Consider the following 141953-nt stretch of genomic DNA (forward strand, 5'->3'; position numbering starts at 1 on the left):
TCTATGCTGGGAGAAACATCATGAGTGAAATAAGCCATTAGCACCAGAAATGGGGAAATACTTTTTGTGGAACAAAACTTCTAAATATTTAGCTTTGATACACACAGATGGTTTTCAGAGGTTTAATCAATAAACAGAGAGGGACTTCAAAGGGTTTAATTTAGCAGTAATCCAATAAATGGGAAAAAATGCTGAAAATGTCCCTTTAATGCACAGTGCTGCCGCGGTCTGGCGGCTGTAAACACTTTCTCTGAGTCTCTGACGCCACATTTGTTGATGCATCATCCATGTGTGTTGTGAAATCAAGCTACACAATGAAATGCTGATGATTTTAACTGGAATGTATGAATGATGAAATTTCTGACGCCTGGGTGGGTTTTAAATCCCGAGGAGGTCACGGTATCTGACATATGAATCAGCATCTGAGGGGAGGGAGATTTCAGTCTGACCCGGCAGCTTTCATGAACAGTTTGTCCTGGATTTAACGTCAGAACTTTGTCATCTGCGTAAAACATCACTCATTTCACAGTCTTCTCATTAAAACCTTGTATAGATTTTTCCTGCTTGGTGAAATTACAATTAACTCTTTTAAAACCTACCATTGTGCAAGTCCAATAGGACATATTCTTACATTTTTATATGCTATAGTGTAATTTTTGGAGTATTTTCATTTGTTTTACATCAAAATAACCCTTACACCTCAGGCTTTAATAACATGTATTGACTTATTTCTTAACTATGACAATACATTTCTTAAAAGTGCAATAAACCTTAAAAAAATGAATATTGTTTTTTTTAAAAATATATACTTCAAAATACAGAAGCTGCAGAGCTATATCTGTCAAATTTGTAAATGTAAAAAAGTTGCACAATATCCTTTGGAACCACAAGAAATTTATTTGGAGTCTGTCCAGAACTAGCTTTTTGAGATATCATCAATTTTTATAACTTGTAAAAAAAAAACTGAAAATAAATAACACTGCACAATTTGAATGAGACGACATTAATAAAAGCATTCATTCACACGTTAGCTGTTTAAAAAGCAACAAATTGTAAATAAATGGTAAGCTAGCAATTCATTCGACCAAAAATATTTTTTTTCCCTGTATGTTAAGTCATCTAAAAATATTGTTATTTAACAGATAGTATGTGATTTGGAAGAAAAATTGTGCATTAATGACTGAAAAATGGTGAACAGTTTTTTGGACTGTTATTTTAAAGGTTTTCCGTGTTTTGTCAAAATACAGAATTAAATCACTCACTCAAAAAAATATTAATTTACATGCTGGACATGAAAAATCTATATTTTTACAAATAGTCATTAATTCTTTTATAATGTGTGACAGTAAAATTACAGATTTACCGTATTTTAATCAGCTAAACTTCCTATTGTTTTACAAATATTTTCCTTTTTTTTTCAGTTTTTAACATTACAGTATTCCATCTTTTTTAAAGCTTCTTTTTGATGTTTTTTTTGGCATCCTTTCCATTGGGTGTATTGATTTTTTATAACAGTGTAGACACAAAATGCAAGGACATAAAACTGATATCAACCAAAGAGTTATTCACAATAATATCAGCATCTGTGTTTAAATATAAAACAGCATCATACAAAGTTAGTAGCATAACCATGACAACAGCAGATAGAATTTTTCAATCAGTAATTCATCATTACTTGTAAATAAATCAAAGAGCAAGTTAAGCCCGAAAAACCTCCATTACGTATTAGTGTGACCAACATGTTGACGGAAACAGCCCAAATAAGACATCAGCAGTTAGTAAGAGTGACACGAGCAACATGACAGTAAAAGTAACGTCTCACACTGTGGATCCTCCTGTTCCTAATCAGCAGACTGCAACTGCTGCCGACCCGCCCGTGAAACTCTGCTGTGATTAATACCGAGTTATTCAGAGTCCCAGCATCCCACAGATCACCGACAAGAGCAGAAAGTATTCAGAAGAGTCCAAACAAGCAGGAACAGAGAGAGAATTTACAGAGATGCCAGCTACAACATGAATCAAAGCAGAACAGCTTGATTTTCTGCCTTATTCGTCTGCGTGAAGGCAAAAGCAGCTTCATATCGAGCTCAGTAATTGAATCGATTGCAAATATTTCATCATTGAGGAAGTGAGTAAAGTTAGGTTAAAAATATAGATTTTAGTTTCAGATTCAGATTCAGAAAACTTTATTTGTCCCCAGGGGAGCAATTAAAAAGGCATTTAGAGCAGACGGTGCGACAATGATGTAAGAAATAGAGATAAATATATACACAAATCTAGAGCAAGTAATGTCAGAACAAAATAAAAAGAAAGAAAAAAGACCAAAAAAACACAATTTAGTAACATACCAGTGCAAATATGTTTGTAAAGCTTACAAAATTGTATAACCTTAAAATGCTTCTTTTTCTGAGTCATATTTGCCACAAATGAAACCTTGGAAAAACTTGGAATATTTCTGTCTCTGTTATTCATGAGTAATAGCTCTTACATTTCTTTCTTTAATAATCTACTGATTGTTTAGTGTAGAAAATGTCAGAGAATAACAGGAAAGGGCCCATTATTAGTCTGTTATTCTGTTTTATGTGTGACAAGCTGCCCAAAACGCCAAACTGTAGATTTTACTATCAGGAAAAGACTGCACGAACTACCAAATATTCACATTTGAGACGCTGGTGGAAGAGAATTTTGGATTTTAACTGACTTAAGCAATTAATCAGTTCTCAAATCTGTCACCAGCTGTTACAGATAAACAAAAAACTTTAGAATAGGTGAGTAAATGCACTGTGATGCGAGTTTATGATGTGATTTTGTTTTACCGGCATATTTCAAATGTCTTGTCTTGGGCCATAATGCACATAATGATCGACAATCTGACAGTTTTTGCTTCAGGATTTAAAAAAAAAAAATCCTCTAACGATGATCAACCACGAGTCGGGTGTTTCTGTTAATTCTATGACAGCTACTGAAAAAAACGGAACCAGGGTCTTCTGCTTTTGTGTTCAAGCGAGATAGATAATATCCTTCACTGTCACTCTTGGTGCAGATGTTCTCAGCGTTAGATAAGAAAAGTCAAAGTCACTCTTGTGGACGGTGTTTTCATCGCTGTTCAACCTCTGTTTCTGCAGAACTGATTTCACAATTCAGAGAAGCCATCGTCCAGTCATCGCTGGGCAGCAGAGCTCAGCGGTTAATAAAGGTTCACTCTGGGGACGGAGGGTGTGGTGGGCAGATGAATGGGTCAGCTCTAATGTTTTTGAGCTTCAATTTCCAGATGTTTTGCTTTTTTTGGGTTCGGCAGCCGTCGAAATATCACACACGAGAAACCCCTTCGGAAAATGTCTTGCGTTCTGCCGAATCATGTTTTCATCCTGAAAGTCCAAAACTAGAGTTAAAAGAAGATGACTTTGCGGTCGCAGCGGACTAGAAATGACTAGCAGAAAGTCACACATCAACAAACGTGTTCACAGGCACACCACAGATAAGAAGTCATGCAACACATTCTTGTCTTTCCTGCCTGTTTTCTCACTGCCGATTGCATTTGTTTCCATTTGCCTACAGAAACCCTGTGAAGCTCAGCAGCAACTGCAGGACTAATAAAATATACCCTTAAAGTCCCATGTAAAGCATCTTTAACTCGTCCTGTGAGGTTGCCAGGGCTAGATTAAGACTGTCAAAGCGGCATGTTGGATGACATACTGTGACAAACAGAAAAAGTCAAATCAGTTCTTCTGAAACTAAATCGAGCTCTGCTAACTTTAACACCCGGCCGAACGTACCAGGAACTGCAGAGATGCTGTTCAGATTAAGTTTCCGTGTGAGAGATCAGCCTTTTCTTTTCTCCAGCTGCCATGTGATCAACGTTCAACGCCACATGTGAGAACAGATAGCGTGGTGCCGCCTTCGTGAAAGCAGATCAAAGTGACAGACAACAAACTTCAGAGCGTCAAATAAAAGAATCTGACTCTTGTAGTCTTGCGAAAAATGGTGTTTGGTGACATTTATGATGTCAAAGAAACACTATGTTGCTATGTTTCTGCTGCGGAAAGCCACTAAAAGTCTATTAAGGGTGATTAAAAACATTAAAGAAAGGAAAGACACGCACAGACAAGCGAATGAACTAAAAGCTTCTTTTCTCTGCCTGGTGACCTCTGACCTTTCAAATGGCCGCCTCACCTCCCGGCACATGCAAACAGACACAATAAGCAGGAAACACCGAGCAGCTTTTCTCACATCCACACACACCAATGATATTCTTGGTATCAGGAGGTGTGGGGGGGGGGGGGGGGGGGAAATTTACAACCAGAAATTGCTGCAAACAAGGGGAGCTGCTGATCACAGTGATGGATGAGGGAGGTGATTTGTGGGGTGTTTACAGCATAAATCCTCTCTTCAGGTGTTTTTTTTTTAAACCATGGGAGAAAGTTTTAGGGTCACGCAGCGGTTAAATCAGAATATTGAACCTAGCAAGTGCAGCTACAGCTAGGCGAGAAAAACAAGACGTTTGAGGACCTCCTGTGCGAAAGAAGAACTGCTCGGTAAATCATTCATTGTGCTCACACTCCGTCCCTATCTGGTGGCTGCAGGTGGAGGCCAGCTGATGAGATTCGACCGGCCACGCCCGAGGAAGAAGGAGGGAGGTGTTGGGGTTGCTACACGCAGTTGAAACCGAGGAAAAAGGGACTGAAATCAGATTGTCTAGCTGGAGGGAAAAGAATGGAGAGAGCTTATAAAGAAAGAGAAGGGGAGGGGGCGTTGAGCTGTGGTTACAGCTCTAGAGCCAAAGGAACCTGTGAGGGGATGAGATAGCATGATGTGGTTTTCATTGAGATGCCACAGCAGCGAGGAGGTGGAGAGGTGAACGCTCGAGACTGAGTGCCGGGACTAAACAAGGACATGAACCAGGGAAAGTCAGTTGAGCCACAGTAGGTTATAATGGCATGAATCCACTGCAAGTAGAAAAGTGTGTTTAAGGCTGTAGCTAAAGCAAAGTTTGCAACTAAATCTCACTTATCTTTCTGCTTTGATGAAGGCACCTGAAATGGACCTGAAATGACACTTTGAAGCTTTAACCCTCGTGTTGTCCTGCAGGTCAAAATTGGCCCGGTTTAAAGTTTGAAAATGTGAAATAAAAGCAAAAGCAAATTTCACTGGATTTTGGTTGATTTTTTTGTGAATGTTATTAAAAAATATATTAGAGGTTTTACTGATATATATGTAATCACTTTAGATATTTTTAGGATTTTTTTTGGAGATTTGTATTAATTTTTTGAAAATATTTACAAGAAAATTTTCACCAAATTTAGGGGATTTTTTTACAATAATTTTTTTAGGAAAATTTTGAAGCAATTATTGGAATTTTCTTCCTGAAGGTTTTGCAAATTTTCAGAAATTTGGGGAATTTTTTTGCTGAATTTTTGGATTTTTTTCAGACAAGGAAACAATGTTTTTTTGACGGAGGGAGGGTTAAGGCTGTAGCTAAAGCAAAGTTTGCAACTCAGTCTCACTTATCTTTCTGCTTTGGTGAAGGCAGTTCACTTTTGTGGACCTGAAATGACACTTTGAGTCTTTAAACTGGTGTAGAAATATCAGCAAAAGTCCAAAAACTAGCATTTGGAAGTCTAACTTTCTGCTGCAGCCGTTTTCTTTTAGTAGGATTGCAGAATGAATAAAGCTGAGGAAAGAAGTTAAATGACAAAATATGTTTCACATGTAGGTAAACTAAATAATTAAGCTGGAAAAATTGAAAAGCTGCTCAAAATTAAATTGCAGCAAAACTCATTCATAAATAATCAAATGGTTTTAGCACATCTAGCTTAAATCAGTGGCATTAATAGTACTTGTTAGCCTGATTCAGTTGCATGTTACCAGTTAAAATAATTCAGTTAAACTGGTCTCTTTTCTCGTGCACATTTAGTAAACTCAACTTTCTGTGGTTGTGTTTTGCAAAAAGAGTGTACTAGTATAAGTTCCCTCTAAGTCTTAAGCAAAAAAAAAGGTGTAATAAAGTGGAATTGAGATATGTAAAAACATAATCTGCTTTAGTTTCGCCTGTCAACAGCCTCTACTGAGACTAAAAGAGACGCCTAACTGCTGAATTTATGAGAAATTAAATGCACAAAAGCTAGATATTTAACTAATTCACTGACCTCTTGTACTATTTGTCACTTCTAGCTACAAAAGCTGCTCTTTAACCATAGTTTGGCTTTTAACTGAGATGCAAAGAACAAAAATCAAGTCAACAAGCTGCTCTGCACCTCTTTGTAAAGATTCACACACATGTGGTGTGAAAGCAGCAGCGTCGGGTTTATTTAAAACTATGAGGAGTCCCCCACAGTCTCTCTGTCCACGCAGGGGCCAAAAGGGCTTCAAGGGTTCATCTTGAGAAAATAACATCATGGCTCACCTGCAGCAGGGCCTTTATTTAACCTTTGATGAGGTACAAAGCTGCTGCTGCTGCTGCTGTGAAAAGCAGTGCAGAGAGAAAAGCAAACCCTCCTCCCTCTTGTCTCTCTTCTGGCTGTGATCACTGCAAACGGGCTTCTATTTTCAATCACATACTTGCTGTAAAGTGTAAAAAGAACGAGAATCAAGGCCTGTGAGGGAAGAGGGTGAGGAGGAGGGGGGAGAGAGGAGGCTGTGGCAGCACTGATAGCGTCTCCTCCGTCTCCTCTGCGTTTGGTTTCCTGTTCTGAGTCAGTGTGTAAAACCCGAGTTTCAATGTTGTCACATCGGCTGTCCGTCTGTCTCTCTTTGTGCAGGTTTTTCAGAATCATCAGAGGGCTGAAGTTCGCGCAGGGTCTGGTGGTAATAAAGTCAATAAAAGTGTTTATTTTACATGTGTGATTGAGTTTCTGTCATGAGGTGTGATTAGGGAACCATGAAAGAGGCATACAATGGTGTAAAAAGTCTGCATGTTTTAAATAAACTTGAACATTTTTGTGTGCTTGGGTGTGAACTCTTGCGTTTCTTTCATTTTGCTCGGTGTTGCAGAGGGAGGAGAGGTGTGCATTTGCTCTTAAAAATTCACTTGTTAACTAATTTTATGGAGTTTTTTGGATTTCACCCTTTTGAAGAAGTGAATCATTTCAAAATCTTGATTTCTATGGCAGTAAATGATGGGAGTCATGATGCAAATCACAGACTTGCAAAATGACCTTAAATAATATAAGTGGGTCATTAAATTTGACAAATCTGGTGTAACTCGGAGAACACAAGCTGAAAGGCAAGATGATTTATTTTCTGCACAATGCAAATGAAGGACGACTTTGGCCCCAGTGGATTTTTTTCGTTTTTTTTTTTTATTTTATCAAAGCATGAATCAGTGTTTTTGCCTGACTGTCATTGGCTGACTGACGTGAAAATTAATTTGTGAGGGAGGAGAAGAAAGAAAGTGCGACAGTGTGAGGAGCTGAGGGTTTCTCGCTGCAGCTTCTGGACGCAGATCAGGAGACCGTGTGAGCTCAGAGTGGATACAGAGCAGAGCCGGTGCTGTGTGAGTACAGGAACATGTGTCTCGACTATCTTTGCTTGCAGGTCTCCTAACTTGCTGCAGCTGCATCAAACAAACTCAGTTCCCACATCGCACCAAAATCGATACCGCTTTGCTTTTTGTCTGACCTTGAGCCCAAATCGTGGCAATGATTTGCATTCTGAAGCTGACAGATTTCTGCTGCAAACTCGTTCCACCAGTGTGATTTAATGTTTCCAGCTGATCTTAAATGCGCCTTTTTCCTTTATTTGCGTTTTTGCAATTTAGCGGACAGCCTAATTGGGTCTGTGTATTGGGCCGGGAGGGGGTTTTAATGATGTAAAACAATAAGGCTGAAGCAGTGTAACTGTAAAGGGATACTTGGGCTCCCCACCAGCAGGCTGTTGTGCATAGCGGCCGTGCGCGTCTTATTAACAGGATCATTTTACCAGCAGTCAAACAAGCAGGTCATTATCCATCACAGGCTGCTCTGCCCGCACAAACACACGTTTTATGTCTCATTATATCCCAACAATAGATTTAACTTTTAGAATAAAGCTAGTTCTCTCATAAATTTAAGGATTTGAGCTGACAATAAGCGAAACATCAATTTAAAGATGCTTTGCGCAGAAATCCAATCTCAGTTTTATTTATTTTTTTAGTTTCTTGTGGTATTTGACAGCATTTCTAAGTTTGGTCATCACCTGGAAATAAAAATATACTAGTAAAGCTTGGTAACACAGCAAAAAAACAAAAACAAATCTCAGAAGTCATTTTTGAGATTGCTTCCTTGAAAAATACTCAATCATATAATAAACGAAACACCAGTGAACAAATATGACGCTCCTTAACTTGCCATTAATTTGGATCATAAATCCAACTGTACACTCCAGAACATACACACAAACTTCCTCCTACGTGATTGAGATCGTTTCCAGTCGCTACACCGACATACAATATCTCCTCGTCAATCTCATTTCTACCGAGACCCTTGGAGGAAGGGGACACGGTGGTCCAGCTTTTGGCCACCTGCCCGGCGACACCTGGTAAACGATACGGCCTCTCAGCGCATGCGTAATAGCCTGCCAAAAATCCCAACGCCGTCTCGTCTGACAACCAATAGTGTTCCAATCTGTCCAGAGATAAAGTCAAAGCGGCGTGGAGAGCGGAGAAGTGGAGGATTTCAGATGTGAGGAGCTCTGAGCGGCGGACAGCTAAACAACATGCCGAGGTCCTTCCTGGTGAAGAGTAAACGGGCCCACAGCTACCACCAGCCCCGCTACCTGGACGATGACTACAGCAGGCTGGACACTATCCTGGCCCACGTGTGCGCAGGTGGGTTCGATTGTGCGTAATTAAGCACGAAAATGGAGCGAGTCGTCTCAATGGAACTGGTTATAATGAAGTTACAAATCCGCAACTTGTTGCGCACTCAGTCTGAATAAGTCCGTTTCCTGAGCATTTTTTTTTCTCCCCCTCTGCTGTCAACAGAAAATAAATCTCAAGGGGAGTTCGAGTCCAACTTAGAGCCGCAGGAAGACGTGAGCTCCGGCGCTGACAGGCTGTCCCCCGGGTCCAGGCTGCGGTCTCCGGGGTCTCTGTCCTCCAGCTCCCCGCTGAGCTGCGGAGGCAGCGTGTGTGACCGATCCTCCGACTGTGATTTCTGGCGTCCCCCGTCTCCCTCCTCCTCACCAGGTCTGCTCCGAAATGTTCCCATCCAGACATAAGTTCAGCCATTATTTCAACAGTGAAAGTGACGATTAGGCCAGTTTTTAAAAGCTGTCAAATTAATGGTATTCGTTTACTTTAAAAGACGTTAGTGGTACACGAATAAATACTTTATATTTAGTCCTTTTTTGCATTTTTTTAATAAAGACTTAATAATTGATTAAATGATGCGGATCCTTGTTTGGTTTATTTTGTAATTTCACTATTACGCACGTTATGTCACTTCTATAGAGGTTTGACGCAATATCCGAATGATCCAACTTTAAGACAGACTTATAACTGCAGCTTTCACTCTTCAGTTGGCACATCCACTCAAACGTAATCCAAATTAATTTCCAGATTCAGAGAAATGCTCCACTCCAGCAGCGGAGGACGGCCCGTTCAACATCCCGCTTTTTCCTTACTCCTGGTCAACATACTCCGGCTCCGAGCTGAGGCATCTGGTTCAGGGGCCTTATCACCACCACCTGCAGGGCCACAGAGAGTCTCCCTCTCCCGTCAGCATCTACGGGGCGGAGGACGGAGGCACCGAGCCGCTTTACGCACAGCGGGGCCTCGGGCCCGGCTGCTACCAGGATTACTCTTCAACGGGCCACCAGATCTGCAGGATGCGGGACGGAGACGGGCTGTATCTGGATGTAAAGCAGCAGCCCCGCGGTGCAGAAATCAAATCTGAAAATGATTTCATCCGCTCCAACCTCGAGTCAAGTGGATCATATAAGTGCATAAAATGTTGCAAGGTACGTGAGCTTGGAGAGATATTACTAATGATCTTATTGCTATTTTTTTATTTTTAATTTTCTGTCAACATTTTAATTATTATATTCACGCACCCAAGTTCAAATTTAAATGCCATTTTAAAAATGTTTACTGAAAACGACATTTGTGTAAATTCCTTTTCTTGACTGTGAGCTTGATTTGGAAGTAACAGAGTCATCCATGCGCTTTTCTAAAGGTGTTCTCCACACCTCATGGGCTGGAGGTTCATGTGCGGCGATCACACAGCGGGACGCGGCCGTTTGAGTGTGGGATCTGCGGGAAAACCTTCGGACACGCAGTGAGCTTGGACCAGCACAGAGCGGTGCACTCGCAGGTACAGGCCTCAAAATGGAAACAAACGCAGATGTGCCGGTTTGAGCCACATTACTGCACACAGTTAAATATTTCTCATCATAAACCGGTCTGCGTTTTAGGCTTTTCTGCTGCTGAATCGAATATTTTGAGGCCTTCCACACCGACTCTGTGCATATATTTTTCTAGGAGAGAAGCTTCAGCTGTAAAATCTGTGGCAAAAGCTTCAAGCGCTCCTCTACGCTCTCCACGCACCTGCTCATCCACTCGGACACGCGGCCTTATCCGTGCCAGTACTGCGGGAAGAGATTCCACCAGAAGTCAGACATGAAGAAACACACTTTCATCCACACAGGTGAGACGCTGTTCTTAAACTAAAAAGCCAAAAAACAACGACTGAATTTAACTGGAAAGCACTCTGGTCACATTTGAGTGTTGTGAAGTGCTCTACAAATAAAATCTGATTGACTGGTTAACTTACGTTTTACGCGTCGCTGTGCGTAAAAGTGACCTGACGTTTTTTCCCAAATGCGTGGTTTTATTCCTGCTGCAGGTGAGAAGCCGCACAAATGCCAGGTGTGCGGGAAGGCCTTCAGTCAGAGCTCCAACCTCATCACGCACAGCAGGAAACACACGGGCTTCAAACCTTTCGGCTGTGACCTCTGCGGGAAAGGCTTCCAGAGGAAAGTGGACCTGAGGAGACACAAGGAGACGCAGCACGGACTGAAATAAGCACTGGAAAGCTTTGACACAAAATCTTGCACTTTGAATGTACTCTGGCTGTGCAAATGTTAAAGTTTGTTCTATTATTTTCCAACTGTCGAACTATTCAGTCTGAGATATCCTGGTTGTTTATTTATCAACTGTGTTTTTACGCATTATTATTACTATTATTATAATTATTATGGAAAAGCTAAATCATTAATTTCCAAAGCTGAATCTTTGAATCAGCTTTTTCAGGTTTAGTCACTTTGTTATGGATTAAACATTAACTTAAGGACCCAAGTTGTCAGTTTGTCTTTCTGCGTTTATCTTCTTGCTAAATTGTAATTAGACAAAGTTTTCACCCACGAAACCGCATTTTAAAAGCGGACACATTTGTTCAATCATCCTCCGCTCCGGTCCACTGATTTGGCTGAACGTTGTGAAAAACGAGAAGCTGTGTTAAGCCATGCAGACCATCAATCACGTCCCTAATCTGCATGACAGCTCCAACTTATATCACCGATGTTAAATAGGGGAGAAAAAAAAAAAACGTTTCGTTGCGTGCGCCACCTGGTCAAAACCAAATATTTTCAGACGGACGCATTGCTCACATACCCATATAACAAATGACATTATGGTGCCATAAACCCGCATGTGAAGGAAGTCTGAGCAGAGCAGCAGCTTTTATGGCAGCAGCGTGTCCACATGGCGTTTTCTCTGGGAAAAGCTGGGTGTGATTTATTTGGCCCTGCAAAAGGTTAAACAGCCACAACTCTAAAACTTCAAGGATCTGATTTGCACGCATCTCACCACAGATTGTGTACATAATGCTGATCTCCACTCCCACATCCTCCACCAACATGTTATATCTGAAATCTTTGTCAAGCAAAAACCACACATACTGTTTTTATTCCAACCCAGTTTATTTGTGGAAACCAAACACTGGACACATCTGTCTCAGGTCAATGTTTTGGGGGTTTAAACAGCTGGACTAAGTTCAGGACGTCCTGCTCTTGCAGACCGAGCTCCTCCATCAGCGTGTTCAAATACTCCACTGAGGCCGACCTCTTTAAGGCTTCTCGCACCGCCGGAGACACTTCTGACAACCTGAAATACAAAAATACACAAACAAATCAAGCACAAATCCAGCACATTTATTCATTTCTGACACGTGGTTACATCTTCAGGACGACACAGAATGAAAAGACTGTCCTAAAACTAAAAGGTCACATCCTCAACAGCAAAATTAGTCCAGGGTTAGTGAAGAACGTGAGTAATTTATCTGAGCAACACACAGATTAAGCGTCTGTCCGTGAACTCCATTTGAAGGGGTTCAAATGTTTACTCAGCAAAGATAAGTCCTGTTTTGTGACACAAAAACCTCTGCTTACTGCCGACACGAGGACAACTACATGAGCTGAAGTTTGTGATTTGTGAAATAATCTCATAGAACGAAAGAAATCTGGTTCGTGGTATCTGGAAATGTAGAACATGTCTAAACCTTACACTGAAAAAGTGTCAAACCATGATGATAAAAGTCTGTAAACTCTAAAAGTTTGATGCAGTTTATATAACACTGAACATCAATGAGGAGAAAAGGGTGTTTTAGATTTTTCACTCCTGACAAAATAAATTTCCCGACTCCTGCATGGTTTTAATGGAAAAATGCCTTAATATGTACAACAATACTGTTATTTTTGCATTTAATTCTTGAAAAGAATACAGTTTTTCCCAGATAAATGCACATATTGTTGTGCTGATAATGGAAATATGCTGCAATATTTGTAACAAGTAACATGGCAATTTCTGCATTTATTACATGTTACAAAAAAAAAAAAAAAAGCTTGTTACCGGTCAAATTGATGTAATTCTGTGTCAATAACAGACATGTGCTTTAATATTTTTTGACAGCTTTAACCGGAATGTTTGCTAAAAACACATATTTAATGCTAAAAACACTAAATGTTGTGCTGATAATGGATAAAATATTGTGATAATATCGTATTTTCATGTAAGTTTTCAAACTTTTAAAGGTTAGTACAGTAAATTATGAAATGAAGTATATTTTTAACCCTAAAATCAACAATCAGTACATTTCTTTACTGTAAATGTAGAAAATGTTTTACGGTAACATTCTGGCAACCACAGCTGCTGGAACTGCACCATAAAAACTTTTTTTTTTTTACCATGTATGGAAAAACCTGACACTGAGATGTGAGAAATTACAAGCTATACACACGTGGACAAAATTGTTGGTACCCCTCAGTTAAAGAAGGAAAAACCCACAATTCTCACTGAAATCACTTGAAACTCACAAAAGTAACAAGAAATAAAAATTTATTGAAAATTAAATAATCAAAATCAGCCATCACTTTTGAATTGTTGATTAACATAATTATTTAAAAAAACAAACTAATGAAATAGGGCTGGACAAAAATGATGGTACCCATAACTTAATATTTTGTTGCACAACCTTTTGAGGCAATCACTGCAATTAAACGATTTCTGTATTTGTCAATGAGCGTTCTGCAGCTGTCAACAGGTATTTTGGCCCACTCCTCATGAGCAAACAGCTCCAGTTGTTGTCTCAGGTTTGATGGGTGTCTTCTCCAAATGGCATGTTTCAGCTCCTTCCACATATGTTCAATGGGATTCAGATCTGGGCTCATAGAAGGCCACTTTAGAATAGTCCAACGCTTTTCTCTCAGCCATTCTTGGGTGTTTTTGGCTGTGTGTTTTGGATCGTTGTCCTGTTGGAAGACCCATGACCTGCGACTGAGACCAAGCTTTCTGACACTAGGCAGCACATTTCTCTCCAGAATGCTTTGATAGTCTTCAGATTTCATCGTACCTTGCACACTTTCAAGACACCCTGTGCCAGATGCAGCAAAGCAGCCCCAAAACATTACTGAGCCTCCTCCATGTTTCACCGTAGGGACAGTGTTCTTTTCTTCGTATGCTTGGTTTTTGAGTCTATGAACATAGAGCTGATGTGCCTTACCAAAAAGCTCCAGTTTGGTCTCATCTGTCCAAAGGACATTCTCCCAGAAGCTTTGTGGCTTGTCAACATGCATTTTTGCAAATTCCAGTCTGGCTTTTTTATGAGTTTTTTTCAGCAGTGGTGTCCTCCTTGGTCGTCTCCCATGAAGTCCACTTTGGCTCAAACAACGACGAATGGTGCGATCTGACACTGATGTACCTTGGCCTTGGAGTTCACCTTTAATTTCTTTGGAGGTTGCTCTGGGCTCTTTGGATACAATTCCAACGATCCGTCTCTTCAATTTGTCATCAATTTTCCTCTTGCGGCCACGTCCAGGGAGGTTGGCTACTGTCCCGTGGGTCTTGAACTTCTGAATAATATGAGCCACTGTTGTCACAGGAACTTCAAGCTGTTTAGAGATGGTCTTATAGCCTTTACCTTTAAGATGTTTGTCTATAATTTTTTTTCGGATGTCCTGGGACAATTCTCTCCTTCGCTTTCTGTTGTCCATGTTCAGTGTGGTACACACCTTTTCACCAAACAGCAGGGTGACTACTTGTCTCCCTTTAAATAGGCAGACTGACTGATTATGAGTTTGGAAACACCTGTGATGTCAATTAAATGACACACCTGAGTTAATCATGTCACTCTGGTCAAATAGTTTTCAATCTTTTATAGAGGTACCATCATTTTTGTCCAGGCCTATTTCATTAGTTTGTTTTTTTAAATAATTATGTTAATCAACAATTCAAAAGTGATGGCTGTTTTTGAATATTTAATTTTCAATAAATTTTTATTTATTGTTACTTTTGTGAGTTTCAAGTGATTTCAGTGAGAATTGTGGGTTTTTCCTTCTTTAACTGAGGGGTACCAACAATTTTGTCCACGTGTGTACAATCTGCTTGAAAAGTTACACATTAAACAAGCACCTGTGATAATGTACAATATTTGAACAAAGAAATTGTGAAAATTCCACACAGTGAACCTCTGCCTAAGTGTGCAGGATGTACAGTCACATGTCAGATTATCAGGTACATTTTTAGCTAAAACTAATGCTACAGGAACTACCTGTTTGATGAAGGTTATAATGACCAGTCTGTGTTTCAGGTTCATTCTAGAGATGCTGGATTTTTGCTGGTATCAATATTCAGCCACATTTTAAAACACGTTTTGGCCCATTGCTGATACATGCACACATTTTTCTACCCAATTAGATTAAACACCAAGTCTATCCTGTAGGAAAATTAACATATTATTATAAGTACTCTCATTGTGAAATTCAGCTAAAAGATACAGGAAAAAATGCAACACTTTTCAAATATCACTTCACAAGGAAAAGAAAACTGTAAACTTCACCTGCCTGTCAATGTTTATAATGAGAAGATGTTTCATTTTAAAGCATTTAGCAGCTGATGCCAGTGGTGACGCAAGTATGATCAGCTGAAGTTCACGGCTCTTCTGAGCTGCTTTGTCTGACAATGAGCATTTTGAATACTTCTTAATGTCCATCACATTCATACAAATGTGAAGAGAATTACAAAATATTACAATCAGATGTTTAAAAATTAAATATGTTTCTATCAGCCAGTAAGCCGGAATTAACGGATAAAAACACTCGTAAGCTCACGTGCTTTATTCTCAAGATAAACAGACAAGAGTTATCTCCTATTTTTGAGACAGTTGCTTTATAGACAAACACACATCTATAGATTCCTTATGACGACTCAGTCCAGCACCTTTACGATGACAGAGATAAATTCTCACCATCTGTATATAAACTGTGTGACTAATTCTTCTATTCAGCAGTCCTGCATTAGAGTCTTTGCATCCAGGTCCACTTCTAGCTGCTCTGACTCACCTCTCTAACCTCCCCCCTCCCTCCCCCACTGCTGCCTCTCTACCTGTCCTGTGCACCGGTGTGGAGGTGCGCTGCTCGTTAATCTCCGGTTCAACCCAGGGTCTAGTGTTGCAGGGGGGGGCATCCATTATTCAGCTGGTTTGAACAATAGAGGCCAGACTAGCTCCACAGCTGCTGTGCAGCAGATAGATAAGACACCACACCAAATTATTCATGATGGAGGAATGGAAGGACAGAGTGGAATGGAAGTTAAATGGGAACTGATGAAATCATAGAGTACCAATGGGACATGTGACTATGAGGACGAATATCTGCTAAAGGCCTGATTATCTAGAATGAATAAATGAACGACAAGTTTCAAAAAAGTGCATTACTGACGTGGCTTGTCATCCAACGATATATAATATAAAACTTGCAATACATACAGGTTGTTAAGTGGTTTATCAGTTTGATAGAATTAAATCTTTAAAGCAGCGATTTAAAAAAAAAAAAAAAAGCATCTCTCAACATCTAGAACCACCTTAAACACACACTGCAGTCTTGTTTCTGTTCCTTCCCTGCAAAGGTCAAAAACTGTTTTATCATTTGAACTTTAATTCTTTTTTTATTTCCCTGAACATTACTGAGAATTTGTGTCCAAATTAATACTACTTTTCACAGATCTTCTTTGATGACACATTCCAGCTGAAACACTCCAGTTCACAACATCTCTCCTCTGTAACATTATCAATTTATCCAATGCAGTTTTAATGAAGTGTTTGCAGTCACTTGGTGACAGATTTGCATCGCATGCTGTTCTTCAAGCTGCAAAACACTCACTGTATTGTTTGGTTAATCTCAAGAGAGCTCACAATGTAAGCTATGATATAAACGCAAACTGACCGGGGACCACTGAGGGAGCAATAAATCAGAATCAACCGGGCATCAGGTGAAAGTTTTCCCAGCCGGAGCAATTTAAAGTGCCCATTTTGCTTGGATGTATACAGAGGAACTGCAGCGAAAGAGAGTGTGGGTGTGTGTGTGTGTGTGTGTGTGTTTAACCTCAGTGTGTGCAGGGCTGTTTGCATGTGCTTTCTGTCCTGCATCACGGATCTGGAGAGGGGCAATCAGGTGGAGATAAGGCCATGAGGCGTTTGTGTGTACTCAGACGGGAGCAGCACGGAACTGTCCATGAACTGCCAGCAACACACACACACACACACCATATGGCAAGGGCCAAACAATGGCAAACCATATAGCATCATGTCAAGTGCACTATGAACACGGTGACTCCAAGTTAATGTTAGGAAAAGCTGCACGTTGTTCTTGAATGTGAAACAGAAATTAAAGCACAACAAATATGTATTGTCAGTTCCAATAAGCAAATGCAGGGTTTCTGCAGAAATCAGCCAATCAAATTTAATGCTTTTTAATGCCATTTTAATGCTATACCATAACCATTTTAATGCCGAAATGAATTCAACAAATTACACAGGTTGTTTGTTTCTTTGTAAAAGATGATTTTTATTTGAAAACTGTCCCTAAATTTCACTATTTCTGAATCCTGGAACCACCACTGACAACCCAGTTATCGCAATGCTTCAACATGTTTACGCAGATGCACATATCTGACAAACCGCAGTCTATATTAATATATTAATTATTGTCAAATATTTTTCTTGAAAACTGCAGAAAGAATTTTTAATGCCACTAAGAACCATTTTAATGATTTTTAATGCCATTTAAGGCCTTAATTTTTGCAAAATCACCTTAATGACTATTAACGCTTTTTACTGCAATGCAGAAGCCCTGGTATATTGATTATATTTTGAAAGTGCTAAATTATCCAGCGATTGCATATTTCACAAGCAAGTTTGGTTGTTTATGTTGCAAAAACATAGAAGTGTTGCTTATCCTTATATTTTTCCGATGGCTGACAGGGTGCATTTCCTGGTAAATAGTGCTCCTTGATTTCCTCGTCATGTTTTTCCTCCTGTCTTCTCTACATGTGACCTGGCTGAGGTGCAGGCCGTCCAGCTGTCACCCTCTGAATGCTGACATAAACGGTTCACAAACACACACACACACACACATTATAAACTTACAGATGTAGAAGCACCACGGCTATGAGGGTCCACTCTGGAGTTTTGTGGATGATGTTTGTGTTGGTGAACCTGCGAACAAAAACAACAGTGAGCTACAAGACACAAGCCATGTAAAGATTTTCGTGTGCAGAACCAGGTGTCGGCTGTCATAAAACACCTCATTCTGGTGATAAGTAAACTGGGAAAATAAAATGCGCGCAGAGCAGACCAACCACCAGCCTTCAACAGTGATGTATGTCTCTCTGACAGCGCTGTGTATATTCTCTGGTTTGAGCCTCTTGTCAGCCGGGCCTCTCAACAGCCTAAAGAGAATTCCAGGAAGCAGGATTGTGGAGGTGTTGCTCTGCTGTCTGATGTGCTTCTAAATCAAAGTCACAGTGATTTAATAGCAGCCCCGCTGAAAACATCCCAACCGGCCAATGGGAATATACAACATGTCTATGATGGGAAATGTTCAACTCTGGCCCCAGCTTTAATGATTGTTTTTTTTAGAAAGAAATATCCTTCTTATTGGTCTATTTAACAGAAGAGAAACTGATGTGCCACAGTAATAAAGCAACCTGCATACATCACAAATAATAAAACTATGGCTGAGTTCTACTTGGCTGCTTTGGTTTTGGTCACACCATCATGGATTAGAATGACATCTCAATAAAAATGACATCTAAAGTCTGTTATTGCTCACTGATTAAACACCTAAAAACTCATTTTTGTATCAAAGTTACATATTTAGATTTTTTTTTCTTCGAATGAATCCCTTCCTGTTTTAAAAAGGCGTAGCTATAACCCTACAAAGTTGCTTCCTCTGTGCAGATCTATGAAGTCTCTGCCTTCTTTCTATCCATCCTCCACTACTCGTTACAGCTCGAGCACCCCAGCTCACTTACGGCTGTTCAAACACCGCTCTTCAGATTCAGATTCATAAAAGTTTGTTTATTTGTCCCCAGGGGGCAATTAAAAGGCATGTAGAGCAGGCAGTGCAACAATGACATAAGAAATGGAGTAGGAAAAAGAAACTAAAGATAAAGTGATATAAAATAAAAAAAATAAATAATAACACCCTATTATACTATTGTCAGTATTTGTCTATATAATTAAAGTGTAAGTGTGCATATATATTTGTCCACATGTGGGCATGAAGATACTGTATACCATACCCTATCTATCTGTCTTTATACTTATTTGGTGAGGGGAAGAGTGGATAGGAGGTAGACTAGAGAGGAAAAGTTTTCTCTGTTTCATGTAGCAGCATTTTGCAGCTTGATTTGCTGTAATCGCAAACAAAAAAATCTAATAAACATGTTAAAAAAAAACTAAAAAAACAGAATACTAGTGCAAATATGGATGACAATTGTATACAGGGTGAAAAGGGGCAATGAGGTAGGTACATTACACTATTCAACACACTGGAAAATAGAAATATCAGAGAAATTCAGTAACATGTTTGAACCCAAAATCGATTTTGAAGAACATTACTGACACACAATGCTCCACCCTGAAGGCTGACTGAATTGTTCCTTTGGGTTTGTTACCCTGTAAGTCTAAATCTGTGTTGTCTGAGACCCTCATAAATGTTTTTACGACTGGAAGGAGTCTTTACTGCTATCCATAACTTCTTTTCCATTTCCTAGTATGACAGGTCTAAATTTCCACTATGTGTCTAACCAGCCTGAAACGGTCACACCTGTGCAAATAAATACAACCTTTAAAAACCACGTAGGACTGTATGTATGCTGCAGCACATTAGCACAGACTGGGTGTATCTACATATGTCTGTCTGTTAGGTTCATGTCAGCAGATTGGACCAATTTGTTGGAAAACAACAACAACACAAACACATTTTCACATCAAACTGGGAGAAGCATAAGTGCTATTTAATGCCTTCATTTTGACCATTATGGTTCTGTTAGACGAAAGTTTTCCAGTAAGACAGCGTGCAGAATATCAAGGTCCTGGAAATACCTAAAGAGAATTTAATCTAATTTTCTTGTAATCACATTTAGACATGTCTGCAGACATTTCTTGTTTTTGTCAGGTTTCATATCCGCCTGTAGGGGGAACCAGAGTTCATCAAATCTTCCCCCAGTGTTGTGGAATTCAGATAAAATCGATCAGCTCATTAGATGCTCTACACTCTAGTTTCTGGTGGAATATTACAGCTGCCTCAAGCCGGTTATGTTATGCACACGGAGAGTATTAGGTTTTATAAATCACTCAGTCACAGATTGGTGGGAGAAGTGCATATCCTCCTAAAATGTAAGTTTCAATACCCCAAATGTGGCAATAATTTATTAGTTACTACTGTTACCAGTTAGGAATAAAGCCTAATGATCATATGGATATGAAAAATACCCACATAGCCCTTTAAAAAAGCACACATAATTCTATCCTAATTTATAAGGCATGATCTACACTACCAGTCAACAGTTTGGACACACCTTCTCATTCAGTGCTTTTTATTTACTTATACTAACACTGAAGAGATCAAAACTATAAAAGAATACATGTGAAATGATGCTGTAAACAAAAAAAGTGTTAATCTTCAGTATTAATCTACAATGAAGAAAACAAAACCTATAAATAAATAAAAAGCATTGAATGAGACGGCATCTTGACTGGGAGTAAACTGTATATAGTCAGAGGCTGAAATCAGCTGCTGCTACTCTCGCTGCTGTTAAACACACTAATGTAAACCCTCTCACTGTTTTTCCTCCCTCAAGATGAAAAAATAAGCCACATTTTAGTCCTCGTCTGCTTCACCAAAGAAGACAGCACAGGTGTGTGCGTGTGTGTGTGTGACCTTTGTGCCGGCAGACTTTCGGTGAAGTGTGTGAAGAGTTTGTGTGTGTGTGCTGCACTGACCTGAACGTTCTGACCAGGCTGTTCAGGTCGGTGGAGACGTCACTCATGGTGAGATGCAGCGGACCCACAATGTTTCTGAGACTGCACACAGCAGGCGCAGATGACAGATTAGAGCCAGAGGAAGTCAAACACAAATCCATAAAAAGCTCCAGTCTAATGCTGAAAAAAACGACGCATGCATTCATCCTCACAAGATTAGATCACTGTAATGCCATTTTTGCAGGACTGTCCAAGAGCTCATACAGAACCAGAGTGCCAACTGGCCCAAAGCCTCAAATGGCAGGAGTCCAAATACATTTCTGAGTACCTCGCAAGCTTCATCCCAGTTAGATCCCTCAGATGATCAAATATGTGTCTTCTGAATGTGACTAGAATTAAGACTAAATGAGCTAAAGGTGTTTTTTTGTCCATATGCGGCTGGTCACTTTAACAAACTGTCTGATAACCTGAGATCTGCAGCGACTGTATATTTGTTTAAAAACAGTCTTAAAATTATTGTTTTCTCTCAGGGTTTTGGTATCCGGTGGTGTGTTTGTGGCTGTTGTAATCCAATCCACAAATGATCGATGTCGCAGGAATTGCATTTTGTATTTGTGTGTGTTATATGAGTGGCTGAATAGTTACTTGATTGATGTGGAATACTTATGCTTAATATCTTATTTGTTTAATGGATTTCTGTTTTTGTTTGCTTTGTAAAGCACATTGAGTTTAGCTGTGTATAATATGTGCTATGCGGAAAATAATGACTTGAAGTTCATCATCCATTAATTATTAGGTTTAGTTGCACATTTATTATACTGTGGATACAGATAACAGGAATTCAGTTATCAGTTTGTTTATGTGCTGCTAATTAAACCAACATAGTTTTGCAGTTCTATCTTTCAGTGGGTAGAGGAGGACAGCTACTAGACAGCACATTTCAGTAGGTGCACATTGGGATCATTACATTTTTAACATCAGTATTGTGTTGTAAAGCCGATACGTCCAGCAATTTGTCAAGCAACAGAATTTTGACTTAATTTATGCTAAATTTGTCTAAATGCTTTCGCTTAATTTGGGGTACTTTGATAAAAATGACGTGTCAATGTCACCGTGGGTTCTGGGAAACCACAAAATGAGTATCTTCATTGTAGCATCACATTTCAAAGACCAAATGACTGGCAAGTTAATTGATGATAAAAATTATTTGTTGGGGGCCATTAAAACCATGCTTCAGTTCAGTTCACAGAGAATTTAAAGCTGCTGTGGTTGGAGTCAGTTTGCTGAAATAATCGACTGTTAAAAAAACAACACGTGAATAAACTCAAAAAGCTTTTTGTACATCTCAGTATAATTCAAACACACGCACCAGCTGGTGAGCTTCTCCACTGTGATTCGCTTCTGGATGAGGTGCTGAGCTTGAGAGTCAATCAGTGGAAGAACTGGATCCTTCGTTCTTCGGTCCTGAACCGTCACCGAGTGCGAACAAGAAACAGAATTTATGAGTGTTCACACCTCAGTACATGAAGACATTTAGGGTTTGCATGTGATATTTTTAACAACATGCCCCCATGTTAATGCTGACTCTTACAGCATGCCCTTTAATTCACAACCTGCGTCTCCGTCCTTCTTAAACTCACCGTGTCTCCGTTCGGCTCCTGCACCTCCTCCGGCAGAATCCACGTCCCCTTATAAAACTCACTGACCCTGAGCTCCAGCTGCTGGGTTTCCTTCTTCAATGTCTCAAAGTCTGGAACTGCAGCTGATGGCCTCTTTTGCTCCCCAGCGTCAATCACCTCATCGTCAATATCATCTTCATCCAACTCTGCCTCCTCAGTTTCTTCTTGTACATCAACAGATGAAGGATCCAGTGATTGATCAGCGCCATACAGGAACTTCAACGTTTCATCAGTGCACCACTTCTTCAAAGTTCTTCTGAGGCCCTCGAGAAGATTCAGATGCACTGAGTCAGGTGTGGCTTCACCGGCGTAGTTCTTCAGTAGATCTCGCAGTCCTGCTGCCCCTCTCTTGCTCATACCCACTTGGGTGATGCTTAGATCTGTTTGCTTTGGTAAAGCTGTCTTTAGAGTATTCTGATTCATGACATCTGAAGAAGGGAGAGCTTTGCTTTCTGTTTGGGGTTCTGACTCTATAACTGAAGGCGAGGTGAGTGAAGATGTTTTTTCTGTCTGTGTGGGTGTTGAATCCACAGGCAGGACAGTGTTGTGAGTGACTGTCTCAGATAAACTACACAGATTTAGTTTAGCTGTAGCCTCTTCCACACTAGATTCATCAAGGAAGTCTTTCTCTTTCATCACTGCCTGGTCAGTATCTATTTTGTGCAGCTCTTGAGGTTTTCCAGCATCAGTTCTAATTTGTTTCATTTCCTCATCTCCTCTTATTTGTCCTTCCTTCTCTATATTCTGTCTTGGATGAAATTCAGTTTCCTCTTCATATCCGTTCCTGGTCTGTTTCTTCCTCCTCTCCATGTTCCCTCGTCCACCATTCTTCTCTTCATCTCTGCGTTTAGGCAGGTCTCCCCAGTGCACTCTGGGCCTCTGCTGCTGGGAGACGACACTGGAGACGAAGTCCTGCTCCTGTTCACCGTCGCTGCTGTCACTGTGTTCAGCTGCAGGAGGACGCTGCTGAGAGCTCTGAAGATCCTCTGGTTGAGCATTCAGCGGGTTCTCAATGTCTTCCTCTTTCAGACGCTTCTCTGACAGCATCACCTCCTCACCAGAGCTCCCACTGCGCGCACACATATGTAACACTGAATTAGTCTGTTTATCTTTAAGCCTACATATCTAAAATTTGAAAGCTACACATATACACACCCATCTCCTTTCTTCAACAGTTTAATCTCTGGAGGACTGTCAATGACAAAAAGGGAAATAAAGACAACATATACAACATTATTATAGTTAACAATCAGGTAATCGCTGTGATTCAGGATAGAAAGATGAGAGGAAGAACACACACCTCTCATGCTGTCTGATCCAAAGCGGCGTCTTTGATATTTGTAGCTCAAACTCTTTGGACGCTTTGTAGCAGAAGTTACTGCAAAAACACTAAACACAGAGAAAAGAACCTTGCATGACTATTTCTTTCAATGTTTTTTGGTCATTGTAAGAAGCATTAGTCATGTAGAAGCACTCACCTTGCGCTCTGTGATGTCATACACCTTATTGGTCTTAGCAGATATTTTGTACTGTTGAGTTGGGATCTAAACAATAAAAAGTAGCAATGGCACTTGAGAAAACAGAGTAAACGTATAAAACATGCAGCACATGGATGTTTACTACTTGATATTAAGGTGTCTTACCTTGCCCAGTTTATTTGGACATATGGGATATCCACATAGTTTCGCAATCGATCTTTCCTCTATAGTATCTTTGTAATTAGCTGGAGTGATGAACTTGGCCTGTGAAGACAATAGACTGATAACATGCTGCCCACCGCACCAAATAAGTCACTATAACTAAAAATATCCAAACTGAATTTCAAAAAGCAAAAACAACAACAATATGATTACTAATCCTTTATGCTTTTAGGTTATTGTTAAAGCAAAAATAGCAAATATTCTACTAGCAGGTTAAACTTTTCAGTGTGAGGATATATCTCTGTAAACAGCATATGCTTAGACTTCAGACTCCTAACAAGACAAACAATATATATGAAGATGTACTCTTGGACTATTTGATTGCAACTGCATACATTTTTCACCAAATTAATTGCCCTAATCTGGCCCAAAGGCTGACATCTCAGGTCATCATGTAGCCAACATAAATTTGTAAAATCTGCAATAAATAATAAGTTCAAATGACAAATTAGAGCCAGACAAACACAGGAGAGACTGGACTCACTACACAAACCTCAACAGTAAATAGCTTTTATACACGTTGTAAAAAAAAACAAAAAAAAAACAGACTGACAACACTCAAAAAGATTGTTCAGCCACGGAAGACAAGGACTGTGAAGGAAATTGGCAGGATCAGTGTGACATAATCCAGACAGTGATTAAAAAAAGCGATAGGATCAGGGTGTGAAATATAAACAACAAAAGACTGGCAGGGGGGAAAAATCCCTTTCATGTCATCTTCTGGCATAATTTAAATTCCTGAGAGGCAGTTGAAGCTAGGCCCATGTCTAGCAGCTGCCTCATTTCAGTTTGACAACTTACAGATGAGCTGTGAGCTACTATTGATCTGCTTCTAAAGTGAACTCAGACGATACATACACAGTCAACCAGGAAGTCCTCAGCCACACTGTCCTCCAGGAGACGCTCCACCACCTGCAGAGCTCTTTTCTCCAACTCCAACTTCTCCCTCAATTTCTCCTTAATCTCCTCTCTCCTGCCACAAAATATAGCACACACATTAGAAGATGTCTTGGTGTTAATTCTACAACCAAACGACAAATCTGAGTCGTTTCCTGCTGACATTCAAGCTGTAGCACAACTCAGAAGTTGTCAGCTCTCACATGATGCCTAAAACAAAAGAATTATGTGAAGCCACAAAAGAAGCCATCTTGGCACAGGTGGAAATTGGCATGAGTGAGAGCCAGCCAGTGAGAAACTGACGATCTCCAATACAGCTGTTCATTACAACAAGAAAAAACCAAACTATGGGAAATGGCTAGGTATAAGATCTTAAACTCTTATGACCTATTTTTGTTGTTATCATTACATTTGTCCAAACAAATGTACCTTTAGTTGTACCAGGCATTAAAAGGAACAAGGAATTGAAGAAAACGAGGGCGGTCCAATATTTTTTTTCCATGACTGTAAAGTTAACAACTAAATGTAGTGTGGTAAAAACGATTTGCTTCTGACTACCATGAAGTAGAAGAACAAAGCAGCAGAAAATGGAACCACTCGAGTAAAACACTGTATTTAACCACAGAACTTAGCTACTTTACATCACTGATTAGTACTGGTACGACTCAAATATAAAGTTAAAAAAAAAGCTCTTTCATACCTTCTCGCTTCTTCTTCAGCTGTTAGTGCTTTGATGCGTTTCCCACCTGAAACACAAACAACAACAAAGTTAAAATGCAAACAGAAAGCCCCTTAAATGTTTAAAAATCTCTGTGGAGTGGAGAAAATGCCCTGCTGTTAGCTTCCTAGACTGCGGTCAAGCCAGCCGCCTCTCGTTTCTCCGTAGTCAAGCCAGCCGCTCCTACATTTTCAGTGCGCTCTTAACATCAGCTTACGGTAAATGCACGACCGCGCATCAACTATTTCCGGTTTAAAAAAAAAGCGCTGCATTCGCAGATGTATTATACAGCGATGTTTTAAGTAACTGACTCAGCTTAACTGTTAACTATCGAATTGTACGGCTAATATTTACACTAAATAAATAGCTTGAAGTATAAGAAGCTGAAAACTTGTTTATCTATCTGTCTGTCTGTCTGTCTTTAAAATTGTGAATTCAAATAAAAAGTGATGTGTGTCATCCCAGTGATCTATTAGTGTGATAATAAAATAAACCTCAGTCGAAAAGTCACATGATCTGGACCGAAACGAGAAGACATGCTGATATTTACATTAAAAAATGTTTAATTTTTTGCTTTAAAATCTTTTAAGCCAAACTATTTCTTCTTCTTTGGCGTATGCTGACCAGGTAAGGTAGGATTGTGATTCTGCATTAGTTTGGGGTCAATACGTCACATGACCTGAGAGCTATTGAGCAAGAAAGCTCATATTTACTGTAAAAAAAAACAGTTAAAAATCAATAATGACCTAAAATCAAATATAAATTGGCGTATGTTGACCATCCTTAGTAGCACTATCATTCTGCATTAGTTTGGGGTCAATAAGTTACATGACCTGAGAGCTATTGAGCAAAAAAGCTAATATTTACTGTAAAAAAAAAAACTGTTAAAAATCAATAAAGACCAGAAATCAAATATAAATTGATGTATGTTGACCATCCTTAGTAGCACTATCATTTTGCACTGGTTTGGGGTCAATACGTCACATGACCTGTGAGCTATTGAGCTAAAATGCTAATACTTACTGTAAAAAACTGCTAAAAATCAATAAAGACCAGGAATCAAATATAAATTGCCGTATGTTGACCATCCTTAGTAGCACTATCATTCTGAATTAGTTTGGGGTCAATACGTCACATGACCTGAGAGCTATTGAGCTAAAATGCTAATATTTACTGTAAAAAAAACTGTTAAAAATCAATAATGTCCTAAAATCAAATATAAATTGGCGTATGTTGACCATCCTTAGTAGCACTATCATTCTGCATTAGTTTGGGGTCAATACGTCACATGACCTGAGAGCTACTGAGCAAAAAAGGCTAATATTTACAGTTTAAAAACTATTAAAAATCAATAAAGACCAGAAATCAAATATAAATTGCCGTATGTTGACCATCTTTAGTAGCACTATCATTTTGTTGTTGTTTGTGTTTCAGGTGGGAAACGCATCAAAGCACTAACAGCTGAAGAAGAAGCGAGAAGGTATGAAAGAGCTTTTTTTAACTTTATACTTGAGTCGTACCAGTACTAATCAGTGATGTAAAGTAGCTAAGTGTTTGTATATATCTATGGGCTTGACTACGGAGAAACGAGAGGCGCCTGGCTTGACCGCAGTCTTCCTAGTCAGTGCGCAACTACCGCTAAAACCAGCTTTGTTTTATAATAAAATAAGATTTAACTCTTTTGAGGCTCTTAACACGTTTGTAAAAGCGTGTTATTAAAACGACAGACTTAAACTTGAGGGGGAACTCACCTTTTGTGGTGGTTTTAACGGAGCCTCCGGTACTCCTCCTCTCCTCAGCCGCCATACTGTTTCTGTTTGCCACCGGTCACCTTTGACCGCTGACGTAGTTCAATCTACGGCAGCCGGGACGGTCAATCCTTTATTTCGCGCTGAGCCCAGAGAGCGTGCCGTGCTACTTTTCACCGGGCTGTTTGGGACATGAAGCTCAGGTAGGAGTCTGCTAGCCCAGTTTGTCACTTTTATACACCTGCAGCAGCCCCCAGTGTTAATGACTGACTTTTGATAGTCAACATATCACTGCTTTTATTCAAGTTTAGCGGTTAAGCTAATTCAGAATGATCAGGACTAGCATCCATCCTGCGCTGCTGTGTTTAACCCAGTTTTAACTGCACTAACAGGCTTATTTGACCCCAAATTTAAACACAATTAAAACAGCAGAGATTTGATCGCCAGAGCACATTATTCTGACTTGAAGTGTCCCCTGTGTTTTGGAGGACTGCCCTGTGAAGACCAACCCCCACTGAAGGCAGCAGGGATGGCTCTGGAGCAGCTCAGTGATGTGGTCCAGAGATGTGTAAGTGCTCCTCCAGACACTGATACACACACCCAGACACATGGAAAAACAATCACTATAAGTGGCCTGGATGTTTTTAATACAGTGAGGAATATCTATTTCGAAGCTACACTTTAACATACATCCTCCAGCCTGCTCCAACTGAATATTCCTATCTTAAGTGACAGAGAAATTTTTAACACATTAGTTGTTTGTTTGCAATAATTTGGAATATATTTGCAATAAAAATGAAAATCCTAATGTCAATATTAGGAATAGCATAAACTAGAAATCAAATTAACCTTAAGTTGATTATAAACATGCAGAAGAATGTTCGTTTTTAAAGGACCAATGTGGAGGATTTAGTGTCATCCAGTAGTGAGATTACAGTAGCTGTCCTTCAGCATAAAAACGTCATAGTTTATTGACAACCAGTGTTTAATTTGTGTGTTCTGTTCTGTGCTAGTGTAGAAACATAGTGAAGAGGAGCTGCTCTCTTTGTAGATAATGAAGTTAACAGAAACACAGTGACTCATAGTTACAGGTGATTAAACACCGATGAAATCATAATATAACACAATATTCCTTTTGTGCTAACAGATCCCCGTACATTGGTCCTTTAATATAATCAAAATATATTGTTATAATGGTCATAAGCATTAGTATAGGTCAGTGGTTGTCACATTTTTCTGTCATGCCCTGAAAAAAAATTCCCCATCCCAACACTCCACTTTATTTTTTAATCAATTCTTACCAATGACAGGGAAGCAACTAATAAAAAAATAATAATAATTTGAAATGACACAAAGGTCTGCACAATAGCAAGCATCAGCAAACTTGTTAAGTTTAGTTTACTTGCATAAATCATACTAATTCAACTTTGTTTTTGGAACATTTAATTAATAACCAATAATGGGCCGACCCCTGCTCCTGATAATATTTAAATTGTCACAAAGGATGTGCAGGGAAAGTTAAAAAAAATGCTTTTTGAGTGGCTCAGCATCACAATCAGGAGAACAGCATATCTCAGGAGCAAAATATCAACATGTATATATAACGCGGATATAAATGTTTTAATGACTGTTCTTGTTCTTGTAAAGTCAGTTCAGGTTTTTTATGTAATACCAAACTGAAAGCATATGTATTCTCAGGGAATATAAAAGGTGAATGCCCAACAGTATTATAATATTATAAGAAACTCAATTTGTCCCTTTAAGTATCTGTTAATCTCATAGTATGAAGAACTAACAATATTATAGTATTGTAAGAAACTCAGGTATTCCCTTTGAGCAACCAATTTAGCAACAGTGGGCAGAAAATACAATTAAATACAACTAAAAAGAACCCTTCAGAAATTCAACTTATGACATTAACAATAGCAATGCATTTAGAAACTGAAAAATACAAAGTATAATATAGGATTAGAAAAATAATATTGTAATTTACATACATAATAATACAAAATATACACTTGACAGGAAGAGTCTATTCAGAGTTTGAAATAATCTCAAATTTCTGCCTATTTTGTATAATATTGTAAAATTAATATTGAATTTTTGTGTCAAAAATGACTTTTAAATATATTACATAAAAACAAAGAGAAAGAAAGATATTCAGAAATTTAGATTAGTTCTTAATTTAGTTTTAAATTATTCTTTTGCTGAACATTTGAGAATCTGAAACCAGTAAATGTTTTGACTGAAAATACTCACTGAAAATAAAATTCTGTGTTTCAAATGAATACTACTGTACTGACTGTGTTGAAAAGTCTATAATTTCTCTCTATTACCTCTTTATTTCCTTTTCTTTCACACAGCAAGCCCTGTCCAATGACAGCTACGCCACTGAGGATCATGACGTCTTCACGATTGCAGGGCGGAGCTGCATCGAGGAGGGAAACAGCGCTCAGGTCCTCAGTATCGTCCTGGATGAAAAGAATCAGGTGCATTTCTTAAAGCTCTGACATTGATTGACTGTTTTTTGTACTTACTTGTTAATGTGTTACACATTGTGCTGCCTAACATGCCTTTATCTTTCTGCGGTGTAGGACATGGTGAGATGTATGGGTTGGAATCTGCTGCCTCCACTGATTCCGGTGCTGCTGAAGAAAGAAGACAAGAACCTTCCTCAGTGCCTGGCCATTTTCAACCACCTGATGCAGGTCAGCGGTGGTTCAGGATTGGATATAATAGATAGTCTGCTTTATGTCTTGAATGATGTCTGTTTTTTAGACCTGCAGACCCAAAGAGCTGCTGATCGGCCTGTTGGAACAACTGGAACAGGATGATCCTGACACCATAGCTGAGAGTCTTCATCTCCTCTTGAGCCCCCTACAGAAAGGTAAAGAACATCTTTAATGATCTTGAGGTGCATACTCTGATATATATTTCCAGTATTTCACCTGTCTTTCCTTTTAGTGCTTCTGTGCCTCGGGAGTCGTAAGCCGTCATCCTTGGGTATGACCCTGTCCTCGGTGCTGGACCAGGTGGCCAAACTGCCTCTCCCTCTCACCAAGGAGCAAGAGGAGGACGACGTGTTCTCGCTTTGTCGCTGCTGTGCAGACCTGATAGACTTTGTCAGACCCTTTGTCAATGAGGCCAGACAAAACCTACTCACCACTAAGACACACGGCAAGAACATAGACACAATGACAACAAAGCAGAACGAGATGGAAGACGAGCTCCGGACAGAGCTCCTTAAGTTGTGAGTGGAAGAACAGACTTGCATAGAAATGTAATCTCATGTTACATTGTGCTAAGGAGCTGTTCAGATCTTGACTATAAGGCTCTATTGTGTGTATTTTTGTGTTCTGCAGCTGTATGAAGACTCTGAGTCATCCTCTGTTGGAGGTACAACTCAGGGATCCCGACACGCTGCCTGTGTCCCCGCTCAGGATGTTCGCCACAGACATTTTGGTAGTGAAAAATCATTTATTGTTGTCTACGGTTGTCTTGTAAATTTAGTTTGATTTGTATAATGTGTCCTTGACTGGTTGTCAAAGTTTTCATGAACGCTGACAATTAGTTACACAAGAATTAATGTACAGTCCAACAATCACACTCTATTTCAGTTTCCTACTATGGGTACAAACAGTCCAGAAAGTACTTTTGTAGTAGCCAGAGTACAGAGTACATGAAAGACGCATCTGAAAAAAATAACAAAATTACTGTTTAACTAATGAACTTACTGTGTGTACCTGAACAGGTTTGTACCAGACAGTTAACTAAAAGTAATGGATAAACAATACAACCTAAAGTAATGCATAAATGATTAAAATAGATAAGTAAAAGTGAAAAAGTGAATAAATGGTGGAAATAGCCAACTGAAAGCATGGCTAACAGTTGAAATTGTTAGCTTATAGTATGGATAACAGTTGAAAATTATTGGTGAGAGTTTGAATAAACAACTGGAAACTGTTGCAGTTGAAACCTTTTGCTAAAAGAATCTAAAACTGTTGAAATTCTTTACTAAAAGTATGAAGTTGAAAATATGTAAACAGTTGAAAATTGTTTACCAAAAACATGGCTAACATTTGAAATCGTTAGCCAAAGCAGGTGGTAGACAAATAAGTAAAACTGTTAGCGAAACAACTTGGTTAAACGATTACAGTAGCTAGCTAAAACTGGGAACAACCAGTTTCACGATTAACTGAAAATATGGCTAGAAATTGAAATTGTTGGCTACTAGTATGAAATGACAATTAAAATTACCATTTAAGATGGAATAAACAGCTAAAAAGATAATGGATAACCAATGGAAATTGTTAAAAGTGGATAAACAGTTGATGTAGTGGTCTTGGCGTTGATATCAGGGTTCCTAAGTCCATTTGACAGGCCAGCAGGGCTACGTCAGATGGAAAGGTTGGAAAACGTTCTATTCTTCACAAATGTTTTACCAGTACAACATTCTCACCTCCATGGCTCATTGACACTGTTAGCTATCATGTAATTCTGTTTCTGTGTTTTGAACAGGAAACCCTCCGTGCTATCGGAGAGTCTCTCCCCAGCCTCGTCTACCAGCCTCTGCTGAGGAGGAAACGGGTTCCAGGCTTCCTGGAGGAGGAGGTGCGTTATCCTAAAGAGTCTCTGGCCAGCTTGGCTCACCTGGTGTTTGTCCATCACCTGGCTGCTGATACATTCCCCAGTGTTTTCAGGTCAGTTAGAGGAGATGATGGCTTTGTCTCACCTTTGGTTGGAAATTCTGCATTTTTTACTATTAAAATACTACGTTGTCATTCCTAACTCTGTATATGTGCTCCTCCCACAGTCCTGTGTTCAGTCTTCGGTGTACCATGGAGCACATCCTTCTCCTCCTGTCCAGGTAAATGCATCACACAATATTATTCTACCTGCTCTGTGCCTGTATGTTATTTGCAGCTCTGACATCAGCTGGCTTTTCCAAAACAAAGACTGCATTTATTTAGTAATTCATCTTTTAACCTTACTTGTTATATTTTGGGTATTATTTCACACTTCTAATCAGTTTAAAATGTGTTTTTTTTGTTAGAACCGAGGACTGCAGGATTCAGAAAGGACTGGTGAGTCAAGCTGAAACACCGATTTAGTGATAAGTTTTTTTTCCACTGTTGCGACATTCTGGAGATTTTTTAATGTGCTTTCCAAAGATTCCTGAGATGACACACTATAGTCACAAAAATAACGGGTGGCATGCAACAGTCAGCTACATCATTAAAACCACAACATTGATCATCTTTTTCCATTCATTTCCATTACCACCTGAGCAAACATTTTTGCAAACCAAGCTCAAATTGCAACAGCAGCAGGTTGCTCCAGAAAGACAGTACACCTCAGCCACTGCCAGAAAATACTCAGGAATAGTTGGAGGAACATGACAAAGACCCAAACTTCTGATCTGGCCTCTAGTTACTCACATTCCAATCTGATTTAAGCATCTGTTGCTGAGCAAGAGGAACCTACGCAGTGTTAAGTAGGTGGTTTTAATGTGGCTGGTTCATGTGTAAGAGTTCAAGATCTTGGTTTAAATCTTGGCCCAAAACAAAACAAGTTAAATACCCACTGCCTCCCCATTGGGATATTTTATGAAACAGATCTACAAATTTGAAATTGTATTAGCGAGACCGAACTTAAAACCACAGTAGCAGGTCTATGAAGCTGTAAAGACTCATTAAAATAGCTGAGCAGATGAAAAGTGGAAAAAAAATTGCTGCAGGAAAGAGTCTTTAAGGTGGTAGGACAGAAAATGATCAAGATGTCCATCGAGATACCAGAATCATCTTGTGTTCAGTGCACTTGTAGGACGTCTCTGATCCTGAGTGTTTGTAATCACACAGGAGTTGTATGAGAAAAGTCTAGTGCGAGTGGAGGACAGCAGTTTGCCTGCAGATCTGCTGGAGATCAAAACCTTCCTCACAGTGCCTCAGGTGAACTCAGTTATTATTATACAAAGCTGCTGTGATGCTGTTTTTACTGCTGCAGTGTGTGCATCACACAACGTTACTGATTTCAGTGTCTGCTTTCAGAACTTGGTAAAGGTCATGACGATGTGTCCAAGGCATGATTTGGTGAGTCCTCATGTTTGTAGATAGTTGAATAGTTTTGTGCAAAATGTGACATAAGGTTTCTACAATGTGTACCAATTGCAAGGTCACGGATGATCAACTTTAGTACACTGTAAAAAAAAAAAAAAAAGTTTTTATGGTAATATTCTGGCAGCTGTGGTTGCCAGAATGTTACCACAAAATCACAGTTAACATTTTCTAGGTTTACGGTAAACAAATGTATTGATAATGTTGATTTTATGGGTAAAAAATGTGCTTCATTCCATATTTTACTGTAAAAAAGTTTTACCCTTTAAACATTTACATGAAAATACTATGTAAAATAAAATTGTGTAATTTATTATAAATATTACAGCATTTTCCTATTACCAGCACAACAGGTAGTGTATTTAACATTAAATATGGCTATTTTTTAAGCAAAATTAGGGTTAAGGCTGTCATAAATGTTAAAGCATATGTCTGCTTTTAACACAAAAGTACATCAGTTTGACCGATAACAAACTATGTTTTTCATAAAATAAAAGCAGAAATTGCCATGTTACTTGTTATAAATATTGCAGCATGTTTCCATTATCAGCACAACAATATGTGCATTTAACTGGGAGAAACTGTGTTCTTTTTGAGAATTGAATGAAAAAATAACAGTATTGTTATACATATGAAGGCATTTTTCCATTAAAAACTGAACATGAGTCGGGAAATGTATTTTTTCAAGAGAAAAAAAATCTAAAAAACACATTTTTCTCCTGATTAATCTATTTTTAGTGATTCAGTGTTATATAAACTACATCAAACTGTTCTAGAGTTTACAGATTTTTACTGTAAAATGTACAAACATTTCTTACAGTGTATTTATTGTAGGTTTAATTAATTTACCTGCGTCATTTGCATCTTTTATTCTCTAGAAGAAAACATATGAATTTAGAATCAGTGTGTTTACTTTCCTTTTTCCTCCACAGAGAACCAGAGGCCTGAAGGTGTTCCAGTTGAGCATTGATAAGTTTAATACTGAAGCCAAGTACAGATTTTTCCAGTAAGCTCAGCCGTTGTTCCCACAGTGTCGTCAGAAATGCTTCCCTCTGTTCCACCTCTCACTGTAACGACTGCTCGTCTTGTTTCAGGTACATGCTGAAGACAAGTCGTCACTCAGGAGTGGAAGGTTACATCATCAAAAACATCAAGAATCAGATAGACATCGCTCTGCAGGTGATGTGACATTTATAATGACCGAGTAGCTCTGTAGCTATTTGGTTTTAGTGCAAAAAGTCCAAGCTAAACAGCATCATAGAAAAACATCCATCTTTGTCTTTCTATCCGTCTCCAGCCAGGTAACAGTAACACCTGGTTTGAGGGTGTTCACCTGCTGCCTCTGCTCAGGAAGGTTCTTAGTCTTCCTGACGGCCCAGAGACCGACCTACTGCAGTATCTGGACAGGTCAGCACACACCTACTGTTAGTGTTTGTGGCAGAAAGCAACACTAAAATACCATTAAAGGAAAATGTGAAAACCGTTCTGAGCCTTTTTCTCCTGACTGGTTACTTCCATTTCAAATCGTCAGAGGCCTTCTGCTTGAACATCTCAGACCCGGTTGAAACTTTTAAAGTATGAATACTATTTAAAATGGCAGCTGTGAAGTTTCTCCTGGATCTGTCAAGTACATTAAGTGATGATGTTTTTTAATGCAAATATCAGTATAAATAGCCACATTTTATGCTCTGGAAATTTGAGATAAATCGAAGATGGTCGAGCAGAAATTGTTCCTAAAATTTGGTGATATGAGATGGAATGACCCTACTGCTACACTTAAAAACTGTAAAAAATGAATTTATCAGTGCTGTCACATCCTTTTTTGCCCCCCCCCCCGAGATACAATTTCCTAGATGCCACACACTTCAACTGTTATAGGTTAGCTGTAGTTCCTGGTTGTATCACCAGGTGGAGCCTCTTACTCTTTGATACAGTTCCATTCTGGTGAGCAGAGAGCATTTAGTGAGTGAAGGAGCACCATGACAAAGTCTTTCAGCCCATTTAATAACCTCCAGTCAGCACTCAAGTTAAATCGAGCCAGGATTAACTTGGATAGCGTAGTGCTTTAATGCTAATATTTAAACTCGGTAGGTAACTTCAGTCACATCTCTGTTATAAAGCATATTGGGTCAACATTTGTTGTTTTAAATGGGCGATTTAAATAGTGCTGACTTGACTTTTTACAGAATCATGGAGTCTCTGAACCTGCTGCGTTACCTGGTTATAAGAGACAAAGTAACGGAGAACCAGGTAGGTGTAGCCTTCAGTCTGACAGCAGGAGAGTTAAGCCGAACACTTAGTGAACATAGTGTTGTTAGAAGACCTTGGGGTGAATGCAGTTCTGTCAATGCTGCTAAAAAACACGGGAATTGATGTTATCTATATCTATTTATATCTATAATAAGATGTCTAGTTGGTGTAAATTTGTACTGTTTACCTTCTATCTGTTGTTTTAAACATGCAGTATAAAAAATCCTGACATAACGTGACTCCACTGGAATACAAGTCTCTGATTTCCAGAGAGTATGTATAGCATGTAGCATGCAGCTACGCTCATTTTCCTGCTGGTGTTGATGTTGCAGACGGGGATCTGGACAGAGCTTTATAAAATAGAGGATGCCTTCATGAAGCCCCTGCGTGTCGGGATAAACATGTCCAGAGCTCACTATGAGAGGGAGCTGCACACCACCATGGAGGCCAAGAAGAAGAAAGCCAAAGGTCAGACCAATCGCAATACATTTAGGTCAACGGAAAAAAATATATATATGCACCCCACGAATGCTGAGATCATGAAGCTAATTTAATTTTTAAGGTCTTCTTTTGCTAACATGATCAGCTTACACAAGATACACTCTTAAGCCTCGTGTTGTCCTGCAGGTCAAAATTGACCCGTTTTAAAGTTTGAAAATGTGGGGAAAATATATATATATATATATATATATATATATATATATATATATTTTTTTTTTCACAGTGAAACTTCTGATGTCCACATTTTCGGGAAATGTTTGAACATTTTTTGGTTGAAAAAAGAAATGTTAGAAATGTTTCTTCAGAACATTCGCAAAAAAAAATGAACCAAAATCCAGCAAATTTCGCTGGATTTTGGTTGATTTTTTGTGAATATTCTTATGAAAATTTTAGAAGTTATACTGATATATATGTAATCACTTTAGATATTTTTTGGAAGATTTTTACACATTTTTAAAAAAAAATGAATTTTCTTGCCAAATTTGAGGGATTTTTAAAAATAAAACTTTTCAGGAATTATTGAAATTTTCTTCCTGAAGGTTTTGCAAATTTTCAAAAAAATTGGATTTTTTTCAGACAAGGAAACAATATTTTTTGGTGCCTGTAAATGAGAACAACAGGAGGGTTAAAAATGTTCAGGTGAAGCTTGTCCTAATGCTGGAGTTACAGCTTGTTTTCTAACACCTCCGATGTAAACTATGAACTCAAAACAATAACACACAGTGTCACTTTTATTAATGCCACTTACGTGCAATCTCCTGCTCATATCTATTTTATTTGACCTAATTTCCTCCTCACTGTACTATATACATCTTGCCTGTTTTGCATATGTTGGAGTTCTTAATGTAGTGTTGCTTTATATGTACATTTGATTTTATGATGTATTGTTGTTAATTTAGCTTGTTTCAATGCACCATTCAGTTAGCCTAGCCGCGCTAGACCCATGTTCTGAAGGCACAAGGGTCTCGGCATGCTCGACAGGGAGGGAGGCGGGCTAAAAGGTTGTCTATCAAATCACTCTGCAGCAATTGGGTAGGTATACAACCAATCAACGCAACGAATAGGCTCCTAGAGCGCCGGAAGTCAGAGGATACGGTAGTTCGGTGAAGCCTTATTTATACAGTCAATGGGTGAAGCTCAAGTATATTACAGACATGTTAACACAAAGATTATTCAGAGTCGGTGCTAATGGAGCTCAACAACTGTTGTCGTTTTTGTTGTCGACCCTGGCAGAGAATTAAATTCGTTGCCGTGGGTTGTCTAGCGCGGCTAGGCTAGTTGTTTCCGGTTATTTCTGTCAGAATCGTCGCGCCTCTGTCGTCACTTAGTTACGCCCACCTTCTGACTCTACACTTCATGGCGATTGGTCCAGCCAGTTTTAGGAGAATCCAGCCTCGAGCCTTATGGAGGGTAACTAGATCCACCCTGGCAGAGAATTAAATTCGTTGCCGTGGGTTGTCTAGCGCGGCTAGGCTACCATTCAGTGGCAGCTGCTTGTATTTTCGTCATGTATGATGACAGTAAAGCTATTCTACGTTTTCCACAGAAGAGGAATCGGTGCTTTCTGTGTCCGTCGGTGATGAGAAGCTGCCGAACATGACGTCAGAGTCGCAGATCCAGGTCAGTTTTGTGTTCATATGGCAGTCAATTGACTGACACTTGACTGTGTGTGTGTAGAGCCCTCATGAAGAGCGCTGTGATGACCTGACTGAATTTGAATGGGTCCTTACAGGCTCTGCATTCGGCCCTGCACACGTTTGACATGATCGAGAGCGTGTTGGTGCGGATAGAGGAGCTCGTTCAAGTGAAAGATGATCCATAAAGTGAGATGAGCAGCCACAGATCCTCATCGTCTCAGGGCCCAGCAAACAAAAAGAGCCTTCAACAGCTGATTTACTTGTTCAAAACAAAGCATGTAGATGCATCTTTTTCTTTGAGCCATGCACTTCTAGTGTTTCATATTTCAGGTTGTCTCAGCAGCACTCATCTAAAACTGTTAAACATTGTCTATAAAAACAAATCTAAACGTCTGTGAGGCTTGTATCATCTCTGTAATAAATTTTTCAAACTTTTGTACACACAGGTAAATAAATTGCTAATTCTTGTACTGTTTATTCTAACAAGTGGAATATTTTCTTGCTGTTCAGTAATGACATCTGTAATATGCTCCCAGACCAATTACAATGTTCTGATTATTTTTAACACATTTATGAAGCAAATGATTCAATTCACACTTCATAACACTTTAAAATGAGTGTTTCATTATTCTTGAATGATTGCTGCTATCAACACTTTGTATTTAATACTCATTTAAACAGTCATAAACCATAGAAATTAAATGACAGATACTTGTTATATTTTTTTTCTTTATTAGAAAATCTAAAATGGAGGCAAATTGTCCAGTTTTCAGTGTTTCAAATAAATACAGCTGGAACAGAGGCGCGTACAGCCACATTCACATAGACAAGAGATAGAGTTTAAGTGTTTATGTTCAAATTAAAAACCCTTTCATTGGTACAGAATAGTCCCTTAATAGAGCTGTAATGTGGTGTCACAGCAGCAGTGAGAATAATAAACACGAGGACCGTTTCCTCTTTACGAGCGAGATTTAGACAAATACGAATATAAAATATCTGTTGCCTGAGTTTAAAACACTTTAACGGTTTACAGAACAGACGATGTAAAACTTTAGGTCAATACTTGAGCTCTTTGACAGGCTCAGTAGCCATAGCTGCCGTTAAAATAACTGTGGAATTCAACTTGTGAACAGTGAAGTCAAACCTGTGCTGCATGAATGTTTGTTCCTTGTAACTATGACGTTTTGAAGACGGTTAAAGGGGGAGGAAGCTTTGCAGTTAGCAATGAACTCCTCCAGTCTGCTAAAACAATCACACATGCCACCTTTCTAAATCTGACCTGCATCCAGAGAAGCCACACAGCTCGGTTCTCCTGCGACGCTCCACGGTGGTTCAAAGGTCCTTGAACAGTGGATGCTGCAGAGCCTCAGCAGCTGTGATTCTGCTGTGAGGGTTCAGGTCCAGCAGCTTGTCCAGCAGGTCGTAGGCCTCATCAGGAACGCTGTCCCAACCCCGCTCATCTTCCTCCACCTTCCAATCTGTTACCGAGCTCTGTTCTGCGAGACAATTTGCGGTTTCTTTTTTGCCCGACTGTTTCTGGCGGCTTGCAAGATGAGAAGAAAGAGTTTCTCCTGCTCCATCATTGTGCTGCTTAAATGTTCCCTCAATGGGACGGTGTGTGGGCGTGTCATCTTGGATTTTGAGATGACGGGTGGTGGCTTCAGGAACTGGTGTGACTTCATCATCTGGTGACGGCCTCCGTCCACGGAGCGTCTCACACAGCGTCCTGAGGTCCTGTCGAGGAAGCTCCCGGCTGCACACCACCGCTTTACCTGGGAGAGGTGTCAAGTTTACGCTCTACATGGATCTCTATACGTAACCAAAGTAGATTCCAGTTTCCTTGTAAAATTATAGCGACTAGTTTGCGGAGTAAAAAGTATAGATACATACCAAACGACTTAGCTGCCTGGATTGTCTCTCTAGAGCCTCGTATGATCATGATCTGAGTGAGAGCAATCAGATCATCGCTGGCTTTAAAGAACGGATAACGACCACTGAGAAGTGAGAGCAGGATCACACCAGCTGACCACACATCTATGGCTGCAGCACAGGATGATAGAAAAGTGGAGGAGAGTACACATTAGAGACAATAAGAGATGGTTAGAGGAGCCCACTTCCAGCCTGCCTGATGTACTAAAGTGTAGCTGCAGCAGGAGGATGAGTGGGAGCACTAGAGGTGAATGAACTGTATGTTCTGAGTGTTTATATATATGCTGTTAGTATTCGTGTATCAATAATGGTGTGAGATATCAACCTGTTCCTTGGTCGGGACACTTGGTGAGGACTTCTGGTGCTCTAAAGCCTGGTGTTCCACCTCTGGGTGCCACCTGCTGCTTCCTTCAGACAAAAACAACTACGTTAAAGAGGTGTTTGATTATAACACACAGAACAGAAATTTAACATTTGGGTTAATATATAAATGCGAGACTTTTTGTGACATAGTTGACAGGTAGAGTTGACATTTTTCTGTTTTCAGGCCTAAAATCAACATGGCCGCCTATAACCAAACATCACACGGCACTTTTACAGAAAGATTCTTCTAAATATTTTATATATGACTGAGTAGAATTGAAATTGAAAGTCATTTATAAAGATATTGTAGCAAACCTGTTGACATGCCATAAATCCACACTTGACTCACACACTACTTTATATTAAATAACTCAGAAAGCCTTGGAGTCTTGCCAGTCTTTTCTTCAGGAGGAAATGACATCATGTGGAGCAGGTCATGTGATCTGGAATTAACACACTTCCTTGAGAGGTGTTTTTGTAACGGGGAACTTAGTAGAAAGTGATTCCTGGGACACAGATACAATTAGTTGTTTTCCATATAAAACTTGATATATTGCCGAAAAAGAAATATCTGTCATGATGATCTCAACTTAATAATAAAGAACACAATCAAAACAATTTTTGAATAAGCTCATTTTGTTATTGTTTAGCTAATTAGAAGGTGGTTGTTATTAAATTTGGACGTTATTTAGTTGACATTTTAGTGATATCCAGTCATTTTTTTTAGTAATAAGTGATAGTTTCCATAGTAAATAAGAATGGAATTTGTAAAGACATGATCATAATGAACATAAAAAAACATTTTTTTAAAAAACTTTTAATAAAAATGTATGCAAGATATATCCCATGGACTTCAAAGGTGCCTCAATTATGGATTGACCCATTAAGCATTAAACAATTCCTTTGTGCAGTGTTTTAAGTAAGTTTCTTATGATAAGAGTTTTGTTCGACGGATGCGTTTGGTTCTACACAGATGGCACTAAAAGTCACTCAGATATGTTACAGAACTCAAGTTACAGCCTAAAATATAGCCTATTATGTCTAACAGGAGAGATTAATTTCTCTTATTTATATGTGCAGCTTTTTATGTTGTGCTTTGTTACCTGGACATGCAGACGTTGCAGACACGGTCAGTCATGTAACAGTTACAGGTGAGGTCCTGTTGTACTGTCCACTGAGGTTTCTGACTGCTGCTCTGAGTCTTGACCGGCGGCGGACACCTGGCGGCTGGATCCTCTGGTTTGCTGGGCACTACCAGCTGAAGAGAGGATTTAATGACAATAAAATACAACTGCAGTTGTGAAAAATAAATGACTAAACCCCTTTAAATATTTGCAATTTCAGGGCTCTTGAGATATTTTGTGTCTGCAGTAATCCAGAATAAATAATACATTTAATCAAATAAACCCATTTTTGCCATACAAGTCAGATAATTCATTTTGCTTACTTCTGTTTTAACAGCAGCTTGTTTGGTGGTGGAGTCAGCTGGTGTGCAGCTGTTCAGGTTCCTCTCTGCAAACACTTTGCGTAGTGCTGCCAGATCCTAAAGAAAACAAGCGTGGTTGGCAGAGGTGAGCAAAACCCAAGATAGAAGCGCAGAAAACTGAACACAAACAGGTGCACAGATACTTTAATATGGCAATTCAGGAAATCTTTAGCCTCACTTAAGTTTTGTGTACATGAAAAGACTAAAAAACACCAACGTAGTGCAAACACCTTTGTGTGCTTTGTGCGAGAGGAGGAGGTGGTGGTGGTAGTGATGTTGGTGGTGGTGACAGATCGTGTTTTTTTAACCAGTGCTTTTCGAGAGGCTGAGAAGAAAGTGGTGGTGGAGGAAGAGGAAGGCGGCAGGGGTACTGATCGCCCAGGAGGTGGAGAGAGTGGGGTTGAGGCTGTGGTGGTGATTTTGTGAGGGAGTTTAGAAGGTGCTTTGCTCCGGTGTGCGGCCTGTTGTTTCCCTGTGGAGCCTCCACCTCTCTGTGATGACCTCTGCTTCACCACCTTCAGCAGCTCGATCTGGGTGTCAGCTGTACCCTGAGCCAGGCCGAAGTCCACAAGAGCAAACCTGCACACGCACGTGAAAATACAAGGCAATGAATGCTTTATACAGGGTGGGCCATACGTTTCCATACATAGGAAAATGTACATTGTATATTTTTTTAATGTTTCAGATACCCTAGAAGATGCATTTGACACTATCTTTGGGGACACTTGAAGGCTATGGTGTATCAGGTGAAGATACACACGTGGACAAAATTGTTGGTACCCCTCAGTTAAAGAAGGAAAAACCCACAATTCTCACTGAAATCACTTGAAACTCACAAAAGTAACAATAAATAAAAATTGATTGAAAATTAAATAATCAAAATCAGCCATCACTTTTGAATTGTTGATTAACATAATTATTTAAAAAAACAAACTAATGAAATAGGGCTGGACAAAAATGATGGTACCCATAACTTAATATTTTGTTGCACAACCTTTTGAGGCAATCACTGCAATTAAACGATTTCTGTATTTGTCAATGAGCGTTCTGCAGCTGTCAACAGGTATTTTGGCCCACTCCTCATGAGCAAACAGCTCCAGTTGTCTCAGGTTTGATGGGTGTCTTCTCCAAATGGCATGTTTCAGCTCCTTCCACATATGTTCAATGGGATTCAGATCTGGGCTCATAGAAGGCCACTTTAGAATAGTCCAACGCTTTTCTCTCAGCCATTCTTGGGTGTTTTTGGCTGTGTGTTTTGGATCGTTGTCCTGTTGGAAGACCCATGACCTGCGACTGAGACCAAGCTTTCTGACACTAGGCAGCACATTTCTCTCCAGAATGCCTTGATAGTCTTCAGATTTCATCGTACCTTGCACACTTTCAAGACACCCTGTGCCAGATGCAGCAAAGCAGCCCCAAAACATTACTGAGCCTCCTCCATGTTTCACCGTAGGGACAGTGTTCTTTTCTTCGTATGCTTGGTTTTTGAGTCTATGAACATAGAGTTGATGTGCCTTACCAAAAAGCTCCAGTTTGGTCTCATCTGTCCAAAGGACATTCTCCCAGAAGCTTTGTGGCTTGTCAACATGCATTTTTGCAAATTCCAGTCTGGCTTTTTTATGAGTTTTTTTCCAGCAGTGGTGTCCTCCTTGGTCGTCTCCCATGAAGTCCACTTTGGCTCAAACAACGACGAATGGTGCGATCTGACACTGATGTACCTTGGCCTTGGAGTTCACCTTTAATTTCTTTGGAGGTTGCTCTGGGCTCTTTGGATACAATTCCAACGATCCGTCTCTTCAATTTGTCATCAATTTTCCTCTTGCGGCCACGTCCAGGGAGGTTGGCTACTGTCCCGTGGGTCTTGAACTTCTGAATAATATGAGCCACTGTTGTCACAGGAACTTCAAGCTGTTTAGAGATGGTCTTATAGCCTTTACCTTTAAGATGTTTGTCTATAATTTTTTTTCGGATGTCCTGGGACAATTCTCTCCTTCGCTTTCTGTTGTCCATGTTCAGTGTGGTACACACCTTTTCACCAAACAGCAGGGTGACTACTTGTCTCCCTTTAAATAGGCAGACTGACTGATTATGAGTTTGGAAACACCTGTGATGTCAATTAAATGACACACCTGAGTTAATCATGTCACTCTGGTCAAATAGTTTTCAATCTTTTATAGAGGTACCATCATTTTTGTCCAGGCCTGTTTCATTAGTTTGTTTTTTTAAATAATTATGTTAATCAACAATTCAAAAGTAATGGCTGTTTTTGATTATTTAATTTTCAATAAATTTTTATTTATTGTTACTTTTGTGAGTTTCAAGTGATTTCAGTGAGAATTGTGGGTTTTTCCTTCTTTAACTGAGGGGTACCAACAATTTTGTCCACGTGTGTACGAGACATAAATCATGTTAAGGAACGTATCACTAATGCCATCACAAGCATAATTTCAACTGACCTCATACAAGTTCACCAACAGTGGAAAACACATAATATGTTTTTGAAACAGTGGTAATCATATAGAGCAGGAGTGTCAAACTCATTTTAGTTCAGGGTCCACATTCAGCCGAATTTGATCTGAAGTGGGCTGGACCAGTAAAGTCACAGCATAATAGGGAAACAAAATGACAAAAAATGAGACAAATGACATGAAGAGAAACAAAAAAGCGGAAAAAAGTGGATTAAAAAAAAAGACCAAAAAATCCCGCAAACAACACAAAAATGGCAAAAAAGAAACAAAACTACAAAAACTAAAACAAGACATAAAACAACAAAAACAAGACAAAATATTACAAAAATAAGACACAAAATGCCAAAATCGAGAAATAAAACAATAAAAAATGAGACAAAAGACAAAACAAAAAAGAGACAAAAAATTTCATATAAAAACTTACAAAGCGACAAAAAAAGTCAACAAAAACAGGACAAAAAAATACAAAAGTGACACAAATGAGACAAAAATGACAACAAAAGAAACAAAATGACAAAAACAGTCAAACTACAAGCGAGACAAAACAATACCAAACGACAAAAACGACACACAAAACAACAAATAAAGCACAACACAAAATGACAAAAAACACAAATGAGACAAAAAGGAAACACAAATGACAAAAGTCAGACTGAAAAAAAAACAAGACAAAAAATTACAAAAATGAGACACAAAAGAACAATGAGCAATCTAGTATTGTACTTTATGATCACAACAACTTGTCATGGTCTCAAAACTATTTTAAATGTATAGTTTTACTAATTTACAATCTGCAGTTAATGTCTTCTCTGTAATTTTTACACTTTACAAAGTCGTCCCGTGGGCCGGATTGGACCCTCTGGTGGGCCGCTTTTGGCCTGCGAGCCGAATGTTTCACACACCTGATATAGAGCACGTTATATAAATAAAAACGGTTGTCCAACATAAAAATATATATATGCACTGGACATTGGTGAGATAAAGCACAATCTAAAAGCTCTAAAAGTTGAGCGACATTCAGTAATAAATCAACACTAAACCAGAAAAAAAAACACTAAAACATTTTATACGTAACAACTCTATTTTACACAGAGGGATGCAGCTACTTACATTTTGCTGTTCCTGTTGTAGAGGAAGTTATTTGGCTTTATGTCCCGATGAATGATGCCAAACTGGTGAATATGTTTGAGGGCCTTTAACAGGTGGTAGATGTACAGACGGGCCTCTTCAAAGCTTAGCAACCCAATGATGTCCTGATGAATACAATTTGATCAGACTGGGAACTTTACATTATATTTCAGCAAACAGGAAGTACATTAGGAAGGTAAGCAGCTGATCGAAAATTTAATCAGATTGTTTACAAAAAAAAAGCTAAATATGTCACTGAAGAGCAGTAGCTACGTATGTACATACCACAATAGCTTGATGCTCCATGTAGGGCATTACAATCACCACATGGTCCTCCTTCCTAAAGCAGTATGTCACCCCCATCACATTGTCTCTGCCTCTGCAAAGTGAAAAAGGGTCACAGTTGAGATGACAGAGGGTCAGTTCAGTTTGCTGTGTTGTATGTCTGGAAGCGACGTCAGTTTTGGATGCGTACTTCCATGAATCATTACATAACTCAGACATAAAGCACATTCACATATTTAAACGAATGTGCTTGAAGCTGCACATCTTTTGCCAACCCCGACGTTAATGTATTACGGTGCGTAGGTTCAGCTGAATCACACAACCTTAAACAAATCAGGATCCCACACACCAATTTGCTACGGCATAAAAATAACCCTAAAAGCAAAAACATCTAACAATTCCTTACCAGTTTCGCATTTTGCAGCTCCTGAGCTCTTCACAGATTTATGTCAACACACCAAAATGTCCGTATGAACAAATAATCTGACATAGCCTCTAACTGCGGTGCATTCAGTAGGAGTCTAAAAGTCTTAAACAGCCAAACACAGCAACACAAAAAGCAAAGAGAAGCTCAGTGGAGGGATGCATCTGTCTCCAGGCAGAATCACAAGGAATTTAATACAAAAATCTAAACAAACAAAACAGTACAAGTCGACAGATTATTGGATCAGATAACAGCTTTTTTCCGGCTACCATCAGACAAGCAGCATTGGACGTCAGGGAGGAGGGGCATAACATTAAAATATCACGACATCACACTAATTGTAATGGACAAATGTGCAATACCCTCACATGTGCAATAAGTACCTTTGCAAACAAGTATTTTATTGATTGTTGTGTTTATTGTTAATCCATTTATGCTAATATTTGCACTGATAAAGTGCTTTAGTGTGATTTATTTCAAGGTTTGCTTTTTTAAAAAATTGTTGGTAAATTATTTTTTGACTCGGAGTCACGTACAAGAATTCCAATGTACCTGTACTGTGATGCATCTGTGCAAATGGCAATAAACTCTATTCTATTTGATAAAGTGCTAAAGAGGAAAGTTTTTTAAGTCGACAGAGAAAAGCAACACATTTAGGGGTGTAAAGAAACACAGAGTGAAGACAACTGATAATACACCAGATCACAAAGTGGAACAGTGGCTTAAACAATACATGAAGTGAAGTCGATAAATAAATCATAGTCAAAGGAATACTATAAGTTCATCAGGTTCAGTTCTTTCAGAAAGATGTTGAAGCTGACAGGACTCATTTCAATGTGATAAACAGTGTTGAACTCACCCCGCAACAGTGAGACACTGAAGCTCTGCAGCAATGCGTGTCGGATGGCTGGTGGGGATGAGGTGCTTCAAGGCAAACATCTCTTTCCTCCCGTCTCGCATCTGTGCCTCACCCAAGTACACCGAGCTGAACGTACCTGAAGCACAGATAGACGTATGAACACCTCACTTGTACTGTTTGGATAAATCCGAAGAGGTGAACGAGAGAGTACTGCAAAAATAATCCCAAACAAAGCTTCTCTTCTGCAAACAGTAAATCAATTCCAGTTGTTGTAGAGGAAGTTAAGATAACCGTGTACCTTCTCCAATTTTGTCTACGATGCGGAAAACCTTTGCCAGCTGAGGAACAGCTTTGTAGAGAAACTCGATAGCCATCTCAACATCCCCTGGAGGTGAACAAAAAATAAATTAAAAAAATACTGTTTGCACTTGCACAACATGTTTATTGAATTAACTGCATAACTCCCCACTAAGATCAGTCAAAAAACAACATACACAACATGAGTGAGAAGTGCAAGTAATTGACAAATACATCAAAGTACTTGACTTCTCTACGTCAGTGATTTTTTTTTTTTTTTTGCTGTCTCCGAGTTTGGAAGCATCTGTTTCAGCTATATTTTGCTGGAAATGTGCTGTTCAACTAATCAATTAATCAACAAAATTGACAATGAAAGTATGGTTAGCAAGCAACTTGATACTAAAACTGTATGGACCTAACTATGTTAGAAATAATAGCCTTTACCTAGAATATGTTTATATACTACTGTTTTACTGTTGTCATAAAGTGTCCAAACTCACTTGACAGTTTGCCTTTCATGTGACTTCTGTCGGCTTTGATGATACATCCGTCTGTGCTGATGCCCTCATTGCGAACAGGAGACAACTCCATCTGAAAACCAGAGAAAAATCATGTGAGGCACTTAGAAGCTGGAGATGTTCACGACGAAATGTTAACAAACATCGAATGAATAAGTTCCTACATAGACCCTCACTGTTCAGTGATTGGATTGGAAAGTATGACTACGTAGAGCTGCATTCTGTTTGCAAACTATGTGGCTTAAATGGCATATAGATGAGAAATATGTGAAGCTAATGTTACTTTGAGTATGCATTGTTACAGCTCAGCTAGCATTCTGCTGCTAACTGCGGCTACAGTCCGTCAAGCTAACTAACCGCAGCTTGTTGAGGAAAACACAAAGAAACTCACCGCTTTAGTTGGTTGTAAAATGCGACAGCTCCTCGAATGAGTGATTTAAAAAGTCGCCAAAGAGATACGAGCTATTTCATTACCGGCGAAACATTAAACTAACTGAAATGTCGCCCAGGCTGCGGCTGAAGTAAACAACTTGTTCAGACTTTCTGGATCTTTTCCGCCAACAACAAACTACGCGCTAAAAGTGGCGTCACGGCCGGATATCTCGCGTTGCATCAGCTCAAATCACGTGATGTCGACCTCCACCCAGCACATAGGAAGTACTGAATCAAAGCGATAATGTATGTTTACATCGCTTACTGGCGCAAAAATACAAATGCCACGGGGTTAAAAAGTACCCCGCCATGAGTAGTAGTACGAGATTGAAAGTAGTCCTTAAATAAAAGCAAGAATTATCACTAACATGTCCTTAGTCTGAAGGAAAATGTGTCCTTTGTTCTATCATTACTTTATTACTCAAGCAGTGATGTAAAAGCAGGGTTGTACTGTAGTTGGTTGATGTTCATTCTGAGCTATTCTAAACAAATTAGTATTTTTTTCTTCCATTAACCACATAATTGGCTTGTTTAAATTTGGAGAATCAGGCACAAAATTACCTGAATTTCAAAGAGCTGATCTCATTAAATGAAAGCAACTTTGTGACTACACAGAGGCCACATTTTAATGTTAATGTTATGACTGACTAACTCTGGCCTTGACTTCTTACATACAGTGTTGTTAATTTATGATACAGTCTGTATGAAAATCTTAAATTCTTTCATGCCTATTATCTGTTTTTATGCTGCAACCTGCTTTGACCAGGATGTTCTTGTAAGTTATTCTTAACCTTAACCAGCTTCTTCTTAGTAAAATAAAGATTAAATAAATATAAATTGTAAGTAAAAGTACAGTGTTCCCTCTGAACTCAGGTGGGCCACAAATAGAAAGAGTATACCTACCTCAGATTTTACTTCAGTATAGTAGTTAAGTAAATGTATTTTCAAGCATTAATCCAAAAGCTGCTTGTAATTTATCTACAAGTCAGTTTATATGTTGAGAAGTTACTCCTCCAGACGGCACTGAACCAGCCAATGAACACAGACTTTATTAAATCAATAAATACACCAATAAAATTACATTTGGAACAATTACAACTAACATAACTTGTTTCATTTACAACATAAATAAATGAGAACAGGAATTTGCAACAGTCTAAAATGCAATGTAAATCTCAAAAGTGACAGTGAAAGACAGCATAAAGAAAGCCGTATCCTGCCAGAATGCCAGAAATATTTCTAAAATATGCCATCAAATATGCCAAGGAATGCTTCCTCTTCTTTGCTGTTGGAGCAGAATTAATGGTGAGTGAAAAAAGAGGGAAATGGTGTCCATCATTCATGTTACAAAGTACACTCGTTTTCATCATTTTCTTAAAAAAACATTGCAAAAAGTCAAAATAAAAGCATTTTTTTAAAAACTTTCCACTACCTTCTGTTGACAGATGAGCTCGCACTGACTGGGATTCTCGTGGAGAAAAAATCCAGCCTTTTATTCACTAGGGTCTCATGAGGCATTTTCGGGGGATTTTCTGGTATTTTTGCTGTGATCTCCTCGTTGAAAATGTTTGGTCTCTGCACAAAGAGGAAGAGAGACAAGCATTACATATTGTATGAAGCTCAACGGCTGACAGTACACCGATTAGGATTTCAGAAAGGTTAAGCTGTGAACAGACACCTTTGATGCAGCTTAACCTTGGAGTCAGAAACTTTTGCTGTTGTTGGAGAGATTTACCTAAAGACCTATTACAAAGTTTACTGTAGTCTGGTGTTTATTAGTATTCTGGTATTCAGTGGGGTTACTAACACAGAGCATGAGTCTGTGAAGGAAAGCCGACCCAGAACATTTATAGAGTCAAACATTTTGTACAGTCAGACAGACAGTTGGGAGGGGACAGTATGTAAATACAGAGAAGAATAGTGGTCAGTTTGCATATAGTTGCTTATCAATGACAAAGGCGATAGAATAAATAGTGACACTACGAGGGGGTTTCTGTAGCAAAAGGATTCATGTCCTATAAATAAACTAACAGAATATTCCTGTCCATGGTGTGAAAATCCCATCAGCTAGAAGAAAATGCATTTTACTTGCTACTTTGTTTTCTAAGTTTAGATGAATCCATACAGTTGTGGAATACAGAGGTTAAACATGTCTGTACAGTATATAAGCTGAGCTTTGGAATTTATTTTTTTCAACTCTTTCAAAACTGTTAAAAACAAACAGAAAAAACTCTATTTTAAATGTCAGGTGGAAAAATACAGCAAAACAGTGCAGCTTTTCACACCCCTAACCATATGTGAAGGTGCCATTAGAAGTGGATGAAAGTGTCCTCGACTAACAGGGGATGCTTTTAATCAGCATTGTGCTTCAGTATAAAGATAGACTGAAAACAGAAATTATGCCCCTGGTGCGGAGATAGGTGTATGCTTTTCTTGAGTAGTGAATTAAGTTCGCTAATACGTCGACTGTTTAGACTTTATGAAGAATTTCAAACACAGTGAGAGTTGATTTCAGTGATAAGGAGTGACTGTTAAGATTGGGGTAATATGATAAATATCACTTAAAGGCTGTGGATCAGAGAACTTAAGTGAGGCATGTCTGAACACCTCGACTGTTACAAGGTCCCACGAGATTAGCATAGTTTTTGCATTACTGGATCATGACACTAGGTGTCTCAAGGTCAAAGTAAGAGATTTTAAATTTTAAATTTAGCCACAAACTCTGCACACTCTCAAGAACATTTACACATGCATTCATCCGCATTTGCACACCTTTTTCTTCCAGTCAAGTGTGATTCTTTTCTGTGGTGTGAATGTTTGACTTACTGGTGAAGGTTCCAGCGTCCTGATGTCAGAATTCACAGTTGTTGAAGTCAATCTAAAACAAAAACATACAACAAATGCTGTTACCTTCGTGGGCAGCTGTATTTTCTGTGATTTGAACTGAGGGTAATATGTGCATAATTTTCTGGCCTTACCTAAGTGGTGTAGTGCTGATACAGGGTTTGGCTTGTGAGCGACCAAGAAACATTGGCGCTGATGGAGAAGCATAGCCTGCACATAAAAAACATACAGTCATGGAAAAAATGTTAGACCACCCTTGTTTTCTTCAATTTCCTGTTCATTTTAATGACTGGTACCACTAAAGGTACATTACCTGAAGAATACAATGAACATGGCAAAAAATGCAGCTGATTATATAATACTTTGTCCTATTTGATGTACTATCTTATGGGTCTATAAGAGGCCATTTCATGTCATGAGCAGCACTGCACATGCAAAGGCCTAGAGTGGTTTCCTGCTGACATTCAAGCTATAGCACAACTCAGAAGTTGTCAGCTCTCACATAATGTCATAACAAAAGATGTGGGGGTGAAACAGTGATGATCTGGGGTTGTTTCAGTTTGAGTGGAACAGGAAATGAACCGGGTCATGTACAGGGCTACTCTTGAAAAGAGTCTTCTTCCATTAGCTGGAAAACTCTTTCTTCCTCCAATGACTGGATTTTCTAACCAAACAATGCCCCTTGCCACACGGCTAGATCAGTTAAAGCCTGGATGGAGAACCAGAACACTGGAACCATGCCTTGTCCTGCTCAATCACCAGATCTAAATCCAATCGAAAACCTGTGGAAATCATCAAACGCAAAATGGAGAATCACAAGCCCAAAAACAAAACGAATTTATCTGAATTTGTGCAACAGGAATGGACTGCTATGACAGCAGAACAATGTCTGAAGCTGGTGGAGAGCATGCCAAGAGGCATGGCTGCGGTCATCAAAAACAATGGTTATGGAATCAAGTACTAACTCCTGTGTGTATTATGTGACTAAAACAGACAGAAAAGAAAACATGGAATGTCTAAAAGCTGTTTTTGGTAGTACAATGCCATAGCTATTGACGTAAGAACTCCAGCTTCACTCTACCTGCAGTGTTGTACTCCACACTCTGCTGGACCTGAGGTCTGGAATTAGTCACACAAGAGGCCAATGAGGTCTCGCTGGCATGCACCAAGTTCTCGTCGTCAAAGTCTCCCCAGTCGTCCCATTCGTTTCCAAGGTCAAAGGTGACAGCTGGCATTTGGTACGATGAAGCTTGTTCCTCCGACACAGTGGTGGACCTCTGTGAGCAAGCTGAGCTGGTGGTATTGATCTGGTTTAGATGTTGTTTAGCGTTCTGACTCCCACCTCTTGTTTCTGGAATCATCCACACCGAAGAACCTGAAGACAAATGCATTTAAAAAAAGATGAGCACACCATCAAATAATACTGCACTGTCTGCTTGGTACAGATACCAACTTATTTTTATAGATGGATAAATTTGTCATCTTACTCCTAAAATCACAAATACACCAAACCAAATGGTTAACAGATTTGCTGTCCTACCTTCAAGGCTGAGTAATATAAACTTTCTGAGACTAGTCTGCGATAAGTAATCCGTCAACATTAAAACAGTTCATCACCTTTCCTGTTTGTGTCAGATGCATGTTGTTTTGCTCTATTGTGGATGCTCTAACCCCAAAATTAAATGTTTTCAGCCAAAGAACAAGCTTTTTTTAACATAACACATAAAGATTATCTTCCATCCACAAAATCCACAGTGTGTGTTTGCTGGTTATTTATATCCTGGCTTTGTTTCTCTGAAATCCCAGCTTATAAAACCACTGCATTGGCCTGTACATGTAAATCCCAGCAAGATATACTAGTAGTTCACACGCATCAGTTGAAAACCATAGCTAGGACATCAAACCCTTAATGAATGTCAACTGTAGGAGTATAATTAAATGAGTTTTGTGGTTTGTAAGCTAAAGCATGCAAACCACCAGGATGGTCTGTGTGCTGATTAGTCTAACTGAAACCATTTAGTTTGAAGTACTTTGATAGTGAGCACTGAATGAAACAGCAGTTTGGATATCCTCTCCCACTATATTGTGCATTTCGTCTACATAGTCGTCATCACCTCAAAAAGACAGAGAGAGAGAAGCTAATGATGACAGACAGCAGAATATGACATGAATAAAAAGAGACTGAATGTGTGGAATAGAGTCACCTTCTTCATGCTACTTGCTCACCTCTGTCAAGGTCGTCCAGACAAATTACGTCTGGCAGTTCAGCACAGTTTTCATCTTTCATGTCAGTCGCAGCGTGAGGTCTTGGCGAGGCTTTATAGTGACTTCCTCCATACCTTCAGATCAGGATATGAGCAGGATATGAATATTTCTGATAGGAGCAGTTGTTCAGAACTCTATTCTGAAGACTGCACTTAAGAGTCAGATGAAAATCTAAAACGTCAGCATAAACTGTGAATACCAGGAAACAGGAGGAAGCATCTGTTTGGGTTTGTAAGCAAACTCCTGCAGGCTGACGGACGTGGGCTCCTCGCTCATTTTCATCTGAGGAAATAAAGACTGACACTTAATGTGCAGAGGATATGTTTCTTAGTCACAAAGATTAAATTTGTCATACACATTTGGTACAGTAGTATGTGTGTAAACAAGGCACATGCAGCTTGGATATTTGTATGTATAGTATTTACTGCATCTTGAATATTATATAGAATGAGCTTAAAAGTGTACATACTGTATTTAATTTGCATCTTTTACAAGTATAAAAATATTACTCTAAATATTTAGTATATATAGCCTTTTTTAAGTGCAAGGTATATTCAATAAGTCAAGCACAAACTTAAGACATTTTCTGGATCTAAACATGTATGATATTTATCTAATATGTTATTAGTTATTTGGTGTATGTCTTATTTTTCCAGCCTTTATATCACTGACATTTCTTTCAGTCTTAGTTCAACCATTGCTGACTTGAAAGTGACTCATCAGCTTCTGCAGATTTAATATGAAGCGTTTTTGGAGAAAAAAAATCTTTCATACATCCCCTTTGCATAATATTCATCTGTGCTGTCGGGGTTTTTCCTGTCTGGTGGAGGACTACAAACAGCATGCATACAGTAAAAGCAATGAGAGTGTGTGTCCTTATTTCAAATAAATCTGTGCATTGTGCAGTTATTTCTGACCATTTCATAAACAAAAATGCCTGTTCTGCTTGAGTCAGTGAACCACAATTAACACAGAACTGAAACAAAAACTGAACTTCATTTGTATTCTCTTGTCGTGGTTTTGGTGATTTTCCTTCAGTGCTGGATTAAAGTTCTTAGAAGGTGTCATCAACTATTGTTCTATGCTGGGATAACTCTGGCATCTGCCTGATTATATATATAAGGCAACTTCAGGAATACTGAAAAAAATACAGGCTTAAAAAAATCCCAGCTGTTTTCTTGCTCACCTTGAGTCGTTTCACAGGCGTCTGCATTAGAGTGTCAGATCTGATCCTCAGGTCTTGCAAATAGGAGGAGAAACTGGACTCCTGTATTGCTGACCTCTTCTTTGCCACAGTTACTCCGACTTTACCTTTGGAGGAGAATCATAAATACTCTTACGAACTGGACTGGAAGGATTGTATTCCTAAGAGGCACACAGGTAAACACAGAAATGTATAAATGACAAATGCACAGTGAAAGATGTGTTACTATGCTTACAACAGTCGTGCCCACAGAGACTCTTATTCTTGCAGAAGTGGTTGCACTGTCTCTTACTGCCTGAATCTGATTGCAAGGAAAAGAAAAAACACACGTCAAACAAAAATCTGCTGTTGAAGAAATACTATATACATACAAACAATTTCATATTTAGGCATCAACAAAATCATCCACTGCAGAGCTACTACGTGTTAACCTTGGTCTTTAGCATATGTGGTGTTTTCCTTCTGAGCTGCAGCCTGATTTGTAGATGGTGGTTTCAGCTCAGGCTGCTGTGGTCTCTGTCCAGCAAGAATGTGTGTTTGATTGTATGGATTTTCCCTCCCAAACATCCTGGCTGCAGAGTAGTGCACAGTAAACTTCTGCTGGATGTCCAGGCCCACTATAGAAGAGACAAAGGCAAAAATGCTCAGTAAATGTAGTTCTTCAGTAGAACATCTACACAGTTCTGTACAAGAGTCCACAGAATAGATGTGCACAGTGTAACCACTTTATCAATTCTACTTGATGGGTTAGATTTGATCAATTTTAATGTCAGCACAGCAAAAAAGACAATCTCCTTTTTTAAAATTCTCCAAGTATTAGAATATTTAGCTTTAGAAAAATAGAACAACTGAATATTTGCATCATTTAGAGTGGCACACTAGAACTTGTTTTTCAGTTTTATACATGTAACAAAGCAGTGTTTTAAAACAAAACAACATAGAAGCCATGGATGCATTTCTGTGTTACACTGTAAAGGTATTTCCATTATTTACCATACTCTGAGCTGATCAGATTGACACTGAGCTCCTCTCCTCTAGAGGCTTTTGCCACATCAATCTTCTTCGACCAGCTACCAGACTTCAGCAGCACGAGGTCCCTAGAAGACAAACAACAGGATGCTGACTGAAAATCAATGTCGTAAAAAGAATTCTGTCTTCTTTTACACAATAGTAAAAGAAAGTCTGTGTTCTGATTTTAAGTGAAAATAAAAAACAATGCAAAATTTTTGTGAGCCTATGACAATTTTGCTTTCCTCACGTGAGTTTCTGTAAAAAGACGACAGTGTTGTCAGAGTCTCCGATGATCAGAGAGACATAGTGGTGGTTTCGAGCTGTTCTCTTTGACAGAAGCTGCGCTCGGTTTTTCAGGTTCACCTTCACTACAATCTCTGCTCTGGCACCGCTGTAACGTGGCAGCTACAAAACACAACAGAGAGAGAAACATGATTCAGATTAACTGAGCTTTACTTCCCCATATATGTAGAAAAAAGCACTTAAACTGTTCAATTAGAGGAAAGCAGATGAAATTTTACAATACTTTTCAAATGACACAGATAAAAATGACAATCAATGTAAAGATTGGGTCTCCAATGTGCTCACAGACATCAGTATATAAACTAAGATCAGGCTTCCAGCAACTCAAAGATAAATTCAGCTTTCAGATTCAAGGACAATTTAGATATAAATAGAGGTGATATTGACTATAAAATAAATAAGTAATGTAGGAAATCTGCCCTTCAGATCCTTATAGAGGCTCATGTACATGAACCTTACAAAAAAGCTGCTTCAAAACTACTGCATTCTTCTGCAACTTACAAAAAACGCATTTAATGTTAAAACAAAATGGAAGACAGACAGTAAAAGACAGCTCTTCAGAGAGAGTTTAGCTGTAAGAATGCTATTTGTTTTTTCGGTTCACCTCATAGTCACATTTACATCAGACTGACAATTGGAGCTCTTGTGGAAACACAAATTGTCAAGAGCCAAAGGCTTTGTGGAAATGTGTATCTGGAACACACTCATTGTCTATGTTTTTAAACACCTGAGCAATCTTTATTCTAATTTTGTGTTTCTTGTTTATTCTTCCACTAATATAGCCTAGCCGCGCTAGACCCAGGTCTGAAGACGCAAGGGTCTAGGAACTCTCGACAGGGAGGGAGGCGGGCTAAAAGTTGTCTTTCAGATCACTCTGCAGCAATTGGGTAGGTATACAACCAATCAGCGCAACGAATAGGCTGACGTAGCTCCTAGAGCGCCGGAAATCAGAGGATGCGGGAGTTCGGTGAAGCCTTATTTATCTTTCTTATCCTATCCTTTGTTTATCTTTCAAGTCGAATTTTAGCTTCAAATCTTTAAGGGCTGTGGCCAAAGCCGAGTCGAAAGATAACTGTTTATTGTGTGCAGCCATCTTCTTGTCTATCCTTGTTTCTATGGTTGTTTCCGGTTGTTTCTGTCAGAATCGTCGCGCCTCTGTCGTCACTTAGTTACGCCCGCCTTCTGACTCTACACTTCATGGTGAATCGTCGGCCAGTTTTAGGAGCATCCAACCTCGAGGCTTACCGAGGGTAACTAGACCCACCCTGGCAGAGAATTAAATTCGTTGCCGTGGGTTGTCTCGCGCGGCTAGGCTACCACTAATAGGTAATGGAAAGAGAATTACATTTTTTTTTTAAATCACAGAGATATCTACTTGAGTTAAACATCAAATATTATCTTAGGAGTCTGACCAACATAAACTAAAAATATATGTGACACGTACAAACTGCTGGTCTTTTTCATATTACAGCTTTGTGCCATTTACCTGCTCCAGAGTAACTTCATACTTCGGGAGATGAATGACAGATTCTCTGATTTGGTTTCCAAAGGGTGGATGCCTGTTGAGAATCTGTTTGAGGAGAAACAGTGAGCAAACATAACATTAAAATGCTTTATACAGTTATTTTTTCATCTTGTATGCAGGTAGAACTGAAGTTATCAGCGCAGAAATTTTTAAAAAGTGCTTAGCTTATTATCAACTAAGTGATTTTGAATCAGCAGAATCAACAATCGGCAAACAGTTTTTTGAAATATGGGATGACGCAAAAAAAAATCATCTAGCATTTTTGAAAATTTTACAACTACCTTACAGTGTTAAGGAAGTAGTGCCATAGTGCAGAGGTAAAAATAGCTCTTAGCAGAGGTTTAGTGTGGTGAAACTTCCTCCTGAGCCATCAAAAGGTTGAAATCACAAGCACATTTGTTATAGAAGGTAACTATTTGACAACATGTAATAACACATGAGTAAAACCCATGTCTGCCACCAGCCCTCACTACACTAGCATCAAAGCCTGGTGTCTACATTACCACTAAACAGCCCACTGAGTGGTTAAATCAAACACGCTGGCCTATCAAAGAGAGACAGACTGACCAGCTCAAGCTCTCTGCCGTTGGTTTCCTCTATTTTGCTGAAAGTGGTCAGTCCGCTGTTCACCATGGCAGTAGACAGGAACTGGCCTGAGACACAGCACGTTATTATTAAATGATTAGCTGAATATGCATCCAACAGGAAAAATATCTGGCTAATTAATTATCACATTTAACTGGAAATATGCAAGAATGAGTCTTGTATAGTATGCAGTTTGAACACAGTAATGCATCCACCTATCTTGTCCAGCTGTTTGGAAACATAGGGCGAGTTTTCCCAAAGCTTGGCTCTAAAGCACTTAGCCAAGATCAGCGAGCTCAGCACAGCAGAGAAACCTGTCTTGGATCGCTGAGTCAGAAACTCTGAAAGGCCTGATTGAGATCAAAACATGATCAAAGTGTAAAAAATGTAGACACAGAGCACTTTGACATTTCTGATTTCCCAACGTACATCTGCTGATGCGCATCCCGTTCCTGAAGATCTTTGCTGTGTCCTGTGTAAGTCCAAACTCTTGAATTGAGATGGAACCCAGCTGAGCTTGAATCAAGCTACAAGGCAATGAACACACATCACGTACAGTCCATAATACAGTGCATGGCAAAAATGGAAATCCCAGAGTAAAATTCACACACTACTCAAATACAGTTCCGCCACATCAAATACACTGAATGACTAAACCTACCAGTTTACTTTCATCTCACTGGTTTTGATCTTTCCTTCAATGGGAAATCTGTAAAAAATACATTCAATGGCTTGTGTATATCTTCGCTACGATACATTTTCAATTCAAAAGAAAAGAACAGAGTTTCTGATGGGACAAATGCGGTTCTCAATGGTGTTGAGGTGCTGGACCTGATGGTGACTCTATTCTTGTCCCTGTTCAAAGTGTTCAAGGGCCTCCTCTCATTCACTCTCAGCTGAATGTCGCTGAACTCTCTGCTCCTTGACACCAGCTCGATCTATACACACAGTGCAAACACTTTGGATTTGAAAACTCGTTTCTTTTCAGTGCTTTACATGTAGGTTCCTAATTGTTATATATTTTCTTTTGCAAGGATCCAGCTGATTCCACCTGACTTTAGTCTGTTTGACAGAGCGACACAGAGGAAGAATCTCAGGCCAGACATAACTGCAAAATGTCAAAGATGAAACTGCAAAGGTCAAGACTCGCTTCCAGCGTAAGAACACAGAATGTTGATATACACAACCAGTCAAAGGTTCGGACACACTTTCTCATTCAAATGAAAGCCTACCAGATCAGAAAGATTCTCAGTGCCCGTCACTTTACTGAACTGTTTCATGGTGTCAAAGGCAACACAGTATCTTGCCATCAGCCTGCCAGCCTCTGTGAAGAGCAAAAACAAACAGCTTAATAGTTGAATGTTTTGAGCGTTAAGCCTACTTTAGAAAGAGCCATTTACTGTAGCTGTCAATTGTGGAAACTTCATCCATGTTACCGCAAATGTAAAACTCTCAACAATTAAAACCACCTGTTTGAACCTCTACCTGTTGGTTTGATGTTGATGTCCTCATCCATATCGATCAGACCAATGGAGGACAGAGAGTTGAGGTTCTTTAGACACAGTTCTAAACAGGACAGAATAAACAACAGAAGCAAAAGTAGAATAGCATCATCTGTGTGCATAATTATTACAGTAAGTAAGTACACAGCTAGGTAGAGTAGCATAAATAAATATTTTAATGCCCACCTTGCAATTTTCCTTCAATACCATATCTGTCTAAATTTGGAGAGAAACCTGAAACAAAATTAAAATAAAGTGACTATCTAACAGTGGTATAGAAGGCAGCCACTAATTCTGACAGATTATTTCTGTTCTGGACTCTGACCGTAGTGTGTGGGGTTCTTCAGGGCTCTGATGTAGAGGAACGTGGAACGGATCCAGTCCAGAGCCATGTTGACATCACTGATGGTTTGGAGAACAATCTCAGCATTCAGGTGCTCCACCAGGTGACTGTGTAAGCTGGATAAAAGACGTCTACAGTTACCTCATGTACCACTGTGAGATGCCTCTCTCCTGGATGTATTTGCATGTGAGAAAGGGAGAAACTGGAAGACCACAATTACAGAGGTGAAATAACAACAGAACACAGCTGCCATCTATAATACCTGCTCTCAATGATTTCTGCCCCGTTCATGAGTTGCATGTACTTGTTTCGGGTTTGAATCTTGGTCATGATCACTGCAGTGGCTGAAGAATCAAACTACAGGAGGAAACGATCAAAGGCAGTGACATCAATTTGTATGTTGCAAAGTCTAAATTTTTACAATCACGCATCTTTGCACTGTTGCAAAACAATGAACACAGATGTGCCTTTTTGTGTTACAATTTTGTTGGTACCTGTGGTCTTCCAGCCCGGCCTATCATCTGTAGCAGGTCCGCTTCGCTGTATTCCTCACAGGAGCCTGAGACATACTGCATGGTGGACTTGATCACCACCAGGTGAGCTGGCAGGTTTACCCCCATGGCCAAAGTCCTGGTAGTGACTAGGAGAGTAGAAATCAGACCACAAACACAATTCAGCCCCTATAAAATACCATTTAAATCTGATTTTACACTTGATCAGTAAGTGGTAAATGTTTTGTTGGCCTTTCCTGATTACGGATACACCAATAAGTTGCTATACAATCAATATCAATAGATATCAGTTAATCCAGTGTTATCTTTATTGCTGACATGAAAATATTGTATCTTAAGATGAAGCTGTCAAATTAGAAGTTTCACAGTCTCTTTGCTACTTATGATGATAGTTAGTAAACTACTGCACATCAATACAAAACCTGCCAATACACACCATTTTAATGCATATGTTTTATAAATGTTGGTATACTATTATTACCATATATTTTGTAAATACTACATTTGTATTGATTGGATAATTTTTACACAATATTGTGGTTACAAATCTTGGATCTGGAATTGTGTCAAAACAATACAGATAAAATACTGTTGCAACCGGTGATACTCGTCTTTCCTGTTGTCTGCACTGTTGCAAGGAAAATGAAAGAGAGGATCATGCTGCACGCCTCTCTGGTCACATATTGTTTTACAATGCATATTTATGCCTTACAGAGGACGGGCAGGTCTCCCAGGGTGAAGGCCTCTTCTACCAGCTTCCTATCAGACACGTCAACTCCTGCATGGTGGTAACCAACCCCTAACATCATCAGATCTGGATGGAAAACACATCATAATGTTGTTATGCATCTGACAAACTAATCTGTGCTTTCTGATTACGTCTGGACCTAAATGGCTACAAGCCTATTTTGTTGAATCAAAGTTTGAAACAACTGTATACAAAGCAACAAAATAGTTGCTCTTACTATAAAACAAGCCTCATGTTTTTTTGCACAGCACCCAATAAAGTACACAACAACCAAGAATATTTAGACATTTGTACAGTATAACTTTATGTTACTGCTGAACATCTAATCCTGGACATTTATACACATACAGACACATTTTCTATAATGTTTTGAACCTGACTGCAGCCACAAGAGCAACACAGAAGCACTGATGCTGAATGGTACTGAGTAAAGTTCTTACATGCCAAACTCAGAACATCATTTCTTTGTGGGCCTCATTTTCTGCACAAGGGCACTGAATGTTGAAATAAACCACAAAGTTGTCTCACTGTACCTATAGCATTAAAGGGTAATCTAAGTGAAACTAAAGGGCAAATCCCAGTACTGAAGCTCCAAAGCGATAATCATAAAAAAGTAAGTGCCTATTCACATTTGACCACACAGTATAGTGTGTTTTAAACAATGAAACCCCTGTATATGTGTGATAATGAGTTTCAAGAGAGTTTTAAAGGTTGTCCAGAGGCCTTACCTCTCAGCTTGGTATCTAGAATAGAGTTTGCATACTTTATCAACCTGCAGAGTCAAACAGATCACCCATGTTCAGCAGAAAAAGTTTTAAACGAAATATGTGAAACTGAATGTACCAAAATATTTTGATATGAAGCTGCCTATGCATGAACTTGCCACTACTGATAAGGAAGCCTGATACCTTTGCTTGTGCTCAATGCTCATTATGAATCGAGCATCCTTGGCCAGAACTGCAGCCGATTGCTGGGCTCCTTTCCTTGTAGAGCAAAACTACAGGGAAACATAATAATCACATAATGAGGCAAGCTAATTCACAATTTACATCAATTCTTCATTTTCAAAAAGAAACCTAAAACATGCAAAAAAAACAAAACAAAACAGAAAACATACAGCATACTCTTACCACTAGGGCAGGCTTCTGGTCAGAGTAAGTCTGTATAATGTTTGCCATCTTGTAGTTGAGTGACAAGTCAAACTTGAATTCAGTTTGGTTTGGACTGCAGGGAAATCCAAGCACCACCTTCCTCAGCTTCACTGGACGGTGGCTCTCATCCATATCCAGATATGTGGCCTGGCCGCCCTCATTTGACAGCCAGTCTGCTATCTAACAACAGGCAGCCAGTTCAGGCTACTGATTTACAACACAGATAAGTGCAAACAGGTACAGGAGAAAGTGGTGACTGACTCTCAGGCACTTACATCTGATATATTTGGTATGGTGGCTGATGCAGCCACAAATCTCATAGAAAGGCCTGCCTCTGGATTCTGTGATGTCCTGTAGGTTTGTACTGCCTTCATTCTGCTCACCACCACTTCCAGTGTGGCCCCACGGGTCACATCTTTAACAACATGCACCTGGAGAAACAACATTTTTTATCTTACAGAAACAACTCAAAGTGGGCTGCACAGTGCCATAGTGGTTAGCACTTTCGCCTTGAAGCAAGAAGGTCCCGGCAAGTTCAAATCCCGGTCTGGGCCTGGGATCTTTCTGCATGGAGTTTGCATGTTCTCCCTGTGCATGCGTGGGTTTTCTCCGTGTACTCCGGCTTCCTCCCACAGTCCAAAAACATGCTGAGGTTAATTGATAACTCTAAATTGTCCGTAGGTGTGAATGTGAGTGTGATTGTTTGTCTGTATATGTAGCCCTGCGACAGACTGGCGACCTGTCCAGGGTGTCCCCTGCCTTCGCCCAAGTCAGCTGGGATAGGCTCCAGCACCCCCCTTGACCCTAGTGAGGATAAAGCGGTGTATAGAGAATGGATGGATGGAAACAACTCAAAGTGGGTATTGGTAAGCTGGTAAAATTAAGTTAACCAATCCTTTATCATCAAATATTATTACAAACACCAGTGAGTTAATCTCTAAAAGAAGCGTGCAGGTTTGTGTGCACTCTCATACACCACGTACAACGGGAACAAGATGTGCTATAATTTTTTAATGGCTAACCTCAAGTAAAATAAACTGCTGGGGGCAGAGGCTAATTATGTGTCATCACACAATGTGCCACAAGAAGACACACTGTACCCAATGCATCTTCCCGCTTAGTGTACATTCACCATTATACAGTCAGATTATGTGTACTATTAGCATTTAAAAATAGCTCCATGAGCAAAATATGTGGCAAACACACTGACCTCATCAATAAGGAAGAGCCTGACTAGCTGCAACAAACAGTTATCCTTCCATTTTCTTGTCATGCTGTCCCATTTTTCCTAGGGAAATACATATATATTACTTTATGGATGCATAATAATATATGCATATTGTAGTATGTATTAAAATAAGACTTTAGATTAGACTTTTTTACTGAACTGTATCTTTCCCTATCCCTAATTTTTTGCTGCACTTGTGTAATTGAGATGCTGCATAGTGGCACGCACAGGTGTGGTCAGAATGATGTGGGAGTCCTGAATCTCAAAGAAGTCATCAATCTCTGTGTCACCAGTCAGCTCCTTGCAGTTCAAACCCAGAGGACCAAACTTCTTCTTCCAGCTCTCAAAACACTGACTGCAGAGAGCTTTGATCGGGGCCACTGGTGAGAACAAACAATGAGTCTTTTTAGAACGTGTCTGTTTCTCAGAAATATCCAAAACCTATAATTGAATCAAAAATCACAACATGCTGGAAATTACATACATGAGCGAGTCTTAAGAAAAAAATGTTCAACGAACCAATGTGTAATTACAGTCAGGAGTGTCATATCAAAGCACCGTTTGCCCTTACTTGCCCTGACAATACGGAGCAGCTCAAGCTGTGAGTGAGCAAAATGATTTTAGGTCCAGTCTCTTCAGACTGGCTCTGTAGTGGTATTTAAGAGCTTATATCCAATAGTATTGTACACTCACTGTATACAGCTTTGATGTCTTTCCAGGGCTCTGGTGTCTCCATGAGCAGGCGAATAATTGCCAATTCAAACAGCACTGTTTTACCAGATCCAGTTGGAGCACATGCTACAAAGTTTTTACTTGTGTAAAGAACCTGTGAACAAACCAAAGACAGATGTGGAGACACTCCCAGACATGGTCTATTTTGACAGGTTGTGACAAGATGGTGAAAACTATTTGTTATTAATATTGCTCAGCATTGTGTCTTTAACGTTTATTTCTAAAAATGCTTACATCATCGAGAGCTTTGGACTGAACATAATTGAAAAAGGGGAACTCGTTGAAGACGGATCTGAACCTAACTGCTGTGAAGCATGTGTCAGGAAATCCAACCGCATCACATGAAATCACTTTCCGAGCATTCAAGCATATTCAAAAACCGTCTAACAATTTTAACTTGCGTTGATTCACACAACAGCAAAAAGGATACGGATTTCAGAAACCGGTCGCAAAACTCCAGACCCAGAAGACCCTAAAATGTGAACAATTCAAACAACATCACTTTAATTTTCTGCCACATTTAAATGCCACCTTCAATTTCATATGGAACTTTACAAAGTATAACGGGATTCTGTTGCTGCAGGACGCAATCTTGCTTGTTGGCTACAAGGAGTTAAAAGGGCCTCTATTATTACTGTCTACTTCTTCTACTGTTCACCACCTAGTGACCAGTATGTTTTATTACAACAGAACAGTCAACGGGGGAAGCTCACCTCATTTCACCTCATCACACCCAAACACATTGTGGCAGCTGCTGCCAGGGCTAGATGTGGGCATACTCATTAGCTGTAACACTTCAGAAGGTATAAGTGTAGCATTTGGTAAAGCAGTCTTAGAGAGCGAGCACAGCACCTGTCTCTGACTGTGTCAGTGTAGTGTAACACCTTGTATGTGGAGCGGCTGAGGCATCATGGGTGGAACGAAAGCTCTCTTTGTGCCCTTGTCCTGCATCTCTGCATGTGGCGCCTGCTGCGGGGGTTGGCCACTCGCTGCAGATGAGCCCAAAGGAGGGGGCGAGAGAGGGGGCTTGGAGGGGAAAGGAGGAGCTGCGTGGCCAACTGTCGCCTGTGGCTGCTGAAAAGGAGGAGGCACTGTCGTCATGGTAACCTGACTGAGAAAAGTTTGAAGTCTGGATGTTGTCTGGCTGTTGCTGCCACTGCCACTGAGGTCATCTGTGTTTGACGAGTCACCTCCACTGGTCAGCGCCTGAATCTTGAACAAGCTGTTGTGGGAGGGACGAGGGAAGAAAGAATGAAAGTGAAAGAGGGCATAAGGACAGAGGAAAGACTACTGTTGTTGCAGCAATGTTGTTGTTTATCGGAAGAGGGAAAGGCATTTAGACCCCTGAAAACAAGGCTAACAGAGAGGATGGTTTAACATCTTCTCATGTTCTTCTGTCCACCTCACACGATAGGGTGTGTATCATATATTGCAACATTTTGAGGGATTAAAGAGCAAGTAAATGCACATTACAAATCTAAAAAACAAAATTGTGTTTTTTATAGTAAATCACATTGATCCAGTTAAACTAAATGTGCTTAAATACTTCTCTGCATCTGCCTACAAGAACAAAAACACTTTGTTGACCTGCTTTTTACGGCCACATATGTCCACATGTCAACCATTTGCTGTTCGACACAGGCAGTTGTTACTGCTTTAAAGTGCAAATTTCATTCAAATTCAAAATATGTAATAGAGTGACAACATCTGAAACCAATGTGCACACATAAGTCTTCATTTAGCATTCATTTAGTGTTATTTTGACAAATAACTGACACTTGCCTTCTCCGTAGAGGTGGGTTTTTGGTGCAATCTAGAGACAAACAAGTGTGGACTCCTGCACGACCAGAGTCCTGTGGGGTTTCATCTCCACCTCTGCCACTCTGATAGCCACCCTGAGAGTAATCCCTGAACCCTTCACCTCCCCAAAGGCTGCCACATCTGATGGTGCTGCTGCTAGTACCACCTTCAGTCGCTTCAATATTTTTCTCGTCATTGTTAAAACTGTAACAGCGGTTGACTTTTGTTGGGAAAACCTTAAGGCCTGCAGATTCTTTATAAGGAGGGCGGAACTTCTTGGGTTTCTGTGAGAAACCTGTTGAGTAATATTGAAAAGAGAGAGAGAGAATTCAATCAAATGAAGTTGCCGGTAGACATAATTTGGTGCTTTTAATGAGTGTGACTCAAAATTAAGATTGCTTCACTGCTTCAATGAGATTAAAATATTTACAGCTTGAAATTCCACTCATAATGATGATTACGAGAATCTAGCATGAGACTCAAATCCTGGTTTGTTTACGCAAATCAAGGAAAATTAGGAAAGGTTTCAAGCCTATTGAAGCCATTGTGTCAGTGAGCCACAGAGTTAAATTTAGCAAGGCTTCAATAGGCCAGATACTGAGCAGTTTACTCAAGTCAAGTGAAAAGGAATTCACTCTAATCCAGAGCACAACATACTGTATAGGGTAGAGAGAGACTCTGCCTCCTCCTGCATATCCTGAGTGGCTGGAATATGAGTAAGAGATGGAGGTGCTTCCAGCCGCCATGGACTGGGCTCCTGGTGCAGTGGCTTTCTGTCAAACACAATCCAGAGCAAAATACATTAATTCAGCTGAGAGAGGACGACCAAAGCGTAATGGTGTGACGCATCTCTCTGTACTTACACTTTGTGAACAATTGGTTTTTCAAAAAATAAACTGTCCAGGGACAAGATGCAGTCGTTAGAGTTCAACATGTCAACAGATAGCGCAGGCAATCACATATCTGAATGTAAAGTCAATCAGTCATGTGGGCTCTTGATTACTGACATCCGGCTCTAAGAAAAAAACAAGTCAGAGATATTAACAGATGCAACCAATAAATACAGAAGCAATGTATTTTCAATATAGCTAAGCGGAAGAAATGTACGAGGAGGCTGAATGAAATGAAAAGCCTATAGCTGCGGCAGACAAAGAGTTTTGCTTGTGAGGATTGGCTTTGGTTTGTGGCAAAGACTAGGCAAAGGGTTTATCATCTTTTTTATTTTTCTCTCATAACCTCAAATCCAAAAATCAAGTATTTTTTTAATGATGTTCACCATAATTAAACGGTTCATGGATTCAGACTTTATGAAGTATTAAAAAAGTCCCCAACATAGTCTCCTAAAGCAACAAAAAAAAGCAGAGGATTGAGCTTTAATATAGTTTTCCATAATATTTCTGATTCTGCTTTAGCATTTAACATAAGAATGCACAAAAGAGTGAAAATGTAAGCCTCCCTGCTGAACCAAGCATTATTTAAAATGTTTTTTTTGCATTTTGAGTGTTTTATTGTAAATTATTAAATCATACTGCTGCTTTTATGAGCTTTGCTAGCATTAGCATAGCTAACAGCTAGCTAGTAACAGCAAAATATGAAGACATTTTGACGGTTAACTGATTAGCCAAGCGAAAAATTAGACATTTTCTAAGTAATTTTCATCGTATGCCTACCTGCAGTAATGGTTAAACTGCTCCCCATACATTGCAATTTAGTTTTAAAAGGCCAGAGTTTAACCCTTGACCTCTTTATGCCCGATATTCTGGTCAAGCAGCTCGAGACTGAACCTTCCTATGGAACCTCCCGTCAGTGCCAACTTTATTAACACATTTTCACTTTGACAGACAGTTCTGTGTCCTGCTGTAGCTAAACGCTGTCATCAGAAATGAACTAGGCAGGCAACAACAAATCTCACTGCGTGATTATTTTTGTACTTTGCAGCGTGTGTGTGTTAAATTAAGCGTGTTTCCTCTTTAAAACACGCGACAGGGAGAATAATTGAACCGGCTAATCACCGGCCACAAAGGCAACAAAGACCTATGAGAAGACAACCATGGGGGTACAGTGGTAACATCTCTCCTGTGCTGCTACACAATTCCTGTCTGTGCGTCAGTGACAACTTTAAATAGCAAAACCAAAGGTGTGCTTGATAAAACTGCCACCTAAATAGTAGCTGAACTTTCTGTTTATCTTATCAATTAAAACGGTGATTAACCGCCATCACCCTAAAAAAAAATCTGCTACCCAAAGAGATGGTCATTAACTCCGCTTCTATGCCTCCTATCTGGATTGAACCATTACAAATCTTACAGGGGAGCATGGCGCCGACTCGCAACAATACGCGGCGAAACTGTACGACACTCTAGCTGGACTATTGTTATAACTATAGCTGTTTTAGAAAATAGTCACACATTTAAACGCGATTGTTTTAGCGATCGCTGCTTCTGTTACAGCAGAGCCAACTGTATATTCGGTTACCCTTACAAAAGAAAATGATCTGTCCCACACCAGACCACCACGGAAAATGGCGACTGTGAAATAGATGGAAGACGAAAGTAAGAAATTATTCAATGCAGCGTATAAATTGTGCCCTGTTTCCATCCACACCACTCGGAGGTAACGTTGGTTTGTTTTCTACCATTTTATTGATGTCTGTATAGTAAGTAGCGAGGAACGCTTGTCATTAGCTGTAGTTTAGCCTGAGGAATAGGTTTTGGTATGGAACAGCCTTAATGGAATGGTCTGCAGCTCCTGCAAGCAGCATCCAACAACACAGCGTGACATAAACGCCAAAGAAACGCAGAGATATACCCTCACGGAACATTGGTTGAAATGGTCAGATTTGCTCTAAAAGTAGATACCTTTGGAAACGTTGCCCAACTATTGTGGGTTGGCTTCTAACTGAACTACTGTGCTGAAAGTTTTAGTTCTAAACAAAATCCACAAAAGCTCATATAAAGCCATTTACGAGGTCCATCTCTTTACAGATTTGGTGCTGCTGTGTAGACGATAGGAACATCTTGATCTGTGACAGGAGCTTTCACATTCTATGACACTTTTATTGCCCTTCAAATCCAAAATCTCTCACTCCTTCGACCTTGTAGCGTTATAAAAGGCCACAATTAATCGTCTTAGCTAAGTGTCAAGTATATTTTCTACGTTATTTTGTAGTCATTGAATGTTGACTGAGCCAGGAAGTTAACTCAAGTGGCATAACCAAGCTGTTTCATATCAAAGAAGCTCATTCAAATAAGCAAGAACTACCAATTCCTCTAAAATTTATATTAACCATTGTTATTGGACTTATAAAAGTTTAAATATGCTAATGTTGCTATTATTTTTTGATAATTACAATGCAATAAGCCACCATAAGCGGCATGTATTTACAGTTTTAAACATATGCATTGGTAATTTGGGCTGCAGCTATTGATATTTCCACCATTGATTATTCTGCCAATTTATTCTCAGTTAATCATTAAATTGCTTGATCACTAAAATGTCACAGAGCAGTCAAAAGTACCTCTTGAAATTCTGAATAAAATCCGAGATGATTCCTGGATTTCTTTTTTTCCGATCAACCAGAACCCCAAAAAACATTTCAGTTTGTCATTACATCAGACAAAGGAAAGCAACAAATTTTCATAGCTAAGAATCGTTTCGGTGCCAGTTACATTTTAAACAGGACAGAAATTTAAAAGCAATAGTAGCGCCTTCTATTGGCTGGAATGCACATTACGCCTTAAGGCCAATTTATGCTTTTCATGTTCACAAGGGTACATCTGACGTACCCTCCACCCAAGTCTATAAGAGTCCATCTGCAAGCAGCCCAAAATTTATGACCATGTGGACCTTTCGCACTATAATGGCCCTGACTTCACATGTACCAGGATGACAAGCAGTGCTTAGAATTCATGTTTGTTTGAGAATGAGAATGTTGGAGGAGATTAACCATGTTCCACATCTTTGTAATTAATCATTCATAGAGTTGTAATTGAAGTAGTCGCTGCCAAACTTTGTTTGTACATGATTTCCATCGAGGGAGCCAAAACACAGTAGGAGGTCATCATTTCTTGATAATATCCTACTGTATGTCTGGTCACTATGGTAGGCACACCTCAGAAATGGTAGTACTGACATGGTGCCACATTCTAGCCTTTAACTAGCTACAAAACCCTGTACAAGCAAAGTCACAAACTAAACTAGCACAGTACTAGTTTTAGAAGTTGCTTGCACAAACTTATATGATGAAGGTTTTCAGAGGGAATCCATGGTTTGTCTGGGCACATCCATCTTTGGAACATGTAATTGATGACTTTGATTACGTCAATGGGCCACTTGAACCATAAAACAGTGACCGACTTTTGTGTGATTCTCAAAAACTGCTCATCCAAATGACTTCATCCTCATTTGTCCAAGATAAAACCAAGTAATTTTTTTTCTACTATGCGGAGCACACCTTCATGCAATGTTTTTTCCACTTTTAATAAACAGCACACGTAGGTGCGTTCTACATCAGGAACGCATTTTTAGAAGTAAATACCGCAGTAGACTGAAGTTATAAGCATACCACTTTCCACCATTGTGGTTAACACAGTAGCTGCCTGCACCAGTTGCACGAATGCGACCGCTTAAAATTTCAACTCACACACACTCAAAAAAAGGTCGTAGGAAGTAGGTTGGTTCCATTGTTTTATTGACCACTAGTAAGACCAACATAGAAAGGCATAGATTTTAGTCAGAGTAAGTAACACAGACTCATTGTTTTCGCTGTACAAGGCCTGGTCAGTCTTACTGCCATGGTTAGTCACCGACCAACGGCCCATTCTGACCCAGCAAAAAACGGAAAACAAAAGGAATTAAAATACATGGCATCCATCTAGTGTTTTGGTGCTACAACAAATGGTAAATGCTAAGCTAAAATATGAGTCAGGTCTTACAAGGTAGGTATCTATGCTGGGGTCAGTGGAGTATGGCGTCAAATTTGGGTCAAAAGTCGCACGCGCGCAACACTCTCCCAGAAAAAAGTCTCCACGGGCGCAAAAAACACTCTGCGTGCGTGGCAATGTCTCCGCGTGTGCAGACCAAGCTCTGTGCGTCCAGTGTCTCATGAAATTGTTTTCCTGCGTGCGTGGAGCTCTGATCTACATGCGCGGGGAGAAGACTTTTGACACTTTGTGAGCGGATACCAGTGCTCGCCACAACCTCCCTGTGATTGGCTGTCTGCGACAGCAAGAACTCACCCCCCCCCCCATGTGGGATGCCACTGTATACAAGAGAGGAAATGACACAGTCGGCTGGAGCCCCTTTGATGCTGCTGCCGCTGTTCTGCAGCTCCGCCGAACACACACAGAACCGAGCCCGGATCTCCAACTGCCGGTGGGTGAGTGTCTCCACGTATTTCTGGCTCTAAACGGGAGGTATCAGTGCTGCATTGCAGGGCTGTCAGCCTTTAGTACAGCGAAGTTAGCTCCATTGCTAACGGCAGTTACCCAGGTGGACTGACCAGAATCGGCCCAGAAGCCCAGCGTGTCTACACCCCATGGACTTGAAATGTACCCCTAATTATAGAATCACTCTTAAACTCCCTGTCAGAATCACTGGAGTAGACACGCTGGGCTTCTGGGCGGATTCCGGTCAGTCCACCTGGGTAACTGCCGTTAGCAATGGAGCTAACTAACGTCTAATTGCTGTACTAAAGGCTGACAGCCCCGCAATGGAGCACTGAGACCTCCCGTTTAGAGCCAGAAATACGTGGAGACACTCCACCGGCAGTTGGAGATCCGGGCTCGGTTCTGTGTGTGTTCGGCGGAGCTGCAGAACAGTGGCAGCAACATCAAAGGGGCTCCAGCCGACTGTGCCCACGTGGGGGGTGAGTTCTTGCTGTCGCAGACAGCCAATCATAGGGAGATTGTGGCGAGCACTGGTATCCGCCCACAAAGGGTCAAAAGTCTTCTCCCCACGCGCGTAAATCAGAGCTCCACGGATAATTATGGCACCATACACGGACGAGTAGCAATGTCTCCACGCGCGTAAGAGGCTCCTCGCGCGCGGACACATTGCCACGTGTGCGCAGAGTGTTTTTTGCGCCCGTGGAGACTTTTTTCCGCTGGCGCGGGGTACGTGTTTCACGGGCGAGAGAGAGTGTTGCGCGCACGCGCGACTTTTGACCCAAATTTGACGCCATAGTGGAGCATCCACCACAAGAAATAGTAAATGAAATTTTACCAGTTGTACCACTTAAAAAGGTAAGTTTAATCCTCTGGGTACTGGAAAGAAAGAACTGCAATGTCAAAAATGTAATGGGTTGTACTCAATAAGAACCAGATGCTGAATTACAAGATGCCTTATATGTTTGAATGAAAGTTGCTCATTGGTGCAAATGCCACTAAAGTTTTGATGTCCCAGGCACTTCTGCAGTTTTGGACCAACTGAGCATTCACTTTAGTATTATGATCGGTTCCTATAGTAACACCCGAAGCGAGGACAAGGTCGGGCATTACGAGTACTGTTTGCCTGACATCGTCCAACGGGGGGGGGGTGGGTCGGGTCCTGCCCTACAAATGGGATGCAATACAACAAGGAAAACATTCAGAGAACGCAGTACTCCACCAAGGCTGCTCAGTCGTTGTATGATTTCCGACAGATAAGTCCCGGTATGTCTGCAGCGGTAGATTTGTAGTGGGATCGCAACCATGTGACCTTGTGTCATTTCTGACCTTCCCTGAAAACTTCATGCAAATGTGGTAGTCCGTTTTTGAGTAATGTCGCGCACAGTAAGACAAACAAATGCAAGCCGATCGTCACATAGCTCCGCCGCATTCCTTGGTGGGGTAATAATCGTATGGTTCTTCTTGACTTTATCTAAAAGGACTTATGTGACCAGTGCATATCACAAAGCATCTGTTGTAGCAACACCATTTGGACACCAAAATTGCCAAATACATAGCTGTGGGTGGTGTGGCCGTTTGCACAGACAGTTGCATTGCCCCTCATATTGAACCAAGAAAAGGCACAAGGCCGTTTTTACAGGATATAGCAGTTACTTACAGATTGAGCTGTAGCATCTTGTCAGTGATTATTCCTGAGCTGTGCCAAGCATAGTGGATGGAAACAGCACATGATTTCTGCAGAATTTAGAACTGTATTTGGGGTTCCACCAAAGTCCTGCGGTAACTGTTTAAATTACAACTTGGTTAGTAATGAATGAAAAAGATGTACATGACTTGAAAGCTCCTACATTCTCTCCTCTTATCAAACATTTGTTTTAAGCACCAGTTGTTGGGGATAGTCTGTGTGAACCCTCTATGATTTAAGTGGATGGCGAAATTTCAGTCACGTATACCTTTCTGGATGCAAACAAGTCTACAAAAAGTATAAATTTACCCTTTTTTGTTACACTGTTGAATGTTTGATTGCCATGTGTAGTTAGTAAGCATACACAGAATTTAAATTCTAACAATATCATGAAGTTTTTGAGGACACAGCCACTGTAAAGTGCGTATTCATGGTGGACCATGTTATGTCAACTCTGTATTCCATTTGTGACTGTGGAATATCTAAGTAGGCTTCACTTTTCTGTTTCAGGTCATGGCAGCTGAAATGTCATGTCTGACAGGTGTTGATGAAGATGACAAAGATGTTGATCCTGAAATCAATGCCCTCACCCTCCTGCAGGAACCAATGACAATGGCGCAAGAATCAACCTCTTGCAGTGATTCTTTTGGCAAGCCATCTCTGAAACAAAACAGTGTCTTAAATGTTTTGTCAGATGAAGATATGTTGTCTCCAGTTGGCCTGGGAAATGGACCTTCTTCGCATCAGGCTACTCAAGCCCATGAACTCAACAGCATCTCCAGTGAAAAAGAGGAGGAAAAGAGCATCACCCCGCTAAAAACTGTGCAGGAAATCGACACTGCAGGAATTTGGGGGTTTGATGAGTCACCTGAGAACTCATTGGATAATTTTAGTAGTGCCAGCGACCTTCATTGGGACCCTCACAAAGAGTTTATGCAGTTTCTTTGGGAGAACCACAGCGATTCCCCTGGTGAGGAACCTAAAGAGGAAGTCTCTTCTGCCAACAGCCAAAGGAGAAGGAAACGGAAAATGGACATGGTCGTCATGGTGGATCCCTCAGAAGACCTTTACCCTGATCTGAGCCCCAAGTCATCTGAGGAACTGTCTGACACTGAAGACCAAGTAGACTCCATTCCTGTCAGGAAAGTCAGAAAGTCAAGGAAGTTCTCCAAGTCACAGTCATTACCAACAGGGAAAGTGTCCAAGTATCCCAATGGAACTGTGAAGGCCATCAAGGAAATACTTTATCATGCACCTGCAAGAAACTCACATGAGAACAGTATAGGTCATGGGCTGTCACCTTTGAAGGGAAGGCTCTCAATAAATTCTCATTCAGAAGGCAAGCCCTCATGTTACCCTTGCTCAAAATGCAAGCTTGTATTCAAGAAAGAGCATCATTTGCATCGTCATATGAAGTCTCATGTTGACTCTCCTACTATTTCACCAAAGCCTTTTATATGCCGAGAATGTGGACAGTCTTTCAGACAAAGCGGTTCGCTTATTGAGCACATGTCCATCCATCATGAGAAGAGAACAAGACTCACTGAAGAGATCAAAGATGTGAATGATAAAAAGAAAGAGGATAAAAAGCTTTTTTGCCCTCAGTGCCCATTTGGAACAAACTGCCCAAACACATTTGTTCAACATGCAAAAACACATGAGAAGGACAAGAGAAGGTTTAGCTGTGACAAATGTAGCTTCAGGACTCTGAGTGAGAATGATCTTAGGAGACATAACATTATGCAGCACACTGTTATCACGGTTAGAAAGCATATCCAGAATGATGACTCTGGAAACTTCTCCTGTACCATTTGTTCTTATAGAGCCTTTAGCAGACATGTTTTTACCAATCACCTTCTGCGACGCCATCAGCTTAGCTTTGAGGAATATGAAGCTGAACAACTTAGTGAGAGAAATGCACAACCATCTAAAGAGCAGCATGTGCCTACTTGTAAAACTCCTGTTGAAGATGCAGAGTTTACATCTAAAATCTCGATAAAAAATCAAATCACTTCAAAAAGAGTTTGTTCGCCCAATGAGTCTAATGATATTTCAGACTTATTCAGAAATAGCAAGATTAGGAGAGGTCCCAAGTCTCAACTAACAGAATCAAAACTTGACAAATCCATTAACGTTCTCCTGTCTCGACAAAGACATGGAAAGAAGACTGCAGAACACAGGAAGGAAAGCAATAATTGCAGTACATCTGTTCAAGATTCCAAAAGTGACAACGATGGCTATGAAGAGTTGCCAGCAACATTGGCTGTCAAGGCTGAGGATTTGTCTTTATCCTCAAATGGCCCTAAGTTGAATATAGATCATTCAACACTCAAAAAGTCACCATCTAAAAGGAAAATGTCCACCCCATATCGCAACACTTCTGATCAAGACACATGCTTCATCTTACCAAAACCTTTACCAAGTCCCAGAAAAGGGAACCAAGAAGAAGAAGTGTCAGACTATGATGAAAAGGACATTTTCCAGTTCAAGGATACTGATGCCAACTCTAACCTATTTGACAATGGCATCAAAAAAGAAAAACAAAACATCATTTACACCTATAGCAGAAGAATGTCCATGAGGGGTGCACTCCAGGCATCTAAGAGGCTGTTTGAGAAAATAAAGACGGAAGAGCAAGAACAGGATGACCCTGAAATCAAAGAAGAATGCATAGAAACAGAAGTATTTCAAGAAACCTTTGAGGCCCACCAAATACCATTGGGCGAGTCCTTCGGGGATGATTTGTCAGACTTTGAATCGGACCGCAAGAACTGTCCGTACTGTCCTGCAGTTTTTGAGTCAGGTGTTGGATTGTCCAATCATGTGAGAGGACATCTTCATAGGGTTGGACTTAGCTACAATGCACGCCATGTTGTGCCTCCTGAGCAGGTGGCTTCTCAGGATAGGAGGCCACGAATCCGACGGAAGATGTCAGCTTACCGGCGATTGAAAAAAGGTACTTTTTGCATGTTAGTCTATTCAGGGAAAGCTTTCCTTTATCACAACTTGCCGTAGTATTGCTATGTGTTACAACTTGCTCTGGCTTTTTTTTTTTTTGCTTTTATTGGTTATAGTTCAGAACTGAACCAGAGTCATTGCTGAGATCTCATTGAGTGGCGCCATCGCCAAAGGAACAAAGCAAATCACAGGTTGATAAGATATTTTTTAGATGGAAAGATACGAACAATCAGTTTACAAACTGTGTTCATCAACTGTGATCAAACAAGGTGGTTTTCCACTGCGGGAATTTGCATGTCATTTTAGGGTGACCTGAATTTATGCATGTCTTAATTGCAAGAACCCACCCTGTAGAGCAACTTTCAGGGCTCGTTTCAGGAAAGAAAAAATCCTACTCCATATAGGTACTTCTTAGTACTGCTGTGCGAGCATCAACGCTAATTGACTAAACTCAGAGAAAAGAAAAAGTGTAATTTTTCTGCCCTCTTGATGCCCTTGCTGAGTAGAAGTCCTCTCTTTTGACATAACATTTTCCATGTAGGCTAACCTAATAAACTTTCTCCTTGTTCTGTTTGCTACGTGCTAATGGATATGGAACTCTTCTGGAGTCTTGTAACTATTTTGTGTTGTTTTGGCATACTTGAAATCAATGCCGCTATCGAATCTGTGTGATCCTACACCGCAAAGTGAAGGACTGTTAATGGGGCCAGTCCTGTAAGTGTTTGCGCCACATCATGCTTGCCCCAAGTTGATGCAGTGGGAAGCCAACTATACCTAGCAGCAGTTGACATACATATATTTGTGAAACGTAGAATTATTAAGTACAGTTGACAATAGAATTTGTGGGGAAAATGTAACCACATTTTCCTTTGTTTTTGGTGGGTATATTGTACAAAACCAATGGACAGACCTGTGAAAATAGTTTTAAACTGGGTTTAAATTGTAGTTTTCCCTAAATATATTGTGTAATTTAGGGTTACAGAGTTGAAAAATATGATATACTTACCATACTTGTATAAGAGTTTGTTTCTAATTTTATTTATTTTTTCCAGCATTACAGCTGGAACAGTCGGAATCCGAGACTGTGAAGAGCATCCACTCATGCCCATTGTGCGGGGACTCATTTGATAACAGGACTGGGCAGTCCAACCACATACGAGGCCACCTCAAAAAGCTTGGTAGAAGCTTTTCTACAAAGAACAAATCCCCATTAATTTTACTGCGGGAGTTGATGCGCGACAAGAAGGAGTTCCAGCGGGCCCTTCAGATCATCGGAAAGAGACGGAACCATTTCCACTATGGTGCTTCACCAAAGCTGCCCGGTGCTGATCGCTTCACGTCGCCACCCACTGGAATCCCAAAAAGTCATTCGATTACAAGTGTTTGCACTGATGCCAAACCACTGATGCCCACATTCTCTTTAGCGGGAATCGATTCTGATAAAAGGCAACTGGAGACTAAGTTGGATGTTAAAGATTCACTCTCAGGCACAACCGCCTTGATAGGAATTCTGAAGAAGAGGAAGTGTCAGGAAGATGCCAGACTAAAGGGATCCTCTCAGATGTCAAGAAACGTGTTAACAGTTTCTTCAAACAGTGAGCACAGTTCAGGAAGAGTTGCATCTTCACTGCCAAACTCAGTATCTGGTAAGCAACTTCCTCATTTAAGTAAATACATGTACTTAGACGTAAAGTTAAAATATAATTTTTAAGTATCCAGAGTAAAGTTTATTTGAATACTTACTTATTTCAGAACATTGAAAGCACATGAACTTAAAACAGGAAAATTTCAGATGTGGAGTACTCAAAACTAATTGCTGAATGCGACAAACATGTTTTTCGGTTTTGCTACAACTAAAAGAATTAGTGTTCACATTTAAATGTCTAAAGTCATGTTCTCACTCGATATCATTCAAAACCACTGCCACCAGTGAGACTGATCCCATTGGCTGCACATATGTCTAGGACCTGTCTCTTTGGAAGTGGCATCAAGTTTCAGCAGATGATGAAAAGGCAACTAGCCAATCAAAACTGAGAACTTTTGTCAGATGTGACAAGGTTGGCAACAATGCTTTGAATCTAAGCTCACATTATCATCTACTAAGTCCTGCTCTGCGTACTCACTATGACAGGTTGCTGTGTTCTTTTAACAGTTGGTCATAACTGGAAGTGGTGCTTGATGTGCTTGTAGCTGAACTTTCCATTTTGATGTCTTTTTTTGCACTGTAAATAATGACACAATCAAGGTGCATTTCTCATGACAGCTTCAGTATCCACGCCTTTGATGCATTAAAAGATAAGAGACCTAACTTTATTTGTCTCATTCTGTGTGACGTAAAGAAGGAACACCCCATAATGCTGCAGTAGATACACATTTGAAGTGCGGAAGAGAATGTCAGAGTTTTAGCAGAATGTTGGAATGTAATGTTTTTTCTTCAAATTTGGTTATGGATAATATCAATAAATGTCATACCAAAAATAATGGCATAAATATCAAATATTTCCAGTTCACTTATATTTACATGTACTTCTAAAAAGCATCTGTTTGGAAGGAACAATATCAAAATGACAGGTTATAAAAACTTTTTAATGGAAACATTAAGCTTGTGAATGTTTGTTGCAGTTAAACTAAATTTAGATTGTAAACTGAGACTAAGACAGTTACATTTCCTGCAGCTGTTTTGAAGCAGGTATTTGAGATCAGATTTTCTGTGTTGTTGAAGGGTGGCGTCATCAGCGTAAAGGTGTAGAATGAAGTGGTCAAATTACCTTCATATTATGTAGCTGAAAAAGGAGCACATGCAACGCATAATAATGCAGACAATTAGTTTTTTTTGTCATGTCATATAATTTTAATTGCACTAAAAATGGCATAGGTAAGAAATTATACCCACTGACTATAAGATATAAAATGTGTCGGTTCATTTTTTACTCTTACCATGTACCTGATGATCATTTCCTTTAATGTCTCATCATGAAGAACAATTCACCGTAGCGAATCTTGTGATTTACTTTTGTAAAGGTTATTAAGATGGTCTTAGACATTTTAGGCTTGTCACACTCCAGTCCTATCCAGTTCCTCAACACTAACAAATGAGCATGTTTGTATATTGTTTTCATTTTTTGCTTGTCTTTCTACTTGTCTTTTGCAGAGAAGGGTGAATTCAACAGGAAGGTGTGCATCCATTGCAATGCAACTTTCCACAGTGGAGTCAGCTTGTCTAATCACCTCCGGGCATATGCAAAAAGAAAAAGGATTGCCTTACTCGAGGGAACCAGTAAGTGCCCCCCCAGTAATAGCTCTAGTCAAACTCAAAGAAAGCATCCTCTTCAAGAGCACAGTAACACTCTGAGGCATATATTGTCCTAAAAACAGGGTTTTAATTAGGTTGTTTAAAGTAGCGTGATCATATTTCTTTGACACCAGAGTGGAAAAATATAGTTTTCAAAACAGTCCAAGACCTGAATTCTGTCCCATCCAGACTGGCTAAAATAAATATATTTGTCAGATTTCTTAAACGTACCCTGTTTGTGCATGTCTATGTGCTTTGAATATATTTTTCTCACCAAAGCACACCATGAATTTGTTTGAGGTGGTGTTGAAATATTTTGGATTGTGCGGTGTACTAGGAAGCAGGATGAATGGGTTAGTGAGGTATGTTGATTCCAAAGTCTCAGTTAATGAGGCCTTGATGGTGACTCTCTTTTGACCTGGCTAGATCACCATGGTAACTGATGCTGCACAGCCAACCTGTCCCAGAGCAGGTTTTGTTAAGAGTTTGGGATTTATATCGACTGTACTACCAGTATATTTCTTGACCGTACTCTCTCTGAGTAACACAGACTCTCATGTTATGTATGAACCTGTTCACCTGTATGTTAGTAATCCCACTGAATGAGGCTGGGAAGTTACATTAGCACAGACTGCATTTTGAGTTGCCATGGAAACCTACGTGCATTCAGTCGTTGAGGCAGAAATTGCATAAATATGTTTTTTATACTTGGTCCTGATTTGCAGCCAAGTCCATTTTGCACTGCTGGTACTGCAGCTAATAGAACTCAGATTTAAAAATTGATCAGGCCATTGGTATTTATCAGAGAATATTCAGTCAGTAGCATAAGTTTCACTTTAATTTGGCCCCAAACAGTAGTGATTTTCTCATATCTTTCACTATGGGGTACTGTTGGACCTAAATGCAGTTGTTAAGTGTCATGTTGGCATGTATAAAGCATGATGTTTGGGGCTCTAATGTGCTGTTGTCATGTTGGAAATAAGCAGCCGCGTGAGAGTGCACTGAGTGGTAGAATAAATACCTTAACTTACATTTTCCTGATGACTAAATTAGGCAGCACACCATCGCTTCATTTTGTATCAAAGTTCTGTGATGTGTCAAATACCCCGTTTTTATGGGAGTGAGAACTGATGAAGTAAACCTGGTTAAAGTAAGCTGATAACCGCCGTCATGATACCCATTATCTCTGCAATCAAGCCAGTTTGCACAAAGAAAGCCCGGCTTTGTCTAACTTGCTTCCTAGTACACCCCTCTGCATTTTGTATAATCTTGTCCTGGAGCTAACAGTCGCTTTGTGGGCCTCTCTTAACTTGTTAACCCCACGACCTTGTTTACAGATCACATTATCTTATCTGTGTTTTCATGCGCATGTGATACAAAAAAAATGAGGCATGTAAAAAGATTGCTCAGTCACTCTACTGGTGGTTAAAACCTCTGTACAGTACAACTGAGGTTGGAGTCATGAACACGGTATCAACATTTGCTCTTCGCTATGAATAAATGGCACGTCAGGCTAGATCATCTCAAGTAATTCTAAAACATTATTCTAGAAAAGGTTCATTTCCATCTCGGGAGTCAATTCATCCTACTGCCACTTCTTCACAAATTGCAGATTTTCGGCTATCCTATATGATTTTTAGATTTATGTGTGTTGCTAAAGGCATCGGCCTCCTCTCTTGCAAACCTCAGCAGCCGAAACAGCAGCTTGATCCTCTGACCAGAAAATAGGAATATAATCAGGCATGCATGAAGTAAAGCAGTTTACAAAGCAGTCTTTCACAAATGACATTCATCAGCCGGATATCTCTGGCTGATATCTCAAAACATCAGCAGATCAAGTCGAAGCTATCTGCGTAGCTCGAAATCAAAAGGGGTTGTGATGTCCAAGTCTTATATTTAGTGCACCAGCGGTTATTTGTGTCCTCCCCAAGGTAAGAATCTGCAAAGATTTTAATTGTGGAGCGACCTCTTCGTGACAAAAAGCCTTCAGGACCTACTTTTTTCCTGCAGGCACTGATCATCAGACTCTGTTGGGCCTTGTGCTTTAACTGCAGTCAGACTGTTCACCTCACTGGCACGAGGCCAAAGCATGAGTGTGAATAAAGGAAGGCCCAGAGCAGACATCGAAACCAACTGTTTCACTGAAAATGTAATTTAATGCTGGAACATCAATAAGCAGCTTTCCAGGGGTTGTTACTCGAGTCCAGGCTGATCTTAGGGACGATGTCGATACCAGTTTTTTAGAGGAGAAAAATCTGACATTGGTCTAGTGGCCGGTATTGATAGGGTTATTATTTATTAGCTTTCCTGCAACATATTTCACAAACTAGTTAGCAACGTATTGTGAAGATGCTGCTTGACTCTGCATCACCATCTACTCAGATGTGATGTGTACTCTGCTACATGTGCTGCTGGACAAACTCTTATCTCATTTCCTCACATCCCAGTCATTCCCAATAGAGATTCAAGTGGAAGATGTTAGGAGAGAGGGGTCAAGGCATCACTGAGCCGTCAGTTTAAAGCTACATCAATTAAATATGACGTGTGGCACGGCTGCATCACCCGTCAACTGTGTATTTGAACTTATAACTCAATTTAAAATGCAGCAAAATGTGATGAGAGAAGTACAGGTGTCACACAGGTGCAGTGTGAAGCAGAAGAGTTGTAGCCGACAAAAATAGTACTATACAAACAAAAAGGTGACATAAACATTTGTATATTATAGCTGTGTCTCCCCCTCACAGCTCCTCCAACAAACCGTCTTGATCCTCAGCCTATGATTGATTTCTGGGTCACAGGATGGAGGAGTCAAAGAGGCTGAAGTTAGTGAAATGAGATGAGCCTTACATGATGGCACCGTTTTTAAATGACCTCTAGCTTTTATATTCTTAAAAAAAAAAATAATTGGAGAAACCAATATTGATTGTTATTGCAATGAATTAAAAAGACTCACAAACCCAGTGGAGTCCTGAGAAGACATAATGCAAATGATTATACAAATATTAAAAAAATGTGGATTCGTCGTTCAACATGTGCATCACTCAAGGAAAATTTTAAGTTTTATCAGCCAACATCAGCCTGTACTATCAGTTGACAGATATATCGTTCGGGCACCAGTTATGAGAAATGTTTCGAATGAAATGGGAAACTAGCAAAGCTGTGCTGTCATCAAAAATGTTGTGCTATTTGTAAAGTAAATTCTGTCTTGCAGCGATTGACTGTAAGGCGGTTAGGACACGTTCAAGGCCCGGCTCAAAGAAGAAGACACTGCCCTTACCACAAACTCCAGAGGAAATGTACAGGCTCACCTGCAGGTAACATTTGTATTCCTCTATAATAAACTGGATTACTGGTGGTCTGGTGTACAGTTTGTTTGTTTTTAAAGTGCACAATTTACACCAACCTGAGCTTTTTCTCTTCACAGGTTCTGTGACCTCGTCTTCCAGGGTCCCTTGTCAGTTCAGGAGGACTGGATCAAACATTTACAGAGACACATTATGAACACTAGTGTCCCTCACACTGGGCTAGGCATGGTTGAGGTCACCTCGCTGCCCACAGACCCCCCGACCCTCAAGACTGATCAAGACAGCTCTTTGACAGTCACACATGCTGCCTCATGAGGCCGATGGGGACCTTTTTAGATTTCACTAGACTGTATGTGTATGTACATTTGATGTTCTTTCACTTTTTATTTTAGGTAATGAAATACTGGCCAAAAGTACAATACCGCTCACTTCTGGAGATATTGTACACATTTGAACATTTGGACAGATGAAATACTTAATTATTTTGGATATTGTTACCTTTGTCTGTTTTTACATGGTCCATTGTTTTTGGAACACAGTTCCAGGTGGACAGACTGTTTTCTTGTTTTATGCAGTAATGTAGTGTGGAATCCATTTCTAATGAAACAACTTTTACCTCAGATTTCTCATGGTTTGAGTCAGTTTTTGTCAATATTCGGGAGCACTTCTCTTCTGTATCAATATTCACATTAATTACACAGATAATTACACAGATTCATGTTTCCTTTGTATTGCATCATCTTCAAATCAAAGCCCACAGACTCTTTTCAGGCCAGAGTTGCTGAGACGAAGATTTCAACGGAAAGAGCAAAAAGAAAATGTCTGCAAACTTGTTATGCATAGAAAGTGTTTTATAGTATTTCAGTAACTGCATTGTTTCTAATACAAAACTTAAACTGAAGGTGGCTGAGAAAAAAGACCTAACGCGCACAGCCTGTGCTGATCATGCCCTTCATACATGTCACCTATATTTAATGTTTAAATATACTGTTTTGAAATAATTTAATTTTAAATGTACTATATCACACAGATACAAAGCTTAAAACATTTGTGTTGTTCTAAATAAAAAAAGCAAAGCAGCATCTCGACTTTTTCCGTCTTTTTTCTTGCACTGAAGTTGTAAATGAATAGAAAAATACACTTTATCATGTTACCGTGACCGTAACTTGAAAGGAACGATAGCTGACAGGAACAATATTTGAAATGACAAACTATATATGAACGCAGATACAAAAAACTCTGATGGAAGACTGAAGAATTCTCCATTTATTCAGACACATCTTGAATGGCAGATAAACAGTATGCTCTGTTAGCGACGAGCATCAGAACTGACAGCATTAATATGTGGTTGTGGCATCCGTTGTTCTTCAGCGTCTCGGTGTAAGCACTATTTTGATGACGGAAACATCTGTTATTCCAGTGGGTTGCCACCCTGTAAGACAAGAATCAGTTTAGTTGTCAGTTAGCTGCATATGGAGAGCTTAAAGGTGCAGTCCACTCTGATGACTAGTCACCTTAAATGGTACCATTTGCTTGTGCTATGCAGTTTAGTTGCTTCATTTGCAGCATGAACAGTGTTGCTTTTTTACATTTTTATTATGCCATTTCACTTTCTCTAATAGCCTGTGACAGCAGCATAAATCAAACCATTTCTTAGGTATGCAAGCAATATCAGCAATATTTATTTTTAAGTATCAAGTAAAAGCACTTATTACATTTACTACTACATAAATATGATGGATTCATATCACTGCTGTAATCATTTGCATGTTGCATTTTACTGCTTTAAATGTTGAGGTCTGAGCTTGTTTCACTTCTTTAATCGACAGCAGTGCATCCTATTCTTTAAGATCATCGTATGTTAGTTTTTCGCTCTACTTTGAAAAACACACATCCCAAAAGTCAGCTTTACATGAGCTCAGAATAACAGTGTTTTCAGTTTGTCACGTTATTCCAAACTAATCCAAGAGCATTTTTTTTATTAGTTTATATCCTAACAAGTAGCAGAATATAATGAGGAACACTTAAGTCTTTCACGTTATTACTTCAGACTGAAAATCACTACATTTAGAGAGAAATGGTTTTCACAGGACAAAACACAATCGGAAAAGCAACTAAAGCTGTTTAGTGGAGAAGAAAGCACAATATTTGAGCCTAGGATGTTGTAGAGCAGAAGTATAAAGCTTTATAAAATGCACAAACTCAAGTTGAGTTCCTCAAATTTGTCTTTAAGTACAAATTCTACAGTACTTGATTAACTATAGTTATGTTGTACCACTGCACTTGTGGACTTAAATAGAAGAAAACTGCTGTGACGAGCTGTAATATGTAGCATTCTGTGTTTCAGTGGTTACTAGTGCATGTGACTCTCCAACCACGGCTTCCCCATTTAGAGTCACTTTCTATTTACAGCTGGAAGATGAACTTTTTTTGTCAACTGCTAAATTTGTTCTTTCAAAATAACCATGTGCGTCCCACTTCACTTAACTGAAAGTCAAGGGATGCCAAAGATACTGTGCTGTGTCGAAGAGCCAATCTCTATAATATATGCTGTACATGTGATATTATATAATGGTCTGAGCATAAAGTAAAAATCCCAGGAGGATCCAATGAGACCACAGCTGAGGGACAATGTATAAAAACAGAACTAAAGTGAATATTATGAACTTTAAGAACATTACATAAGAGAATAAATTACGATGAGGGAACCAAATTGATACATTTGATCCACAATTTAGAAATTTAAGGAAATATTTTAAATCCACTTTGGAAAAAAAATCTTATTAAGAAGATCCCTGTAAATTGTTTCTACGTAATTTTTTTCGATCGTGTTAGAATATTTTGGAAATGCCGTACAAAAATACCTTTAGGAAGTATTCAAACTGTGGTTTCAGCTCCTTCAGCATGGTTTCTGCTTTGCCGAGGCACGTGAGTCTCTGCTGCTGCTGGAACTCCTTCAGGAAATCAATGACACAATCACGATCAACAGAACCGGATATCTACTTGTGTTGTGCCACAGGGCAGCAGTGTTACCTTTGTGTTGGAGAGGTGTGCCTGAGAGGTGATGTGTGTCTGCACCTCGGCTGCAGACGTGGAGATAAAGAGTTTGCAGGCGGCACAGTGAAACATTTCCACCCTTGTCATGTGGTCGTTCTCCTGCAGAGCTGAAAAACCAACAATCAGACTGGATTTAGGTATTTATTTTTGATTCATCTGGAACAGGATACTGCAATAAAGCAGTGCATGTTGGTCATGATTTGGGACAGTTTCATTTCCACATCGTATTTACCTTGTAGTGCACTGTCCTCTATGGGGCGGCTACAATGATGGCTTTTATACAGCATGACTTCCTACAAAAATAAAAGCATCTATCACTGTTCTGGCAAGCCAAGGCTCATAAATCAGCTATGTGTTTGGGGTATATTTAGGATAAAAGTAATAACTAGGGGGAAAAAGTAAGTAGATTGCCCGTACAACATATCAGCTTACCTGGAGGAACGCAATAGCCAGATCATCGTAATTATTGTTCTTCTGAATGTGCTCCAGAGTGTCCCAGTGACTTTTGCTGTCTAAATGATCCTCCAGCTCCTTCCCATTTGCAAGCTCAACCTCACAGAGGTCACATGTGATGGGGACCCTCAAAGAAAAATAGTAACAACAGTGACTATTAAAACAGCTAAAGACTCGCTCTTTAGACAGCCCAGCTCTTTGTACATGCGAATACAAGCAGCTACTGTTTAGACTTTCTAAAAATAAGTGTTTCACAAAGCGCTACAAGGTACCTAACTCATAATATTAGGGTTAGGGATGTCCGAGATTATCAGTCGGTATTGGCAGAAAAATGTAATATCTGTCAATATCAGTATCACTTTTTTGCCTATCATGAAAACCGCTAAAATAATGCCTGGATTTTGCCGGCATTTACCAGACTTATAAAGGGAGGGAGGGAGAGTGTGAATTGTTGAGACAATAAAAAAAAGGCATAAGTATGACATTTTTATACAAGTTCAGTTCAAGTAGTTTTCTTATTTTTTTACAGACAATGTTTACATCTGGAAAGCCTTGTTGCATTTGAGGATGCATCCAATGGGGCATCACAATAAAATGAGGCATGATGTGTTAATTCCATGACAGGAGAAATGTGATGTTATCAAAAACTAGTTAAATAGTCCGCATATATCGGTATCGGCTGATATCGGAATCGGAAATTGAGAGTTGGACAATATCGGCATATCAGTTATTGGCAAAAAAGCCAATATCGGACATACCTAATTAGGGTATAAAGTTGTATTCAAATTAAACTTCTATTTTTGGATGGTGCTTTAGCTGCACTCATTAAATAACTTTCTAAATATTACAGATATTAATAGGCACTATGTAGCTATATGTTAGTAGTATGTTAATCTTCCTACATTATGCATGTTTGACCCAAGATAATTCAGAACCTGTTATCTCCCCCAACATGATCAAAGTATGGAAATTAATCCATTTAGGAGACGCAATGTTAAAGCTGCCACAATGCAAATGCAAACAACAAAAAAGGGAACAGACCTGCTGCTTTTTATGCTACTGTATTCATAAAACCATAGCAGGGTTTAATAAATATCAGTCAGTCGAAACAGATAGTTGTAAAGGATGCGTCGCTAATGACAACTAGCTAGCAGCATAGCACTATAGTTGATAAGATATAGTGGATTTCCTCTTTTTGGCAGCAGACTACTTAACCCAAACATTTCAAGACACCTGCACAGTTCCAGCAAAATTGTATCAGTAGATTCAATGAAACATATTGACAATGTGAACGTGTGTCCTTATTGTTGCTATGGCCATTTCATGTCTTCAACAACTCGGTGCTTACTTATCCCTCACTACAGATTCGTTCTTGTCCCTCGCCACCTTTGTGGAAGGTGGGTCTTGGTCCAGTCCTGCAGAGCAAAAATAAACAAAGAATTACTCAAGTTGAAGACTGTTTAAAAGCATGTATTCAATGCAATCATGCCTCTCATAAAGATAAGCCAGTAATACTAATGAAAATGCCAGCCTACCTGTTTCTTCATATGCTAAAGTATGCTGATAGTCCCGCTTTAATCTGGGTGGAGACAATCTTACAGCAGCGTTCATCTACAGAGGAGGGAAACGACCAATTGTCACACTATTATCATGTCACTTAGAAAAGAAACAGTGACTCTTTGATCAAAAATCAAAAGTACAACATACAGGTTCTGCTTCAGTCTACAACTCCAGACCAAATATAACTACATAACTCAAACAACAAAACTTTTTTTCCGTTTGTAATACCTCTCTCCTGTATTCTGGCAATGTTGTCCTCTCCTCCGTCGTCCTCTGTCCTCCGTAAGACACAGGAGACAGCTGGGTGGAAGAGGCGTGAATAAGCCTGTCAGGGCTGCAGCCTCTTTGGCCCAGGGGTCCACTCATGGGGCCATAACCTGGATGATTAAATGACTCGGCCTCTGGGCTATAAGCTTGTCGTTCAGGCAGTCTGTGTCCTGGACTGAGACCTCGATTCTCTGGAACCAAAGTTCCAGTCTTAAAGTCATTTCTGTTAAGGTGTTGGCTCGCTGATTCGGAGTAAGGTACGTCCCAGCGTTGTTTTCTGCCTGCAGACAAATGTTTATGTCCTGACTTGTGGTCCTGATTGGGCAGGGACTGGTGGTGTTCTTGTGTTTTTGGCATCTCAGGCTCAGAATCAGATGACAGAGGGCTGCAGGGGTCATAAAGTTCAGTCCTAAACAAAGAGACACAATAGTATAGCTCATATCGTGTTACCACTAACCTCCACTATGAATGTCCCATCAAACTGTACAAAGTGTTGGGGAAGGGATTTTTGTTTCTCAAATGAGATTGAATAAATTAGAGGCAGTGCACATCAAATTAAGTAAATTCTTTTACTTCAGCAGTCAGTGAGGCACAACATTTTTCTTGCCGCTCTTTAACCACACAATGTTTACTTAGAACATACACATCCACCCGGTTCTCAGACATGGATTAAGCCTCGTTTTAGACTAAAAAATTAAATACACAGAGAATATAAACTAATTTTTCCCACTGAAAAAAGAGAATAGAATGAGGTTCAATACATGTATAGGAACTTTACTCAAAGAGCTCAAAAGCAGAACACCCATATTTCAACATTTTACGTCACCACAAGACAAAGTTAAAGACTCAAAAATTTGGGATGTCCTGAAATTGTGATTACAGGAGAATTTACCCTCTAGTTAAACTCACCGACCTTTCAGAGCTGCTTGTGCTTTTTTCCTGAGAGTTGTCACCTTTTTTGTCAAGCGGTGTGAATGAAGACTTCCATTTTACAGCAGGAGACTGAACTACAGAAGAAAATATATTTTGATATAATTAATACCTTCAGACATGTGATCTACAATTATATCTTATTACCAGCAAACTGAAATAAGTTGTGTCCCCCTTAAATGTACTATTTACCAGCAGAAAAAGCAGTCCATTGATTTCTGTATAAATCAAACTCAGTCAGCAGAGTCGTGAAAATTGTCTCTCATCAAATCTTCAAGTGAAATCTGCACTGATTGCTGTCAGTGTCACATTTTTACTTCATGATAATTAGGGCTGAACAATATGCAGGAAAAGCGCTCAGGGATTATTTTTAACAAATGTGAGTTACAATTTCAGTGGGATTGGAATCGGCTGCATCTCTTCTTTACTGGGAAAAAAAATCTCATGTTAAATGAATAAATAAATAGCCAAATAAATACCTTTGACTGCCTATAACTGCATTGTGACCACTGGGATTCTTGGGGAACCTTTAGTGCATTTTCTTCTTGAGGTCAACAACAGCTCTCTAGATGTGTTTCTCTTTGTTTAGCACCAAAATCTTCTCTTCATGTTGCCATTTGCTTCTGTTACAAACTGCTGAGTGATGAATTGGTTTGGACTGTGTGTTGACTTTTACATCTACAGCTTATGTACAAACTAATAGTGACTTAAAATGTTTTCAATCATCTAGAGTGTATGTATTTTACATTTTGCACAGATTTAATACATCATATTTCAAGCTTAATTTAATGGATGTATTGACTTTTGTCATATATTTTTGAAGATGCTGTAATTATTTGACTACTGTGATAAAATTCTAACAGTTGTGCAGACTGTAAGAAAGCCAAAGGTGGTCGAATAATTATTTTGGAAGCTGCATCTATAAGAATAATGTGCTTTTCACTGCAGCCTGTAACATCACAATGGGATTCAAGTTGGTATGTTTTAACACATTTTATGTTAATCACAATAAGCTTGTGTGATGTGAATATTACATTGTTTCCCATATTAGTTTTGACCACATTTTATTTAACTGTTCAGCCCTAATGGTGATGCAGTCTTAATACACATTCTGTAATGAATCATCTCTAATAAATGCATGTGATGAATTACTATCTGATAAAAGAGTTTGATTCAGGAATGAATGAAATCAGGGCAAGAATAAAGCAGCAAGATATTTGCAGAACGGCTAACTATTGTGTTAGGTAGCACTAATTTAAAAATATCTGAGCTAAAACTTTATATACACTCAACAAAAATATAAACGCAACACTTTTGGTTTTGCTCCCATTTTTTATGAGACGAATTCAAAGATCTAAAACTTTTTCCACATACACAATATCACCATTTCTCTCAAATATTGTTCACAAATCTGTCTAAATCTGTGATAGTGAGCACTTCTCCTTTCCTGAGATAATCCATCCCATCTCACAGGTGTGCCATATCAAGATGCTGATTAGACACCATGATTAGTGCACAGGTGTGCCTTAGACTGTCCACAATAAAAGGTCACTCTGAAATGTGCACTTTTATCACACAGCACAATGCCACAGATGTCGCAAGATTTGAGGGAGCGTGCAATTGGCATGCTGACAGCAGGAATGTCAACCAGAGCTGTTGCTCGTGTATTGAATGTTCATTTTGAGTGTAAAAACATGTGCTTTGTTTTCATTTTACCTGCAGCTTTCTGAGCAGGTTGAGTCTTTACAGCCATGTCAGGTGCTGATATGCGTTTCATAGCCTTCATGAAGTCTGGAGGAACTCTGTTTGCCAAAGAAAACAACACATCAGCACAAAACGACAAGTGATCATGACAATAACAGCTGCTAAACATGAACACATCGGTGTAAAGTTAGAGCGGTGTTTACGAGACTTAGCGAGCTACTCTAGTAGACTTAGCTATTGTTGTTACTAGCTTAGCTATTTTTGCAGTTAGCTTTAGCTGAACGAAAAAAAAGTTCATTAACAACACAGCTTCATGTTGCGTTTGCGTCCAACGACATGTTTATCCAGACAGTATAGGGAAAATGTCATCCAGACACCACGGGGGGCGGTTATAAAGCTGAAACTTTGTCAGCTAACACGTTAGCTTCAGGCTAACGCTGCTCAGACCAGACTCTATTCACAAACCTTCCAGGCGCAGCTTGTTTGTATCCTGAAGTTGCTCCTTTGTTTGGTGCTGAAGGCTTGAACGGAGCATTATTCTTGCGATTCATTATTTGTGTAGCTGTTGATTAAACTGTGTAATGCTAAGGCTCGTTCAAATACAAAAAGCAAGCTAACGGAGGTTTATAACAAAACCTGCCGACAGGTGGCAGCAAACTGCAACTCATAACACCTGCTGCTGTACTTTACACCATGAACAGAGTTTGTAACTCAAAATCAGCAGAGACAGAAAGATTTAGATGTTGCACTGCATCCTTTTTTATAGCAAAAGTACAGAAGTATTAGCATTGAAGTACGAAGAGTCAAAGTCTTCATTTTGCAAAAAGGCCCATTTTAGAATAATAGATATTGTAGAACTAGATAATTATTGATGCATTAATGTGTTTATCACTTCAATGCTGTAGCTGGTAAGGTGAGGCTGACCTTAATGACTTTATTTACTGGTTGGTAGTTTGTAAAAAGTTTTATCTTAATCTGATAGTGAGCATAACTGTAGGACTTTCCAACATCATCACAATTTATGTGCTGATCTTATTTTGTAATACGGGTGTGCAAAAAACACTAGAAATTAAAGTTATTAAAAAGTTGTTAAACGTTATTAAAGAACATTAAAGTTATTGTACTGATTACTCCACGAGATAAATCTTGTGGAGTAAACAGCACAATATTTGTGTTTGATTTGTAGGGAATAGAAGTATATACTAGCAGAAAACAGAAATACTCTACTCCAAAATTGTACTAAGATGCAGTACTTGAGTGAATTTAGTTAGTAATTTTACATCACTTGTCAATACATGTGAATAAACCTTGAAGAATTCATAAGAAGTCATATTATTAGTGGTCTCAACATCTTAATATATTATTTATTTTTATTTAAGCAATTTATCAGTGAAGTTATTATCCTCTTTGTCTTGATTTTTAGTATTTTATATGTATTGATTTTCCCAGTTTTAGCCTGTTTTCTGCACATCCTTTTGTTGTTGCCTGTCTTATACCATGTACAGCATTTTAGTCATCTCAGGTGGTTTTAAAATGTGCTATATAAATAAACTTGATTAGATTTTTATTATGTTTTCAGTTAATATCACAGACATGGTTGGTTTTTCAAGGGGGTAGAAATTTTACTTTTACCTTTAAATTCCATTTATGTAAGTCTTTGTGCATTATGTGCATGTAAAACTGAAATAATTAAGCTTTAGTTGTTTTGGGGGATTTTGCCAACATTAAAGCTCAGTGGCAGCTTTTCTCTGTGTCTACTAATTTCTTGTAATTTGAATAAAGGCAACAGTGCAGAACATGCCTCAGGTAATAGGGTGGTGCAAATTCAAACAAATTTGCAATAAACGAGGAAGTGAGTAGTTTTTGTTGATAATCCAGCCTTGCAACATATTGATCAACTATCTGCTAATAGAAAGGAAGTAAAACTGACCGTGGAAGTGGTCCAGGTAGTTTCAGATTCATTGTTTGTGCGTTACTTTGTTAAATGTGGTAAATGATCACAGCCTTAAATAATGCTCTATCACCTGTATCAAAACTTACAACATGAATATCCCTGATTAAGTCTATGGTTTGTTTGCAGACCTTTTTCATAGCAAAACCTTACAATATATAAATATTGATACAAAATAGATGTGTAGTATTAGTTAAACATTGGTGCTACTAATTATACAGATTTAGGCCTGTACCCAAACAGAACATTGTTATTAGTTCTCTGCTTAACTTTGATCCTCAGCTGGATTCATCTGTCCATGTATAAATAGAGACACACCTGAGTTCATCTAAATTACACAAATGAGTGTAAACACAGCCAGACAGAGTATCTGCTGACTCCTACAGATCCAGGATAAGTATACCTCAAGGACATGTACGTTGCACATTTTCTGAAAATATAGGGTGAAGATCTGCACAGAAACAGTGACGCTATTGTTCTCTTAAACTAACATCACAGTTGCTCTTCTACAGAGGATAAACCTTGTAAAAAATAAAAATAAAAAATCCAAAGATCTAGAACTGACAGGAATTCTAATTTTGGAGGAAGTATCTTTTTATGGATGGATGAACTCTGGACATGTCATATTAATCTGAGGCATCTGCTGAAGAAGATTATGTGGACTAAGCCACACAAAGCAAAGGAAAATAACACAACCTGTGACGTCAAGACAAAAGACTGCAGCTGCTTTTTCTATCAGTGAACTGGAAACGCATTATGTGCACAGGTTTAACTCTTGGATGTTTCATTGTAGAGCGAGTGTATTGGGATCACCCTGTTTCTCGGGAACTGCTGAGGTCACCGTAATGCTGTCGTCTCTCATTCCCTTGACAACAAAAGAGCCCCAAGCACTTTGTGTGGAGGTCCTGAGGGGACATGAGCAAAACCTTTTCTTGTCAAGTCTCTGATGCAGGTGAAGCTTTTTCCATGGGGACGGGGAAATGTGGAGTGAAAGACCGTTGACATTTTAGCTTGTCAAGCACATTATAACCAATGACATAAGCCATCATTAATGTTCCTAGTCCAACCTGTGAACGTCCTTAAAAGGGGCCCCTTTTCGACCAAGCTGGTTCCAGTGCTAGTTCGGAGCCAGTGCCTGACTTAGCACCAGTTCTTTGCGTTTCCACCAACTAAGCACCGTCCCTAGGCTCTAAAAACTGGTGCTTTTCAGGTACCAACTCTTTGCTGGGACAGAGTTAAGAACAGAGTACGTCACTGGCTGTGGGCGGGGTTACAGTGACCAACGATGAACGGTGAAAACACAGAACCGCCATTTTTAACAGCCGAGCCAGTAGCAGTAGTGTTTAGTGTTTTGAAAACTGGTAAATATGGACACCAAATCCAAGCAGTTTTGTTCTGAGAAGGAGACTTTTCAACTGAAATTCAGTCGCAGTTAGAGGGAGCCTCTTGCACTAAACCGATGTTCTAAAAGATCCAGTCGGGTACAAGCAGAGCCGCACTGGTCAGACAAAAACAAGGCAGAAGCAGCTCTAGTAGGGAAATAATGGCCAACAAGACGAAGAACCTGCTCATCTTTTGTTTGATGCTGTGCCAAACTAGCCACTAGACAGGCGTTATGGAAATATGTTACATGGTGATGTAAATGAGTAACAGGAGAAAAGCCCGGACTTCAAACGAGGCGTTTCTTGCACTAAGGAGCAGCAGTGGTTTCTATGGGAGAGATTACCAAACTCCCTTTAGCGCTGACTTTAGGCTTTACGTGCACCATAAAAAGCTATAACATGCCAAAGGAAATGGGAAATACCCCAACAGGATAATATTATCTCTTTAAATGTCTGCTTTAAACAAATCATAGGAATCTAAATTATGTATCTAAATTATGCAAAATTACACATTAAGTGCAATATGGAGAGACTGAGGATAGCCAAACACAATCATCCAATCGAAACCACAAAGGTCACAGTCAGTATTGCTCTTTTCATGCATGAAAATAAACAGTTTATGGTCTCGACGAGGTTGCTTAATTAAAATTCTATTCTGGTACGATGGTTATTGCTCATAAAATACCTCTAATTAAAGCCTCAGGGGATGGGTGTGGTATCTTTTCGGCGTACAATATCAGCAAGAATTCTGTCAAATCTTTACCTTAAGTGAAAAACATCATGAGGTCAAGTAAAGATTTGACAGAATTAAGAATGGTTTAAATGTATAAAGGTTCTCCAAAATGGCTTCACTGTGTTTTTTTCTAGAAATTCATTTAAATTTATATAGAAATGGGAAAAACATGTCATTTCATGTTTAGCATTCTTGCTGCAATACAGTCTTAACTGGAGTTCACACAAGACAGACAAGCAACAATTAGACATTCATCTAAAATCTTGTTTTATTGTACCATAAAGTTGTGAACTTTGAGCATAGGATCACCACGGTGGTACAGCGGCTCTGAAGAACACTTAGATACAGGCCTACACAGAAGTACACTGAGAAGAACGAAGGCAGACGTTGTTATTACATGATTGTGACATGGAGGACAATCAGTCCAGCTAGTGGCCAGCTTCAATCGCAAAACTTTAAAACGTGATTCAAAAAGCCGGTCAGAAGATTTCCCTTTTATCAGCTCGGAACAAGTTGTCACAAAAGAACATTCACCAATGTTTACATCATCAGGTTTTCAGTGTGCAAATGAATTACTACAGGCCTTGGAATACAATCTCTACAACAGTAAGGTAAAGGTTCATTTATGGTGCTTAGTCTCCACCTGAGGTTTACAACTCTGAATTAATTCTGGTAGCTACAAGACAAGATTAAGAGGAAAATATACATCGATTATGAGTTGGCCAAAAGCTACAAACTACCGAGAAAAGGACTGTTGCATTGTGTTTGCGTCTATAACACGTCAAAGTTATTGTGCGGATGGTGTCTGGATGAAAAAGTGACGACATGAATTATTCATTTTTGGCTTTTTTAGTTTGTGAAAGCCCTCACTGTAAAAAAATAAAATAGCAGCAGTTAAGGCAAAAAGATTGTTCCCCGTGGTTTCAAGTATACCTGAGTACCTAAAACGATAATGACAAATCTACATACGGTGTCACTGGAGCAAACAGTTTTGGTCTATTGGGCATTATATAAAGAAGCTGGATTTCTAAAAGCTACGGAAAGAAAAGCTGAATTAGATACATAATTAGCAACAACAAAAGCAATCTGCATCTTTTCTAAGTCGCATTAAAATATAAGCAACTAAGACACCCCATTAAAATAATTAAGAAAAATGCATTCATTTTTATGGATAATAGTAAAAAGTCTCTTGAATCTGTTACTGCCAGCCGCTCTGGATCGTGGCTGTTGTGCTATAAGCCGTTCGTAAAGGTGGTGTCTCGGCTGATGCTCTCTTTAACTTCCCCGGGCAGCGTGTCGAAAAGGTGGTCCTCCACTATGAGGCCGCTTTTGCGCAGCAGACGGCAGTTTCCCAGCTGGGCGGGCAGTCTGTCCAGACAGTTTCCCCTCAGCTCCAGCTGAGTGAGCTGTACCAGTTGACCCACGGACTCTGGCAGCGTGGTGAGCGCGTTGTGGCCCAGACACAGCCCCTTCAGCTTGTTGCATCTGAACAGAGGCTTGGGCAGCACCTCCAGCTTGTTGGAGTTGATGGCTAAGTGCTGCAGGTTGTGGAGGAGGCCTACATCTGGAGGAAGCACCGTGATGGAGTTATGGCCCACATCCAAGTGTCGCAGTTTAGGGAGAGTGAACAAGGCCGGAGGCAGAGACTCCAGTTTGTTGTGAGAGAGGTGGAGAGCCTCCAGAGACTTGACCTGGCCGATGGAGGAGGGGATGGTGATGATTTTGTTGTGCCACAGTTTGAGGCACGTCAGCCTCTTGAGGTGCTGGAAACTGATGATCTCCTCGATGGTTCGGATGTTGTTGGATTTCAGGTCAAGTTCCTGTAAGTTGGTCAAGCTGAAAATAGCGTGGGGAATTCTCTCCAGCTCACACGTGTGCAGCTCCAGTTCAATCAGGTTTGCCATTTTTTTCAGACTGTTCAGTACCAACAGTTTCGTACCGTCATTGTGCACCACTAACCGAATCAGATGCGGCGAAAGCTCTGTAATGTTCGTTGGCATTTTAGTGAGGTTGCTCTTTAAGCATAATGTTTTTAAATGCCTCAAATCTCGCATGGACTCCAGACAGATCATTTTGTTGTTTTCTGAGCTCAAGTTGCCGATTAGGTTGAGCTCCCTCAGACTCCTCAGCAAATACACCCAAGCCGGGATCTCGGCGACGTCGGTGAACTTTACATGCAGGCAGCGGAGATGGTCCCGCAGGAAAGCAAAACCCGTCTGCTCCACTTTGGCCGGACAGTGGCAGAGATGAAGCTCCTGAAGGCTGGTCATCTGAGAGACCTTTGCCGAGAACCTCACCTCAGGAATCAGCTCCAGCTTCAGCACTTCCAAATCTGTGAGGTCAAACACTGCGTTCGGGAGACCAGAGAGCATGAAGAGGTGCAGCTCCTGCTGGTCCTGTGCATTACGGGTCACAAGCTGCCTCAGTTTCTCAAAGGTCCACTCGTGATTGAGGCTGATCTCCCTCAGCTTGTTTTCACTGACCTCGGACAGGAAAACACCAAAGCGCTTGGAGTAGAGTTGGTCATACTGGTCAACCATGTGTAAAAGGAATGCAAAGTCATTTTTGACATCAGGAATGTCACTGAAGCTGCTCTCTTCCCTGACCTTCTCGAACGAATACTCTTTCAGGGGTCGTCTGAACACCCAGAACAGAGAGTACAGGCACGTCATCCCGTAGATCAGAATCAAAGCCATGTAGCTGATGAGCAGCTTGTTTAGCATGAAAGCCATGTTGTGCGTACAGAAAAACTTTTTGTATCCCGTTAGCTGTTTTATTTCAGGTTCACAATCATGCTTAAAATTTATCTTGGCCAAAAAGGTGGAAGTGTAACACAAAATCAAAATGAACTTGACTGTTTTGACAACAGTCTGCGCTACATAAAGCTTGTAGATAAAATCACTGTCCTCCACATGAGCTCGGAATTTCCTCACTTTCTCAAACAGAGCTTTGGCCTGCTCCCCATCTTTTTTATCCAGGATTGTCATACTACTTGGTACTTCTGCAATGGGCTTATCTGCAGAAAATTTCACCCCGAGCATCGGTGCGGATGGGCTGGCGTTAGCGCCGTCCTCCTTCCCCTCTAAAGACACCTGCTTCGGTGCCGAGGAGGTGCCGGTTAGCCTCTGTTTGTTCTCCTCAGAGTCCTCGCAAGCTGTTTCAGACAGAGCCTTCGTAGTCCACGGAGACTCAAAACACCTCCCCAGGATGGAAACAAAGTGCTCGATCTTTGAGCTGGTTTTGGGGTATTTGAACCAGAAATTGCTACTGACCATGAGAATAAGTGTGTGGATGAGGGTGAGGTATGGAAAGTACTTGGAATACCAGGGCAAGGCAACATGGTAACATATTTGGTTAATAAAGATATACTGCTGATAGTCCAGGTTGGTTCTGACTCCTGTCGGTTGAGGCTGGTTGGCATATTTCTCGGATGCCACTGCAGTGTGTTGGTGCGTTACGTGGATCTCACGGACGACGTCATCTGGTAGATCTTTAGTGACCAGCGGCACAGTGGCGACCATAGGGACTCCAGTGGCGGCGGACGAGGCTGCTTCCTGTGCGTTCTGCGGGGGGAACGAGTGAGGCTTCACTCCTGAGGCCTCCTCTGGATCCTCCAGACATGGCAGACAGGCCACCTGGTCCTTGGTGATCTGCATGGTCATTGCAAATATGGCCAGCATGAGCATGACCAGGCCCAGGTAGTCCATGAAGACGTCCCACCATGGCTTTAGGATGCGGTACGTCGGCTGGATGTCGTTCAAGGAAGCAACTTCAGTAAGTGTGAACATCACTGCAAGAAATGCAGGACAGACAGTTATTTTCATTCAGATTATGTAGCTTTCACTTTTTACATCTGAAAATCAAGTTGAATCATTCAGTTAATTGATTAATTTTGATTAGCAGTTAATCAATTTTTATTAAAAATGGTTTAGAATGTCATGGCCTGTTGGTCAGATCTCTCTTGATTTCCTGTTTACATACATAAACTCCAAATACGAGTATTTGTTGCCCGTTTATCATTATGAAGTCATTATTTTTTGAGTTTTCAATAGTTGGTTTGACAAAAGATGGCATTTGAAGACATCACCTTCTAACCTGTGATGGAAATTTCCTTCCTTTTATGGCATTCTATATAACAGATGAAGAAAATCGCCAACAATTTGTGCACTTTGTTACATGACTTTCATCTGTTGTGGCCTGAATATAAACAGCTTCAATGCTTTGCCTCTTTGTCATTGTGAGTAATCTTGCAGGAAACCAAAAAAGGCATTTTAAAAGTAACACTAAACATGAGTTTTCAGACTAAACTTAGCCCAAGAGGTTAAACATTTCTGGGTCAAATCCGCAAGTTGCCAAAAGTGGAGAGCCGTGTCGTCCTTTCTGCTAAAACTACCAGAGCAGCACATTTAACTTTCATCTACACAAGTTGTGAATGTGTAACTCTGAAGTCACAGCTGTGCGTGAGTGTACTCCACGCTTGATCATGGCGTGCTACACTGCATTCTCACTTCCCCCTTACGTTTCAGCCTAGTTTTACCCAGTAATGCTATAATGGCGTTAAAGCATCGAGCCAAGATTGTGCTAAATCCGGACGCATTACGGCATGTTGTTTCTGGAACGGTGCAGGGTTCTTTGATGTAGCCGTAAGTCCACCAACTGTTCTGACTCACCAAGGCACATGTGTTTCATTTAATGAAGCACTGAAAATGGCTTTCCTGTTTAGTGGATGTGGCACTTGAAGTATTGTCTGGATTGCTGCTTGCATCATCATTTATTTGATTTAGACTGAAACAAACACATTTGGAAGAAATATGTTTTTGTTTTATCTTCAAACGACGGGGCGCGCGCTGTGAATAAATACCTCAGTGATACATTTAGAATTTTTGACTCTGCACTGAAGCGGCAAACATCCTCTCTCCACTGCTCACCAGACAGGAAGGCAGAAATGACGCATTTCTAAGAAGAGGAGACATATTTGACTCTTTCCTGTCAGTTCAGCCCACACGTGCCATAATAAAATCTCTTTTATAAATATATGATTCAAAGCGAACATTCTAACGTATGGATGTGGTAATAATTTTGTCACAACTTAATGTGCAGAAACTCACTTTAGGTTTGTGGGTGGCAGCCGTACATGATCTGTGTAGTAACAGTAGTGTAAAAACAAGAAAGAAAAATGGCTGAGTATCTGTGCGATATCTTTCTCACAGTTTTTTTAATCAACCCTTGTGTTGTCCTGCGGGTCAATATTGACTCGTTTTAATGTTTGAACAGTGGAAAAAATATATATTTTCACAGTGAAACATCCGATGTCCACATTTTCAACATTTTTGGGAAATCTTTGAACATTTTTTGGTGGAAAAGAAATGTTAAAAATATTTGAGAACGTTCCCAAAAAAGAAAAACCAAACAAAATCCAGCGAATTTCGCTGTGTGAAAATTTGCTGGATTTGTGAATATTCTTTAAGAAATTATTAGAAGTTTTACTGATATATATGTAATCACTTTTGATATTTTTCGGATTTTTTTGGAAAAATTTTTTACTCGTTTTTTGAAAATATTTATAAGAATTTTCTTGTCAAATTTGGGGAATTTTTTTAAATAAAACTTTTAATGAATTACTGGAATTTTCTTCCTGAAGGTTTTGCAAATTTTCAGAAATTTGGGGATTTTTTTGGCTGAATATTTGAATTTTTTTTTCCAGACAAAAGCAATATTTTCTTTTGGGTGCCCATAAGTGAAGACAACAGGAGGGGTAAATCAATAAAAAAAAAAAAAATTTCGCTATCGAGATCTATCACCATGAAACCATAGAAAACAATTAAGACTCTTAGGTTTTGTATCTGTGTGGTTGCATTACTTGAATGTGTAAAATCCTTTTGCATTAACACATTAAAATGTCCCAATCAAAAGAAGGCTGACACTTTCACACATTTGACTGCATTCATACTAAATGTTTTCACACATTCAGATACACAGCTACAATACTTATGACCCCAACATGTTTTCATACCAAACAAGCAAATAATATGCAGGTGCATGCAGTTTGAACACCACCAACATGAACGACCGCGTCAGAAGGTCTGGTTACATGTCGTTTTCCCTCATTTTGGACTCCATAGTAATTTCCTTTAGAAATCAGCTAATTCAAAATGCAACTTTGCTATTGGCTGACTGTGTAACTTAGCTTTCAACGACTGAAGAATTAAAGTCAGTGCCAGAGCTAAACTGACTCCAAACAAAAATTATTACATTTAACTCATGTTGTAAAAAGTACTGATTTGCCAAAAGTGTTTTTATGGCTGATGTAAACAAAGCTTCTCTGTTGCACAGTTTGTCCACCAGAGAGCACTCTATTATTTTTAAAATACAGTTTGTTAATGCTGGCCTCAAAAATCCAGCATGAGGCTACAGTCTTCACATTTAGACCAGCATGTCCCAGTTTAAGGTGCTTCTGCTGGTTACACGACATCAAAACTTCTGGTTTTGTTTTTATCAGTCCTTCTTTACTGAGACTTGAAAGTCTTACAAACAACACACTTTGTCACATCAGTGTTTTCTCATAGTACCATCATATTCCATGAATTCACATTTTTAACGTCACTGTCTGCAGCAAACAAGGCCTGTATTCAACAGTCTGAGTGCATGTGAAATTTGATTAGTTAGGGATGGAAGGCAGAGCTCAATGGACTTTTAACTCCTCGAGCCTGGGAGTCTATTCTCAGTGTAGTAAACTGTAACCACATCCTCACTGTGTTTATGGTTCCTTTCATTATTTTTTTTTATGATTAATAGCAGCTCACACCACAGGACAAGGCCATTTCTTTTAATAAAATATAGTTATGTTCATTTTAAAGGCTGGCAAGCTGTGATATTTTTAATAAAAGTCCATTAAAAACTCATCTTTGTGTATCAAATAACATATTGAAAATTTTTCCCCCATAAAAAAACTCCTTTTCTTCCTTGAAATGACTTTGATGTAACTTTATATTGCTTCTAGAACAGAGGTGTCAAAATCATTTTAGTTCAGGGGCCACATTCAGCCCAGTCTGATCTCAGCTGGGCCGGACCAGTAAAATTATAGCATAATAACCTATAAATAACAACAACTCCAATGTTTCCTTTGTTTAGTGCAACGATGTTCACATTTAAGAAACAAAACATTATGAACAACTTGGAATTTCTTAAGAAAAATAAATTCAATTTCAACAATACAGCTGACCCCCTCTTGTACAGCTGACCCCCTCTTGGACGTCCCTTCGTTCTGCCCCTAGTCATGCTGCTATAGGCCTATAGGCTGCTGGGGGACTTTTCTTGACGCACTGAGCCCTTCTCTATCTACCTTTACATTTAATATGTATACCGTTATTGCAGTACATTCACTCTGTTTCCCCCTGTGCTATTTCTCCGAGTGTCCCTGGTCCCAGAGCTGGATGCTTCAGATCTGCGGTCGATGTTCCACCAGCTGGTCCAGTCTCCACCATGTCCACTGTGGGATGCTGCTACTGACCTTCCTCCAGCCCTCTGCTTCCAATTCCCTTTTTCCACCAGTCAACTCTGCATTGCCTTCACTATACTGTTATGCTGACTTACATACTGTTTGAATTTTACTGCTAGCTATATAAGGAGTATGTTTAATGTCAGAGCCGTACATCATAAGAGTAAACTATGAGTCAGTTTTCAATGTTAGCTTATACTTTGTCTGTGCCACATATCCTGTCATGCATGTATCCAAATGTGTGTTGTGTTTTCCTTGCTTTCCCACCCCTCCCTCTTCTCCCATCCCTCCCCCTTGCCCTCTTCTGTCCTTCTCAACCCGCCCGGCCAGCAGGCAGATGGGTCCCCCCTATTTAGAGCCGGGTTCTGCTCGAGGTTTCTTCCCTGTTAAAAGGGTGTTTTTCCTTGCCACTGTCGCCTTTGGGCTTGCTCTGGGGGTCAGGCATATGGGTTCTGTAAAGCGTCTTGAGACGATTTGACTGCAATTGACGCTATATAAATAAAATTGAATTGAATTGAATTGAACAATATGCCTCCGTTTATCATTTACACATTACAACTTACAAAATATTACAAAAATGAGACAAAATGACCAAAGTCAGACAAATAAAAACACAAAACAACAAAGATAAGACAAAATACTGCAAAAACAAGACATAAAACAAAAACCAGACAAACAACACAAATGAGATGAAGACAGAATGACGCAAACGACACAAAAAACAACAAATAAAGCAAAACACAAAATAGGAAAAATATGACAAAAAACAAGCAAGACAAAAAGGAAACACAAAATTGAGAAACAAAATGACAAAAACATGAGACAAATGACAAAAGTCAGAGAAAAAAAACAACAAAAACAAGACAAACTATTACAAAAATGAGACACAAAATGAGAAAAGAACAACGAACAATCTAGTATTTTACTTGCTGAGGTCTAGAAATTACTTTAAATTTATAGTTTTACAGTTTGCAGATAATGTCTTCTCTATAATTTCTTCACTATATAAAGTCGTCCCATGGGCCAGATTAGACCCTCTGGCAGGCTGGTTTTGGCCCGTGGGCCGCATGTTTGATACCCCTGCTCTACAGTGTTCAGATCTATGAAGTCCTTTCATCACTTTCCATCCGTCCCTCCACCACTGACTGCAGCTCAAGCACACCAGCTCACCTATAACTCCACCTAAGTGCTGTAAAACTGCTCTACATGGCGGTAAGTTGTAATATTGGAGTTAGGAGCTGGAAACAACTCTGAAGAAGAATAAAGATAGAGGGAGCTCCACCCTGCAAGCTGGCAGGATTGGTTCCTTATGTTTGTTACACATTAAACCTCAGAGGTCTAAATCAGGTTTTTGTTGTTTTGAGACCGTCATCGGTGCAGTAAAGCTTCAAGGTGAAAAAGCTCAGCCGTGGTGCTGACGGCTTGTTTCACTCATGATATCTTCCAGTACTGAAAAGTTAAAAGTTAGAACCGACCACAAGTAAAACATTTAATTTCTGAAGTGCACCATGCCGAATTGAAGTGACACAAAAGCCTCGAGGCACAAGAGACAGTTCTAACCCTCCTGTTGTCTTCATTTACGGGCACCAAAAAACATTGTTTCCTTGTCAGAAAGAAATCCAAAAATTCCCTAAATTTCTGAAAATTTGTAAAACCTTCACGAAGAAAATTCCTTAAAAGTTTCCTCTAAAAGTTTTATTTAAAAAAATCCCCCAAATTTGGCAAGAAAATTCTTGTAAATATTTCTTTAAAAATGAGTAAAAATCTTCCAAAAATCCTAAAAATATATAAAGTGATTCCATATATATATATATATATATATATATATACATATACATATACACACACACATATATATTCAGTAAAACTTTTAATATTTTCTGTAAAAGCATTCACAAAAAAAAAAATCCAGTGAAATTCGCTGAATTTTGGTTAATTTTTTCGTGAATGTTGTTAAACATTATTAACATTTCTTTTTTCTCCACCAAAAAATGTTCAAATATTTCCCAAAAATGCTGAAAATGTGGACATCAGAAGATTCACTGTGAATTTTTTTTTTTTTCCCCCACATTTTCAAATATTAAAACAGGTCAATTTTGACACGCAGGGCGACACGAGGGTTAAATACTCCATGGGCTGAGTACGCCGTGCAAACAATGTCCATTTAAGAAACTTTCAGTAAAGCTCACAAGAAGAACACAAGCTATGACTAATTATTTTTATATATTTATAAAGATCTTTCTGTGAAGGTAAAATGTACTTATTGCCACGTTAACCAGATATTGTCAGCAGTGCAGGTGGTGACAAAGTCAACTGTGGCTCTACAGGGGCTTTATAATTACCATTCCTCCCCCTAGTCTGCTCACATATGGCAGAAGAAACACATCCAAACAGGCTTTGAGAAAAAAAGAAAAAGAAAAAACCCTGCTTTGCATGTGGGGGGTCCCCAGGATAAGGGAGGGGCCCTGATAGCAGGGCAGGCCGGTGAAGAGTCCCTCCTCCCCGGTGAAACCTGCCCAGGATCAGGCTTCAGACGCACAATATATAAACCAGAACACGTGAGAGCAGCCCTGCATGACAAGTCTAAGTTCATTAAGATAAATTATAAGTTCAAACATGGCTCCAAGAGTCCTAATCTCATTTAACCCTTGAGTCATTCTGCGGGTCGAAACTGACCCGTTTTAAAGTTTGAAATGGGAAATCTTTGAACATTTTTTGGTGGAAAAAAAGAAATGTTAAAAATGTTTCTTTAAGAACATTCACACAAAAAAAAATCAACCAAGATGCAGCGAAATTTGCTGGATTTTAGTTGATTGTTTTGTGAATATTCTTAAAGAAAATATTACAAGTTTTACTGATATACAGCGCCCTCATTAATTATTGGCACCCCTGGTTAAGATGTGTTCTTTAGCTTCTAATAGATTCAGTTTTTTTCTAAATAATATAGGACCACAAAAAAAAAGGAAAAATCCAACCTTTAATTCAAGTGCATTTATTCAGTGGGGGGGGGAAAAAAATAAAAAAAAAAATCACACATTAAGAAATAATTCTTTTACGTCAAATCACGTGTGCCACAATTATTAGCACCCCTGATGTTAACACTTTGTACAACCAACTTTTGCCAACAAAACAGCACCTAATCTTCTCCTATAATACAGTTTTCTACAATTTTCAGTGTGAGAGTATGCTTCTGCAATAAAATTTTTATTTATTTTAAGGCTTTCAACACATCTTAACCAGGGGTGCCAATAATTATGGAGGGTGCTGTATATGTAATCATTTTAGATATTGTTTTTAGGATTTCTTTGGAAGATTTTTACTCATTTTTTGAAAATATTTACAAGAATTTTCTTGCCATATTTGGAGGATTTTTTAAAAAATAAAACTTTTAAGGAATTATTGGATTTTCTTCCTGAAGGTTTTGCAATTTTTTTTAATTTTATTGCTGAATTTTTTGATTATTTTAAGACAAGAAAACTATAATTTTTTGGAGCCCATAAATGAAGACAACAGGAGGGTTAAAGTCTCAGAGCAGAGATCCTCATATTTCCCAATGACTTTTGAGCCACAATAAGGGAACCAGACATTTCTACTCTGACCCTTTTATTTTTTTTGTGCTCACGCAGGACTTTTGGCGCAGTAATATGTGCAGATGTCCGGATCAGGTGACTTGTTGAGACTCAAACATTCAGCTAACAAATCTCTTATCTGGACACCATTATCTCCTTCGCCACGCGGGTGGAACAATATCTGCCAAGTTATTTGCTTAATTACTCCCGCTTCATGGGGATTTTTTTTATTACTATTAAAGTTTTTATTTTAAAACACAACAAAACAGAATATACTCACTCCCTGTGTGGCGTTATCTCAATCCAATTATCCCTTCTTCGCCCCGCATGCCACTTTTCGCTGCGCTCTTCAGGTGCGTCTTTAACCTAATTTCTGCGCCCCGTTAAAAGCCGCCGGAGAGACGCCGGTCGCTGGAACAAAAGCTCCGGTGGACATTTGTCGGAGTCGGTGCGGCTGCTCGGCGAGGAGCCTTCATACCTGAGCCCGGGGAGCAGCGGTCGGCAGCTCGGCCGTGTCGAGGAGCACCGAGCGCAGGTAGACCTCCAGCTACAACGTATTTCTAGCAGGAGACAGATCCAACATGGAGCCGCCCGGACGGACCGCTGCTGTGGGTGTTATGGGCGCCGCTCATTGGAGGATGGCATCAGAGCAACTTCCCGAAGACACCGCCTGCACTTTATCTGCTGCTGCCTTCACGGACTGTGGGGAAAAAGCACAGCACACGGTCAGCGGCTTGACTCGACCACTATCAGAGACCACGTCAGAGGATAAATACGCTACTTTCTCAACACATTACCTCAATTAAACATTTAAAGTCACGATTATTTGCATGAGTTCCTTTAAATATTAATCAAGCAAGTGTAAAATAGTGAGATGAAGATCCTACAGTGTTTTTATGGCGTGAATTTACCAAAGTAATTTAAATATTGAGCACTGAGATCCCACAAAAGTATATTTAAAATATACTTTACTTGACTATAGTTAATACCCTCAAGCACAATGAGGAAACAGCTTTGTATTGTCTGTTTACTCTACCTGTCAGCATATCACTTTTGCAATGATCTGTTCTTTTTCCTATATGCTACCACTTGCACATTTTTTGTACATTTTTTGTAAAGATTTCTCCACTATTTAGTTATTTTTTTATTCTTATTTTGTGTTCTTAACTTATTTTTCTTGTATTTTTAAAATTAAGAAAGTCATACAGAATTTCATTGTACACTGTGTATCGTGACAATAAAACTTTCGTAAAACAAACAACATTATTAAGAAAGTCAGATTTGCTGTTTCACAGCAGCACATGTTTAGAAAAAAACAAAACAAACAAAAAAAATGTATTTAATTAGTATTGCTGTTGTATACATTTTTCCACACTTAGAAAATCAGATATTCTACTAAATGTGAAAATTAACAACATTTTATAGGATTTTATTGATCTAAGTATCTATGTATGTATCTATCTATAATATACATACATATATATATATATATATATATATATATGTATGAAAATGGTAGTGTTGCACAGAATTATACCAGTATTTCGCAGATTCACTTGCTTCCTTCCATGAGTAGAAAATATTGATATATTGTATGCATTCTTGTAAATGATTCTGTATAGATATTTTTTAAATGTATAAAATATTTATTGCACATTTGAATGCAAGTCTATCACAGGGCTACATATACAGACAAACAATCACACTCACATTCACACCTACGGACAATTTAGAATAACCAATTAACCTCAGCATGTTTTTAGACTGTGGGAGGAAGCCAGAGTACCTAAAGAAAACCCACACATGCACAGGGAGAACATACAAACTCCATGCAGAAAGATCCCAGGAAGGCCCGGTTATATTCTAGCTGCAAGGCTAAAGTGTTAACCACCAAGCCACTAAGCAGCCAGACTGAATTATGTCATTACTAACTATGGAGATTTCCTGACTAATTTAGTACTAAAGTTATGACCCTATAAGAATGTGCACGACAATCCAACAAATCCCGCTCTGTGTGTTCCGTAGACGACATCCCGGCATTTCCAATCATATCTTGTGATTGGGTGGGATGAAGGGAATTTTGTTTTCATGCTGAGACAAAACGCAGGCCTCCTGACTGTTAAAAGTTTAATTTACGTGCATGTTCAGTTTAATTTATTTTCTTAACCCTAATCCTGGATCATGTTTCATTATCCCAAAGTGTCAGAAACCAAAAAAATTAAAATAACAATATCTTTATATTGTGAGATGTTTTTGCTCCAAAAAGGCAGGAAATCCCCCAAAAAGCTACTTTGAAAGATACTTTTTTAACTCAGTTCTCAGGAGGATACAGTCTCTAGTGAAGGACGGCAGTTTGTGAATATGTTGCATCAAAACATGACTGCACAGAAACACAGTTATTACAGAATAAATCAGACATCTGTAAGGACAGAAGAGAACTAACACTTACTTTTACTTTACTCTTTATTTATAAGTGTAGTAACTGGAACAAATGAGATATATGTATGGGCCACTAGAAGCTGAAAATGGATTTCAATTTTTAAAAAAGTTCAATCTATGTGATTCAAGTTCAGTTTTTGGCACCATGAATCAAGTTCGACCATTCCAATTCTAATTCTAAGATTCATAATCAGTTTCCAGTGGCACATATTACAGCCTATATGTATGACAGACCCCAAAAACATAAATAAATGCTGTTCACCACCAACTAAAAAACTATTCTAACTAATCTGCCAGTCTTTCCAACGTGACCTGAACGCAGCACCAGCTACCTCCTCTGTCTTTCAGATTTGGCAGAAATATCAGAAAGCTGACTAATTTGGGTTCCTTTCTGTCCTTGTAGTTAACCATCTGCCCCGTCTGCCGGTCTGTGCGAGTGCTGAGCTCAGTACATGATTTCCAGCTTTTTCTGGATCTGGTTGGTGATGCACTGGGAGGAGGAAGTGTCTCCTCAGTTGCAATCCATACAGGTTTCAACCGGTCCTGGGCTGCTGGGTGCTGCCACTGTTCTCCCTGTACTCTGAGAGGAGGGAGGAGAGCAGAAGAAGAGGGAACAGAAAGAAACAAAAGTGGCCACTGGGGCGTGTGATACGAGATCACACCACCACGTGGAGGTGATGTGCTCACAGCGAATAAACCTGTGCAGACTGATTATATTAATAATTGACTTCGTCTGCAGGCTCCAGAGGGAAAGTGCACACAGTGTAGTATATCAAAAGTGCTGTTTATGCAATAGGAACAAATGTTTAAATTCAGAGTTGAGTGTGACAGTCGTGTGATAAATGAGTTTATGTGGAGAGATTGAGGAAAGTTAGTAAATGAAAACAGCTGTCAGTCAGTCAATCTCTCCATGACTTCATTTGGATTTGACACGAATAATCGTGTATTTTGTGGGGGCATAGAAACTACAGACCATCTGTTCTTTCAGTGTGTGTTCACAGAAGCACTTTGGGCTGATCTCCAGTGCCCTCCATAATTATTGGCACCCCTGGTTAAGATGGATTGAAAATAAAACAAAAATTCAGCAAAAAAAATTCAAAAAAATTTGCAAAACCTTCAGGAAGAAATCCAATAATTCCTTAAAGTTTTATTTTAAAAAATCCTCCAAATTTGGCAAGAAAATTCTTGTAAATATTCTTCAAAAATGAGTAAAAATCTTCCAAAGAAATCCTTAAAAAATATCTGAAGTGATTACATATACAGCACCCTCCATAATTATTGGCACCCCTGGTTAAGATGTGTTGAAAGCCTTAAAATAAACTCAGTTTTTATTGCAGAAGCATACTCTCACACTGAGAATTGCAGAAAAATGTATTATAGGAGAAGATTAGGTGCTGTTTTGTTGGCAAAAAGGGGGTTGTACAAAGTGTTAACATCAGGGGTGCTAATAATTGTGGCACACATGATTTGATGTAAAAGAATTATTTCTTAATGTGTGATTTTTTTCCCCGCTGAATAAATGCACTTGAATTATAGGTTGGATTTTCCTCTTTTTTTCACTGTGGTTCTATATTATTTAGAAAAAAAACTGAATTTATTAGAAGCTAAAGAATACATCTTAACCAGGGGAGCCAATAATTAATGAGGGTGCTGTATATGACTGGCTTTACACCAGTATTCTACTTGAACTCTTTCTTCTGAAAGATATTATTCATGGTTTTCTATCAGAAAACAAAAATTACGACTTCTTGATTAACAATGTCCTCATCCTTCGGAAATTTTATACACACAAATGCAAATAAATAATGGTAAATCCTAGATTTTATGTGATTCATAAGGAGTTTTTATCCTTCACTAAAGCCCTTAAAAAAATGAAGACTAAACATGCAATGAAAGACATAAATTATTCAGCACGGACCTCCTCCTCTGATTTGTAAAGAATACACTTTGTACTATCACACACTGCTTCAGCTGCACATCACATACTGTATATGAGATCTCAGTGTGGAAGAAGGAAAAATAAACAGTCTTTTTCTTTTCCAGCACCACAAAGCAACAACAAACCCAAACAAACAAACCTGTTTCCATGGCAGTTAATTTCCTGTATACTTGGTAAACACAGGCTCCTCACACAGCGGGGGGAGGAAATTTAGGATTTGGTTTGAAAATAATCATTAACCTTCATGTTATCCTGACCCATTTTAAGGTTGAAAATATGGGGGAAAAAATATTTTCACAGTGAAACTTCAGATGTCCACATTTTTAACATTTTTGGGAAATTTTTTGGTGGAAAAAAGAAATGTTAAAAAAAAGTTTTCTTTAAGAACATTCACAAAAAAATCTATTTTTAGGATTTTTTTTGGTAAGATTTTTACACATTTAAGAAAAATATATTTACAAGAATTTTCTTGCCAATTTTTTTAAAATAAAATTTTTAAGGAATTAATGGAATTTTTTTTCCTGAAGATTTTGCAAATTTTCAGAAATTTGGGGAATTTTTTTTTCTGAATTTTCAGATTTTTTTCACACAAGGAAACATTATTTTTGGTACCCATAAATGAAGACAACAGGAAGGTTAAATCAGTATCAGTAAAGACCTATTGGGTATAGATAGACATGATAATCTAATTCAGTAAGGACAATAAAGAATGATGATGTGATGTTGGAAAACGATGAAAAAAACAACTCCTGAGGCTTTTTTTCCTTTGGTGTACATGTGATACCTGTCATGCTGGGATTATTTCTTCAAGTGGAATCTGCACAGACACGATCAGCTCAGGAAAGCTTTTGCATTGTCAGTGCAGATTAGTAGACTTCTTACATTTCAGCCCAAATCTGTTACAACAGTGCAGCAAAAAACTCAAAGAAGTATTCCTTCATGACCTGCAGCAACGCACAAATACATCGAAGTGGGTTTCTTTTTAGCCCTGATTTTTGACTAAACCATGATCACCCACGTAGAACCCAGGCGTCCACATCAATGCAGCACTGCCAGCACTTACCAGATGTCGGATGAAACTGCGCGTGACTGTACTCAGCGTCATGTTGCTGCTCAAACAAATCTGATCTCAAAGTGAGTGAGGGGGGGATTCCAGCATGTTTCACTCAAGAGCTAGAGGCTGATGCTGAGTGATCTGCTGCTCATAAATACTAATTACTGTAATCATCTTCCTGGAACAGTGAGTGTCACTGCCGAGCCTGGTTAACTCGAGCATTTCCCAAACCCAGCACTGCTTTTATTTAGCTCCACCTGCTGTTGTCTTGATGCACATTGACACTGTTCACTGATGCTGCTCAGGTAATTATGATGCAACAGTTCACTGCAGATTACAAGTGCCTGGATTTTTGTCACGGGAATGCAATTATTTTGTGTACATAAGCTCGTGTTTCGACACAGATATTCCATTTACACACATCTATGGCTTTGTTATTCTGTTCAAACTTGACCAGATCAAGTGACTCTTTGTGACCGGCTGGTTTCTTACACTGGTCTGTGAAGTTTGCAGCCGAGGAGCAGTGCGTTCGCAGACTGGTACTGAGTCATCGACACAGACTGGCACAGTCCTGCAGCAATGTCACTGACGTTTCTTCTTTTATCAGTAGGCTGCTTAAGAAAAACTGGGAGGAGGGACACTCAGCTTGCTTTGTCCAGGGTTACATTTGCAAAATGCCACTTGACAACCTTTCTTTGGCATTATTTATTTTCAGTAACATTTACTACACAAAGAAATATTTCATTCTCTTTTATAGCTCACGTTTCATCATTACATTTAAAAATGATTGCACCTAATCACAGAACAGACTTGACTGTGAGTGGAGGATCACTGGTTGTTGTAGAACAGTCTTAAATGGTCAGCAGCAGTGGAAGAACTGCTCAGATCCTTTACTAGAGAAGAAGATGTCAAGACATCAGTTAAAAAACAAGCACATGAAATAGCCCGCTAGTTTAAGTACATGAGTATTAGTATCAAAATGTAGGCAAAGTATTGAAGTTAAAGTATTTGTTTGAGTCCTTCTGACTGACATTATATATGACATCATTAGATTTTTTAAAAGCTGAATCATCAGTGTGTCAGCAGGGTGTCATTGTTGTAGCTGCTGCAGGTGGAGCTACTTTTAATCCAGTGTTATTTACATAGCAAATAAATCTAAGGTGTCATCAGATGATTAATGCGAAAAATACAACATTCTGTCAAGTTTTAGACTTTTTCTCCTTAGCTTTGAGTTTTGCTGAGATGTGGATCTTTAAAACATTTAAAATCAAACCATGAGAAAAGCTGAGAAGGAAATTCCCTGTTTGAGGAAATCAACTTCTGACACAGAAATGTAAGGAGTTAGAAGTCAAAATGGTCGAAAACCACTGGTTTGCTCTTGATCAATGCGCTCTCTTGTGAATGCTTGTTCAATCATCCTTTGTGTAAAACCTCCATCTTCAAAGTAACTAAAGCTGACTGATAAATGTAGTAAAGTAGAAAGTGGAATGTTTCCCTCTGAAATGCAGTGGAATGGAAGCATAAAGTATCATAAAATAGAAATGCAAAGTAAGTAAAAATTGTGTTTAAATGTACTTAATTACTTCCCACCTTGGTGATCGGTTACATCACATTTTCATAAAACATTTAATGTGTAATTTACTGGTGAAAATGTGAATGCACTGACAATTTGGCTCACATTCTGGTGAAATGTGCGATTTATATTTAGTATGTTCTACACCTTTATGTCTCCATTACATAATACAGTGTGATAGGTATTTAAGAGTTGAATTTACAGGTCCGTTATGTCCTAACAAGTTTTAAAAAAACTAATAAAAGTATTAATTATGGGGAAAACAAAAACAATGTTTAGCTTTTTCATCACCTATCTGATCATGTCAGTGTGTTGGTAGTACAAAGCTTCCTCTGATAAAGCAATTTGCCAAAACAGTCAAGATGTAGCTTTTGCCTGGTGTGCCACAATATTTGAGTTCTTTTGTTCAGACAAAAAAGTGAATAGATAGATGTTGATTACCTTGACAGTTCTGGTGAAAGCTACTGTCTTCTTCAGAAGTATCTCACTCTCTGGTCAGTCTAATCAACATCTATTTATTCGCTTTATGTCTGAACAAAAGAACTCAAAATTATTACATGAATTAGAAGACATGATGAACGCTTTTGAGAAATTATATATTTCATTTATTTTTTATTGTTATTAGACATTCATTAAACAAGTTAGATTGGAAAACCTCAAATATTTTACCCAAAAAGAAAGCAAAAGTACATACAGTACATACTCAGTTGGACTTTGCAGGGAGAAAAATGTTAAAGTTTTCCAGATGCTTATTGCTTTTGTTTTTTAGTAAATTCAGACGGTTATTTAGTTGATATTTTATTGATATCCAGTCATTTATTATTAATAAATGATTGGAATTTGTATGGAATTTGTAAAGACATGATCACAGTAAAAATAAAAAAAAATTATTTTAATAAAAATGTATGCAAGACCCTTGGACTTCAAAAGTCCCTCAATTATATATTGATCCCTCTATTTTATTTTAAAAGTACTTATTTAACTTTGATTAAAATACAATATTCGTCAAAAGTCGAGTCATTTTCCAGTTTAAGCGGTCTATTTTCTACCTCCAGAAATAGCAGCTGCTTTGTTGTACAGTTTCGTCCTTTGTTGTCCAAAAGCAAACATCTAGTTTGGTCTCCTTGGCTCCCCGTAGTCCGGGTGTCACGTGATCAGAAAAGCTATAAATAGAGGTGCTGCAGTCATTTGTTTCTTTGACTGACAGACGGAGCGAGGAGTGACATGGCGTCCACAAGCCGGTGAGTAGCAACTTAGACCAAATATAACACCTCTACTATCTTCATGTGTTTCTCTAGTGATGTTGTGCGATGGAAAAACATTGAGCTGTACTCAGTGAGCCGCTGGTGTCGTTGTGTTTGTGAAAATACCGTCCGTACCCGTTACCGTTCAGTGTTCTATCTATTGTGCTAGGTAACGGCTAGTTAGCCGGCTAGCAGGTTAACGTTAGATGTTGCCAGAAGTGACGGTTTGTCACCGCTTCACTCTCACTGTATTCGGCTGCTCACTAGCTGGTGTTTACGGTTTCGCTGTTGTTCTTTTTAGACTTGTTTTTCCTGCTGTTTTCACTCTCTTCCGTGTAACAGTAGAGCCGGTGTAGTGGGAAGTTGAAACTTAGGCTAATGTATTAACTTGCAGTCTCATTGACTCCAGTCGGTCTGTGAGCTGGCGTTTGTAAACACCGGCTATCTCTGTTTATCTGCTGCTTTTTTTGAAAAACGTTGCTCAACAGAAGCTTCCTTTAAGTTCGAAGAGTCAGTGATTAGATTCTTGTCCTTAGCTGCACATGATTGTGACTTTATGCCTTTCCTGTAGTCACACAGTTTGGGGAGTAGTTAGTAGGATGTAAAAATAAAGGAGGAAATCCAAAGTTCAATTGTTGAGTTAAATAATCTGACAAATGAAACGGTTATTTGATAATAAATTAGTCCACTGGTAGATATTTATAATCGATCAACCAACCAACCAGAATACTTGAGATGCAATAACTGTTAAATTAATCACTAAGTAATGAGTCAAAGTTGAAAAAAAGTTAAAATTCTGTCATTTGGGCTTCTTAAATTGGAAAATTCTCTGGTTTCTTTCCTTTTTCCTTATGTTGGGCCTTTGGAAACGTTTTTCACCACTTTATTGACCAAACAACTAATCATTAATCAACAAAACAGTCATCAATTCCATCTATAGATTGAAAATACTCTGCTACTTATTTGCAGTCCTGTTTAAAACATGCTTCCTGTTCCTTCCTCAGTGTTCAATGCTGGTTGTGTGTTGTTGACACAGTCAGGTCCTAACTTATTACCAATTTTGACTTTTAATGTATGATTGTCTCAATATTAACATGTTAACACTGCCTTCAGCCAGTTGTATGCTTTGAGCCTGTGTGTTGAATATGTCTGAAAAATATACGCTAATGTTGTCACTGATCATGCATATCTCCTCATCAGCATAAAGGGGAAAGGAAAGTAAAGATGCAAAACGCACCTGGCCTACGTAACGTCATCTCTGTATTACAAAAGTATTCCAGTTTTCCTTTCCAGGCTGTGAGAGATGGGAAATAACTTGAGTGACATTTTCAAAACGGTTGTCAGTTTGAATCCTCAGTATTTTTGTACTCTTACAAATGAATGTTGTTACCTGTAAAGTATACTTTATTCTTCTTTCTGTATGCCTTTTCAGCTCTGCTTTTTAAACCCTTTCCTGCTTTTTTCTCTTGAATGTGAGCTATTTAATCACCGGACTGTTGTTTATCTCTGCAGCGGAGAAGCTCTGGCCCTTCCCAGGGTTCAGTGTCCAAACCACCCCGATACCATACTGGTGGAGGACTACAGAGCCGGGGACATGATTTGTCCCGAATGTGGCCTTGTCGTAGGTGAGTATATGAACCGTGAATATGAACTCTGAGTGAACACATGCTGTTTGTTTTCCTGCACAGTTGTGTTGATTCCTCTCAGCTGAATTGTCATATTGTTACAGTCATGTGAAGCTCTTCAGGACAAAGAAGTGTCTCAGCTAACGTTCTTAAACCTGTTTGTTTGGCAGACATTTTTCTGCATGTATACATCAGCTGAGCAAGGCCACAGTAAAATACGTTAAAGCTGTAATTTTATGTGTAAAGAAGAGCAAAAAATACATTTTAAAAAAAAACTCAGTAGTGTGTTTTTTTTCTGAGAAGATATTGATATTATTTGAAATATTCCACCGTGGATAGTTTTTGCAGCAGTGCTTATGCTTAAGTCAGACAGTGTTCTTTGTAGTTTAGGCAATCTGAAGATGCAGATAAAGGTTTATGAAGCCCAAGTCCTTCCAACATGTGATGCAGACTGTTAGACAAAGCTGCAGGGAGCACAGAGTTCTCCTCTAATGAGCCCCCTCAGCACAGACCAAGTCAGCTGGGAGACCAGAGACGCCAGCCGCCCTCTGATGCAAACAGAAATTCCCTCTGTTCCTGCTTCCATAGCGCCGGCTAGCCTCTAAGGAGATGAACGTCACTTTGCCTCTAGATATTAGAAAGACTGATGGATGGCAAAAAGAAACAAGATTAAAATTTCTAATCTCCTACTCTGGTACACGGTTCTAGGAACAGTCATGATAGCATAAAATAATTACCTTGTTAAGACAGTTTTTGGTCTGCTGTCGTCATCTTTATGCTCTCCTTTGTACAGCTCTGGTTTGATGGGACTGAATAACTTATTTAGTTATTCAATCATTTATTGTCTATCTCTGTAAAAGACAATGAGAAAGAAGGACAAAAGGTAGAGAATTTTTATGATTTTGAGTTTGTTTTTTTAAGATGTTGCTGATTTATAGGAAATAAAGTGTCCAGTCAGGCTTGGATGTGTTTTTCCTTACATCATCAAGTGTTCAGAACTCCTTTGAATCGACGTTGCAATAAGACGAAATGTTGTAACTTTTTCTCATTCATCTGTGTGTTTTCATTCAATCATCCAAACCGTCTCTGCTCAGGTGATCGTGTGATTGATGTCGGCTCAGAGTGGAGAACGTTTTCCAACGAGAAAGCCCTCAAAGATCCGTCTAGAGTCGGAGATGCTCAGAACCCTCTCCTCAATGGAGGAGACCTCACCACCATGATCAGCAAGGTGAGAGACAACTGTGGCTTAAAATGAAAACTTCCAAAGATCACAAAGCAACTCACATTTTCTCGTACTGTGAATTTCCCCATGTCTAGATGTTCACTCATGTCTTTCAGGTTTTGATGTGTTTGTACTTTAACATGATCAGCCTTTACGCCAGTTTAACCTGATACACATTTCTGTACTGAGTCACTGTCTGGTCATGTCTGCAGCTCCAATCACAGTAAACCACATTTTAGGTCGCTGTGGCTTCACTTGAATGTATCACACTGATAAATATCAACTCTCTCAACCACAGGGAACCGGTGCGGCCAGTTTTGATGAGTTCGGCAATTCAAAATACCAGAACCGGCGAACCATGAGCAGCTCTGACCGCGCCATGCTCAACGCCTTCAAAGAAATCAGCACCATGGCGGATCGCATCAACCTGCCAAGGAATATTATAGTAAGCAAAGAAAAAGAAGAACTCCATTTAAAAGACGAGTTGCTGTGAGACACACTATCTGTGTGGATGCGTGCGGTCTGTTTGTGGTTCATCTTCAGCTGACCCTCCGTCCTCTCCTGGGTTGAACACGACTCAGACACAACCAGCATTTCTCTGCTCGGTGATCAAACTGAATCTGATGAGACGTTAACAGTCGGCCGACTCCTGATTACAAGAGAGTGGAGGAAAATGAAAACCACCAGTGTGGGCACCACAGAGAAATGAAACTGAGGTTTATGTGGTGATTATGTCATGTGGTTTATCACTGATGTTGAGCCTGATAACCACAGCTTTACCTGCAATGACGTTCTCATAGAAACGTGGGTCTCCTGTATGAATGGTGCTGGCAAAGTGCAACAGGGCCGTCCGTATATTGAAGCCGGAGTTTACTGTTGTCTCATTTTAGTGCCACAAAATTAGGTCAAGACAGTGTTCTTTAAAAAAAAAAATCCCCAACAGAATTTTGTAGTTCATTTTTCTCAAAACTGCACTGATTTTGAGTGTTAAAGACAAACGCTGTTTAAACGGTTTCATTTCATCTCTCAATTAAAACCTGAAATTCACATTTTAAACATGAGATTGAACTTTCCAGTTAACTTTAAGATCGTCTTTTACTCACAGAATGTCACTTATTATGATGCTTTTGCTCCACAGGACAGAACAAACAACTTATTCAAGCAGGTTTATGAACAGAAGAGCCTGAAGGGACGAGCCAACGATGCCATTGCATCGGCCTGTCTCTACATCGCCTGCAGGCAAGAGGGTGTACCAAGAACCTTTAAAGGTCCGAATAAAACATTTCTAACTATTTATCATATTATTTTAGTTCAGGAATATAGAATATTGATGGTGTAATATTTCTTGAAGTACAATATCATCTGTTAAAAGTCCTGATCCTGATCCATATCGTCTCTCAGATGTGAAGAAATCCGAGATACTGATGTTAAGAATGGAGTTTTAACTCAATAAAATGTCAGTTTGCTTTAGTTTTTACCTCCCCAGTTTGCTTTTGTTGTGTTATCTGACTGATGAAAACAAAACACTGACATGTCTTCATTTTCTCTGACATTTTAAATGGAAGAGGCACAAAAAGTACAGTAATGTGTGGTATGTCTCTTGGATCTATTAACAGTTCCTGTCACTGCAGTTTCAAAGCAGACAAAGTGACTCAACTATAAATAACCTAAAATAGACGTCCGTTTTCTTTCACTGCAGTCAACTGAAACAAATCTCATCCCAGGCCCTCTCCTTTCCTTAACAGAAATCTGCGCCGTCTCCCGGATCTCAAAGAAAGAGATCGGTCGGTGCTTTAAGCTCATCCTGAAGGCCCTTGAGACCAGCGTGGACCTCATCACCACAGGAGACTTCATGTCTCGTTTCTGCTCCAACCTCGGCTTGCCCAAACAGGTGCAAATGGCGGCTACCTTCATCGCTCGGAAGGCTGTGGAGCTCGACCTCGTGCCCGGCAGGAGTCCCATCTCAGTGGCTGCAGCAGCCATCTACATGGCCTCCCAGGCCTCTGCAGAGAAGAAGACCCAGAAGGGTGAGGAATGATACTGCTCATATTCAAATGTTGTATTTGTTCAGACAGATTATTTAAGTAAAAGTACCAAGTATGTATTAGTGTAAGTATTGACAGCAAAATGTAGTTAGAATAATGAAGTACAAAAACTGGTTGGTCCCTCTGACTGATATATTATTATATTGAATATTATTCAGTGTACAAGTAGCTTGAAATTGTGCTTGTCTAAATATACTGAAGCACTTTCCAGCCTAATGTTTAGATAACTGCTAGATCTTTTATTTAAAGGCCCTGTGAGCGACTTCTTCTTTATAAATGACCAACATATTTACATATTCTGGCAGTTGTGGTCATCACAGGTCTGATATTTTAGACCAGTCTGAAATGGATCTAAATTTTCTCACAAATCATTTTTAAGAAGAAACCTGATTCAAAAGGAACCTGCAGACCATCATACCTGATTAAAAATACAAACCAGGACACTTAGACATGTTGACACACAGACTGAAGAGAGTACAGTGAGTCTGATTAGATTAAATACAACAAATCTGATTAAATCCAGTGAATCTGATTAGATTAAAAACAACAAATCTGATTAAATCCAGTGAATCTGATTAGATTAAAAACAACAAATCTGATTAAATCCAGTGAATCTGATTAGATTAAATACAACAAATCTGATTAAATCCAGTGAATCTGATTAGATTAAAAACAACAAATCTGATTAAATCCAGTGAATCTGATTAGATTAAATACAACAAATCTGATTAAATCCAGTGAATCTGATTAGATTAAATACAATGAATCTGATTAAATCCAGTGAATCTGATTAGAATAAATACAATGAATCTGATTACATTAAATCCAGTTTGAATTCAGTCTCTCTCTGATCCCAGAAACCAAAGGAACACATAAAAACTTCTATGATGCATTTCGTGTGTTCGTCATAATATCAGCTTGTTTCACTTCTTAAAGAGCAATAAAAACACGGATAACCGGCTTTAGTTTTCTGGTTTAAGTCGTGTGTTGACTGTTGAAGCTGCTTGTTTAGACACAACAGTGTTTTAAATTTAGCAGGATGAAGAAGCATTTCCATAATCTTCATCTGCAAAGTAACTGAAGCCAGTAGATGAACGCAGCGGAGCGTGAAGACGCACAATATTACCCACTGAATATTGGCGAACACCTGTGGTTCAGTGTAATTAAAGGGAAATGAGGCTGAGAGTAACATGATGATGAACTAAAAGCTCTCTTCAGCATCCACCATGACAGATTCTCTCTGATGAAGATGGTGGAGTATTTATAGTGATCTTTGAAGATGCAGAATTGAGATTCTGGAGATCAGCAGCTGAACTCTGTTTCTGATCCTTCCACAGAAATCGGAGACATCGCCGGCGTGGCAGACGTCACCATCAGACAGTCGTACCGCCTCATCTATCCACGCGCTGCAGAACTTTTCCCTCCAGACTTCAAATTTGACACGCCGGTCGATAAACTGCCCCAACTGTGAAGAAGACTCCCCTCATGCAGTGCTGATATTTTTCTGCTGTACTTAAGAGATTGTATTTTTTTTTTTAAATCATGTTTGTGTTGGATTTGGAAGATTTCTCTTGTCCCGCATAAGACTACAAGGCTTCACCGGGGCACTCTGACAGGAATAACGCGGACACACATTCCAGTGCATTAAACAGCGTGTAGACTGTTCTTACAGTATTTCATTTGAGTGTATATACTGTATCCTGTATATATGTCCAAGTGGGAAAATGTAATTGACGCTTGCAATTTTAGGCTGGTTTCATACTGTATACATAAAACCTTGTTTTTGTAGAAAAATGACCAGGTTCTATTTTGTTAGTTTGTTTGAATTGTTCTGAGTAATTTAAAAAGGAATAAAAAGACTTTCATCAGATCAGCTCATGATTTTGAGCACCAAACATTTGTTTACATAAAACCTGATTGAATAACGGTGAATAAAAAGTAGGTAAAATCTAAAACTACCTGGAGGATGTGTTTCATGTTAAGAGGTAAAAATAAAAGCAAAGCCACTATTACAAATGTTTAATTTGTGCATTCATGATAGGCAACAAACAATGACTGAAAAATACCTTTGAATTATTGTTTGTTTTTGTTTTTTTTACACCGGGGATGAACAGCTGTGTAATTTGAGTCGTTGGTGTACCATCCATAAAGTTCTCATCTGTTCTGGCAACAACATGCACAAGCAGAGAATAAAAAAAAGGAACTTTGTACAATCTATTTCCATCATTAAGAAATGTAATTAAAAACTATTGATAAAATTAGTGCTTTCAGCTTAATTGTGTACATACAGTATGTATATATATAATATATATCACATACCCTGCCCTCCCCTGTAGAGATTCATGTCGACAGGTCTGCAACGGTTGAGTCAGTTTATGTGGAACCAGAGCAACGTGGGAAGCATTTAAAATGGATTTTGATGGAAACCTAAAATAACAGAGCGCCGTACGCCTCTTCAATCTGTGCTCAGTCTGTCATCGGGCTCATTTTCAGTCCATCACATTCCTTTAACCCTCCTGTTGTCCTCATTTATGGGCACCAAAAAATATTGTTTCCTTGTCTGAAAAAAAAAAAAAAATCCTCAAATTTCTAAAAATTTGCACAAACCTTCAGGAAGAAAATTCCAATAATTCCTAAAAAGTTTTATTTTTTAAAAAAAAAAAAATCTCCAAATTTGGCTAGAAAATTCTTGTAAATATTTTCAAAAAAATGAGCAAAAATCTTCAAAATATCTAAAATGATTTTATATATATATATATATATATATATATATATATATATATATAAAATCAGTAAAACTTGTAATATTTTCTTTAAGAACATTCACATAAAAATCAACCAAAATCCAGCGAATTTCGCTGGATTTTGGTTGATTTTTATGTGAATGTTCATGAAGAAACATTTTCAACATTTCTTTTTTTCCACCAAAAAATGTTCGAAAATTTCCCAAAAATGTTGAAAATGTGGACATCTGAAGTTTCATTGTGAAAATATTTTTTTCCCCACATTTTCAAACTTTAAAACGGGTCAATTTCAACCCACAGGACAACACGAGTTAAAAAGACAAATATGTTCCTCTGCTGCTTCAAGAAGGACAGGATGAATTTGGTTTTGGTAGAAAGTTATTTTAGTGTTTTTACTTTCACTGAGGTAACAAAAAAAGAAAGAAAAGCCAGGTCCACTGAAGACGGCTGTTAAGGAATTAAAAAAAAAAAAAAAAAGCAATTGAACTGACCGGACAGAATGCTTAATGTTTTGATCTTGTAGCTCAGAAAGATTCAATCGAGTGTCAACTTCCAGCTGTAGAGCCACTAGAGGGCATCAGAGAGACGATATGTAATGTTCTACGATCTCTTTTGGCCAACATGCTTTAGCTGATTTCCAACAGAAGTTTCCAAAAGAACGGTTCATTAATGAGCAGCTGGGCTGAAGCTGCCGTTTCGTGTTCTAATGTGAGGAGTCGTACGCAGACATGAGCGCTTCACGTGAACAAAATGAGAGAAAAAGTTGGCCTCTTGACCCAAAATGTAGTGCGAAGACTTTTACTTTCAAGTTGAGAAGCAGCAGTAGTAGTCAAGATGTTTGTCGTCGTCCGTTCAGTGACGATGCTTTGAGCACTTTAAATTCACCGAACGCCGGATTCAGACACGATTGTTGCAGAACCTTACAGTGAGATAAATGTCCTGAAGCTACGGCGAGGGCTTTGCGAATAAAGACAGAAAAACACAATAAAATATAGGACTGAATATAATCTGTACACATCAAAAAGGAAAAAACTGAAGACAGTGACACTGAATAACATGATTGTGATGTTGCCGTCTTCTGGGAGTTCATGTGAAAAGACATTCTCAGTGGTCAGACAACAAGACACGACGACGACGACAACATGACGAGTCTGTGCAGGAGGACGTCCCTCCTCCTTCGCTCTCCAACACAATTTCATTTGTTTTCTTTTTCTTAAGAAAAAAAAGTTCTTCATGTGGATTAAAAAATAAGTGGGGGCCTCGGGAGGCATCTGGACTCGCTTCTCAATGGCACAGAGTTTCCGCTCGCTGCTCCTCCTCCACGTTTTTGGGCAGTGAATAGGAGAGTTTTTAAAAAAATAAGATGAGCTACAGTCATTTGCTGTGCTTGTTGGTTCACAGTGTGTGTGTGTCGTATTGTGTGTGTGTGTGTGTTTGGAGGGGGTTCAGGTGAAGCTAACACCAGTCAGCGATGTAATCGAAGTCAGAGAACATGTTCTGCTCCTCGGAGCTCAGCATTCGGGGTTCCCTGGGCGGGGTTAAGATCGGAGCCTCTGACGTAAATTCATCGTCGAAGTTGCTGACGTCGTTGGCGCCCTGAATCGTCGGCACAAACGGCGGCTTCACTTTCTTGGCCAGCAGCCCGTTCCAGTCCATGTTCTGCCAAGAGACGCCGAGACACATGAGAGTTCAGCTCCTAAATCGCAATAATTATCTGAGCCGGTGTTTGTTTTAGCTCCTTACCCTGAAGAACAGATGCTTCTTGACCTCCTCTGCATCCCTTTCTCCTGCTCCCAGACGTCGCTCCGGGCTCCTCCTCAAAAGCTGAGAAAAGGACAAGAACAACAGTAAATCTGATTCTTCTATATCACCATCATCAATTACTGACAGGAAGGACACACGAGCAGAGTTAAAATGACTTGTTTTGGATGTGGTCACATAAGACTGATTCCTTCATCCGTCTACACACCCTCCTCATGATGGAAATGGCCTCAGTGGAGAGGAACCGTGGATAGCGCACTTCATCGTTGACAATGCTGTCAAACACCTCCTCCTCATCATCACCGGGGAACGGCGACTGAAAAGAAGCACAACAAAATGAAGAATACGAAGATATGACAAATGTTGCTAAATAAAGTGCTTTTCAAATGCAAACTTCTCCTCCTCAGTGTCTGAATTAACATCACCGTCACTTTTCCATAAAAGTTAGCAACAGCAATCTAAAAAGGCAGGATCTGACAGGGTTTGATCTGACGTTTGAACTGCATTAATAGGAGAGCATTCATAAAGCACTTTTCTCATTTACAGGGATGAGAATTTTCCGTGGATTTTATCATTGCCAGGGTCATTCTTGTGAATCGTCTAAATTCGAGGAGAATTTTTTTTGGGGGGGGTGAGGTATGTTTATGGTCGGCGAGTCGTAATATCGAACGGCTGCTTGTATCCACCGCGCTGAATGCTAGCTGCCACTCAGTGAGAGCAGTCATGTACGGTACTGTAATCGAATCACCATGAAGCGAAGAGTCCAGGGATGGGAATTTTCCGCGGATCCCCCTATTTCCGCCGATTTCATTTCAAGTTTGAACACTTTATTGTCGCTGATACTCCCGCGAGATGGTAACGACGTTAACGATAGCTTCTTAACGACGATTGTAAACGGCCCAGCGATTGGAAGTCGCTCCACCGCCGCCGCACATACACCCCCCCCCCCCCCCCCCGTCGTCAACTGATCCCATCCCTGCATTTATTTTGCTGTACAATTTCACATTTATTACTAATTGAAATGTCCAAGAAACAAAACCTTACTGTGACGAAAACAAACACAACCAGTCAGATCAATGACACTATTATGTAACTAATAATGAATGTTTTTTTCCTTCAACAAAATGCAGAAGTTCAGTTTGTTGCTTCTTTTCTCTGAGGTAATTAAATATCTGCAGCATCAGACAGCAGCAGGATCCAGATGATTTTGGCGTCCATTTACACATGAATTTATTTCTCAGAAATGTAAATGATCACAGGACAGAATCAATCAAATGGTTGTCTGAATGAAGCCTTGAGGACCATTAGCGGCCTCTGTTTCAGTGACAGAAAGTTGATACTTGAACGTCCTGATGAAGCAGCAGTGTTCCACGAGTACAAAAAGGGCTTTAGAGTCACTGTTGCTTCACATAGGGTCAAATACGCAATCTGCAAATGATCTGCACAAATCGTTTTTCATCATTCCAATCCTGATGAAGCATCTTCTCACCTCTCCAACCAGCATCTCAAAGATGAGGACGCCCAGCCCCCACCAGTCCACAGCACGAGTGTACGACGTCTCAGTTAAAACCTCTGGAGCTAAAAACTCCGGCGTGCCACAAAACGTGCTGGTGCGGTCCCTGAAACCCATTCCTGAAAGCAACAAGCAGGCCGTTTATAAAAACTACTCCAAAACAAATCACTGCCTGACCTCCCGACCTTTAATCCATGTTTTTAAGCAACACATTGAGGATATTCAGAGCCTTTCTAGGAAGATTAAAATGCAGATACTGACAGAAAACAGAGAAGCAGAGGGTGGAAAAACACGCAAATAATCCAAACTAAACAGGAAACACTGCAGTTATGCTGTTCATGCAAAGTAAAACTCACAACCTACTAGGGTTCAAAAAACTGCCAAAAAGCGGATTGATTTGAACAATTAGAGTTTGAAGATGTATAGTACCTTCTTTGCAAAGCCCAAAGTCAGCAATCTTTACATATCCCTCTGTATCCAGGAGCAGATTATCCAGCTTCAAATCTCTGCAAATTGCAAAGCAGAGAAAGAAATAGGTTTTAGGGATTTTTATGTTTCCACGAAAAGAATTAAGAGTTAAAATTTCTAAAACTTTACCTGTACACAATCTTATGTTCATGTAAAAACTGTAATCCCAATACGACACAGGCTGCATAAAAGCTGTAAAAGGTAGAAAAACACCCAGTAGATTAGACGACATGACTGGAGAACAAGCAAAAAGGATCACAGAAAAGAAACAACTATTGGATCACTTGAGTCTTGTATACGGTCCTCCTAAGAACTAAACACGAGGAAAATGTTTTGTAGCACATTCAAAATGCGGTCATTAACACACTTTATCTGATTAAGTTTGATCAGCTGGGAGAAAGGAATCTGAACGGTATTCCAGTGATTCTTTGTGAGCGTTCGCGGTCACTAAAAGGTCACTCACACGGCCCTGGGCTCAGAGAAAACGTCAGCGTGGATGTGCATCATCAGGTCGCCTCCCGCCGCGTACTCCATGACGAAACAAACATGCTCCTGCGTCTGGAAACACGCAAACAGGTTGACCAGGAACGGGTGGCGGACGCTGTTGACGGTTTCAAAAATCCTCTTCTCACACATTAGACTGGAGAAGACAGAAGGAGAGTGTTTCAGTCGCTGCACCTTCCACTCAAAGATGAAGAATCCACATCAACACTGAGCATTTTCTTCAGCAGCTTAAAACGTTCACCTGTCAACTTCATCACGAGCCACAATGTCTCCTTTTTTCAGAGCTTTGATAGCAAACATCTCTCCTGTGCTTTTGTATTCTGCTAACAGCACCTGCAGAGGAGAAAAACAATCCAGAGATTTGAAGCTTTCTGCCCGTTTTGCTGGACTAGAGCCGAATGAATACACAAATTAGGAGGCGGAAAATTGATTTTACTTATCGCTCAAGTGATACTTCAAGCTACACTGTAAAAAAAATGTTTCCAGCAGCTGTGGTTTCCAGAACGCTACCGTGAAATTACAGTAAAACATTTTCTACATTTACAATAAAGAAATGTATTGATATTGTTGATTTTAGGGTAAAAAAAAAAGCGTACTTCATTCCATATTTTACAGTAAAATAAAAAGCTTTAACTTTTAAAAATACTATATAAAATAAAGTTTGTGTAAATATTACAGCCTTTTTCCATTATCAGCACAACAGTTAGTGTATTTTACATTAAATATATACATCTTTAGCAAAAGCTGTGGTTAAAGCTGTCATAAATATTAAAGCTTATGCCCATTATCAACACAAAAGTACATTAATTTAACCGGTAACAAACTGTATATTTTACATGAAATAAATGCAGAAATGCTCGTGTTACTTGTTAGAAATATTGCAGCAAGTTTCCATTACCAGCACAACAATATGTACATGTAATAGTGAAAAACTGGATTGTTTTTGGGAATTAAAAGCACAAATTACAGTGTTGTTATCCATATTACAGCATTATTCCATTAAAAACTGTGCAGGAGTCTGGAAATGTATTTTGTCAAGAGAAAAAAAAATCTAAACAACACACTTCTCTCCTCATTGACCTATTTACGGGGTTTCAGTGTTATATAAACTGCATCAACCTGTTTTAGAGTTTACAGATTTTTACTGTCAGGTCTGACAGTTTTTCACTGTAAAATGTACAAACTTTTTTTTTTTACAGTGTACCGATAATTTCCAGCTTATGGAATAAGAGCATTAATGGCAGTCAGTTGGATAAAACAGGCAACTTGATAATATCACAAGTTTCAAGCATCTAATGCAAAACCCCCCACATAAATCAATGATAAAATAATCTTAGCTGCAACTCTAAATCTGTCAGTCATGTGAAATGTACCTTTCCAAAGTGTCCACGTCCGAGTACGGCCACACATTTAAAGTCTTGGAGGCTGAAGTGGAACTGCTCTTCTTCCCTACAAAGTGCACATTCAGTGTATTCAGTAAATTAGAGCATGAGGTCTCAATTCAGACACACAGAGTCACAGGCAGGGGGCAGTGTTTACACAAACACTGCACTGGTTTCTTCAGGCAGCAGGTCACAGCAGAGAAACAAACGATTATGACGAAAAAGGTGGCAGGTTGTTATTTAAAGCCTTTATGTGTCACATTACCCATCCTTCATTCCCACAGTCTCAAAATCATGAGCAGAAAACACAGAACGAAGAGATTTTTTACTTCAAACAATAAAAATCTTTTAACTTCAATAAGAAATTTTCTCTGAACTCCACCAGTAAGAGTTCTGACGAGTCCTCGGCCCTCCCACCTTATATCTGAGTCCTTCTGGATGGCGGTGAGCTCCAGGTCTGGATGCTGGATCTCGTGCTCCTCCACTCTGTCTAAGTCGGGTTTGATCGCCATGCTGTTCCTCTTGTTGAGGAAATCGAATGAGGCGAGCGCGTCCTGCAGAGAGAAAACACAAGATGGATATTGAAAGACAGGAAGAAGAGCTGTGAAAAAAATAAGATGTCAAGGAGGCAAATTGGTTGGAACTGTTCAAGCAGAAATGATAAAGAATGACCACTGATGTATTACTGGATAATTATGATTACTTTGGTCGTCAGTTAGCACAGTGTTCGTCTGCAGGGACACAAGAATACCAGAGGAATGTTTTTACATTTAATCACAGACAAACTGAGTAGATTATTAAAATGGTTTCTTTTATCCAACTATTTATTTCAGAGCAGCCCTACCTATGACCGCAGGTGAACATTATTAATGAACACGTGTAGTTAGATCGTAGCTGACAAACATTTTTATCAGAACACAGCCTTCTAAAATGTATTTTATTTCTCTCGTTTCTCTACAGTCTTGGCATTTCTGCCTGACAAAGCACTCTAATCTTTACTGGAATGACACATTGTTTGAAGCAGAAAGCTCGTTTTCCATTTGCATTAACAAAGCGCTCAGCTGTTGCTCAGTTACCGCTAGATCTGCTCTTACATCAGTTTGTCAGCGAGCGCCTCATCAACAATACTTGTGATTCCTGGAACACTACCGTACCTGTACTTCCTCTTTGTCTGGTATCTTGTGCTGCACCAGCGGCTCTCGGATGTTGTCGGGTGCTGGATAGTGTTTGGGTCCTGGCGTTGGCTCTTTGTCAAAGTCCAGTTTGGTCACCAGTGGATCGCTGTGAGTGGACAGAAGTACAGCTCAGAGCCTGATTCAGATGGCGCTTATCACCACAAAAAGCTGTTAGTGTCATTTTTTGTAAAACAGTTTGCCCTTTTTCTAGTTTTAGCGTGTGAGAATGGCTTGTCAGTATCTTTCCTGCATATGTTTGTGTACCTGCTGGGTGTGGGGGAACCGGGCAGGCTGCTGGGTCCGGTCTCAGCTGCCTGCGGGCTGAAGGAGTTGGTGCTGACGGTCGGTATGGCTCTTCTGACCAGACGGCCCCAGGTGGCGATGTTGATATTCATTTGAGGGGCTCGCAGGAAAGTCTTACCTGACAAAGACAAAGTAAAATAAGAACAGGGAGATGATGAAACACAATGTAACATCAGGAGGACAAACACATGGAGGGGGACACAGAAATAACACAAAATCTCTTGTTTTTTGTTTTTTAGGATCTAGGAACTGATTTGAGACAAATGAATGCTTTAATTACAAAATCCAAGAACACTGTGTTAAAATAAGTGGACACACGTTCCAAAAATGTCTAAAAGAATGAAAATTTACATTTAAGTGCACCTTGAAAGAATGTTAAGCTGGGTTGGTGGCATGGCTGGACCTGAATATCAAAATATTTGGTTGAGATCCGAATACTCAAATCCCAAATATTCGGATATTCGTCATTAATTGATCTCGAATATCCAGAGCCCAGAAACTGCTATTCAGACCAGCCCTAGTTGGCAGCACTGACTCACCTTGCTGTTTGGAGAAAATCTTCTTTTGTCTTTGCAGCTTTGGTCGTCTCTCAATGACAGGGTTGAAAAATGTAACCTAAGGAAACGTCAAGACAGAAAATAATCAGTGCCATGTGCCAATCTGTATGTGAGTGTATGTCCAAATATCATTAGATTAAATTAAAAATGTATATTATACAGCTAAAATGACACAAGTACAAACTAATACAGTTCATGATAACATGTCACCATATTTGCTGTAAATTTTACTGACTGCATCCAAAAAAACACTGGTCTCCTGCAGGCCATATGTTGCTTCAATGGGATCTGTAAACGTTGCTTTATTACGAATAGATTAAGAAGGTGTGTGTGTGTGTGTGTGTGTGTGTGTGTGTGTGTGTGTGTGTGTGCACCTCAGCAAACAGCATTCCCTGTGGCTCCAGGTACAGACACATTCCATGACGCTGGTTGTCCAGGAAGTCCTCCAGCCGCAGGAACTTGACGGCGCAGAGCGAACGCCAGTCACGCCAGTAGACGGAGATCTCCAGCTCACGGGACTGCAGCACAGAGACACACAAACACATCAACAGCTGCATACACATGTGAAACTCACTGGGTTGCATGAATCCAACACTGAGTCTACAGCAGAAATGTAGTTTAAAGGAAGAATTGTGTGTGTGTGTGTGTGTGTGTATTACCCGGTCCAGCTCCAATGTAAACTTCTGGTCCCAGGCCTGGTTGCTGACCGACTTCCAGCTCGTCTGTCCAACTACTGTGTTGTCCAGCTTCAACACGGCACTGATCTCATCTGAGGACAAAGCACAGAGTTTGAGCAACGCTTTAAATTTATTTATTTATTTTTTAAAAACGGGACAGTTAGTATTAAGGTACATTTCCACATAGCCGTACAGCTAATTTCCATCTCAAGTCCCATTGGCAGATCACAAACAAAGAAATTACAAATAACATAAGATCATAGCTGAACAAAGACATACAAAAAAGAAAAACAAGCAACAAGTGATAAAACGTAGTGCACATAACAGACAAAAGCTGGGGGACCAAGGCAGCTACCAAGCAGCAATGTACACATGATTATATTTTGCAAATATCTCTTTGTTGTTATTGTACATTACTATACTACACTGACCCCTCTGTCACTATAACATAAGATCCCATTATATATAATCCCTCTAACACTATTACAGATCATTTTATTTTACATTTCCCACTGTCACTATTGCACATTTAGTTGGTATTAACCCTTCTGTTGTCCTCATTTACAATCACCAAAAAAATATCGATTCCTTGTCTGAAAAAAATCCAAAAATTCTGAAAAAAATTTCCCAAATTTCTGAACATTTGCAAAACTTTCAGGAAGAAAATTCCAATAATTACTTAAAAGTTTCCCTTAAAAGTTTTATTTGAAAAAACTCCTCAAATTTGGCAAGAAAATTCTTGTAAATATTTTCAAAAAGTGAGTAAAAATTTCCCCCAAAAAATCCTAAAAATATCAGATTACATATATTATCAGTAAAACTTCTGATATTTTCTTAAGAACAGTCACATAAAAATCAACCAAAATCCAGCGAAATTCACTTGAATTTGGTAGATTTTCTTGTGAAAGTTCTTAAGAAACATTTTTAACATTTCTTCTTCCCCACCAAAAAATGTTCAAAGATTTCCCTAAAATGTTGAAAATGTGGACATCAGACATTTCACTGTGAAGACACATTTTTTTCCTACATTTTCAAACTTTCAAACAGGTCATATTTGACCCACAGGACGACACAAGGAAAACTCATTTGACCAATATTACCGTTCCAGCTGTTGTTTCTTTGCACATGGCAGAAACGTTTGACCCTTGTCTTTAACATTTAGTCTTTTCAGATTGCATACAAGGTCGGATGTACTTACTAGAGAGCTCCTCGCTCTTTGTCAGGTTCCTTGAGCTCACACCGCGGTTTCGGTTTGCTCGGCTAATGAAGGACGAGCGCGTCTCGCTGGGGCTCCAGCCAGGCAGCGGGACAGACGCAGCTTTGGAACGACCGGGGACATTTTCCAGAAGGTCCTGACAGCCCATGAGCCTGACGTCTAACGTGCCTGGAGGTGAGGAGGAACGATACACATCCGTATTACAGAAGCCGTTTCCAGTGAAGTAGTTTGGCAGTTAAATACACTTGAAGGCACTTCAGGTGACCACAGACACAAGGGACTGGCTGAATGATTCAGGCCAGGCTAGTATTTGTTCTAGCCTCACTCAGGTTGGACAAACACACAAATAAACGTGTCCGAGTCAAAACCGACAGACTCAAAAACAGCTTTTATCCCCAAGCTGTCAAATGTCTGCTACCTGTCCCCTGAATTACAATATCACACACCTACACGTGCAATATTTATGTGGCAGTGCAATTCATGTGCAGTAATCATGTGTAGAGCAGGTCTCTAACCACAAACCATTTCCACACTGTAGAGTTTGCTCTTATATTTCGGTTGTATATATTTTTTAGAGTGTGTTAATATTGCCTTACATAGTTTATTTTTAATGCTGCTATACGGAGAGCACTAAACTGATTTTCATTGTTTGATATAACAGTGACAATAAAGATCTATTCTATTCTAATTATAAAGATTGGCTAATTTAAGGCTGAGCTGTGTGTCCCTTGCAACAATGAATTACATCTGCAGACAAGTGAAGATCAATGGATCTTCTTAAATGTCTTTGGTCACAGCATTAGCTGCAAAGGTCTGATGTCTATGAACCAAACTGGGTTTGGAATAGTAGATGGACTCAGTGTATTTTATCCTGGGCCTCCCAAGCAGACATGTAACATCAAAACACTTACACTGCAATAAAGAGCATTTTATTGCAGTGGACTAATGAAGGAATACAGCTGTTAAAGGCTGGCAGAGGGTTCTGTTGGACTTGGTGCTGTTTGAATACCTTGTATAAGATGTATACTACATTCTAAAGCAGACCAGTTCGATAAAATTTGGGAACCGTTTCAACCAAGTGGAGCCTGGCATTCTTGAATGCTCTTATTGCCCATGATCACTGTAACCTCTGGTGTGTTGGGTAGGAATCTGAGCTGGAGCCACATGTTTTTGGTTTGTTTGACTTTAATGTTCAACCTTCTAAAGTGTAAGCTTGATGTGAGAGAGAAAAATCAATAAATGCATTATTTAAAAGTGTTGCTTTGGGAGGAAAGAGGAGGAAAAAAACAGCCTGGTAACTTCTTGAAAATAAACTTTTTCATTTTCTTACATCACTCGGTATCGAAAGTGGCAGCGATCTTGTAATTCAGCTCAACAAGTCTCATCTCAGTCTGCGAAGTTTTGGTTTTTAAAGTCCGACAGTTCAGCACAAATAAAAGCTAAATCTGAGCTCTATCCAAAAACTCCAGATCTATAATGAAGAACTATAAACCAAACCAATCTTTGATGTTTGAAGCTTCTGTGTAACCATGAGAGTGCCTGAGGAAAAAAACTGCATGACTTAAAGAAATGGTGACATACAGCACGTGTTATAGCAGCCTAAGGTGGGAAATAAAATAAAAACTAACTTTTAGGGCTGCTGGTGAGGCTTTAAGAACCATAAAACTAAATGAATTACAAGTAAACATTAAAAGCTAATATTTTCAGAACAGCAAAGAATTTGAACCCGTTGTTTTCTTGAACAGATTTTGAAACTGTATCAATCCATGCATCCAGCACAAGAACTATTGAGGAAAATAATGCAGTTGACCTAGAGCTTATAGACAATATGCCATATTGGTTGTTGAGCTATGATAAGCAAAGTGCTGCTGGCTAAAGTTCAGAACAGATTTTTTTGCACACCAGTTTTAACAAAAAAAAAAGTGGCCAAACCGAAGACTTGTCTGAATCCAAGTAAACATTCACGAAACGTCAAATAAGTCAGAACTACAAGTTTCCATTAGGCTGGGTGAGTCCAAAACTGAGAAACTGGGGTCACAGGCAACCTGTTTGTGGTCAAAAATTATCAATAAACCCTGGAAGGCTAACAAAGTAGTGCTATGCTCCTTATGAAAGTAACACAGGTGATTGTCCAGCCAAATATTCATTAGTTGGACGATCAACATGAGGCATACAGACTAAACAATCAACCTGGAGATTTTCCACTATCCACATGTAACGTTTACTTTTTTTTTTTTTTTTTTTGGCGATTAGCTGGGGTGTCAGAGTGTAAATGTCCTTGGAGTATCAGTCATTACGCTCAGTTACCTGTGAGTGCTGCCGGCTTGGTCACGGTGCTGTACTGGTTCTGTGTGGAGATGATGCTGGATCTGGGGCTGAGGGTGGGTGAAGACAGCAGGGACAGCTCTTCTATGATGCTGATGCTGCGAGGATGGTTTTTAGGCAACTCGTTGAGGCGCTGCTCCAAAGAGTATCGCAGGAGGTCGAGCTTTTGACTGGACTCGTTAAAACGAGCCTGGGCCTGACGAAGTGAAGCAGATAAAAGAAAGAGACGGCCAGAAGTGAGTTGGAGTAGGACGGATAGAGAGAGAAACATCAATTACATGGCCTATTTTCTTTTAGAAGAGCACAGTAGCAGCGTGGGGATCAATTTGAAGTCTCTGAGAATCTTGTCTTGGCTAGTTTCAAATCACTGCTGAAAATGAAGCGCACAGATAAAGTCAATACATGAACAGAGCATCAGTCTACCTCTGAATGAGCTCTCTTTTCTGTGACTTTTCCAGAGCCCAGAAGCTTCATGACGTTCTTTGCTCCCTCGGCCACTGCAGACTCGATCTTGGCGTGGTGACACAACTCCTCCACCCGTAGGTCCAACGGGCTGATGATGGGCTTGTCTAAAGGAAGGACATTGTTCTTTATTCTGATGCAGAACTATCTTTAAACCTTTGTTTGTCTTTCTGCTTTAATCCAGCAGACTTTTTTCTCCTGAAAACCTTCACAGACTAATTCTCATTGATCATTAATTGCAAGTGAACCCTTACCCATCACATCATTGTTCTCAAAGCTCAGCTCGCTGGTCTGGCTGGCTTTGAGGATCTGCATCCTGATGAACTCTATCTTCGTCTTGCTGTCCTGAAGCATCTGCTGGGCAGTCGCTAGTAACTTACGATCCTATTCGAAACAAAACAACCACAGTTTATTGAGAGCACTTTATCGTTACATAGATTCATGACTAAATCAAAGGTTTAATTATAGTTTGTTTTTAAACAAAAGGACTTTACGTGACTGTAAATGGACGTCAGCCCTCGTCACTCATTGTGTTTTGTTGTTATGAGTACGTAACACAAACAGCCAAGTTCATGCCCTTAATTGGAGATAAAGTCCAAGTGACCACATGGAAAATTTTATTCACCCAAAAAGACAGTGGAATCTCATTGTGTGCTGTGTTTGCTGAACCTCTCATACGTACACGTACACGTACACGTACACGTACACACACACACACACACACACACACACACACACACACACACACACACACACACACACACACACACACACACACACACACACACACACACACACACACACACACACACACACACACACACACACACACACACACACACACACACACACACGCAGTGAAGTAAGCAAACTCCACCCCGAATTCCTGTGAAGTTTAAATCCTGGTTGTTGATGGCGGCCTGTGCAGGAAAGACCTCTGTCCAGCAGGCATTTCCTCTCTGACATCAGGACAGGACTATTTCCAACTAGAAGGTGCCTCTGTCTGTCTGACCAGGAGGTCGCTTACAAAACACTGTGACCCCCTCTGGCCAGACAGGCAGCCTGAGTCTTTTGTACAGGAGCACAGTTACTCAATAAGGATCTGCAGGTACCTTTTTTTTTTTTTAAAACCAACACAAAATGGTAAATTCAAAAGACTCACATCTGGCCTTTTTAGACATCCTAAAAAGTATTTATTATGTTTAGAACTCACCATAAACTTGTTCATTTTAAAACTGGACACACGTCTGCAGAAATTTCCACGACCTTATTTCTTTCAAATTTCATCTCAAAGCGTGCTTTTTAAAATTGGAATGTTCTGTCTGATTTTGACTAATGGTTTCACCTACATCTATATTTACACAGATAAGAATTTTATACCTTTAATTTGTTTTATAATGTCTTTATTTTCTGATGCTTGCTTCTGCTTTTTAAACTATGGTTTGTGTATTGTCTGCGAGTCCATTTCTGCAAAACTTTGATGGAGATGTTGGTATGTAGCCAGATGATTTATATGTTATTTCAAAACTTTAAAATACTTCAGTTTCATCTCAGTAAAGCCAAACCCTTTTTTAAACAGATGTTCCTATGCAGAAGCTCCTTCAACAGATGCAACACAACATGAAACTGCAACTTGTTTCTACACCTTAGCTCTTCTGCAGATTTAAAAAACAAAACAAAACAAGCTATATTGTGTTTTTTTGTGATCTGGCAGCTAACTGTAAAGTAGTACAAGGCTTGAAAGTGGCAATAATCTCAACTCTTGGCAAAAACACAAATAAGCATATTTCTCAGAATGTTGGTCTGTTCCTTTGAAAGGATTTTGAAGCCATGGAGAATTAAATCAATCTATGCTACATTAAATTACATCTCATACATTCACAGACACATAATAAAATGCAGAATTATGTCACTGGCTAAGTAGAGATGACACCGGCTGGAACTTTACACTGCACCAAACCGCCGACTACAAAGTGGTTTCAATTACTACTGACGGACACAAGAGCCAAGATGAACATGAGAGGCTCTCGGTGCTCCAGCTGTTATTACCAGCGCTGGTGACTTACACACACCTCCCAACTAAATTATAGTTTTTCCTCTCTCGGAGCATTAGAGGAGAGACGAGGACCGTAAGAGCTTTGTGAACCAACAGCGGTGTATATGACACACAGAATGTGTCAGCGCCTTCTCATGTTTCCTCCTCCCCTACAGAGAAGCTGTAAAAGCAAACCTGCCATGTTGCAGGCTGGTATCCCAACTGGGAACCAGCCCGCCTGCTTCGGTTTTCATGTGATTATGGTCACGGTTCCTTTCTGCAAAGACTCTACCTTAAGCAGTCTAGACATTTAGTGATTATGAGTCTGGAATCCTTTACAACCTGTGGTACAAAATGCCTCTCAGTGCTGCTTTGGACAAGGACAGAATCGGTAGGAAGATTAACTAGTAGGATTTATCACTAGCTTGCAATACATTTTTATTATCAGATTTTTATTAGAAGATTTTCTTGGTGAAGAATCAGAGCTTTCCAGTAGTGGTTCATGAAGTAAGTTCAGTGTGAGAGTGTACTGTGAGGAAACATGCTGAAGGCCATGTGAGACAGGCTCACCTGTGAACTGTTAAAAACATCTGGATCCTCTGTCATGTAATGCCAAGTTAGAAGTCTGAGTGTTAAAGATGATTAAAAAAAAACGACAGTGACTAAATTAAAAAAGGCTCTTTGGCTCCTGTGGGAGGGTCAGAAAGTTCATTTAAGGACAATTTTGGTCTTATTTTTGGCCATAATTTCTATATGTTACAAAAAATTCTGATCAAAACCATATCTGAGACTTTTGAGGATTATAATATCAAAGGGCCCAATGGATGATAAAACGCAAGCGGTAAGACATTCAAGACTGAAAAAGGTAATCACTAATCCCAATTACCTAAGCCACTTTATGTGGAGGTAAAATTTAAACCAAGCACACCCAAAAGCTCAGTGACAATCACTCACTGCACAAGAATGTCAGTGAATATGACGACTGCAGCAGGTCAGCGTTGGACCAGGAAGTCAGTTTGTAAACTGTGGCTGTGATCTCTTTGATCGTGTAGCGTGCTGCTTGTTGGTGGTGGAAAATCTGCTTAAATACAGGCAGCTCATGAGCACATCAGCAAATGAGAAAAGCTGTTGAATCTCTATGGGGTGATGATCAAAATCCAACGAGTTGTGGAGATACTTTATTAAACTTTGTTTTTTATAGCCTCGAGAGCCATTTCCAACCGGGTTTAGCTGCAAAGCATTACCCTGCTCTGGGTGCACTTGCTTTGGTTTACTTGCTCCACTGAGGAATTGGTTCCAGCTGTCATGAGCAGCATGTGTCATTTTGTGTGTCTAACTGAAATAGTTACCCATACAGTGCAACACGGCACTGTTTCAGCTGGACTAGACCGCACCCTGTAACTGTTAACGGTGGCTGAAATAAATGCACAGTAATGCTAGAGTGTGTAGGATTTCTACCATTCACACACATTTTCTTTCCTAATTAATTCCACTTCGCCTCATCAAATCACTCTAATAAGCACAGTGTTCTTTTTACTAAAAGGTTAAGAGAAAAATAAACTCCAAGAGAAAGTTTCAGCTGAGCGAAACTCGGTCTGTCTATTTAAGAAAACGCAACTGATGTGTCTGATTTTCCAAACTTGGCAGGCTGACATGAAGCAGCTAAAACCTGAATGTCAGGTGAACCCTCCCCCTCTCCTGCGCCTACCTTGGAGGGCCCGTTGGAGTACATCTGAATCATGTTCTCAGCGCCCTGTTTGACCTTAAGCTCAATGTCATTCTGCCGTTTGAGGGCGGCCAGGCGGCTGCTGCTGGTGCACAGTTTTGCCTCGCTGTTCGGGGTATCTGGGGTCAAAGGGCATTCTGGGTAAAGACAAAAAAACAACAGGTTAGCATCTTATGTCCTTTTGGAAACAATTTTAGATGTATGACTACATGCATGCAACTAACTTTGTCACAAATATACATCATCTATAAACACGAACTGAGCATATATGAACTAGATTTGGCAGCCAGCCATTCTAAAGTGAGATAAACAGTTCTGCAGCTCTGCAAAAGTGACATAACTTTGTGTACAAAAACACGTCTAGTAACAACTTCAGTTGACAGATAATGCACCCACAAATATTTATTCTTATACTTTGATGTGGTTTGTTAGCACAAGATTTTATACGACACACTCTGAACGAAAAAGAACAAAACAAGACAGCAACATCAAGAGATCCAGAAGGATAAAAGGTGTCACAGCGAAATTTTGTACAAAACTTGATGCTACTTTTAACATAACTTATTTCACCATTAAAAACACACAAAAAAAATAAACCAGTGATTATTTACAACCCATCAAAAGTGAAGGTAGATGCTCAGTTTGACATGATTCTGACTTTGCTTGATGCTCTGACAGTCAGGAGCTGTAATACAAAGGCACTAAATCAAAGACGCTTTCTGTCATCTCACTGGCTCTTTACTGGAACCCGTTCCAACCGCAACAACCCAAGGTAACCCCTGCAGCCATCTCTATTCTGGGCCATTCAGAAAAAAAGAAACAAGTTTCAACATGCAGACAATTACCAATACTAGAATGTCATTATTGTAAATGCACAAGCAAAGTAAACCAAAGAAGAATGCCAACTTTAAACGCAGCACCAAGAAAAAAAAAAAACACAGCACTACTATGTCCATACACGTGCAGTCATTGGAATCTGTACTACATTCTCACACGAACCATGCAACGATATGCACACAAAGCGAAAACAAAATCAACTGCCTTCTATCCTCACAGCTGGACCAAAGTTCTGGCAGATAAGCTTAATGTTCTGCTGTGATTTTTCTGGTCGTGTCTGGACTCGACGTGTGCAGAGAAAATCCCTCCCCAAAGTGATCACACCAGCACACAGCAAAACATTCTCACGCGCAAAAAAGGTGAGGTGGGCAAAAAAAACCTGCCCGACTTCTCCCGACTCGACTTGCAAGTTCAGTTTCAGGGTTTATGTTGTCATTAAGGAACTGCTCTCAGAAAGAACCGAAAGAGTAAACTGTGAGTGAGTAACAACATGTGGAAACACAAGTAATGACAATTCAGATTAGCACAATAGATATGCAACTTTAAAGTCTTTTAACTCAATTCTTGTACAGTTCTTTTTAGATTGTGTAACAAACACTGAGCCCTTCACTAAAGATGTCTTGAGTCCATCTAAGTGAGCCTGACTGGACTTACTGAAAATAACGGGGGTAAAGAAAATCAGTTGCGCCGTGAGACACTGCCAGATACAGATAACAATAACCAGCAGGCGGGTCTGTGATTCATTCATTCCGAATGTTTCATCAAAACACTGCCTAATGATTCCTTTGAACACCTGCGGGATATGGGCAAAAAGGAAGCATGTGACTCTTTGAAACGCAAGCCTAAATGATTCATCTAATGACCTTTAATGAACGGAGAGCATCACTGTTGAAGTTTCTGTTAACGCGTGGGAGGGGAGGTGATGCGAGCTTTGCCAGGGCTACCCTTTTCTATACAGAGACTCACACACTGAGAGGGGGAGACGGGAAAAACAAAGTGGGCACGTACCTGCTGACAAGCCTGTGTGGCAAGGTAAGAATGCTACAGGGGCTTGGGGCAAAACTGATTTCTTCATTTAGAAAATTGCATAATAACAGCCTGTCGAGCATCGGTGAGTACGTTCAGATCAGGTTGCGTCAGAGTCAAATCAGTAAAAATGACACACTCAGAGACACACGTGTACAAGTGCTGCGTATGTCATCTAGTTTACGTTTGGGGCTTTCCTCTCGGTGTGGGGGTGCGGTTTGGTTGAGATCACATTAAGCCAAGAATTCAAGGACCCCCACCCTCGCTCTCCTTCTCAGCGAGGTTCAGCCCACGCTGGGCCGGAGGACAAGATACTGAGCTACTGAATAGCTGCGAGGCTGATGTCACCGCTGGAAAACTGACAAGGGGAACCCTCCCTCAGATTAATTCCATGTGTATCTGGTGAGAAGGCAGCGAGGAAGGAGCTAATAATGCTCGCTAAACAATTACATCATGACTGGGAGACCTGGACCTAAACACTTTTGTCACTTGAGACTGGGTCTGGACAACAGCTGATCTTAGGGCAAGTCTCTTTATGAATGAGATCATACGTGACAGAGGACTTGACTGGTGACCCTCCGTCAGAGCTGCTGGTCCCAGACAGCGCCTGAGAGCCACTCGGTCCATTTCTGGCCTCGGCTGAGTGGCGGAGAATAACCAGAGCCCCCTAAACTTTCTCCTGGAACAAAAACACATTCTGGCTGCTCGCAGAGGCAGAGCAACTCCTTCCTACTAATTCAGGAAACAAGTGCTGTCTCTTGCGGATTCGTGAGCTGAACATATTTCAAGAAGCCGCCTCTTGTCTGAGAGGCTCAGCTGCATTCAGTCCCTCTCCATCATTTTGCGATGGCCAGCGACATTCCACTGGCATTGCGTCACTTAAAAAGAAAGCCCTTGTTCGACAGATAGAAGGTCGCAGAGTCAGGCTAAATTTGTTTCCACTTAAGATAACCATTTACCAAGACAGACTCCCTTTCCTCCTGTAGCACACAAACACACACATCCCTCCTCATCTACTTCCTAATGTCAACTGAACTGGGGGAATGTAGTGACAACAGGAGCACAAATACCATTCCTTCTCTTCCTGAATTCACCCGGACACTCGCCACCAACAGCCACTACATAAGGCAACTGCTGTAACAAAGCCAAAGTGAATGCACACAGCTGTTGTGGTTAACTCTCCAAATTCCATTGTCGTCGACAAACGCACAGGAGCAGGCTTTCAACGGCCTCGGAGGGGAACAATCGACAGCTCATTGTAACTGTCGCTGGAATGTGGAATGCAACAATGTCAGCCTCTGGAGAGTGAGTCACCTCCAAACACTCAATGTGCTCTCTGTGTGTTTGCATATGTGAGAGTTTATATAGGTGTTGTTCTGACACAGCATTGCCAGAATTATTTACTCTGTGATACTTTGCACTTACAATAAACCACTAACTAGCCAATGCGCTGCCGGACACAGAGTAACTGGAGGACCAGCTGATGTGACATACCTGAGAAATCCCAGATAAACTTAAAGCTCAGAGTGACTCTAAAATTATTTTGCTTTCACAAGAAAGTTATTACATGAATATGGCTGCAAGTCAAGGCTTCCCCAGGGATGACTGGATTACAAATGTTAACTGAAGCTGACCTTTGAATGTGCCTAAGACCATTTTTCCTGGACTGCGCAGCCAATATAAACCTATTAATTATTGTTCCAATTACAGCTGAAACTACAGTATATTTCCATCATTGCCTCACTGGTTTATTACCTGACTAATGACTTCATATAAAAACATCAGAAAACAGTAAAAAAGCCCAAGTGGACATAAACAAATGGCTTTTCTGTCCAAACAATCACAAAGAAAAGCAAACATATTTCCCAACTTTGACGCTTGAAATTTCAGTTTCAGGCATTTTTGCAAAAAATCTTTTTAATTTTAATCATTTATCTGTTAACAATTGACATCTTTTTGTCTGTCGATCACCTGATCCAATAATTGACAGGTCTTTTAATTTCTACTGCCAATATGTAACAAACTAGGATTCAAACACAGATTTTATATTCAGCATTTTATCAATTATTGTATTAATGTAATTTTTAGTTACATGATTCCTGATAAAACAAGTTAATTTAAAAATGGCCGCCTCTCTCTACATGTAATCTCTGTGGCTGCTTAGAAACAGCCAATCAACTCTGAAAGATAAATACTGAAAAGTTCTCTTTAAATCAGAAATAAAGTCTTTAAAAAAAATCTGTGTTGGAGTTTGTGCTTTTCTAAATTTTGACAAAATAATTTCCATTTTTGATGCAATCCTTATATCGCTTACCCTTATCTCCTTGACTACCACTGATCAGTATCAGTCGCCCCCTACCTCAAGCACTAAACCACCACGGCCAAATGCAGACAGAAGAGCTGAGGTACAAGAACAGAGCTACAACAGTGGAACAATTGGTACAGTACAGG

At 39.5% G+C, this 141953-nt stretch overlaps 10 protein-coding genes across 17 annotated transcripts in view; 4 read left to right on the top strand and 6 right to left on the bottom strand.

Annotated features, from left to right (window-relative positions):
• Window positions 1–6669: 6669 nt before the first annotated feature.
• Window positions 6670–11765, top strand: gfi1aa (growth factor independent 1A transcription repressor a). 2 transcript variants are annotated; one of them, XM_022214318.2, is made up of 7 exons: window positions 6670–7492; window positions 8609–8803; window positions 8960–9163; window positions 9536–9936; window positions 10152–10289; window positions 10457–10622; window positions 10821–11765. In XM_022214318.2, the coding sequence occupies exons 2-7, from the start codon at window positions 8692–8694 to the stop codon at window positions 10997–10999; spliced, it is 1200 nt and encodes a 399-aa protein (XP_022070010.2). In that variant the 5' UTR covers window positions 6670–7492; window positions 8609–8691; the 3' UTR covers window positions 11000–11765. The 2 variants fall into 2 exon arrangements, with proteins under 2 accessions (XP_022070010.2, XP_051808798.1); XM_051952838.1 differs by having other exon boundaries at window positions 6670–8803.
• A 111-nt stretch (window positions 11766–11876) lies between these two features.
• rpap2 (RNA polymerase II associated protein 2) lies at window positions 11877–27576 on the bottom strand. The gene is made up of 12 exons (XM_051952837.1): window positions 27481–27576; window positions 25712–25757; window positions 24973–25087; window positions 24058–24156; window positions 23893–23958; window positions 23715–23803; window positions 23570–23605; window positions 22376–23483; window positions 22105–22199; window positions 20757–20837; window positions 17895–17963; window positions 11877–12079 (listed from the first exon to the last, which is right to left on the bottom strand). Exons 1-12 carry the CDS (start codon window positions 27533–27535, stop codon window positions 11935–11937), a joined length of 2004 nt encoding a protein of 667 aa, XP_051808797.1. The 5' UTR covers window positions 27536–27576; the 3' UTR covers window positions 11877–11934.
• Window positions 27554–38453, top strand: glmna (glomulin, FKBP associated protein a). Its single transcript, XM_022214316.2, has 19 exons — window positions 27554–27680; window positions 27966–28045; window positions 29841–29966; window positions 30072–30185; window positions 30256–30364; window positions 30442–30727; window positions 30840–30939; window positions 31996–32177; window positions 32291–32344; window positions 32531–32561; window positions 33336–33425; window positions 33525–33566; window positions 34523–34596; window positions 34685–34769; window positions 34888–34997; window positions 35777–35840; window positions 36173–36308; window positions 37888–37961; window positions 38074–38453. The coding sequence occupies exons 2-19, from the start codon at window positions 28007–28009 to the stop codon at window positions 38161–38163; spliced, it is 1806 nt and encodes a 601-aa protein (XP_022070008.2). The 5' UTR covers window positions 27554–27680; window positions 27966–28006; the 3' UTR covers window positions 38164–38453.
• A 236-nt stretch (window positions 38454–38689) lies between these two features.
• On the bottom strand, window positions 38690–48507 carry cdc7 (cell division cycle 7 homolog (S. cerevisiae)). Of its 2 annotated transcripts, XM_022214314.2 has the most exons (12): window positions 48127–48507; window positions 47718–47808; window positions 47219–47305; window positions 46921–47056; window positions 45638–45731; window positions 45335–45477; window positions 41987–42335; window positions 41718–41813; window positions 41374–41528; window positions 40233–40315; window positions 39869–40018; window positions 38690–39750 (listed from the first exon to the last, which is right to left on the bottom strand). In XM_022214314.2, exons 2-12 carry the CDS (start codon window positions 47806–47808, stop codon window positions 39311–39313), a joined length of 1824 nt encoding a protein of 607 aa, XP_022070006.2. In that variant the 5' UTR covers window positions 48127–48507; the 3' UTR covers window positions 38690–39310. The 2 variants fall into 2 exon arrangements, with proteins under 2 accessions (XP_022070006.2, XP_022070007.2); XM_022214315.2 differs by lacking the exons at window positions 46921–47056; window positions 47219–47305; window positions 47718–47808; window positions 48127–48507 and adding an exon at window positions 46044–46282.
• A 684-nt stretch (window positions 48508–49191) lies between these two features.
• Window positions 49192–67833, bottom strand: hfm1 (helicase for meiosis 1). Of its 4 annotated transcripts, none has more exons than XM_051952832.1 (39): window positions 67591–67827; window positions 66784–66935; window positions 66578–66693; window positions 65903–66215; window positions 65005–65342; window positions 64551–64592; window positions 64355–64425; window positions 64082–64214; window positions 63617–63768; window positions 62436–62591; window positions 62140–62340; window positions 61918–62006; window positions 61738–61781; window positions 60974–61075; window positions 60244–60389; window positions 60012–60106; window positions 59732–59865; window positions 59593–59640; window positions 59390–59470; window positions 59137–59228; window positions 58736–58842; window positions 58566–58613; window positions 58334–58431; window positions 58120–58254; window positions 57887–57972; window positions 57281–57364; window positions 55739–55896; window positions 55474–55577; window positions 54912–55097; window positions 54716–54781; window positions 54463–54587; window positions 53476–53558; window positions 53238–53350; window positions 53042–53125; window positions 52093–52386; window positions 51146–51221; window positions 50994–51045; window positions 49600–49742; window positions 49192–49452 (listed from the first exon to the last, which is right to left on the bottom strand). In XM_051952832.1, exons 2-39 carry the CDS (start codon window positions 66852–66854, stop codon window positions 49407–49409), a joined length of 4512 nt encoding a protein of 1503 aa, XP_051808792.1. In that variant the 5' UTR covers window positions 66855–66935; window positions 67591–67827; the 3' UTR covers window positions 49192–49406. The 4 variants fall into 4 exon arrangements, with proteins under 4 accessions (XP_051808792.1, XP_051808793.1, XP_051808794.1 ...); XM_051952833.1 differs by having other exon boundaries at window positions 66784–66816; window positions 67591–67821; XM_051952834.1 differs by lacking the exon at window positions 53042–53125 and having other exon boundaries at window positions 67591–67833.
• Window positions 67834–68231: 398 nt separating this feature from the next.
• znf644a (zinc finger protein 644a) lies at window positions 68232–83628 on the top strand. 2 transcript variants are annotated; one of them, XM_051952836.1, is made up of 6 exons: window positions 68232–68472; window positions 73502–75947; window positions 77002–77595; window positions 79101–79226; window positions 82453–82555; window positions 82666–83628. In XM_051952836.1, exons 2-6 carry the CDS (start codon window positions 73505–73507, stop codon window positions 82859–82861), a joined length of 3462 nt encoding a protein of 1153 aa, XP_051808796.1. In that variant the 5' UTR covers window positions 68232–68472; window positions 73502–73504; the 3' UTR covers window positions 82862–83628. The 2 variants fall into 2 exon arrangements, with proteins under 2 accessions (XP_051808796.1, XP_022070012.2); XM_022214320.2 differs by having other exon boundaries at window positions 68233–68533.
• Window positions 83629–83791: 163 nt separating this feature from the next.
• On the bottom strand, window positions 83792–91169 carry LOC110965324 (uncharacterized). The gene is made up of 11 exons (XM_022214321.2): window positions 90983–91169; window positions 90530–90615; window positions 88797–88890; window positions 87845–88292; window positions 87592–87667; window positions 87405–87471; window positions 86036–86183; window positions 85836–85896; window positions 85580–85710; window positions 85411–85500; window positions 83792–83978 (listed from the first exon to the last, which is right to left on the bottom strand). Exons 1-11 carry the CDS (start codon window positions 91066–91068, stop codon window positions 83958–83960), a joined length of 1308 nt encoding a protein of 435 aa, XP_022070013.2. The 5' UTR covers window positions 91069–91169; the 3' UTR covers window positions 83792–83957.
• Window positions 91170–94833: 3664 nt separating this feature from the next.
• Window positions 94834–111299, bottom strand: lrrc8da (leucine rich repeat containing 8 VRAC subunit Da). 2 transcript variants are annotated; one of them, XM_051953486.1, is made up of 3 exons: window positions 111092–111299; window positions 105931–106350; window positions 94834–98373 (listed from the first exon to the last, which is right to left on the bottom strand). In XM_051953486.1, coding segments are annotated over exons 2-3 (2559 nt in total). In that variant the 5' UTR covers window positions 105932–106350; window positions 111092–111299; the 3' UTR covers window positions 94834–95815. The 2 variants fall into 2 exon arrangements, with proteins under 2 accessions (XP_051809446.1, XP_022070003.2); XM_022214311.2 differs by lacking the exon at window positions 111092–111299 and having other exon boundaries at window positions 105931–106838.
• Window positions 111300–113784: 2485 nt separating this feature from the next.
• On the top strand, window positions 113785–121052 carry gtf2b (general transcription factor IIB). The gene is made up of 7 exons (XM_022214317.2): window positions 113785–113896; window positions 115412–115524; window positions 116619–116752; window positions 117045–117191; window positions 117885–118014; window positions 118492–118773; window positions 120129–121052. Exons 1-7 carry the CDS (start codon window positions 113880–113882, stop codon window positions 120260–120262), a joined length of 957 nt encoding a protein of 318 aa, XP_022070009.1. The 5' UTR covers window positions 113785–113879; the 3' UTR covers window positions 120263–121052.
• A 1468-nt stretch (window positions 121053–122520) lies between these two features.
• Window positions 122521–141953, bottom strand: part of pkn2a (protein kinase N2a) — a 27147-nt gene continuing 7714 nt past the window's right edge. The window contains exons 4-23 of the mRNA XM_022214310.2: window positions 137622–137776; window positions 134133–134262; window positions 133840–133985; window positions 133399–133612; window positions 131074–131259; window positions 129858–129967; window positions 129573–129716; window positions 129181–129256; window positions 128603–128759; window positions 128318–128444; window positions 127581–127717; window positions 127155–127230; window positions 126023–126114; window positions 125741–125917; window positions 125407–125469; window positions 125239–125315; window positions 124786–124928; window positions 123505–123612; window positions 123279–123359; window positions 122521–123194 (exon numbers count right to left, since the gene is read on the bottom strand). Of these exons, the coding sequence (XP_022070002.1) occupies window positions 122991–123194; window positions 123279–123359; window positions 123505–123612; window positions 124786–124928; window positions 125239–125315; window positions 125407–125469; window positions 125741–125917; window positions 126023–126114; window positions 127155–127230; window positions 127581–127717; window positions 128318–128444; window positions 128603–128759; window positions 129181–129256; window positions 129573–129716; window positions 129858–129967; window positions 131074–131259; window positions 133399–133612; window positions 133840–133985; window positions 134133–134262; window positions 137622–137776 (2603 nt within the window). The 3' untranslated portion in view covers window positions 122521–122990. The remainder of the gene's footprint in view (window positions 123195–123278; window positions 123360–123504; window positions 123613–124785; window positions 124929–125238; window positions 125316–125406; window positions 125470–125740; window positions 125918–126022; window positions 126115–127154; window positions 127231–127580; window positions 127718–128317; window positions 128445–128602; window positions 128760–129180; window positions 129257–129572; window positions 129717–129857; window positions 129968–131073; window positions 131260–133398; window positions 133613–133839; window positions 133986–134132; window positions 134263–137621; window positions 137777–141953) is intronic.

This window comes from Acanthochromis polyacanthus, chromosome 9, assembly GCF_021347895.1.
Source record: "Acanthochromis polyacanthus isolate Apoly-LR-REF ecotype Palm Island chromosome 9, KAUST_Apoly_ChrSc, whole genome shotgun sequence".
Classification (NCBI taxonomy): Eukaryota; Metazoa; Chordata; class Actinopteri; family Pomacentridae; genus Acanthochromis; species Acanthochromis polyacanthus.

Excerpts from the sequence above, each read along its gene's own strand:
- gfi1aa (XM_051952838.1), top strand. The coding sequence starts at position 8,692 with ATGCCGAGGTCCTTCCTGGTGAAGAGTAAACGGGCCCACAGCTACCAC. Across the intron at positions 9,937-10,151 it reads AGTGCATAAAATGTTGCAAG|GTGTTCTCCACACCTCATGG; the intron begins GTACGTGAGCTT and ends GCTTTTCTAAAG. Across the intron at positions 10,290-10,456 it reads ACAGAGCGGTGCACTCGCAG|GAGAGAAGCTTCAGCTGTAA; the intron begins GTACAGGCCTCA and ends ATATTTTTCTAG.
- rpap2 (XM_051952837.1), bottom strand. The coding sequence starts at position 27,535 with ATGGCGGCTGAGGAGAGGAGGAGTACCGGAGGCTCCGTTAAAACCACC. Across the intron at positions 25,758-27,480 it reads CGTTAAAACCACCACAAAAG|GTGGGAAACGCATCAAAGCA; the intron begins GTGAGTTCCCCC and ends TTTGTGTTTCAG. Across the intron at positions 25,088-25,711 it reads GCTGAAGAAGAAGCGAGAAG|GAGAGAGGAGATTAAGGAGA; the intron begins GTATGAAAGAGC and ends ATTTTGTGGCAG.
- glmna (XM_022214316.2), top strand. The coding sequence starts at position 28,007 with ATGGCTCTGGAGCAGCTCAGTGATGTGGTCCAGAGATGT. Across the intron at positions 30,728-30,839 it reads CGGACAGAGCTCCTTAAGTT|CTGTATGAAGACTCTGAGTC; the intron begins GTGAGTGGAAGA and ends TGTGTTCTGCAG. Across the intron at positions 34,597-34,684 it reads GCCAAGTACAGATTTTTCCA|GTACATGCTGAAGACAAGTC; the intron begins GTAAGCTCAGCC and ends GTCTTGTTTCAG.
- cdc7 (XM_022214314.2), bottom strand. The coding sequence starts at position 47,808 with ATGGAGTTGTCTCCTGTTCGCAATGAGGGCATCAGCACAGACGGATGT. Across the intron at positions 45,478-45,637 it reads TGGAGCATCAAGCTATTGTG|GACATCATTGGGTTGCTAAG; the intron begins GTATGTACATAC and ends TGTATTCATCAG. Across the intron at positions 42,336-45,334 it reads TACAACAGGAACAGCAAAAT|GTTTGCTCTTGTGGACTTCG; the intron begins GTAAGTAGCTGC and ends GTGCGTGTGCAG.
- hfm1 (XM_051952832.1), bottom strand. The coding sequence starts at position 66,854 with ATGTTGAACTCTAACGACTGCATCTTGTCCCTGGACAGTTTATTTTTT. Across the intron at positions 66,216-66,577 it reads GTCTCTCTCTACCCTATACA|GTTTCTCACAGAAACCCAAG; the intron begins GTATGTTGTGCT and ends ATTACTCAACAG. Across the intron at positions 60,107-60,243 it reads GCCGGGCTGGAAGACCACAG|TTTGATTCTTCAGCCACTGC; the intron begins GTACCAACAAAA and ends TTCCTCCTGTAG.
- znf644a (XM_051952836.1), top strand. The coding sequence starts at position 73,505 with ATGGCAGCTGAAATGTCATGTCTGACAGGTGTTGATGAAGATGACAAA. Across the intron at positions 75,948-77,001 it reads TTACCGGCGATTGAAAAAAG|CATTACAGCTGGAACAGTCG; the intron begins GTACTTTTTGCA and ends TATTTTTTCCAG. Across the intron at positions 77,596-79,100 it reads ACTGCCAAACTCAGTATCTG|AGAAGGGTGAATTCAACAGG; the intron begins GTAAGCAACTTC and ends TGTCTTTTGCAG.
- LOC110965324 (XM_022214321.2), bottom strand. The coding sequence starts at position 91,068 with ATGAATCGCAAGAATAATGCTCCGTTCAAGCCTTCAGCACCAAACAAA. Across the intron at positions 88,293-88,796 it reads AGCACAAGCAGCTCTGAAAG|GACTGAACTTTATGACCCCT; the intron begins GTCGGTGAGTTT and ends CTCTTTGTTTAG. Across the intron at positions 87,472-87,591 it reads TTTAGCATATGAAGAAACAG|GACTGGACCAAGACCCACCT; the intron begins GTAGGCTGGCAT and ends TTTGCTCTGCAG.
- gtf2b (XM_022214317.2), top strand. Across the intron at positions 118,015-118,491 it reads TGTACCAAGAACCTTTAAAG|AAATCTGCGCCGTCTCCCGG; the intron begins GTCCGAATAAAA and ends TTTCCTTAACAG. Across the intron at positions 118,774-120,128 it reads AGAGAAGAAGACCCAGAAGG|AAATCGGAGACATCGCCGGC; the intron begins GTGAGGAATGAT and ends ATCCTTCCACAG.